Source organism: Anser brachyrhynchus, assembly GCF_964034855.1.
Source record: "Anser brachyrhynchus genome assembly, chromosome: 3".
In the NCBI taxonomy this organism is placed as follows: domain Eukaryota; kingdom Metazoa; phylum Chordata; class Aves; order Anseriformes; family Anatidae; genus Anser; species Anser brachyrhynchus.
In genome coordinates, this window is record NC_137696.1 from 117083328 (window position 1) to 117185257 (window position 101930).

At 38.3% G+C, this 101930-nt stretch overlaps 1 protein-coding gene and 1 long non-coding RNA gene across 11 annotated transcripts; one reads left to right on the forward strand and one right to left on the reverse strand.

Moving 5' to 3' along the window:
- Positions 1 to 466: 466 nt before the first annotated feature.
- Positions 467 to 88000, forward strand: LOC308192194 (uncharacterized protein). 10 transcript variants are annotated; one of them, XR_013948631.1, is made up of 9 exons: positions 467 to 1276; positions 4078 to 4160; positions 26525 to 26620; positions 41265 to 41332; positions 43428 to 43535; positions 68275 to 68370; positions 75786 to 75941; positions 78778 to 78814; positions 82871 to 88000. XR_013948631.1 is itself a non-coding variant. In XM_080585487.1 (6 exons), exons 1-5 carry the CDS (start codon positions 1220 to 1222, stop codon positions 78799 to 78801), a joined length of 369 nt encoding a protein of 122 aa, XP_080441613.1. In that variant the 5' UTR covers positions 467 to 1219; the 3' UTR covers positions 78802 to 78814; positions 82871 to 88000. The 10 variants fall into 10 exon arrangements, 2 of the variants coding, with proteins under 2 accessions (XP_080441613.1, XP_080441614.1); XR_013948632.1 differs by lacking the exon at positions 43428 to 43535; XR_013948635.1 differs by lacking the exon at positions 26525 to 26620.
- LOC308192195 lies at positions 58358 to 67321 on the reverse strand. Its single transcript, XR_013948639.1, has 3 exons — positions 67182 to 67321; positions 60671 to 60715; positions 58358 to 58484 (listed from the first exon to the last, which is right to left on the reverse strand). It is a non-coding gene; the product is annotated as an uncharacterized lncRNA (long non-coding RNA).
- Positions 88001 to 101930: the final 13930 nt, after the last annotated feature.

A 101930-nucleotide genomic window follows, 5' to 3' on the forward strand; every position in this document is an offset into this window, starting at 1 on the left:
GTAAGACCTTAATCTGTGTATACATAGAAAGATGTTGACTGAGTTAAGAAAAACCTCATTCAGTAGTCCCTTGGGATGCTAGAACTTTTTAAGCATTAAAACACTTGAATAAAAACTGAGGACAAGCGCCAGGACTCAACAACGGAAAACACTACACATTTTTTCATACAGAAAGGGCAAAAAGTATGCTATGCTAATTTTATTTCACATAAAGGAAAACAATAAACAAACGATGCATATGAAATCCCAAGGGCAGATATTCAGTTGCTGTATGTTTGCTTTACTGGAGTTAAATTATCTGATATTTGTGGAGGTTCTGACCCTCAAATGTTAAAATAGACACCAATCTCCCTGTTTCGTGAGCAATAACTTCTGTTGAAAATGTCTTGTTTTTAACTTGTAGACATATTTGCATTCTTCATCTTTGCTTCTTGGTTTTCCATCCAGCTGCTGCTCTGTGGTATGTGATATAAAAAGAGTGAAGATTTTAAATTGGTCCTACCTTTTGCAAGCAATGCAGCTATTTTCTGTTTGTTCAGATAAGACGTTATAGCAGACAATTAGCTCTGAATTTCTAAAGTGTCTTGTTTTTCAATCTTATAAGCCAATATTCAAATTAAAAAAAAAAAATTAAAAAAGTACTCTGACAGAAAAGTCAGAACTTTTCCAAGATGTGAAGATTTTCTTGTATTACAGATTATAGGATTTTATACGTCAAAATAAATTGAAGCCTAGGTATGACAAACCACAGAATCATAGAATCATAGAACGGTTTGGGTTGGAAGGGAACTCATAGATCATCCAGTTCCAAACCCCCTGCCATAGGCAGGGATGCCACACAGTAGATCAAGTTGCTCGGGGCCTCATCTAACTTGGTATTAAACTCCTCCAGGGATGGGGCATCCACAACCTCTCTGGGCAACCTGTTCCAGTGCCTCAACACCCTCTGAGTGAAGAATTTCCTCCTAACCTCAAATCTAAAGATACATTCTTTTAGTTTAAAACCATTCCCCCTCATCTTTCTATGTTTACGTGTGTTTCTACATATTCTCATGTTTATTTTAAATTACATTAATTATGTAAGATTTTGGTTCTAGGAGATTCTTCCAGACACTTAAGACAAATCCTGTAACACAAATTTTGAGGACATTTGGGGAAGATCTCCCACACTAGGGACACTGTTCCATGAAGCTGTTCAGTGGAAAACAATTGAGATCTGATGGTCTTTTCAACCCTTAGAATTCAAGCCATGACCTACTGGATCATGATGATGAAAGTAAATAAGTTACTTAGTGGTTAACACAGAAAACTTAGCAATTTTCCCTTCCTAAGGGAACATACTGCTCTATATTCATGATAGGGAAAAAGTCTGGAGGAAATCCATGGCAATATTAATTATTTTTAAATGTGCTTAGAGAGATATCACTGGTTTAATATTGTATACCATCTGGATCCAGATTCTCTAGTTTAATATTGTATACCATCTGGATTCAGACTCACTGCTTGAGAGAATGTTTATAGTTATGAACTGCATCTTCACTATAAGATTTATGCACTTTTTTCCTTCACTTTCATGACAGTATAAAATAATCAATTTCTACCTGAAAAATGCAGGCCTTAGTCAAATCTGTATGAAGTCAATGCAAATTCTCAGTGAACTCTGGATCACATCCCCTGGCCAGACCTTAAACTGGGGTAAAGATGCTTTCAATCACTGATGACTCACAATGGTAAAGAAAGGGAGTTGTTTTTCCTTTTCTGCTGCGCGGCTCTGAATGCCATTGACAGCCAGCCCTGCAGAGAGATGGAAACAGAATGCAATCAGACTTCCAAATCTTCCCTTAATGCAGTGTCTTTCTTCGGAGCTTTTCCCTGTAGGGTACCTCTCAGATGGGGATAAGTAATGCTGTTAGTACATAATCCAATCACTGATGCAGATTGCTCCTAGACAACCCTTAGCAGCAGATTTTTTTTTGTTATTGTTATAAAGTGGCTTTTATGCAGGAGAAAAATAAAATAAAATAGGACGTGGCTTAGAAGTTATTAGCAGTAAGAATAAGGCTTGTTATATATTTTATGCATATGATAAATTGGAATCTTAGTTTAACATAAAATATCAAAAGCCAAAGCAAAACAATGAAGCATTTTAGTGTTCAGGACAGGATGCCAGTTTGGTGCTCTCCTCTCCCCTGTTGCATTGTCCAGTCAGCATGGGACGTGCACTTCTTTCCCAAACTGAACCTGTTTCTGGGATTGCTAAGGTAGAGGTCTCATTCTAAATCTTTTGCTGCCATTGCTGTTCTCTCCCCCTTTTGCTCTGTGTCTCTAGGACTGTGCTTAATATGCTGCTATTGGTAGGGTGGTCTGCAGATGCAGTTACTGCTCTGGGTCTTTATAGATGTGGTTTCTTCTTCCAGCCTCACATCGAAATTCTTATTCAATTTCACATCTGCTTCTCCACTTCCATCTCCCTCCCATAATGTCTCTCTCTTCTGTATTTTGACTGCAGACATTTTGGACCTAGGATTATATCTCCTGTATAAATGTTATAAAGCTTAGCTCTCTAGAAGGTCAACACCATGACCATGTAACAAGCAGCAAATCATCAAGTAGTGTCCCACCCACCCAGTTTAAGCATCTAACTTTGACCTACTGAAGATGCCGTTGAAGTTCTCCATAAAGAGAGGCAATAGAGAAAGGTGGGTCTTTGAAGTTATCAAGAATGATGCCCTTCAGCTGTCCAAATTAAAAGCACAGCTTCTAGCTCTCCAGGTTATCAGAAACATCTGCCTCTAATTTTGAAACTATATGTTTATAAACTAGATCTCTCCCATAAATAGGAACAAAAAGACAGAAAATGTGTATGATTGTTCCAGAAGAACTGAGTTCGATTTTATGATAAATGAATGATTTCCTCAAAATCCCTCAGGATTCTTTTAAAACAATGCACTACTACTTCCCAGTTCCACTGAGCTGGTTTGTTTAAAATGTTTTTTGGCGTCTGTTAATGCTTCTAACAAAATGAAATCTGCGGGTATAATGTAATTCTGAAATGTATGTTTAAAGCAAAGACTATACAAAAGACATATGGAAATGGCATAATTCATATCCCTTGAATTATTTTTAAGAACTTAGAAAAACATATATGGTCATAATCTTTCCATCTAATCTTATTCTTTTCCTGAGCATTCACCACATGAAATTTTGTATTAATCCTATGACCAGAAGCCAGATTCAGATCTACCCAGGCCATCTTCTGCATTTTGTAGCAATTAGTGGAGTGTCAACAAATTAATAATGTTAAAAATTATGGTGTAAACATGGTAAAGGCTTATTTCAACATAGGTGAAATCTTAAAAAATGGTATAAAGATATACTCAAGAAAGTTTACCTGTCCTCTTCATTTTAATATTAATTACTGTACTGTTACTGGACTCCTTAAACCAATAAAGGGATCCTATTTGCTGCAATGGGTGCTAAAATTCATGAAATAGGAAAGCTTCCTAATTTTGAAGAGTTTATAAATTAGAACAAGAGAAAACCTGGAGAGAAAAGCAGCAGAGAGAGACAAAAGGATTTGTTTAGGTCTATAGAAGAAGATATCACAACTAAAACCACTGATTTCTGAGTCAAGATTAGTCTGTGACCATGGGTCATGTGCTGCTCTTTGCCTTTTGGATTATCTGTTGCTTTTAGTGCTGATAGGGAGAAGTCCAGTTTACTGGGGATGGATTTTGCTATGTCTTACCTGAGTGCCAATCAATAGTTTTTCCTATTCAGAAAATTGATTAACAGATGATTGAGCAAAAGAAGGGGACATGGTCTACCTTTTCTTCCCTATTTTTTTTTCTTAATTTCTTAATGCAATTAAAAATAAATGTTCTGGATGATTTCATCAGGCTGGGATAAATCAGATGTAAAAACAGAAAACAAAGTGTGCAGCCTGTCTTCCAAGCTAGAAACTCTCACCATCTCATATAGGACAGAGCTACTTACAGATTTCATGAGGAGTCAGTGCTTAATGGAGGTGAAGAAGTCAGCGGAGGCTGGCTGTTTCTTGTCTTTTTCTTTTTACAGAAACACAGCAAGGATCTCATTTTCTGCTACTTGCATTGGCTGAAGGGGGCAGGGGATGTCAAAATGCATGGATTTCTTAGCAGGTTTGTTAAAGTTTTTGATTCCCTTGATTTATCCTTTCGTAACTATCGTGAAAAGTGAAAGTGCTCGCAATTAGAGTTAATGAGCATTTCATTGCTTGTGACAGTTTATTTCAATTAGTATTGTTGCTGTTTTCTTCTTTAAGTTGGGAAAATGTTCTGGAAAGCTTCTGTGGTAACACATGGAGCCAAGTTTGAGTTCTTTATAACTGGCTGAGAACAGCAGACACAACTTGACCTTTACAAGAAGGGAATATATTATTCTTAAAGGAGCCTTCAAATCTCTGTTGGCTTTGCTGCATAAATTTACATGTTTCTTTAGACGATTTTTGCCACCAAAGACCTCTCTATAGGTGGACCTCTCACAAAACAAATGGCACGCTCATTTCTGCAGTGTTTCTCAAATGTATTGTTATGCTGGCTGAGAGAGTTGGGGTTGTTCAGCCTGGAGAGCAGAATGCTCTGGGAGACCTTTTAGCAGCATTCTAGTACCTAAAGGGGGCCTATAAAAAAGAGAGAGACTCTTTATCAGTGTGTATAGTGATAGGACAAGAGCTAACAGATTTAAAATAAAAGACGGTAGAATTAGATTAGACATAAGGAAGAAATTCTTTACTATGAGGGTGTTGTGATTTAACCTGGCAGGCAGCTCAGAACCACACGGCTACTTGTTCACTCTCCCCAGGTGGGATGGGAGAGAGAATTGGAAAGGTAACAGTGCAAGAACTCATGGTTTGAGATAAAGACACTTTACTAGGGAAAGCAAAAGCCACAAGCGCAGGCAAAACAAAACAAGGTATTTGTTCACTACTTCCCATCAACAGGTATGCAGCCACTTCCTGGAGAGCAAGGCTCATCACATGTAACTGTTTCTTGGGAAGACAAATGTCATCACTCCAAATGTCCTTCCCTTCCTCCTTCTTTACCCCAGCTTTTATTGCTGAGCATGATGCCACATGGTGTGGGACATCCCTTTGTCCAGCCTGGGCCAGCTGTCCTGGCTGTGTCCCCTCCCAGCTCCTGGTGCACCCACAGTGTCCTCGCTAGCAGGGCAGCATGAGGAGCTGAAAGTCCTTGTCTGTGTGCAAGGGCTGCTCTGCAACAAGTAAATCATCAGTGTGTTATCACCACTACTTTAATCAAAAATCCAGAACACAGTATTTTATGTCTACAAAGAAAATTAACTCTGTCCCAGCCAAAACCATGATAGTGGGTGGTGAGGTACTGAAACAGCTTGCCCAGAGAAGCTGTGGATGCCCCATCCCTGGAGGTGTTCACGGCCAGGCTGGATGAGGCTTTGGGCAACCTGGTCTAGTCAGAGGCGTGCTTGTCCATGGCAGGGGGTTGGGATTAGATGATCTTTAATGTCCCTTCCAACCCAAACCATTCGGTGGTTCTATGACACACATTAATTCCCTTCCTTCCTTCCTTCCTTCCTTCCTTCCTTCCTTCCTTCCTTCCTTCCTTCCTTCCTTCCTTCCTTCCTTCCTTCCTTCCTTCCTTCCTTCCTTCCTTCCCTCCCTCCCTCCCTCCCTCCCTCCTTCCTTCCCTCTTTTCATCTATGTTTATATCTCTCCCTCCATCCTTACATACCATCTGGCTTCCTCTGTACCTGATGGGAATAAGGAAATATGGTAGAATTCAAGGGATAAATAAATGCAGTGGTGTTGTAACAAATCTGATTCTCAAAGAGTTGATGAAACATATCATGAGTGTCAATAACTGACAATTGCTCATGTTAGTTTAACACTACTAGTTTCAGAAGAGTCCTTCGCCTTCTGAGAGATGAATCAATGAATCTGAGCATGAAAATCAATGTGTAAATGCAATCAACCTGATCCTGCAATTTGGGGTCTGTAAGGAATTTAATACTGCACGCAATAATTCCAGCTGAGGCTGAGTTATATGCAGCATTTGACAGCAGAAGGCTGGACTTCTGAAACAAAGTTCTAGCCCTGTATGTCATTGCATTCGTTCCCTCCATTTTATTTTTTTTTAAATATTTTTTTTCATGGTCTCTGCTCATTGTTCTGATTAAATAATATTCTTTCAAGCTTCTTTATTAAAACAGATGGTAGATTACTCAGCAGAGCAATATTTAGTGCCTTAAATATTCTTGACTGACTGAGGTCAACAGAAGTTTTGTGGGACTTGTTATATTCATTTCACAGAATAATAATCTGTACCATGGAATGCTAAGGCTATTATTACTATGACTACTGTTTTTATTTACATGGCATCAGACCTACCTAGGTATAGGACAGGCAAAATTTTGACAAAATATACACAAAAGCTTTCCTTGACTGAAAAAAATGCTTTCTTTCAGGTCAGGTAGCATAAAATATGCTAATGAACTATTTCCCCCCCAAAATACCCGGAGACTTCTTAGCAAGTTTCTTTAAACTTCTGCAACAGAAACACTGTCTAGCTAACTGAAATTTTTTCATCCCAAGCTAATCATTAACATTATTGTCAACTTTCATCAGGAGAGCATTCAGTCTGCCTCCTTTCTCTGTCTGAAATAGGAAAATCCTCATTTACCCACTTATTTATATCACTGATATTTTTGTTACCAATTCACTGTTGACTGGAATAATTTCATTAGCACTTCATGAACTCAAGTTATTATCACACAAACAAATACGACAGATTGGTTTTATAAAGCTATCACAGCAGTTTACTTTATCCAAAATAGAACACATCTTTATGTAAGTTCATTAATCCACAATATTCTTATATCTTCCTGCGGTTCTGAAAAATCCCATTTCAAAAAGGCCACATAACAATTTAGGAAGAGGTACAGTGGATGGCTACAAGGACAATTGTAGGTATGAATTTCATATAGGAGAAAAAAGAGAGGACTGTGAAAAAGGTGGTAGTCTACAAAATCAAGAATACTGTTGATAAAGTGAATGCACAGCTAAATTGTGGTTGTCTTTGCCCCAGGATGTTCTGGAGGTCAAAAGTATAAATGAGTTTATAACAGGATTCAGAGGTCTAAGGTGAATCTACCTAAACTTTTTTTCTTATAATGAGCATCCCCAAAAGACCTAGGGGGTTTATAATCTCAAAAGCCAAGTTTTATTTGAATAAGAACTAGAATAGACAGCTTCTGTAAAACTTTAAGCGACTACAAAGGTGACTACAAGAAAGAGAATAAAACTTAAAAAAAAAATGTATAGACTTGTTTTCCCCTATTTGTTCTGTCCTTGCAGAGCAATTCCTTGCTTACAGACTCAGTTATTAACAACTTGATTTTCTGGATTGCCCCAAAATCTCCAGTGACCTTCAGAGATTTTTTATTTATATTTTTTCCTAACTGTATCTGTTGTTGCTTTTCTCTCTCTCTCTCTCTCTCTCTCTTTTTATTTTTATTTTTTTTCAGGTTGTCTGTAACACTTCAGATTCTCACCTCTTACGTGAATCTCACCCTTCATTTGCTTACCACCTCTTGAACTTTTTGAATCTCTTCTAGTTCGTGCAGGCTCTATTGTTCTCGAAGGCTGTGAGATACAGCCAGACATCCTCACCTGGCCCAAACACATTTTTTAAAAAATGATGTGATCTTTAAAAAGGAACTGAGAGGAAACATATAAAATGGGTACTATGATAGGATTCCTAAGAGCATTCAATTTTATTCAATTTATCTCCTTTTTTTTTTTTTTTTTTTCCTCCCCTCATATTTTTAGTGGTATGCACTTTATTTAGTAGTGGTGGTGTAACAATCCATGGATTTCAATACACTAGTCTCTCTTTTCAAGAATACGCCAAAATGCAATAGGAACTCCTCCGTTTTATAGTTATACATTATATATATATATTATTCTCTTAGAATAGTTTATAAAACAAGCAGTAAACTGATCATTTTGGCCAAGCTTTGATTGACTTCCAGACATCTCTGATCCCTACCTCACTGCAGGTTCTTTTCTTTTCTGCATCTACAGCACAAAATAAAAGCAAAAAATGGGTCACATGCATGTCACACATACAGTTAACAACAAGTAGTTTACAAAACTACTAAAATAGGAGGTGAAGTTTCCAGGCTTTGTCCGTTAGACATGATGGTTAAAAGGTTGTGAAAGATTTCCCTTAGAGTGACTGAAGATTTTTATTTATTTATTTATTTATTGTATTTAAACTCTGTCCTTCAAGCAAGCCTGAAGCTGTTTGCTTGGATCCAACAACTGTTAAGCAAACTTCAGGGCTCAGCTCACAAATTCCTACAGGGTTTGCACAGCCCAGTTTTCTAGATTTAATTAATCAGCTCCTTTTCTCACCAAATCAAAGGCTCTGTGTAAGTAACTGTGAACTATTATTGAAAAGTCTATGGAAGGAATAATATCCTAAAACCTTGTCTAAGGTTTTGTTAGATGCTCCCCTGGCTTTGTTTCATATGACTCCTTCTTCATTTCTCTCTTTTTTCCTAACTGTACCCTATTAAGTACAAAATTGTATCTTAGTGGTCAGATGTACACATGTAAGAATGCCACTGTATCATACTGCAGACACACCTGATTGTGTACACACTAAAAATGCCATGGTTAAAAAAAGGAAGGAAAAAAAAAAAAAAAAGAAGGAGAACCCCAGAGGAATAGCTGATATTGCAGAAGTCAATGATGGTAAATCCAGGTAAATCCTATTCTAAGACCAGAGTTAATTCAAAGGGCAAAGGCTCTAGGGAAAAAAAAAAGAAAAAAAAAAGGAAAAAAAAAGAAAAAAAAAGTCATGAGTAAATTTGCAGTTATTTAGCTTCATTTTATGACTGTATTTTATGGGTCAGAGAATATCAGAGACTGATATCCAAAAATTATCTGTGCCTGTAATGACTTTAATCAGAATTATAGTTAATTTAAATGAGTCTCGCATAGTTTATTTTGGTAGTCAGCAATCTGTTTTTCTTCATATCATATAGCATTTCCCTATTTTATCAATGGAGAAGGAACGCATCCTTGAGCTTCAAGACTGTACAGCTCTGAAACATGTAGCAGAGTCTGACTGCATTATCTACCATTATGGTAAAAACAGAATTTCACTTTGTGAAGGCATTTCCATGTTTCAGAAATGTTTTCAAACTAAGTTGATACAAAATACTGATGTTTCCTGGAGAACAGACGTCCACAACAATGGATATTGTATATTAGAAAACATTAGCTAACCCCACTGATAATAACAAAACTGTTTTCAATTTGATTTGATAATCCCAAGCAGCATACAAATCACCTATATATATATTTTATCGAATATAGAGCTGCAGTAGACTAATTAGTGTAAACATAACCTGAAAGTCAACACACATTGAAAAAGATTTATGTTTCTAGTATTTTCAGGTGCAGACCTTGAATCCTATCAACAGGAATATTTTAATTTTGATTAAAATGTATATCTAATTAAAAGAGCTTTCCCAACCATTTCCCACATTTCAGAAAACTGGTGGTGTACAGAAGCAATTTTTCCCTTAAAGAAATGTCATGAAAATGTGCTATTCCATCAAAGATATTTCAGTTGTAAGCAAAGACCCTTTGGTAAATTGTTGGAGTCCTGAAAAGTTAGGAGGAGAAAAATGCTTTGATGCTGTGTATATCACAAGCTGGGGTAGTAGTAGGATGTGGGTGATGAGGCACTGGAACAGGTTGCCCAGAGAAGCTGTGGATGCCCCATCCCTGGAAGTGTTCAAGGCCAGGTTGGATGGGGCTTTGGGCAAACCCGGTCTAGTGGGAGGTGTTCCCACCTATGGCAGGAAGGTCAGACAAGATGATCTTTGATGTCCCTTCCAACCTAAACCATTCTATATAGAAAATCCTCTTCATCTGGTGATACATCAGTGAAAAATTGGCTCTGGCAAGTTTGAAATCACTGGTTCCAGCAGAAGGCAGCACTCCCTTGTTCTCCCTGACATTACAGTACCTCTCCCTAAACAAAGATGTTTTCAGTGAAAAATGCAGGTCATCAACCCATTGTCTGTAGATTAGCAGTACTAGCAGATACCCACAGAGCTTTTATAAGTCACCTTTAACTTTTCTATTGAACCTATGCCTTAAAAACAGTATTGCTGTACACTATAACCATACTTAAACTACTTCTGTTCAAATATTTCTGAAGAGTTAAATCAAACTTGAAATGCTATTAGCATAGTGCTGTATGTTCATATAGTGTATATCTGTACCAGTATCTCTGAAGAGATTTTTTTTTTTTAATTCTTTAAATAGAAGTTATGGGATCCTGTCCAAGTGTTTATACACATAGCATATGCTTAAATTTAAGTTAACTTACCCATTTGTCCTAATCCATCGATTTTTTTTTTCTTAATATCCAGCCTCAATATTTACTGCTCAGTCTAAATGCAGTGAATTTAAACAAGCCCAAATTACTGCCTTTCCTTTTGTGATAGCCTTTAACCTATTTGAAATTTTTTCTCCTATATTCAGTCATTTTTCTTTTTTTCCTTAACAATACCAGTTATTCAGATTTCTCCTCCTAGCCATGTTTTCTAGATCTCTAGCAAGTCACCATCACTGCGTTTCTCTGGATTATTGTAACTGATCCATATCTTTTCAGAAATCCAGGATGTATTGGGCTTTATTGTTGGGGCTGGTTGTTACAAAGTGCACTAGAAGGATAACTACACTTTGATTTAAACATCAAATCTGCTGCTTGAATCGAGAGCCAGACATGTGGTTTTTAGTGTTATCAATTGATTTCTCTCAAGTTCTGAAAGTAATTGCCCTAAATACACTTGTAGCATTCATCCTAAAAATAACCAAATGCCATATAAAAGATGCTGACATTTTCCTGACAAGTGTGATTCATGAGGAGCAGCAGTGTGATGACTGGAAATTTTCCCAGCCAAAGTGATTACAGTGACAACCTCACTATATGGGATGAACTGACTGAACAGCTGGTTTTACATTTACTCTTTATATATGCACAGCTGGCAAGCACCATCTTTTGGATAGACAGATGGATGTCTGTTTGTTTGGGGGGGAGATAACATATTTATCATGCATCCGCTCTTATCTCTTGAGAATATGCATTGCAATAAATATTACACATAAAGCTTCAAAACATCAGAAAAGAATGAATTTTAAGCCTCTGTATGTGGTGCAGGCAGGGTTACAGCTTGAAACACTGGCTGCGCTTGCAGTTCTGCAAGACTTACTCAAGTATTATTAATAGGGACAGGCTGAGATTACTAACAGTATAGAAAGTGAACTGAAGGCATAGGCACAAATAGATGGGGAAGAAACTAGGATATGAACTGACAAGATCATCAGCTGCTTTTCTGGAATCACCTGGGCACACGCTCACCCCAACGGCCCTCCAATGAAGGCTGCATTTCACAGAAAATAGATGTATGTACATAACCCATTGCTAGAGAAAGCTAACGTACCAAGTGTATTCCCTAGTGTAGCCTGCAGAAACACAATTTATCCAGTTAAAGTGATGCAATCTACAACAGTGACCACAACTGTCCCAACATTAGCTGTTCTCACAGTTGTGTGTTTTCTCTCTTCTTCAGCTCTAAGCCCTTTGAGGTGCAATTGATGGTAACTAGTGGATAACCATGCCTGCATGGTGGGTGCCATCACCATGCAAATAATTTATCACTGTTTCCATAGCTTTGGCAGTAAAATAATAAGAATAAAATAATAAGAAATCTGTCTGTAGGCAAACCCACAGTTCCAACAGTCTTACAGAAATATAGTGCTCCTGAAAGGAGCTGGTAAAACTATCTCTTTTTACCTGCGTGTTCTCTTCACAGAGTAAAAATGCCTTCAGGGTTCATTCTCATTTTATTTAATGCACATGGTAAAAACTTACGAGGTCACAGAGATTTATGCTAGCAGATTTGGCGGCCTTTTAATATTTACTTAGGCTGTAAAATATAATTTGAATTTTGAAAGTATTTGTCATTGTATCTAAGATGGATAAAGGTATGTTTATTATAGCTGTATTTGCTATGTGTGATTTACATTGTTATATGTTGACTTTTCATTTCCTCAAATGTCACAGTTGCATTTTTGTCTTTCTAACTTCCTCGAAGTATGGAAAGTTAAATATTTTTTTCACACCGATGGCAATCAAATCTTGTTACAAAGTCTGAGGGTCAGACTGCTATACATACCAAGCGATGACTTATTTTTTAAGTATACTTCATGTTGTCTTCTGTTGTACAGTGCAGTGTTATTCATCACACCCAAAAGTCTCATTGCGTAGTCCCTGCTCAAGACCTCTATTTATACTACATTATAACAATGGGCTGGGGAGTGACCATAAACAGAATTTTTTCCTTTTCTTCTCCCCCACCCCATTACTTTCAGTTAATATTCTTCTCCCCATTACTTTCAGTTAATATTCTTCTCTTAGGCAGCTCTTCTGCATACTCTGAAGATTATTCTTGCAAGTTCTGAATAATACCCTCAAAGATAACTTCATAGTCCTCTTAAGAGATGTTTTCAACACAGCCAAGAAGCTTATTCTTTCTCCCAGAGCATAATTATCAATCATATTTTATTCCCCTTCTAGTTCTCTGTAAAATCTAGCTATATGGGAGGTAACTTATTTATTCAATCCTGAGGCATTAGTTTTCAGATCTTAAGTAATATTTGTTGGTTTGTTTGTTTTTGTTTTGTTTTGTTTTCTTGTTTCTAAGCTTTTAAAATACATATTAAAATACTATGGAAGGTAATTCCATTGATTCTGACTTTTTTTTGTTTGACTACATTACATTAATAAATTATCTAAATCATTCACTTCAGCTATAAGTTTTAACAGCAATAGTTTTATATCAACTTTCAAATCCCTGACAAAAGTATTGAATGGTCACAGCCTTTCATGAAAACAGATCCAGTGGAACTTGCATGCCTGGTTTATGCAGGGAGTCACAGCCCAGATAGATAATCTTTGCCAAGGAATATCAAATACCAGTCAGAGCAAATGTCTCATTCACTAAACCTCTCTACCTCTTCATCCACAGATTGTGAAATTCCTTTGGATGGAGCCAGAACAACTATATGTATAGTAGTGTATCTTATTTCCATATCTCTAAGTTTTGGGTGAAGACACTTTTGCTTCCTAGCTGTATACAGCAGGAGCTCCTGGTTTTTGTATCCTTTAAGCCACTGCTGCAATGCTAACAATCAGCAATTAGACATTAACCATACAGCAAAGAAAGGCATGAAAGATATTTATTTGCAGGAAATCAGCCCATTCATTAGCTGTCATTTTTAGACCATTTAGACTGTATATTTAGACTGTATATAGATTAGATTCCACAGTTCATCACATCAGTATAAAGGGCATATTTTCAAAATTACCAAAGACAGTTTCTGAAAAAGAGAAAGATTTCTGACTTTTCACTGCTTCTGATTTTTCCTTTTTTTTTTTTTTTTTTTTTTTTTTTTTTTGTAGCTGCCTAGGTACAAGTTTAGACATCTTTTGACGTTTTAAAATTTTTGTTGGTGTTTAACCAAAACCAGTCAAAAACTAATCAAAAATGAAAGGGAGCATGAAAACAACCCAGATATTCACAGTACAATAGAATAAGTGTTTTGAGGAATAAGGACTGCTCTTACCTACCTAGACTTTGCACATGTGGTCTGATTCCCCAGCAAGCAGCTAAAATGCCCTGGATCTAAGGCATAGCTTGGTATAACATTAACATTAATAGGATGTGTTGCTTAGTGAAAGAAGCAACTGCTACCTTGCAGTCTCTGGTGGGGGCTGAGGTAACATTTGAGAAACATCTATGAAGGAAAAAAAAAAAAAAAAGAGTAACACCGAAGGCATCTAATGGCAAGGTAGAGAAGTCAAATGACAGATGCTTGAGAAGCCAAACAGCAAGGGAGTTTGAGAGTTCAGACGGCAGATGCATGGCAAGCAAAAGGGCTCATCTGAGAGAACACCTGCCATTTTTCATGCACCTGTTTAATTTTTGAACTATAGTATTTGTGTATGCAAAGGGAAGTGAGGAAGCAAAACCGAAGCCACAGACCCAAAGGGGTGAGGTCTTAGTCTTTGTATTCGGGACTATCAACAGAGTTGCCCTAGCGAAATCCTTAGCGTAATCAAATGAAGCAGCTGTTTGCACTGCTGGATCTATTCAGACTGCAAAAAAAGGGGTAAACACTTCTAATGCAAATATCAGCCTTGCCTCTCTACACTTGCTGCAATGATTCTGTTATTTAGCCACTTATGGTGGCAACTGGTGCAGAAAATCTCCAGGGCAAACAAGGCTTTAATTAATAATCAGTTATTTTCTGCAATAAGTAATTGGGAGGAAGCTCAGTTGAATGTTTAGACTTGAATATATCTTTGTGATCCAATAAGGAAAGTGGTTTATTCAACTGCTTTGTTAATATTTCCCATATATCTATGTCAAATTGTAGGATAATACTGTTTCTCATAGCTTTGATAAAGAGAAGGAATAGAAATGTGAAGCGGTCTAATCATTAGGATTTGCTGGGTTATAGGAAAACCCAGTGACTGAAAATTTTAATGACTTTTCACACTAAATATAAATAACCCCTAAAGGGAAGTTGGCATCATTGTGAATACTTGCTTTACAAGCCCATAAAAAATGGTAGATTTTATCTAGCACATTACAGGAAATTCATTTATTCCTCAAAGCCCTCAGCGTTGAGGCATGGCATTATAATATAGAAAATATGTGCATGTATACACTCAAAAAACCCACAAAAAAAACTTAAGTTTCCAATTTCATAATTATAAAATAGAAGAGTTTATGTAAGTCTAATTCATACTTTGTCTATCCCATATTTGAGTATTCTGTACTTGGAAAATAAACAGAATTCAGGTAGAAAGTATGGCTGTGACAAGAACAATTTGTTTTAAATGTTTTAATGTGTATAACACATAATTTACTAGACACATTAGACGTTGAGAAGTCTAAGTGTTTGATTGTTCTGGGTTTGACTCAGTGATAGAGTTACAATCCTTTTTGTTCTGCAGCATTAACCACTAGTTTGTCTTTTTTTCTCGACCTGATATTGTGCTAAGTGAAATTGAAGAAAATCACTCTGTTTTATTCAAGTACTGGAGGGGACTACATCTTTCCCTTATCTATGTTTCTTCAGGTTTAATTTGCCTTTAGAGGTAAAAATTGTGTGATATTCTCACAAAATTCTCTTTTCATAATTCTTCACTTTTAAATTTTCTCCTAGTGTACTTAATGAATAAACTGTCTCAAAACTAACCAAACAGTTCACTAACCATAAGGAGACATGACAGAACACAAAAGAATGTGTGAATCTAGACTAAGACAATTGTTAAAAATTATTTTCTCTACATACAATTTCATCTTGCCAAATATATATGTATTTTAATTGTATTTCTGACTTGCTTGACACTATGGGTAAATATAGCATTTACACATTTAGTAATAGTGGTGCCTATTTCTATTTCCACTCTCACTTCATTTTTGGTAGCATTTAATATGATACAGTAAGTATTATAGCAAAAGAGAGCAGTTCAAGATCTTGGATCAATAACGTCTATTAGGCAAATAATTTTGTATCACACAGATATGGGAGTATCTAAAAAAATGTAGCACCAGATTATATCCCTTCAGATTATATCCTTGAGTGGGCTGAAATTTCTATCAAGTGATTCTTCCACTTTACTTTTTCAAAACTGAATAATGTAGAATACAGAGTTCTTTTCTATATAACATCTTCAAGACTCTGCGCACTAAATAACCTCCATGACAGCTACTTGAAGTATCTTTCTTATCCCTGTTTTAAACATCCAGTCACAGCGTTTGTTATACTTAGATGATAAGACAGATTTGAATGCAGGTATTTCTCTTTCTTGTTTCTACTTTCAAATATTTTTTTTTTCTTTTACAAAGGTTGTAGATTTTGAACACCTCTTCCATAGTATCTAATTACTCTAGACATTTTTTAATGTTTTCATTTTCATGCCACATATTTGATATATCCCATTGTACTGGATCTGACTGTGACGGCATTATCTTTCCCCACCGCAGCTCCTACTGTGCTGTGCATTGCACATGCGTCTAGAACAGCGCTGATAATAGCACCAGTGTTTTTTTGGCTGTTGCTGAGCAGTGCTGGCACAGCATCAAGGCTGTCACTCTAGCCACACCTCCTCCCTAAATGCCAGTAAGCTGGGGGTGGGCAAGAGGTCGAGAGATGACAATAGACCCCAACTAACTGAAGGGATATTACACACCTTACGATGTCATGTTCAACAATAACAGCTGAAGGAAAGGTGGTGGTGGTGGTGTGGAATAACATACTTATTATGAAGGCATTTGTCTTCCAAAGCAGATCCTATATTTATTGAGGCCCTGCTTCCTAGGAAGTGCAGGAAGTAGTTGAACATCACATGCTGATGAGTAATGATTTTTTTATTTTTATTTTTATTTTTTTTGCTTTGCTTACATGCACTGCCTTTGATTTTCCTTCATTAAACAGCTTTTATCTCAACTGATGAGTTTTTTCATCCTGAGTATGCATTTTGCCCACTTGGCTGCCAGGCACACTGCTGACTCATGCTGAGCCTCCTGTTGATCAGCACCCCCCAAGGTGAGCAGCTCTCCAGGCACTCATCTCCCAGTCCATACCTTTGTCCAGCATTGTTCCATCCCTGGTTCAGAATCTGACAGTTTCCTTTGCTGAGCTTCATGCCATTGATGATTGCCCAGTGTTCCAATCTATCTAGGTCATAGAATCATAGAATGGCTTTGGTCAGAAGGGACCTTAAAGATCACCCAGTTCCAACCCCCCTGCCACGGGCAGGGACACCTCCCACCACACTAAGTTGCTCAAGGCCCCCACCAGCCTAGCCCTGAACACTTCCAGGGATGGCCCATCCACAGCTTCTCCGGGCAGCCAGTTCCAGTGCCTCATCACCCTCATAGTAAATAATTTCTTCCTTATATCTAGTCTAAATCTCCCCTCTTTTAGTTTAAAGCCATTCCCCCTTGTCCTATCATTACGCTCCCTGACAAAAAGTCCCTCCCCAGCTTTCCTGTAGGCCCACTTTATGTACCAGAAGGCTGCTGTAAGGTCTCCACGGAGCCTTCTCTTTTCCAAGCTGAAAAATCCCAACTCCCTCAGCCTGCCTTTGTAAGAGAAGTAATTCAGGAGAGATTCATAGATCTCTATGCAAAGCCTCTCATACCCTTCAGGAGTCAACAGTACCTCCCAGTTGCCAGACTTCTGGTCACAGTATTTACTTTGTGTGACTCAGAAGTCTCAAATGCTGAAATGAGACTGGCTTAGATAGGAAGAGCGTATAGTTTTCTTTCACAGATACTCCTGAACAATAACTTTATTCTTATATCTGATTGCTATTATAATAATGTTTTTTGTGGAGGAGAAGTGTACTCCCTGTCAAAAGCTGAAAATACATCAGCATTCACTGGCTAGACAGCTGCATGTACAAATAATACTGTTAGTCACAGTGCATTATGTGAAACAATATAAACCATAAAGGTTTTAAAAATGTATCTAATAGGGAGAAGTTTTCTGGAGGGGCAAATCAGTGGTTTCCGACAATGCAGATGATAAATAACAGACGAAAGGCAGCGAAACCAAAGCAGTGCTCCAACAAAGAGTGATGCTTACTTCCAGGCTAGTGCATCACTGCCATTCTCTGGTGTGTGATTCATAATGTGATGAAAATAGACTGGGAGAATTGCACCCAAACAGTAGCTACTTTTCTTCAGAAAATGAACCTTGTGTGACTTAGCTTGAGATATCTGCAATGATGATGCCAAAAGTCAAGATGAGTTCTACTGTATAAATTTAGAAATTAGAGAAAATACGAGAGATAGGTTACTTCACTAAAACTCAGCCTTTCAGATGATTACAGGACAACCAAGGGTTATATTTTGAAATGTGTCTCTGCTGACCGGATGTTCCTTCAGACCTGTGCTTCATCAACCTCTTTCAGGCCACTTCACTCAATTGCTGTCTGTGACACTCCTTAGTCTTTCTTTTTTTAATCCTCTGCCATCCTTTCCTGTAATGATGTGTTCTGATAATGTCTTTCCTCTAAACAGCTCCTATTAGGCTCCCTCTGTTATTCCTTCTGTGAAAGAATTAACATCATGCTTGTAAATCATGGTTTCCTTTTAAATCAACACTTTTTATTACACTTGTATTTTATATACAACCTCATTATCGTTTATCCATCTTTTCCGTTTAAAATAGAAATTTAGGGTGTCTAGAAAAAAATTTAATCCTTTCCTTCCTTCCTTCCTTCCTTCCTTCCTTCCTTCCTTCCTTCCTTCCTTCCTTCCTTCCTTCCTTCCTTCCTTCCTTCCCAGAATCACAGAATTGTCTAGATTGGAAGAGACCTCCAAGATCACCTAGACCAACCTCTGACCTAACACTAACAAGTCCTCCACTAAACCATATCACTAAGTTCAACACCTAAATGTCTTTTAAAGACCTCCAGGGATGGTGACTCAACCACTTCCCTGAGCAGCCCATTCCAATGCCTAACAACTCTTTCGGTAAAGACGTTCTTCCTAATATCCAACCTAAACCTCCCCTGGCACAACTTTAGCCCATTCCCCCTCGTCCTGTCACCAGGCACGTGGGAGAATAGACCAATGCCCACCTCACTACAGTCTCCTTTAAGGTACCTATAGAGAGCGATAAGGTCGCCCCTGAGCCTCCTCTTCTCCAGGCTGAACAATCCCAGCTCCCTCAGCCGCTCCTCATAAGACTTGTTCTCCAGACCCCTCACCAGCTTTGTTGCCCTTCGCTGGACTCGCTCGAGCACCTCGATGTCCTTCTTCTAGTGAGGGGCCCAAAACTGAACACAGTACTCGAGGTGTGGCCTCACCAGAGCCGAGTACAGGGGGACAATCACTTCCCTAGCACTGCTGGCTACACACTGTTTCTTATACAAGCCAGGATGCTGTTGGCCTTCTTGGCCAACTGAGCACACTGCTGGCTCATATTCAGCCGACTGTCAACCAATACTCCCAGGTCCTTCTCTGCCAGGCAGCTTTCTAACCACTCATCTCCCAGCCTGTAGCGCTGCTTGGGGTTGTTGTGCCCCAGGTGCAGGACCCGGCACTTGGCCTTGTTGGACTTCATACAGTTGGCCTCAGCCCATCGGTCCAGCCTATCCAGATCCTCCTGCAGAGCCTTCCTACCCTCAAGCAGATCAACACATCCACCTAACTTGGTGTTGTCTGCAAACTTACTGGTGGTGCACTCGATCCCCTCATCCAGATCATTGATAAAGATATTAAAGAGGACTGGCCCTAGTACTGAGCCCTGGGGGACTCCACTAGTGACTGGCCTCCAACTGGATTTAGCTCCATTCACCATGACTCTCTGGGCCCAGCGCCCCAGAGAGTTTCTAACCCAACGATGTGTACGCCAGTCCAAGCCATGAGCAGCTAGTTTCTTCAGAAGAATGCTGTGGGAAATGGTGTCAAAAGCCTTACTGAAATCAGGGTAGACCACATCCACAGCCTTTCCCTCATCCACTAAGCGTGCCACTTTGTCACAGAAGGAGATCAGGTTCGTCAAGCAGGACCTGCCTTTCATAAACCCATGCTGACTGGGTCTGATCGCCCAGTTGCCCTGCAAGTGCTGCATGATGACCCTCAAGATAATCTGCTCCATGAGCTTTCCTGGCACTGAGGTCAAACTAACAGGCCTATAGTTTCCCAGGTCTACCCTCCAGCCTTTCTTGTAGATGGGCATCATTTTTGCTAGCCACCAGTCAACTGGGACCTCCCCCGATAGCCAGGACTGCGGATAAATGATGGAAAGCAGCTTGGTCAGCTCTTCTGCCAGTTCTCTCAGTACCCTTGGGTGGATCCCATCCAGCCCCATCGACTTGCATACATCTAAGTGCTGTAGCGGGTCGCCAACTATTTCCTCGTGGATTATGAGGGCCACATTCTGCTCCCCATCCCCTTCCACCAGCTCAGGGTACTGAGTATCCAGAGAACAACTGGTTTTGCCGCTAAAGACTGAGGCAAAGAAGGCATTAAGCACCTCAGCCTTTTCCTCATCTCTTGTCCCTAAGTTTCCCCCCGCATCCAGTAAAGGATGGAGATTCTCCTTAGTCCTCCTTTTTTTGTTGATGTATTTATAAAAACATTTTTTGTTATCTTTAATGGCAGTCCTTCCTTCTTTTTTTCCCTAACATTTAAAATGTATTCCTATTCCTTTTTTTTTTTTCGGTTGGGGGGGTTGATTTTTTTTTTTTTTTTAATGTGAGACTTTGTCTATGGCTGGGTTGTGGGGACTTTTGTTTGGTTGTTTCAGGGAATAAAAAATTAGAAAAAAAAATTATCTCCCCAAATAAGTCTGGTACCTAAGGAACTACCTGGATATGTGGGACAGCCAGGTAAGCTATATCAGAAGTAAGCTTGTGGCTGTTCTCAGTACTATTCAATGGAATTATCCAATCTCTGTCATTAGTTATAGATTCATTAGACCATTAAAATCACCTTATATCCCGATGGAGCAAGTAACTTACATAAACTGGCAGAGACTGGATAAAGTTCCCATCCTAAAGATAAAGGTTTCTACACTTAATTGGTATTACAACCAGACTACTTGCTATTCTGAGAAGAGTAGCTGTCTTTTTTTGTATGTTTTACCAGAAATTCCATCCTGGACCAAAGAATCAGTTTCAATTAATCAACATTTTCCAATGAAAAATGCCCCAAAGGACTTTTAAAAACCATGATAAGCTCTTAGTGTTAGTTATTGGCCTGTCCTAATCATTTTCAGAAGTGTTATACAGAATATTTAATATAGATGAGAATAATTAACACGTGAAGCAATAGATGAAGCTCATGTAGGATATAGATATGATATGAATTCAGTAGAAATTGTATCCAAGCTCAAAATTTAACGTTATTGTTAGAATTAATTTCATGCCTTTTATAGTATTTTATACACTTATTTTTAGAGGGGATGAAAATTGCCCTTTGGAGGTGCCAGTCTCTCACCAGTGCCAGGAGAGGGACCTTAGATGACTAGCCTAGATAAGACATGTAACTTTTAGATTAATTCCAGCCTATATAATTATCTGAGATATGCTTAAAATGATTCAAAAAGTAAGAAACCTGCAAAGATAGGCCTACAGAATAGGAACTTCATTAAAAAAAAACACAGGTGAGGGAGTATAAAATGTCCTTGTGAAGGGTTCTTAGGTTTATGTCTGAAAGATAGTTAAACTATAGTGGAATATGTGCTATCTATAGATACAGATTTTTGTCTGAGACACCTTCAACAGAACAACAAAATAGACAACCTATAATAATTATCATCCAAAGAAAGCACAAATAAGGAAGTTAATTGTATACAAAGTGAATGTGGTCAATAGGAACAGGAATCCGTATTTGCAGTCAATAAGAGAACTTGAGGCTATCTAAAATCTAATAACTCCTCCCGCATTGTCACAGACCAGAATAACAGGGTCAGAGCTGGGCAGAGTATGACTTCTTCCTTCAGTGTGGGTCATGCTGATCATAATGCTTTTATTGTCTTGTTGCTGTGGGTGATCTAAAATGATCAGAGTGACCATCTGTTTGGCTTTAGCTATAAAAGGTCCTTGGGGGAGAGGTGTGGGGGCTGTGTGGTGTAGTAGTTATCCAAGCTATCTCAAAGAATATAGAAAATTTATAAATGGCTTAATCATCCTACTTGGTAGAAAATGCTTTTAACATATGAAAATGATCGGTCATTTGTCTTTTTGTCAGCTAAGCATATACTACTGAATACTATTATATAAGTAAACAACATTATAGTACAACTGTTGGAGGTAGAATGTAAATTATAACAGTTTCTTGGTGCTCCCAGCACCTTGACTACTTAATATTTGCTGAACCTTTCTAAGTCTGTTATGAAAAATATTCCTTTATGACAAGAAATAGGTGTTCTACCCTCTTCTGTTAATGTATTCATTTCCTCCTTCCACATGTGTAAAACTGTATGAATGATAGGGTCTACCCTAGAAGGGTGGAGACTGCAAGTCTGGGCAACCTGCTCCAGCACTGGACTGTCCTCTTGGGGAAAAAGCTTTTCCATATATCCAGCTACACCTCTCTTTTTTTTTTTCAACTTATTTCTATTCTTCTCGCACCACAGTGTGAATTTTTGATGTTTGCTTCTTAAAGTCCACTTCTTTACCACTTATACAGATTAGCATAGAGTATGTATGATGGCTAGGAACATGAAGAATTACTGCTTACCTACACATAGTCATTGCCGCTTTTGTTATTCCGATTCCTTTTAAATTCCTTTGTTCAACTCTTTTTATTAAGTACAAATGAGTCATATACCTGTTTCCTGGAACTTTAATAATTTGGTCTGGTGACTCAGTAAAAATGTACAGCGCTCCAACCAATTACTAGAACACCTAACAGGGGAGGATATGACCGTATTACACTGCCTCAAGCTTAAATGACATTTTTCCTATTGCAGGTTTATGTTATGAATTTAATTGAGTAAGAAGATAGCACTACTTCAAGAACCTAGCCAGTAGTCAGGAGGGGAAAAATTGCATTGCAAAGATCTTCCTGAAAACAAGTGATTAAAACAAAACAAAACAAAAACAAACAAACAAAAAAAACCCAACCAAACAAACAAACCTACAACCACTTAGTGCTTCATCTTGGTCTCTCACAAACTGGTATAATTAGCTATTATGATGGTGTTAGTCTTTATTTCTATCAGTGTAAATGATGTGAAAACCAAACCTCTACAGGTTTTTTACCATATGCAACATTACCTTAAGAAGTTAGTTTTATTTTTAACTGTGGAGGTATTTTATCAAAAGAGATGAGGAAAATCAGAGAAATGGTCTGCCCAAGTAATTTAATTAAGAAAGGATCTCAAGCCTGATGGACAGCACTGCTCCAGGATCTGTAGCTTTAAAATGGGCATTTACCTACATTTGAAAGTGTGGAGTCTGCCTTTTCCTCCTCTGAAAATGAGGAATGCATGAATACCTCAACACTGTTTCAACACATGCCATAAGCTCACCATCACCAGTCTGACTTCTGAGGTCTGTCACATTGCCTTCAGAACAATATGCAGATATTCTTCCAGACAGAAATTTTTCATGCTTATACTGAGGACTTACGCTGAGCATCCCATGCATTTTCTTTCTTCATGATGCTGATCCAAGACCTTTCTGGTGATCTTTTGAATGCCCTGTAGGGGTGCATCTACATTAACATTTTAGTTCAGAGGAGGCTTGCCCCAGTGAACCAAGTGCTTTTTGACCATGTTTTGCTTCACACTGGGAAGCAGTCTTTGAGCACCCAAAAATGGTTTTGTTTGCAATGAAACTAACCCAAAAGGTGTACAGCTAACTTTGTCCAGCCACTAATGGAAGCTCAGTCAGCCACACCAGATTAATACTAGAATGAACCCTCCAAAATGCCTGTAATGAAAATGACAGGGCCCTAACAGCAACTCTTCCCCTCTGTAGATTACTACTCTTGGGCAGCCCTGCCTGATATTGTAAAAACACCCTAAATCAGCTGTAGTGATTGTCAGGTAGGCTTGTTGTAGAAGGGACATAAAGGATTTCTTATTAACATTTGGCTTCAAATGTTAGTCTAGTGCTAAGAAAAAAAATAATCTTATAGTTCTTACACATTTTTTTCCCCTTTGAAGGTCCAGAATCCTGAGCTTTTAGATACTTAGTCTAGTTCTACTCACGTAAGTTAAACAGTGCTGGGCCTATGTCCCAGAATTTTGTATACTAGACAGTGAAATTATTTAAATGGTTGCCAGTACAGTTTTGCCTTGGACCGGTTGGTGGTCCTTCAAATGATTCTCCAGCACAGTTTGCAAGCTAGTTGAAGTCATGGACCCTTCCCAAAAGGACCTAGGGACAAAGCCACACAGGTGCCTAAGGGTGTTAAATAGCATGTATGCAGCTGGACTATGTCAGCTTGCCTCAAATCTAAGGAAACGGCTCTGTTGCTGGTGAGATTACTTGTATTGATATAGTATCATAGAATCATAGAATGGTTTGGTTGGAAAACACGTTGAAGATCACCTAGTTCCAGCCTCCCTGTCATAATCAGGGCTGCCACCCACTAGATCAGGTTGGCCAAAGTCCCATCCAAACTGGCCTTGAACTTTTCCAGGGATGAGGCATCCACAGCTTCTCTGGGCAACCTGTTCCAGTGCCTCACCACCCCCAGAGTAAAGAATTTCTTCCTTATATCTAATCTAAATCTATAATCTTTTAGTTTAAGACCATTCCCCTTTGTCCTATCATTATCTACCCAAGGAAAGAGTTCCTTTCCATCCTTTTTATAAGATCCCTTTAAGTATTGAAAAGCTGCAGTGAGGTCTCCCCAGAGCCTTCTCTTCTTCAGGCTAAACAGCCCCAGTTCTCTCAGCTTTTCTGAAGAAAGCAGAGGTGCTCCAGCCTGCCGATCATCTTTGTAGCCCTCCTCTAGACTCACTCTAACAGCTCCACATCTTTCTTGCACTGGGGGCCCCAGACCTGGACACAGTGCTCCAGGTGGGACCTCACAAGGGCAGAGCAGAGGGGGACAGTCACCAGTATCTACCTGCTGGCCACTCCTCTGCTGATGCAGCCCAGGATGCAGTTGGCTTTCTGTCACTGCTGGCTCATGTTCAGCCTTTCATCCACCAGAACCCCCAAGTCTCTCTCCGCAGGGTTGCTCTCAATGAGTTCTTCTCCCAGTCTGCACTCATGTCCGGGATTGCCCCGACCCAGGCGTAGCGCCTTGCACTTGGCCTTGTTGAACCTCATTAGATTCACATGGGCTCACTTCTCCAGCCTGTGCAGGCTGGAGAATATAGCCCAGGTTAGATGGGAAGCAGGCAATGAGCAGAAAGGAAGCTGGAGGCTTCACCTGACTTGCTGCTGAGGCTTTTTCTCTTGCATGGCTGCAGAAGAATTTTGGCACAGGAGAGTTTTTGCAGACCTTTGCCTCCTGGCCTTGCTCTGCAACAGGCCAAATCTCCCCACCCCATTATAGTACATGAAGAAACCATCTCAGTCAAAACATTTAATTAGAGAATGGACAGAACAAATGTTCCTGTCCCTTTAAGTGCTGTTCAGGAGCTGCAAATAATCTAGCTGCTATTGAAAATTCATTTTTTTCTGAAGTGTTTTTAGAATAAATTAGTTGTAGTTTTGTGTAGAGGGCAAATTGTGTTATTTAAAGCGTGGGCAGCAGCTGACAAAATAAAATTGGAATTATTTGTGTTCAGAGTTCAGCCTTCTCTTCTCAGATTCATCTAGCTCTGCTGGCTGGCGATGAGGGATAGGGAAGAGATGTCATACTGTGATGGAATGATCTATTCAGCATTTTTTTTTTTTTAAGGCATCAGCCCGCAGATGTAATCAGTACTTTCCTCTCTATTCCCCTAGACTTCAGCCCAATACAGAAAGTATTCACATGTTGGATACTGACTTCTTTTATTGCCCTGTTCAGCCTAGTAGGTATTGGATGCTACCTTTTTCATTAGGACTTAATAAAGCACATTTAAATAAAAGATACATTTAAATTGTCTCTAAAATGGAAAATGCAGGACGAAAAGTCTAATTTGCCTAGCCAGCAAGTTATGCTGCACAGAGAAAACAGGGAATTTACAGTCTTAAAGATCCTCCTTCTTAGTTAAAATTACAGCCAACATTCAAAAATGGGAGATAGAGTCATGAATAACTCTAACTACTATAAGTCCCTTCTCCTGACAGGTATATTTACTAGTTTTACTAGAATTTTATACTTGTATAAATAAATTTATACTATTTTATGCTAGTATAAATAAATATTTACTATATTTGCTATTTACTAATCTTAACTTCAGAGATCTGAAATAAGGAAAAGATGAAACCATACTGTAACAAGATTAACATTGTCTTGTTGTCTGGTGTTACCATATTTACCATTTCTTTGTAATCTGACCAATATTCTCTAGAAGGATGAGTTTATATGATGTCAATAACCTAAAAATTATACTGTGACTTTCTTTAATAGCCTTTTGTGTGTATGTGTGTGAAATCAAAATTAATCTAGAAAATTAGGTTTTAAGTCCTTCATTCACTTGTTGAGAAGTTTGATCTTATTAATGTGAAGAATTGTTCAGGTAGGATTAATGTGAGCTAGCTTTAGCCATCCAAATATCAACTACAGTATCAATGAATAATTTAGGTTGGAAGGGACCTCTTGAGGTCAACTAGTCCAAGCTCCCACTTCAAGCTCATGTCAGGTCATTCAAGTGTTTATACAGCTGAGTCTCACACACTGCCAGTGATGGAGGTTCTCCAACCTCTCTGAGCAACCGGTGTCATTATTTGACAACCCTCACGGTAATTTTTTTTTTTTCAGTATATCTAATCAGAATTTCTCATGTTGCAACTTGTCGCTGTTGCCTCTTATCCTACTGCTGTGCACCTCCAAGAAGACTGGCTCTACCTTCTCTGTGTACTTCAATGAGGTAAATATAAACTGCAATAAGGTCCCCCTCGAGCCTTCTCTTCTCCAGTCTTAACAGACCCAGCTTGCTCAGATTCTCCTGGGATGCTCCGGTCCCTAGGTCAGCTGAGTAGCCTCCACTGAATTTGCTTCAGTATATCAATATCTTTTGTGTAATGAGGCACCCAAAAACAATGCAGCACATCAAATTCTTGTAAGGCTTGTTCTCTGGTCTGTCTATATCCTTCTGAGGGGCAACCTCCACCGTGTTGACCGGTCTCACAATCTGATGTCATCTGTAAACTTGCTGAAGTGTACTATCCTATAATTGAGGTTGCTAACAGAGGTACTAAACAGTATTGGTCTCATTTAGTCTAAATGAAGCGTTTGCACTTTCTCTGTGTTTGAGAGCACACTGTCACTCCAGAAAAAGGGTATTCAGCACAGCCTACACCTCCATCTAAAAGCCCTATAAAAGGCAACTTAAATTCTAGGGTGGAGTGACTGAGATTTTATGTAGTGGTAATATTGCTTCAGTCTGGTGTGGATGTATACGAAACAAGTGGAGTTAAATTGGATTCATGCTGCTTTAACTGACAGAGAAATCTTCCTTTTCAAATTGTTTATGGGTTTGTACAATCGATGATCATTTTACTGGTAAAACCACTATGAAAATTAAACCAGTGGTTTACAGCTTTTAACTATTTTATCCTTAGTCCACTCATGACATACATAAATCAGTTGTAATGATTCACTTACAATTAATTAGATGGGGTAGTTAGAAAATATAGTACATAGGACATGAGTTTTCCTATAATTAGGGTGAGCAAATTGTGCTAGTGAGATTATAGCTGACTTTAAAAAAAAAAAAAATCTTTCCTCTTAGTAAATCTCCTTCTGCATAAGTCAATCCATGTATTTGGACTGGAATTAGTGTCTCCTAGATATCAGCACAGAAAGACTGTTTTAATCCATCAGTGACAGATGGCAGACCAGTCATTGGTCCACCTTGCTGTCATGTCTCTACACTTCGTTTTTAATCTGGTCAATAATGTTTGCCAGGATAGCTCTCTAAGCTGCTCCCGGACCCTGACATTTTGAAATAATCAACCTGCTTTACAAAAGAAATGTATTTAGACAAATTAATGAAATGGCTTTTGTGAAGGAACATTTTTTGAGATTTGTTCACTGAGAAATTCAGAATGAGAAATTTTATTGCTGTCAAAAACCTCAGTAGATGAACTGTTTTAAGATCCAGAATGCTGAGCAGGGATAAAAATCAGAAAGACAGGTGTTTCTTTTTTTTACCTATAGCAAAAGAAGAAGAAAAGGTCACTTGCCAAAAGGACAGCTGAAATGGAATTAGTTTTCAAATTATAAGATTAAAGAGTGTTTCCTTGAAGAGAGTGTTATTATAAAGTGTGCAAAGAAAGAGAAGAGATTAAAACGTATGGAAGATCTAATCAGAGCAAAGATAAACTCTGTATCCTATAGGTTATGAGGGTTTCTGTGCGCTTTGTTTGCCAGTAGGGTTTCATAAACCACAAAAGGCTGAAATCTTAGTTTCAAATATGAGGTTCTTTCTTATGTGCAGGAGGAGCTCACCTCTTTTTGATTTTGTATAGGTGAAAATGGAGCAAAGCTTCCACAGAACAGAGGAGAGAAAAATTACCTAGAGAAATTTCTCAGACATAACTCAAGTATTTTTCAATGTCTAGGACAGATTCAGCTGCTGTTTCAGTTGGTGTAAATCCTCAGTATGGGTGGCTAAGTGTTCTCCTTTGCTATTTACAGAGGAGTTTGTGTGACTATTTGCATTGCTTTTTAATAAAAGAAAGTACTTATCATATGCAAATCCGGCATTTCATGGTAAACAATGTACCCTCTGAACTACAGGGCACCACACCTCCTGCTCTGTGTTGTCAAATGGCTTTCAAAACACATGGCAGGTCTTTCTATAATATTCAAGTGTATTAACCCTTCAATTTCTTTCTTTGCTTTTTTTTTCTTTTTTTTTAGTTTTTGTTTTCTCAGTCTTATTCGAGCTTTTAAGTTGAGTGGCAGAAAGGAAGGGATAAAAGTTTATGTAAAGAAAGGAAAAAGACTGGCTGTGGTATTCTGTTATGCTGCTAAAACTTGTCCTTTTCTTCCCAGTTGCTCTCTATGCAGTCAGCCCCTGCCCACACCCTTGCATGGGGTAGCTCTGTCTCAAATTCTGGATTTTTCATTTGCTGTTGTCTAACTGTCTGAGGTTCAAACCAGAGCATTTCTCCAGCCTGCTAGGTCCATCTGAAGAGCAGTTGTCCTCCAAACACATCAACTTCACCCGAGTTTCAGATGGTACCTTCTGTGGCATTGCTTGACTCTTGAGTGAAGGCATTAAAGACCACCAGCCCCAGCACCCACCCTGAGGGGTGGCACCAGTGACTGGTCACCAGCTGGGCTTGCCCTCCGCATTTTCATCTAAGCATTTCTGGTTTGTAATGCTGTGATGGTATGGTCCACGCCCTGTAGTAAGAAACATTTTTTTCTCTTTGTTTAGGGAGAAAATGGGGGGAAGAAATAAATAGCTGGGCTGAGGGGGAGGGTGGGGGGTGGGGAGAATACTTATTCTCTCTTGTTGTCTGTTATCCCTCCTTACCTTCAAAACCTTCAATCTGAGAGTCTGATGTCCAGTAACTTCTGATTTGCCAGTTTTTGCTTGATTTTAGGTTTTTGATTTTTTAAGCAGGTTTTTCTAAGCTTTCTTGTAGAGAGTCTGGGCTTTCTAAAACCCTAGATCAGCACAATGATATTTACATAGGTTCATCTTTATTTATTTATTTATTTTTACTTCTTTTCTTCCTCTTTTGTTCTACCATGCTCCCCTCAGCATCTTGAGTTTTCACCATGTTTTCTACTAAGGGATCTTTTTTTGAGTTTTCAATGCCACTTCTGAAATGTGATTTGTGACTCTAGCATGTATGACTGTCAAGGCAGTTCTTCACTTGTAGGGATATGTACAGAAATGAGGGATTGGTATGATTTTCAGAAATGCAAATGTCCTTATTTCATTATTTTATTCTATATCTCTACCTTCGCAGTTATATATATTTCAAAACTGTTACATGTAGATATTATATAGTGTGATCCCCTTCTGGGAAAAAATTGTCCTTGAAATACTAGCTACTACCTCTGGGCTTTATGCAGTGCTCCTTAGTCATTTGTTAACCAGTGAAAATTCCCATTAAAATTAAATTTATTTATATGAATATGTCAGCTAGACTGAGGTACTTGCATATTTCACCTATAACCCTATGACACTTTTTCAGACTGAAAAGGTAACCTTAAACTCCAAGTAGTCATATTTCACCATCTTATGTTTCAAGAAATATTGCATTGATTTCTGTGACACAAAACGAAGTAGTTTGGTTCCTACTTAAACAGTCTTCAGGAAGATTTTCAAGATACTCATTAAACTCATTCTTCATTGAGAAGATCTTTTCAATCCCAAGTGCTATAGGAAGGGATTCAAAAAGAATGTATAATGTCTATCAGCAGAGAAGTACGGAACATGTATTTAATGATCTCTGTAGACTTGAATTGACACAATGCAAGTCTGCGATATGCAGAGATGAGAAGCAAAAGAGCTTGAAAGTGCCTGACCCACAATTTTACATCTGCATGCTATTTATCACCTACCATTCAGAACACAGCAGGTGGTCACCATGATGATGCTCAATGGAGTTTTCCATCTGTCTTTAAGAGGACTATGTGATTTCTTTCTCTCCCTCCCCCCCCCCTTTTTTTTTTTTAGCACGAGATTCAGAGCAGTTATTCTGCAATTTAGAAAAAGTATGGTAGTTTTATTTATAGGGATTTTATTGCATTTATTTATTTATTCATTTGTTGTCATTAGGCAACAGTTCCATAGGCTGAAAGAGAGCTGGAAAATTGGGATTGCCCATTCCCTACCAAGCACAAATATTTTATGTCTTGTGTTTAGAGCTTGATTTTAGAATCTGTAGGATATGTGCTGCAGTGGAAAAAGTTGTTTTGGCTATTAATGAACCAGACAACCATCCCTAATATCCCTTCTGTTCCTAATTTCTATGACTTCATCATGCTTTCTCACAGTATCCTAATTACTTGTTTCATCTCTGCTCCCCTTCTTCTATCCAGGTCTTAAAAATGCTGTTCTCAACTTTTATTGAGTTTAGTAGATGTGATGCGCATTCAGTGTCTTACATTATCGGCCCAATAAATGCAAAATGATTCACATCATCTATCTTAACTCTGTCTATTCTGCATTTTGGGCACCACATTTTTCAATTGATCCCTTGTAAGAGTACAGCGTTGCTCTTCTCTGCTGCAGTCTGTGTTCTTCTACTGATAATATTCAAACACTAACTCCCCAATTCTTTTCAGTGGGAAATGAACATTATTCAGGGAAGAGGGGGGGAAGCACAGGCAAAGAAAGAAATGTGTGTTTAAGTTGATCACTCAGGGCAGAGAAGGAAAAGAGCGAGGAGGTTAGGAGACAGAAGAAAGTAAATTATTAGTAGGAATGTAGTACTGCAGAAGAGAGGCTATATTAATTTCAGACCTAAGCTGGTAATTCCATGTGATGTTGCAGTGAATCATGTAGACAGACTAGCTTGTATTTCTTCTAGCTCAGAGATCTCTGCAGTACATTTTATTGCAATAGAAGGCAATATAGGCACGTTGAAGAGAGCAGGACTTGGTTAGCCTCTTAAAAATAAGGCTGAAAAGGGACATAATTAATTCTTAAAAGCAAACTCGGGAGAATAAACAACAGGAAAGGGAAAGAATTGTTTAAGGTAGGGGAAAACGTCAATACAAGAACAAATAGTTATGGATCACCAAAGACGAAAATGTGTGGGGGTGAAATAGATTATGTTCTAACTATTAGAGAAAGTGGGTGATGCAAGAAGATGGTTATAGGATTATTGAGGATAAAGAAAAAAAAAGGAAGAACAAATACCTCCCAACACTATTTTGTATTCCTTGCTTAAAAACCTGAGTATCTGGGGCCATGTTTTTAATTCTTCATTCAGAAGAGAAATCTCCCCTGCAATTCTCGCAGGTGCAAATTAAGGAGTCAATAGTCACTTTTTATGCCTTTCCCCATCTTCCCATCTTTTGGGTAGGCATCTCTATGTCATGTCAGCAGGTCAATTTTTAATAATTTTTTGTATTTAGAGAGGACATCATTCAGAAGGCCTTTAATGATAATATATAGAAGGAATGATACAGAGAAAGTGCACTGAGATGGTATATTAAAATCTTGAGTGACAAAATGGGGAGAATACACACATCCCCCCCCACCCCCCCCTTTTTATTTTCCACAGAAAACATTTTTGCTGGAAAATATAACTTTAAGGCTGCTAAATGATTGACACATTTAGGTCATAGTCAACAAATATTTCATCAATTCAAAGGGCAGAGGAAGGATGGGTCAACATGTTTCATGCTAGCATTTCCTTGAAAAGTTCGAATTTTCAGTCTGTTTTTTAAAGGAGTTGTGGGATGTGAGACTTCAGAGGAATATTTGGGCCAGATATATTCTTTCAAGGCAATAATGTTAATCTCTTCTGTCAAATAGATAAAGACTGCCAGAAAGAAAAAGAGAGAGTGGTAGAGAATGAGCACATACTGATACTTAGCTTAACTACGTTACATGATGAAAAATGAGTTCTATTATTTTCAGAAAATAAAGAAACCTAGGAGACCTTTAAAAATAGGGGAATCTGTATTCTTTTAATCCATAACTCAAACATTTTCTTCACAGTTTGCCCATTCCTTGTGAAGAACTCTAGCCAAAGACATACATGGATCTTATACACAGGGAAGTCTTTTTATTCTTGAAAGCTTCCCTAGCTCTACTTCCTGATATTGATATACAAGGTGGGGGGGAAGGTAATTCTTAAGATAAGTCAAATTTTCTGCAAGTGATGACTTCTCTCACAGCAGTGATTTGTTTCAACAAAGACAGTAAATTTTTAAAGCATTGATGAAGTTTGAGGACTTGTACTGCAGAAAAACAAACAAAAAATACTCTTAGACTTGGAAATGGTCTTTGTGGTTTGTGTTAATGGTATGTGGGTATAAAAGCTGGGCCACCCTCAATCTTTGTTCTGAGACTCCTAAACTTGTCCTTTTTCTAGCATAAACAATGCTAGTGTAACAATTCAGTCAGAATATTTTTCCTATTACACTGGTCATGTTTAGGTTTGAGTAGACTGGGCAATAATTTATCTTAGAGTGAGTGAAGTGAATGGTAGTGCTTTATCAAAATTTTCTTTCAATTCCATCAGTGCTTTGCTGACTCACACTTAATTCAGACCCTATTTTAGTTTCAGATAACTTCCCAGGTTTCTTCCTCTGTCTTATTCCATAGGGCTCTCTCTATGGCAGGTGATAACTTGGGTCATTACATTTCCCTTTGGGCAGCAGCGGATGCTTTCTTCTATTTGTCTCATTCAACTGCTGTGAAATCTGCCCATGGGTAGCAAGAGTTTATTACTTTTTTCCCCTGGTGTTTTTTTTTTTTTTCCCCTCTTTCAGCAGCACCAAGCCAGAGTGTGCTGCTGAACTATCAGAAATTCTGCTTCATTGATTTCATTTAGAAGCCTTTTGTACGTGTGTCTTTGCCAGAGCATCCACAGCATTATTCTCAGTTCTATGCTGACTATAATCCTTTATATTAATGGCTCTCTATCTGTTCAGCCCTCTGCTGCTTGACCCTTGCCTTGAGCTCTGTGTATTTCTGGTAAATATTTTCCAGTATATGATCTTGAAGCAAAAATTAGGTTAATGCTGATATTTTTTGTAGTATGCATTTCTTGCTCCTCTCATCTATTTAATGGATTTTCCAATTAAAATGGACCTTCCTGGCCATTTTATCTGACCCCTGTATTACAAGGCTAAAGAAAGCTACACAGCAATTGCATGATGATGTAATGACAACAGCACTTCATCTTTTTTGTCCTTCAGCTTGGGGGAGAGGCACAGATGAGTGTTAAGCACATATATACATGCGGATGTTCATACGTACCCTCATTCTGTCACTTGAAAAACAGGACATTCAGAATTTCAAAGAGACCTGGTCACAGGCATGTACTAAAAAGCTAATGTTTATGAATAGGATGAGGTATGTTTATTTTCATGCATGGGTAGTCTTTGAAGGATGACTTTGTTTTAGTACAGAGAGGTCTGCAGTAGGTTGTCCTAAACTCCTCTGGCCACACATACACTAGATCTTAAACTGTTCGTACTGGTTCAAAAGATGGAGCAGCTGAGGAACACTGGCAGATTGCATGCTGATTTGCTTTGTGTTTCAGTACCTATCAATAAAACCATGCGTGGCAAGTGTGTCCTAAAATGTGTTCTTATACTCGTCTTTATCTGCTTCTGAGGGAAAGGGCAGAGCTGATCAGTTATAGTTAGTGATCTTGTTAGTGATCTTGGACAAGCAGATCTCTATTCCCATCTCACACAGGTATGTGTTCAAGCAAATATCCAGAATGATAAAAAATATGTCAATTTATATGTAAATATCAGCACATTAGGCACTTGGACTTCCAGACTCCTGCCAAATTGGAAACAAAGCCTGGGGTGTTACAAAGTCTGAGTCTCCTTATAGAAAGGAACAACTTCTTTTTGCCAGTTGAAAAAAAAAAAACAAAACCACCACACATTTGGAACATATGTTAAAAATCCAGAAATCCAGAGATTATTTTTAGTTCAGTTTTCATTTTATGATTAAATCTGGGGGAGAATTTCAGCCCACAAGTTTTACACTTTTCATCACTGAGTTCAGAATTATTATTGTTTAATAAAGACTGATATTCTTGAGTATTTAGTTACCTCCAAGAGAAACAGAAACTACTGTAGCAGTTGACAAGGTTAAACTTAAAACAAAATCTTGGAACAAAATAAAATGGAATAAAATAATGTACTTATGAAACAGTTATTTTTCATAGAGGACAGATTTGTGGAGGTGACTGAGAAATTCCATGTTGAGGTTCAGAGACTGTCAGAAAGGCAAACATCCTACAAGCCAGGAGTTTCCACTTTAGGGACACATCCATCTTCTTATGGAAATACATGACATTATATTCCTTGAGCTTGTATCTGAATAATGCGCAATATGTCTGGGCATCTGCCTTTAGATATATGTCATCTTCACAGACCTCATGGAAGTTGGTCTGCTTTTTTGCACTTTGGAAGTGTTCCTTATGATTTGGATGATTTGCATGATTTGCATGATTTGGAGCATCATGCTTTCATATTGTGGACATTGATTACTCTGTGTGCAAACTACTTGGTCATGTAACCAGCTTTTGAAGGCTTTGACCTTTTTTGGAGGGTGAAGATGCTGTACACAAAAATAATATAAATTGAGTGCAATATGATGTCACTATGATAGCATCTGATCTGACTGTAGGCAGTTAAATCAGAGGATACTCACTATGTGAGTGGACGTATATACATTCTAGTAGGAAGATAACCTGCAGTCTGGGATGTGCTGAATGTCCTATCAGCAGGGAAATCTCTCCGTGATTCTCATCAGGTTTATTTCCATTTGTCCTTGCACTGGGGATGAAAAGGATTGCTTATATTTTAAGGATGCTGGCTTAGAGAAAAAGTAGGGATTCAGTAGAGAGTCAGCAACAGATGGAGATCTGTCTGTAGAGGAAAGGGATATGAAAACAACAGCAAGTAGAGAGTCTGCTTCGGTCTTTCCATATACAGAGGTAAAAAGTGAATGGAGATATCAGTCTCTAAAAAATTGCTGGAAAAAGGGAAATATTAACTGAGACCTTACTTCCTCTTGTTTTTCACTTTACATAGTATGTGTGGGGGAAAATATAGATTTCTTTTTGTGGGCGTTATTGTATTTAACCACTTAAAATGAGATTTTTTAAGTTCCTTGAATAACATATTTTGCATGTTTCTAACATAGTTATTCCATTACTGGTTGAGAACAGTCCTGAAGATGGACTGTAGTGTGCAAAATTATGCACTAGTCAGGTGTGGGATGCACACCTGAAGGATGTAAAAAGGTCTTCAGACTGCTCAATCCATAAAAGTCATCTCCATGTTAAGAGAACAATGAACCTTTATATTTATAATTAACTCCTTTTATGATCATAAATAGAATGATACATAAAATGCATAGGAGGGGAGACTGGGGTCTTATAGACATCTGTTAAAATAGAATATCTCTATAACCTTATACTATACATTGTGGGCAGAATGGAGTAATCATACTCACTATTAAGCCTGGGCTAGAACTTCATAAATAGGAACATATTTCTTACAGCACAGTAGCTTGCCATAATTTTTGAACAGCCAATAGAATAATTTTCATTATGTCATGAAGAGACTTGCAGTGAATTAAAGTCTGAGTAGTATCTGTACAATTCATTGAGTCTGAGGCTTATAGGATATCTGTTCTACTTCAGGATTTCAGTGGGGTAAATGTATGAGTCTGGTAAACAGAGTTTAATCCTATTTGTTTGTGTCTATGTAGATAAAGAGAAAATGCTGTTGGTATTTTGAAAAGTGAAATGTTCGTATGCCTTCAAACATCAATGCTATAGCTCAGATAGTTCTTGCCTTTCATAAATATATCTTTGATTTTATGTTATTTAAGTTGCTTAAATAATAATTATTTTCCTGGGATATCATGACAAGTCATCTTCTATGTTGATTTTATTTGAGGGACGTTTGAACTGCATGATTGCAAGCAGAAAGTTTTTTCTTTTGTAAGGGATTTTTTTTTCCCCTTGGTCACAAATTCTAGCAAACTTTTTCGTTTATATTTTTTCAGGATGATATGCTCTGATAAGATGTCCCGTTCTTTTCAGCCATTAGACTTCTTTGTGGGAAGTGGCAAAGTTGAAAAGAATCTATATTTCTGAGATCTTTGGAGGTCATAAGAATGTATCAAGGAAAGAAGAAATGTTGCAGGATGGTGTTAGATTGATCAAGCAGGGTTCATTCCTGCGGTGACACTCTGCCATTCCCTATTGTTATTTCCCTATATTTTTGACACTGTACTATGAAGGACATTAATTTTTATATTACCTATTCACCTGAATTCTATACACAGCTTTTCTTTCTTCAATAATTTAGAACATAGTTTTAAAATAAATAAATAAATGGGGAATTATAATATATTTTAAGTATTGTATTGTGCTTTTTTTGAAGACTGTAATCCTTATAGAGATAATTTCCTGAGGTGAAAGAGGTCTATTGCTTTATTGTGCTTAGAAATTGAGATTCAGAATAAGAAGAATCAGAAGAGGAATAAGAATTATATATGGCTATATTTTCTTGGCAGAACTTTTTGAAAAGTAAAAACAAGTTATATGAATGACTGAAAAGGGAAAAGCTTTAAAAAAAATTATGATGCTTTTTGGAAATATCCTAAAAATGAAATAGTGAGTTATAACTTTTCTAGAAAAACACTTAAGATACAGCTAAATGTTACCAGCCTAAGATTTACTGGCAGCTTCAGATGAACCCTGGCATGCATCTAGAAACTATCTGAAATTATCTTTTCACCGTGCTCTTAGACATGTCATTAGAAAGCCACACTGTCACTTTGGCCTTACATGGAACGTCAAACTTTATTTGACCAGGATTTACTGGAGGTTTGTTCTTTCTTGCCTATGCTGCCAGAATAATATTAAAAATGCAAGGAGTTTTTTTTTTTTTTTTTGTAGAAGAATACCCAGGCCAGCCATGAGCAAACTCAGACCAGTAGTGGAGGACATGTGACTATGTCAATGAGGAAGGCAGTCTGAGATGTTGGTGGAGAAGCTGGGGGAACAACCTAGACTGAACATGGTCCAAGAATGGAACTGAGTTGCTGCAATATGGTAGTCTGTCTCTGATTCCCTTCACAGGGAGGAAAAGACAATTCCATGCAGAAATTCATCCTTCTCTAAAACACCTAAAAGAGGTCAGATAAACTGAGCTTTAGAAAAGCCTGCTTTTTCCTGTTGATCATAAAAAGCCATAACACATAACTTAGATGGAGATTTTTAATTTGCAGAAGTTGTTTAGAGGCATATATCCTACCCTCTCTGTATTGAACTTAACACCCAAGCTAGCTGGAGTTTCTCTGCAGTCCTACATTAAAAATCTTATCCCTATCTTCAGCATAATTGAGAAATAGACTGGTGAAACCCCAATTAGTTTTTCCGCTTTTCCGTCCTCTCTACAGAGAACAACTCCATTATAATCACATTTATGATTGAACAGGTACTTCACAGTCTTATGAATTAAATTATTTACCTCTTTAAAAATATCAGCAGACAAATCTTGAGTTTTAAATGTTGACACTTCTCTTGGGAAGCAGGAAGGAAGAGATCAGGAGGATATCACAGTGCCAATTAATGAGGCCAAGCCTTCAAGTAGAACATTCATTAGGTTATGTGGTAGTCTCTGCAAGCTGTTCAGAAACATAGTCCAAAGCATATTTAACTGTAGAGCAATACTTTCCAAAACTTTGTGAATTGCTAGAGGAAAAGGAAAATTAAGTGATAGAAATGCAGCACTTTCAAACAGCCTCTCCCCTTCTCTTTGTAGAATAATAGAGTCTGAAGCTAGTACAGTAGCTTTAGGGTCAGGATGAGTTTTGACCTCTGTTAAGTTTCCCACATTATTAGCAGAGCAATAGGCTTGGACAGAAAAGGCATTAATAAAAGGGTGTCCTTTCACTATATTGTTTCTACTATTACAAACAGATAACTAATAACCTGATTTTGCCCTCAGTATACTGAATAGAAAAGAACAAGGTAAATAAATGATGGAAAGAGACAGTATGAGGGAGATGTATGAAAACAGTGATGGAAAGAAATCAGTACACTCTGCCTTATCATCTGAATTCTCCATTTGGGAAAAATACTCCTGTCATTGAATTGGCAAAACATTGACTGCAGAAAGGTTCTGGTTTAGAAAGTACATGGTGTTTCAGGTTATGGAAGTATTTCACTATATCTTATGGGGAATTTAAAGATGTAAGGGGTAGGACATGAAATACATTTCTTGTACTGAACATAGTAACCTCAGTTATAAGCTATTTAATTCTCAATAGACATAAATATGGATTCATCACAGGTAGAGATCAGGTGAAATTGAAATGCCAACAATGCCAGAGGCCAATGTGATGGCAGGGAATCAATTGGACAAAATATATCTAGATGAGCTTACAAGGCATGCAGTATCCTGTACTACTGATTTCCAACCAACCTTACCTGTGGGAAATTCCTTGCTGATACTACCTCTGGAAATGTTTGATCCTGAGCATATGAGCAAGAGACAGTACCCAATTGTATAGGGAGAAAATAAATAAACATTAATTTCACCCTGTTAGTGAAAGGATCTACCCAACCAGAGTCTCATTTCTAGCAGAGTTCATTCAGAAGGAGGACTTTGAATACAGTCCTGTCTTATTAGTAAGCAAAAGCCTCCTAGTAAGCATTATATAATTAATAATAATTAGTAAGCACTGCCTCCTAAACGCACAAGATCTGGCAATTCCAAAATATCAGAAGTCAGGCAAGCGGGGCAGAAGGCCGGCCTGGCTGACTCGGGAACATCTACTGGAGCTTAGGCGAAAGAAGAAAGTGTATGGCTGCTGGAAGGAGGGTCAAGCAACGAGGAAGGAGTATAGGGATGCTGTTCGTGTATGTAGGGAGAAAATTCGTGTGGCCAAAGCCCAACTAGAGTTGAAGCTGGCCATGTCTGTGGGAGACAATAAAAACGTTTTTTTTAGATATGTGAACAGAAAAAGGAGAACCAAAGAAAACATAGGTCCGCTACTAGATGGGAAGGGTCTCACAGACAATGACATAGGCAAAGCAGAGACGTTTAACGCCTTCTTCGCCTCTGTCTACAACATGGATGATGGGCTTCGGGACCCTGGGTACCCTGAGCTGGAGGACTGTGACGGTGGGAATGACAAACTCCCAACCGACCCTGAATGTGTGTGGGATTTGCTGCTCCACCTGGATCCATACAAGTCTATGGGTCCAGATAGAATTCATCCCAGGGTGCTTAAAGAGCTGGCTGACGTCATCATGGGACCTCTCTCAATTATTTTTCAACAATCTTGGGAATCTGGAGAGGTCCCATTGGACTGGAAGCTGGCAAATGTTGTGCCAATTATCAAGAAGGGTAAGAAAGAAGACCCTAGCAATTACAGGCCTGTCAGTCTCACGTCAGTGCCTGGTAAAATTATGGAGAGGATGATCCTTGAAGTTACTGAAGCGCACCTGGGGGACAATGCAGTCATTGGTCCCAGCCAACATGGGTTCATGAGGGGTAGGTCCTGCCTAACACATTTGATTTCCTTTTATGATAATATCACCCATCTAGTTGATCAACGGAAACCAGCTGATGTGATCTTTTTGGACTTCAGCAAAGCTTTTGACATGGTTTCCCACAGGATCCTATTGGACAAAATGTCCAGCATACAGCTAAACAGAAACATCATACGATGGGTGAGCAATTGGCTGAGGGGCAGGGCTCAAAGGGTTGTGGTAAATGGGGCCACATCTGGCTGGCGGATGGTCACTAGTGGGGTCCCTCAAGGCTTCATTTTAGGGCCTGTCCTCTTCAATGTTTTTCTAAATGATTTGGATGTAGGACTAGAAGGTGTTTTGCGCAAATTTGCCAACGACACCAAACTTGGAGGAATTGTGGACTCAGATGAGGGTGGAAAGGCCTTGCAGAGAGATCTGGAGAGATTGGAGAGCTGGGCGAACACCAACCACATGAAGTTTGACAAAAGCAAGTGCCGGGTCCTGCACCTGGGACGGGGCAACCCTGGCTATACGTATAGACTGGGCGACGAGACGCTGGAGAGCAGCCCCGCAGAGAGGGATCTGGAGGTTATGGTTGACAGCAAGTTGAATATGAGCCAACGGTGTGCCCTGGCGGCCAGGAGGGCCAACCGTATCCTGGGGTGCATCAAGCACGGCATTGCTAGTCAGTCGAGGGAAGTGATTGTCCCGCTCTACTCTGTGCTGGTGCAGCCTCATCTCGAGTACTGGGTGCAGTTCTGGGCACCGCGGTACAAAAAGGACATTAAATGGTTGGAGAGTGTCCAGAGGAGGGTGACAAAGATGGTGAAGGGCCTAGAGGGGAAGACATATGAGGAGCAGCTGAGGTCACTTGGCCTGTTCAGCCTGGAGAAGAGGAGGCTGAGGGGGGACCTCATCACAGTCTACAACTTCCTCGCGAGGGGCAGTGGAGAAGCAAGTGACCTATTCTCCGTTATCACCAGTGACAGGACCCACGGGAACGGTGTTAAGCTGAGGCAGGGGAAGTTTAGGCTGGACATCAGGAAGAGGTTCTTCACCGAGAGGGTGGTTGCACACTGGAACAGGCTCCCCAGTGAAGTAGTCACTGCACCAAGCCTGTCTGAATTTAAGAAGAGATTGGACTGTGCACTTAGTCACATGGTCTAAACTTTTGGGCAGACCTGTGCGGTGCCAGGAATTGGACTTGATGATCCTTATGGGTCCCTTCCAACTCGGGATATTCTATGATTCTATGATTCTATGATTCTAAAAGATGAAGGGAATGAAATATTTGCTGATCCCAGGTGAGACTTCACTCACTAACTCCTACCTTTTGCTGCACAGGTGGTACCAACACAGTAGGAGGAGGAAGGATTGGGAAGAAGAGTGTGTGATAAAACAGTGGAAGAAAGGTAAAACTTTCCTCGGCATTGTTGGGGCAGGGTGTAGAGCCCAACGTTCATATGAAGCTATAGCAATGGCAGTGTGGATACCACTAGTGTTGACTGGCTGGAGAAATATGGCTCTGTCAATGTTGTGGGAGCCAGGCAGTACCAACTGCATTGTGATAAAATTGAATTAATTTTCAAAACCTTCCACTCACTTAAAAACATGGTTTACCTTCCTGGTGGGGTCCTACTGCACCAGCTCAGAGCCTAGGCTCTTGGAGGCTGTGCTGCTCAGTGGGGCATTTTGGGCTGCCCTAACCTTGAGCCTCTTGCAGAGATAGACATGGGCCCGAGCTGGGCTCACACCTGCCCAGATGGGGATTGATGTACTCCCCCAAAATCAATGGAAAAGAAAATCATCTCCAAGTGATTAACTAATGGTTTATCAGATCCAAAGACTCCGTCTGGGGACTCCCAGCCTGCCGCAACAGGCACCCCAGAAAAGGCAGTGCCAAGGGGTGGGTAAATATATGGCTTTGGAGGGAGAACACACAGCTCCTGGATATTGGCAAGTTGTGGCTTAAGGTGGTATAAATTCCCAGTGTGTGTGTGTGTGTGTTAATGCTTCAAGCCATTATTGAATTTCTCACCATTTTTTTAATCTGTTTTATCAATTGCCACTACAAGCCAATGTTAATAACTTATTGTGAACTTGGTGAATTATGACTCCCTTAACTGTAAAAAGAGAAAATAGGAATACCTTATCTCTGGGGCACAATCCCCTTTTTTCTTTAAAGCTCCTTCCTGGTCAGTCTAACAGATGCTCTTTGATATTTTATCTGCCTGAGAGTTATTTGTTAATCCTGTGTGCTCCAGGGGTAAGCTTTTTATGAATGTTTTAATAAAATAGATTCAATGAGCCTAGTTGGTGTCCTTGTGCATTTCAGCATGGACTACAAAAGGAGGAAGATCTGATGGTAATAAAACATCACCCTTCTAGAGCTTACTTGGCTTACCTGGCTTACTCACATTTCAAATATTTTGTGTGGTTGCCTCCAATTTTTCAGTTTTATTCTTTGAATTCTCTATAGAAACCTTCTTATCAGTGTTTTACTGTCAGAAAATGTGCATTATTGTCAGAATTCCTTGAAGAAATATAAATGGTTGTATAATTGGTACAATAAAGAGACAGACCCACCTTCTGGCTAGATTCAGTTGAGAGGAAACATCATTCCTGACTATTGCTGGGGTAATGCTAGCCAAAATCAGAGGCCATTCTTACTGTCCCTAAATGTTTGCAACAGATTATTATTATTATTATTATTATTATTATTATTATTATTATTATTTACATAGTTCTCAGTAATCAGTCATTTCTCAATTATCTGTCTCACTGTGGATGGATTTAGATCAATTCTCCCAGTTTTATGTGAAACATGGAGGTTTTGGCACTTGAGGACTTTGTCCAGACTAGTTTTACTATCAGTTTGGGAAAGATAAGATATTGACACTGGTTTTTAGGTTGAAAGAAACCCAAAATGCCTAAGCAAAACCTAACTGAGAAAAGTCTTTTTGTGCAGAAACTAAACAAAAACCTTTTGTATTTCACCTGGTTTGTTCAAAATTCTGTCTGTATCCTCTTCTGGCACCTGGAAGTGACTCAGGTCTTAGTCCAAGCTTCTGAAAAGCCTCATGAACCTTAACGAACCTATCAGTAAACATATCTCCAGCTTAAGATTTGTAGCAAAGCGAATTTTATGCATGGCTACTTTTGAAATACAACAGCGAAAGGAGATACTCTGACCTTTGCTTTATTTATTGAAAAGCATCAGTCATATTCATCAATCATTTTTCTAATTTTTTAACAGTGTGTTGAGAGAAAAAGTTTCCTAACCAGATTCTAGGTCAGATATGAATTTATGTGCTTTATCTGCTGAATATGGGAAAATGCTCATTCCTCTTTTGCTCAGCTGCAGAGGCTTCCAGGTGGCTATGTGAGGGTGTCAGCGTACAAGTAATGCTTCATTCACTTGGGCTTAAGGGATTTTTATTTATAACACGTTGTACATGCATTTATTCATTTATGTGCATTTCCCAATCTGAATGTTGCTTTAAATAGATAACATGAAGGGTATGGAAGACAGTGAGATATGCATCTTTGGTGTTCATCCAGCCTTCGTGCTTCATCCTGGTGATAGCCTCAATTGCCACCTTGGGTTAATAATTAGTAAGTGCTTGGGGATCTGTCAATATAAAAACATTAAAGTAAAAAATGCAAAAAGCTATCATTGCTGATAATGTGGCTTTCCTGAATACTCGCTCTGCAATAATATATTGGAAAAAAGTTATTATGGATTTGGCATAACGCACGAATTAATTAGCTTCCAAAATAAATTTCTGGCCAAGGAGAACACTTGGGGGTTCCAGGCAGAACTGCTCTCTAGAGACTGGCAAAGAAGCTCCCTATATGCTTAACTGGAAACACTTTGCCAAGTCATCTCTGTTTGCCCATTATTCTCAGGTTGAAAAAGCAGAGCAGGAAAGCTGTCAAAACACAAGCACTTTTATATTTAAGCAAGTCACTTTATTTTAGGGTGAGGCTAGTCAGGGGGAAAGAGTTCATGACCCCATAATAAAAAATCACTAGCAGGAACATGCCTAATTGTTTGTTTGTTTGTTTGTTTGTTTTCCCCTACCCCTACAGTACTGAGTCTCAGTCAGGATGTCACTTTAGAGAATGCTTTTTAAATAAATAAATAAATAAATAAATAAATAAATAAATAAATAAATAAATAAATAAAGGAGGGAGGGAGGGAGGGAGGGAGGGAGTTTGTTTATAGTATGAAAGTTGGTGGTTTTGTTTGTTTGTTCATTTTGTTTTTGTTTTGTTTTTCCACTCAATCTGGAGTATAATCTGTAGGCTGGTCTATTCACCGTTGGTGTTTGAATTATTAGGAATCACAGGAGATGTACGAGTTTGCTCTTGATATGATGCACTGGGGGGTTGACTTGGGCAATTTCCATTACTGTTAATGGAGATGATGTTCATAAATTACCCATATATCAGTGCCAAAATGGATGCTGTAGTCTACCAAATGCTAAATGTTCCAGTATCACAAACTCAAACGTGATCTTCTAATATTTTAAGAGTTACTTCTTCTTAAATATACAGAACACGAACAGTTTGTTCATTAATTCTCACTTGGATTTAGTTTCTGTTGGGAGACAGGGTGTTTTTCTGTTTTTGTTTGGTTTTGTTGTTTTGGTTTGGTTTTGCTTTCTTTAGTGAAACTTTTGAAAAATTGCAACATCACATAAGGAACCCCCCTGAATGTCTGAAGGACTCTCCCGCTGCAACTGAACCAGTAAAGGAAAGGGTGCTACTGAGCCTTCCCGGGCACTGCAGTTCAACTGTGCATGCTGTTCAATTGCTGGAAGGGTTTCTGGCATGCTGGAGGCCTTTTCCAAGTAGTTCTACCAAATTGTGGTCTTGTCTGGGGAGGGGGCATGAGGTGAGGACCATTCTCAAACAGTTGTCTGTCATTTTGTTTTGAAGGCCATGAGATCTTAATAATGACTCAGGCTACTTCTTGACAGCTGAAGAATCTGGAGAATGCTTAACTTTAATAGCATAGACTTAGTCTCTTTCTGTATTGTGATTCGTAGCCTATGTAGTTCCTTAGCTTTGCAAAGCTGGTGTATCCTATTGCCATTAATTGCATATCTTCCTTTGAGAACCTTTCACAGAGGCTGAAAGTGCCTTTCTAGAAGAAATATAAGTGGGAATAAAGCAATAGTTCTTACAGGCTCTTGACTGTGCTGAATCTCCTTGCTCAACCCTAAAATGATCAATTAGTGATAAATATGCTGAGTGAATGAAGTGGGTACTTTTCTATTAGGCATAGAACCGAGCAAAGCAATTTGTTTCAGCCCCTCACCTTAGAGACAAAAAAGGACAGAATTCTGTATAACTGACCTGGATAGACAACCCTTTCTTTAAATAAGTTTCTTGAATTTGTGCTCAGGATTAGCCATAAAGATTATATTTATCATTTGTGTATACTAATAGCCATGATTATTTTCAAATCACTGACCAAGAAATAAATGGTTCTGTGTTACCCTCTGAAGTAATTTTTTCTACACATGGGTCATTTTTGCAAAAATATATGCAGTCTTCTGTCTCACTCACAGCCTCCCTTTAAATCATGTGAAGGTTTGACTACCAGTGATGGTCAGGGCAGTTGTAGTTTCAGACTCAAGGGAATGCAGCAGGTGTTGTTAATGTATTTTTAATGCTTTACTCTCAATGAGGACCAAATATATAAAGATTGCAACCTGCTCTATCTCCAGCAGCTTGAGGCTTTTAATTTTAATATTCCTTTTTTACACTTACTGCAGCAAAAGAAACCACACTTCAAAATATTTTTTTCTCTCTCCTTTTTCCTCTTCTGTGGTTCTTCGAAAGGTTAGGTTTGACAATAGGAATATAGTCACAGATACTCTAGGCAACAAATGAGAAATGTTCTTTTGTGACCTTAATGTTGGCAAGTGATAATAACCAGTGAACCATGAAATACTGCTGCAATATTGTTCATGACTTTTCTGTTTTCTAAGATTAATTTTATGTTCTGAAATGAAGTGACAATCATTTATTATTCTGTTTTACATAGCTTCCACCGGGAAGCAAATATGAAAAGCTTAATTTTCTAGTCCACTTGCAGCAGTGTTCCTAGTGAAGAATCAGATATATGCTTAAATATTCCTTGTTTAATGTATACAATATAATCCTTTTGTTTAGGCTTAGTCAGAAACGTCTGGCTTAGAATAGAGCTGGCTAATGTTTAAAAGCGGAAATTACTTTTCTCTCCTAGGGGTTAAATAGTTATAGTACTAATTATTAATACACTACGGGTGTGAACTTTGGAAGAATATTTAATTTTGAGCTACTGTTTTCTGAGAACGTCATACTTTCCTAATGAAACATTTTACCTTTTCACCAAACTATGGTCTGTTCAAAATGCTGCGAACAGGATTTAGCTAACAAAGACTCCTTGCTACCAGCAATTTCTACTCCACAAGTAGATTATAATGGCATTTTCATCAGAGGAAACATATATAGTTCTCAGATCAAACCTAGTTCACGTTTCCATGTACACCATTATCTTTTCCTCCATGGACTGTTGCTAATCAAAAAATTTTAGGGTTTGATAGTGCAAATCTTACTTATCTTCAGTACACATAAATGCTTCTATTGACTTTAGTAATATTGCTGCTCTGGTGTGTAAAGTCAGGAAAAAGAAAAGCCAGGAAAGTCAGGAGAATTTCAAGGTCAATTGTATGGGGGAAAGTAGATAACATTTTTAAAGTCAGTAGGTTTTTCTGTTGCTGTTTTTTGTTTGTTTGTTCTCTTTAAAATATGTGTGGTTAAGCATTAGGATATAATTGCATAATCACAGAACCACACAGAATCATCTAGGTTGGAAGAGACCTCCAAGATCACCTAGACCAACCTCTGACCTAACACTAACAAGTCCTCCACTAAACCATATCACTAAGCCCTAAATTTAAACGTCTTTTAAAGACCTCCAGGGATGGTGACTCAACCACTTCCCTGAGCAGCCCATTCCAATGCCTAACAACTCTTTCGGTAAAGATGTTCTTCCTGATATCCAACCTAAACCTCCCCTGGCACAACTTTAGCCCATTCCCCCTTGTCCTATCACCAGCTATGTGGGAGAACAGACCAATCCCCACCTCGCTACAGCCTCCTTTAATGTACCTGTAAAAAGTGATAAGGCCGCCCCTGAGCCTCCTCTTCTCCAGGCTGAACAATCCCAGCTCCCTCAGCCGCTCCTCGTAAGACTTGTTCTCCAGACCCCTCACCAGCTTCGTTGCCCTTCGCTGGACTTGCTGGAGCACCTCCATGTCCTTCTTGTAGTGAGGGGCTCAAAACTGAACACAGTACTCGAGGTGCAGCCTCACCAGAGCTGAGTACAGGGGGACAATCACTTCCCTAGCACTGCTGGCTACACACTGTTTCTTATACAAGCCAGGATGCTGTTGGCCTTCTTGGCCACCTGAGCACACTGCTGGCTCATATTCAGCCGACTGTCAACCAATATTCCCAGGTCCTTCTCTGCCAGGCAGCCTTCTAACCATTCATCTCTCAGCCTGTAGCACTGCTTGGGGTTGTGCACCAGGTGCAGGACCCGGCACTTGGCCTTGTTGGACTTCATACAGTTGGCCTCAGCCCATCGGTCCAGCCTATCCAGATCCTCCTGCAGAGCCTTCCGACCCTCAAGCAGATCGAGACATGCACCTAACTTGGTGTCGTCTGCAAACTTACTGGTGGTGCACTCGATCCCCTCATCCAGATCATTGATAAAGATATTAAAGAGGACTGGCCCTAGTACTGAGCCCTGGGGGACTCCACTAGTGATCGGCCTCCAACTGGATTTAGCTCCATTCACCATGACTCTTTGGGCCCAGCTCAAATTACACTCAAGATAATCTGCTCCATGAGCTTCCCTGGTACTGAAGTCAAAACTAATAACTAATTAGTCAAAACTAATAACTAATTAAGGGCTTGATTCTTGGAGGAACTGAATACCTATCACTTTCATCAACATTAAATTTCTCATTAAGGTTATTCAAGAAGTTAAACATTGACCAGGGATTGTTTATTTGGAATGAGCTGCATTCAGAATGATACAGGTACCCCTTCTTCTGGAAAACTAAGCAGTTTCCCAGTCTGGGTGCATTAAATTACATGTTGGATCTTTTGTTTAGTCATCTCTATCAAAGTAATCTTGTTTGAAGAGGGGATTGATTCAAAAAGAAATTTACATTTTCAGCACTTTTGAACATCATACCAGAGATAGTATCTGTATCTACCTACAGATCAGGTGCTCGGCATTAACAATTTCCAGCAGGAAAATACTGGTCCATATACACTGTGATTTGGGGACAAAAGACAGGGGACTATTGTTCACCCATTTGGAGCACTATACTACCAGTGTTTCTAGCACTGACTAACATTAACTAGTAGACCAAACTGTCACTAATAATTCTGGAGTTTTGAAGTAAACAGATTAACCAGCCAACCAACTAACCATCACCAACAACAAAACATAAAACCCAAATCCTCTGTGTTAATTCTGATAAGTACCCTAAAATCCAAGGTGATGTCTTGTAGCATGACTCAGTTGTGTTCCAGCTGTTCATACATTGCAAACTGTTGTTTCCTGATTTAACGATAATCCCATTTCTTAAGTGTTCTGATTAGATATTTGTTAAAAGCAAGAGTAAAATGTTAGGTTCACTACTATTAGTTTCCAAAGTCTCAGCTGTTAGGAATTAGATAGGGTGCCACTACCACTAGATGTGCAATAAACAGTGTTTGCGTTAAAAGTCTGAGATTACTTTTGTTCGAGACTGCTTTGCTCATTATAACTCTACTTGAGGAGCCTTCTTGAAGATTCACAGCAAAGCCCAAGCTAAGACTAAATATAAAGCTAGCATCCTAGTGGGATTTAAAACAAATAGAAGATAAAGAACCCTTCTTTTATCTACTGAAATGGCCACAACTTGAAGTGGATAATTTACTGAATTGCATTTCATTTCCTTGTAATATAGTACATGACATACAAGCAAGATTAGGTGCTGGGATTCAGAAGCAAAGAAACAGAAGTCTGTAGGTGCTGAGTGGATATTTATACATTTAAGGAGAGAAAAAAAAATTTCCAGGGAAATTAAAAAAAAAAAAAAGGTCTATATGCTGTTATTAAAAAACAGGCTTTATGGAACAATCATGGATTATGTAATCACAACTTCCAGTTTTATCTAAACAACTCGATTTTCACTAGGTAAGCCACTAAGTCTTCCCTGGCATAGGTGTACAAAACCATGACTAGTAAATGTACGTTCTACATGGAGAATACAGAATTTTGCTCTAAAGTTATTAAAATTGACAAATAGAAATTCTGTGCACAGGACAGTTTTGGGGAGTGAAAGCTCAGTAAGAGAGAAACACTAATTAAAAATAAAGGGAGTTTTGGCTTATCTATCTATATTTTCCAATGTCTATCACTGACTGTGATAGTGTTCTTTTTTTTTTCTGTTTTACAACAATTTATGTTTTCAAGTATTTTTTTTTTTCCCTCTTGAAAGTTATTGAAAAACATTTGCAAGACAACACAGTCAATGGTTATAACCAACACGGGTTCACGATGGGAAAGTCCTGTTTAACTAACTTAATTTCCTCTTAGGGCACGGTTACCCATCTAGGTGACCAAGGGAAGCCATTTGATGTAATCTTTTTTGATTTCAACAGAGCTTTTGATACTGTCTCTCACAGTACCTTTCTGGACAAAAAGTCCAGCATACAGCTAGACAAATACACTATACAATGGATGAAAAATTGGCTGGTGGGTTGCGCTCAAGGGGCTATAGCAAGTATGAAATGTTCTGGACACAGGACTTGAATGCATACTAAATAGGTTTGGAGAAGATAAAAAAATTGGAGGAGCTATTGACTCCCTTCAGGATTGAGAGGCCTTGCAGAGAGATCTTGATAGACTAGAAGGCTGGGCAGTCACCAACAATATGAAGTTTAACAAGAGCAAGTGCCAGATTCTGCACTTGAGACAGGGTAATCTTAGATGTATGTACAGATTGGAGGATGAGAGGTTGGAGAGTAGCACTGTGGAAAGGGATCTGGGGGTTCTGGTTGATGGCAAGTTGAACGTGAGTCAGCAGTGGCACTGGCAACCAGGGGGGCCACCTGTACGCTGGGGTGCATCAGGCACAGCATTGCTAGCTGGTCAAGGGAAGGAATTGTCCTGCTCTACTGAGCGATGGTGCGTCCTCATGTCGAGCGCTATGTGAAGTTTTGGTGCCACATTACAAGAAAGATATAAAACTATTAGAGAGTGCCCAAAAGTGGGCAACAAAGACGGTGAAATATCTGGAGGGGAAGTTGTAAGGGGAGCAACTGAAGTCACTTGGTTTGTTCAGCCTAAAGAAGTCTGAGGGGAGGCCTCATCACAGTCTACAGCTCAATGAGGGAGCGTGGAGGCAGAAGAACTGATCTCTTCTCTCTGGTGACCAGTGATATGACCCAAGAGACCAGTATGAAGATTCATTGGGAGAAGTTAAGACTGGATATTAGGAAAAGATTCTTCACTGAGAGGGTGGTCAGGCTCTGGAACAGGCTTCCTAGGGAATTGGTCAAGGCACCAAGCCTGCAGGAGTTCGAGAAGTGTTTGGACAATGCTGACAAACGTATGGTTTGATTTTTGGGTGATCCTGTGTGGAGCCAGGAGTTGGATTTGATAATCCTTATGGGTCCCTTACAACTTGGGATATTCTATGATTATATGTTGCAGTTAAGCTCCTAGCTGCTCAGCCTAGAATGTGTGCAGAGTGAAACTAGTAGTTTCCAAGGAAACTTTCATGTAAAAGTTGAATGAAAGGTGGTTTTGACTCCAAACTTCAACTGCTTAAGTCTTCGGGCAGGTTCTCCAAAGCTTATTGTCCATTAAAGCTCTGTTCTGGGCCCTTTGTCCTTTTCTGGGGATAGGTCTAGCCCTTAAGTTGTTGAATCATCTGGACACAGTGAAACTTTCATCCTCCAGTGTTGAATAATAGCCACAGACATCTATTATTCTCTGACTCATGTGGATTTCAAGGGGAATTTTGGATGTGCAATCATGTGTAATAACAATCATCAGTTGCAGGGTATTTTCAAAATGCACAGATATCATCTGAGTGCTCGTGGACATCAAATAACAAGATCCTGCATAAGTATATCAAAGAAAAGATAGTACTTATTTGAAAATCCATTTCTTTGTTATTAGTTGTAACCAGCTCTGCACCGTACATACTCCGTATGAAGACTCCCATCACCAGTAAACAGAAGATGAAATCTAATTGAAAGATTGATTTCCTGCTCCAATTTTAATGATTCCTGTAGATTTTTTCTTGTATATAAAGAAGTTGCACCTAGACCTGAAAAAGAAGTGAAGTAAAATCAGGAAATTATTACATTTCCTCAGCTGGATATGATTTTTTTTCTTTCTGCTAGGAAGAAAGATGTTATATTTTGCTGGAAATAAACAGATTTCTCTGAGTGGCAAAATGAAACTTGTTTGTCACAGTAGAGGGCAGAGCTGAAGGTCAGAGCAAAAATTCTACTTAGTGTGACACATTTCCATGAACTGAATCATCCCTCTGTGATTGACAAATCTGACACTTGCCAGAAAGGGAGTGAGGGTGAAGGGGTATCAGATTTCCTCATAGTTCTGGGGAGGGGTACGAAGGTAAAAAAAGACTGATAGTATGGGCCTCTACACATGAAATTAACATCACAAAAAAAAAAAAAAAAAAAAAAACACTAAATAGCACACCCCTAAGTCTGAGCCCTTAGAGGGTCAGGTAGAGGAACAGATGATTTCCAGTGGACTTTAATCACCTGCTGCCCTAGGGATTTCCTCCAATACCTTTTTTTTTTTTTTATGGAAATGCAAAGAAATTAGGAGATGTAAGTTATATGTGAATGGAGGAGAGTCTTTGCCTAATAAAATAAATATATTAAGAAAGGAAGTTGCAGTTAGGTTCACTGACTAATCCAGACTAAAATCTTTCAGCAGAGTGAAATGAACTTCCAGGGTGTCTTGAAATCTCCAAACACTGACTTGAAATATCAGTTTCTTTGTCTTTCATTTCACAGTGAGGCTTTCATCTCTGTTTTTGGTGATTCATCTACCTGCCATGAATTTCTATCCTACAGCTCCAGCCCTTTCTGCAGTGGGCAGAGGAGAAACAGTAGACATCCTCTGTTTCAACATCATTGTTTAGACATTTTTGACACGTCAGTTTCATATGCAAGCTAGAGAAATATGGTCTAGAATAAACAACCAAAATTTTGAGGCAAAGCTGGTTGGAAAACCGTAATCAGAGAGTAGGATTCAGTGTCTTAATGTCAGCAAAGATGGAGACATCAAGATGGGAGAAAATGCAAACAAACTGAAGGACAGAATTAGAATTCAAAATTATCCAAAGCTTACCATGCTTTGGAGTAGAGCTCTGGACTAGGTTATTTGACTTTCCTCCAGCTGTATTTGCTAGGATTCATTTCCAGTTCCTCCTTACCAAGATCTCATCTTTTGCTACTTAGCAGTTACATCCCCTCTTACCACGGGCATCAACTCTAAAGTGTGTAACTTTACCTATTACTATTACTCTGTCCTACACGCTTCTCTGAGGATAGAAAGCTGCATCATATCCTAGGTCTGCTGGTTTCATCACTGTCCTCTCTAATTCCTTCCCACTGTGATTTCTATGAAACATCAGCCTCTGCCAGCCTTGTTTTGATTTCTTTAAGGATATCAAGGAAGAATAGCTATGTAGTGTTGCAGGGAGAGGTGGCTGTTGATTTTTTTTCCCGTGAGATCCTTTTCTATAGTCATTACTGCTTGGATGAATTTTCCTACTGTATCTTGAGTTCTGCATGTGTAATTCTCTGGAAGAGGAGAGATTAGAGAAGTCTGTGCTTGGGGAGGATTGTTTTCTGTGTTTTTGTTGTTGTTGTTGCTGTTTGTTTGTTTGTTTGTTTTTGAGATACATGTGGCAGCTTTAGGAGTGAAGACCAAAATCTCTTATATCTATATGAGCTCCACACTGTCAGTGGGCTTCAAAGACTCTCACGTTTTCTACTCCTACAGGGTGTAGATCTTGTTGAACTCAACCCATACATCCCTTTGACTTCAGTGAGGTTTAAATCAGGACAGTGCATTTTTCAGTTTGATTCCTTTCTAGATTAACCTCTAGTTTTTCTTTTTATTCTCAGCTTATTTTTTTATTTTTTTTTTTGTCACTGTTGTTTATCATTATTTATGAACCCTAAGAAACAGCAATTTCAGCAAAATAAGACTAACTTCTAAGACTGGGAGCTAGCTGTCTGGTGCAAATTCAGTTGGGAAATATGCTTCTACTGCTGTTCACCACTCTCAAACTCATCCTGTAAATCTTAATAAGGTCTCAAATCTGGCAAGGAGGGATACCCTTGGGAGAGCTTTAATGATTTGACAGTACTAAATGTGTAGAGGACAAGCAGGATGCTTTGTCTCTAGACTTGTAAAATGTAAAGCGTTACCGAGTCTTGTCAAGTTACAGACTTACATACTATAAATAAGGATAACATGGCAATGAAAACAGAGGTGGAGAATCTGGAAACTCTTTATTATCAAGGCAAATATTTCTTTGCACCATTAATCCAAAATTTCACAGAATGACTTTAGAACAGGGAAGTCAGAGGATTGCAATAAGGAGATGAAAGGTCAGGACTTTTGTGTTTTATTTACTTGTATTTCGGTTTTGCAGGGACAAGGATCAACTTATTCACCATGAAAGAGTTTCAGAATTGCTCATATATCAGAGATTATGTTTCTTTCTCCACTTGTCAACTTACTTTCTCAAACATACATAACAATATAATCTGAGTGCTTCCCTGGTGCATCATACCTTTTCACTACAACTTTTTTTTTTTTTTTTTTTTTTTAGGATGATTTGATAAGGACTTTGTTTTGGCATCATTTAGCCTTTTTATCAAGATAGAGTTCTGCATGTTTCTCAGACAACTTCTCTTTACAACGCTGCTTCCTCATTGCAGTTTTGATAGCCATAAAATAGAATTTTCTAAAATTGGAGAACAAGCTGATATGCTTCATCCAGCAGAGCTGCAGGCTATTTTTCATGATTGCACATATATTTTGTTGATTGTGATGAAGCCAAAAGATTTTTAAATAGAAAAAAAAAATTGGGGGGAGGAGGGGGAACAATAGCCTCTTGCTTTCTATAGCCTTGCAGAAGCTTCTGAAGGATATTAAAGATGAAGGTGTCTTACAAAATTATTATTTTTCTGAGTTATGCCCAGGTGGGTGAGTATTTTTCTTCTACTGTGCATTTGCTTTGATATTTTCTCTCTTTTTTTAAAATTGTTGATAATATATTTATATCACACAGTATGGAACATGTTGACGTATATGACTATTTTTGTATATTCGAATTATTTATTAAAGAAAATTATTTAATTGTAGCTACTTCTAGAGAAGCTTATTAAACAGCACCTGCCATTCAGATCTCTCCTGTTATAATGGCTCACCAAGACAGGAACTTGTATGTCACTGTATATAAGAAGAAGGTCAGGTACAAAAGGGTAAAGAAGTATATTAAGCAAACTAGAAGTAGAATAAACAAAATAATAGAGATCTTTTGGCTTTCAAGACAAGGACATTTCTATTTGTTAAAGGGATGGACGCCTTTATTTGTACTTCATTTCCTTTGGATTATCATTTCAATTGATATGCAAAGATCCTACAAACAGCTGTGGAACTGCTGTTCCTCAATGTTCTTGTAGTTCCTCTGAGATGGTAGAAGTTTGGTAGAAGTCTACAAGATTGTGTCCAGGCTGCAAGAGAACTCCAGCAGGAACTATACATCCTTTTTTCCTCTGTGATTCAGACAAGAACGTTATCAAAGGACAGAATACAACTTCCACATCTTATTCCACCAAGTAACTCATTTTCCCCAGCTTCCATTTGTTACTGTTATTATATAGCAAAAATATTTCCCATTGCCTCTGGCCTTCAAGAGAAAATTATGCAAGGTATTAACAGTGGGTCCTGCAGAAGGATCCAAGGAAGATATGGGGAAGTTTGAATCTCTAGTGAATTACCTGAATTACTTTTTTTTAATAGATCTCATTTACAAGGCATAGCCCTCAACATTAATAAGAATCAGCTTTTAAAGTGACCCCATTAAATGTAATTAAATTCAATAATTATTTTTTTTTGGGGGGGGGGGGGAATAAAAAGATATGTTTGAATTAGTTCCCTGCCAAACGTGAAATAAATAGAAACAAGTTCACTTTTATTCTTCCTAGGAGCGTTCACAAATGTAAGTCAGTTAATCCACTTTCAAGTCACATTTTTTGTTAAGTCAGGCTCATTTTCCTGATTGCCCTTATTTAGACAGGTCTTTGGAAATGGGCTCCAGTTGCAAAGCTCAGGTTAGGATGTGAATGTAAATTAGTGAACTTTAAGCCTGCTGTTGGGATCCTGCCTGGGTCAGGCCAACGTAGCTTTGCCCAGTTAACCTCTTTTACCCTTAAGCAGCAGTTCCTTTAACATCATTTTACTGTTATTAATGCTGCTACTTCCTGTAACTTTTCAAGCAAAGAGACATTGGGCTCTTGTGAGGTAAAGCCCAGCAGTGGCTAATAGCAGGGCTAGTGGCACTGCTGCTGAGGAAAATAGCAGTGACAGCAAGAAACACAGATAAAATTGACTCTGAGCCTCTGACATGGTAAAGATTAGTTTCCAATGAAAATTACTCCCTTGTGTAAACCAGCAGCAAGACCGTCAAGGGGATCCTGCCACCAGCATCCCCCTCATGGAAAGAGAAACCAAAAAAACAGTCAGGTTTTTAGAAATTGAAGCTAATAGTCTGCCTTCCCCTTCCAGAGGTTCAGATCTGGCATTTGAAATCCTTATTTTCACTGCACCTGCCACTTCCTGCAAATTCACATCACCAGGGGCAGAAGCACCTTGCAAATACATCCTCTGGAAACACCTGTCTGGTCTTTGACCTAAGACATCACTTTATGTGCTCTCAGCCCCAGTTCAACCTTCTTTCTGGATGTGCTTGTGCTCCAGCACCAAGGGTAGGGATTTCCAAGAGAAGAGATGATTTGATACAATCCTAGAGGAAAGAAGTCCTAGGACATATGTGAAAGAGAAAGTCTAAGGTTTATTGTACAAGGAATTGCATGGAGACAGGCAAGAAATAACATGAGAATCCTGCCTGGCTTACGAGAGAAGAAAGATGTATGGTACCAGGGGATATTGTCTCCCATGAGAAACAAAGCGAGGAATACTGCTGCTGTGGGTCTCTGTATTTTTGCTCGGGAAGGGGTTTTAATTCCCATTTTCTGGACTACAATAAATCAATTTCAAAAAGGGAACTTCAGACCAAAGTGGTGACGCTGTTCTTTCCAGGGTAAATGTGGGCTGAGCTTAGAAGGTGACGTCTTGCAGTGCTGTGCTGCTGCAGTGCAACCAGTTCTTCTGACCAAGTATAAAGTTATCAAACAAACCACCAGAGTCACACCATAACAATGACCATTTCTCCTCATTTAGATATAAAAGGGACTGACACTGCAGGCAAGATGACTCACAGTGCCTACAACTAACTCTGGAGACTTGCCAAGATCTAACCAACTCCAGAGCTTACTATGAGCACAAGAATAGCAATGGTGACTCCTGTGAGAGGACTCAAGGGAACGGCATGAAGCTGCTTGAGGGGAGGTTCAGCCTGGATATCAGGAAAAGGTTCTTCAGCAAGGGTGTGCTCAAGCACTGGAACAGGCTCCCCAGTGAGGTGGTCAGAGCACCGAGCCAGCCGGAGTTCAAGAAGTGTTTTCAACAACGCTCTGAGACACATGGTCTGATTTTTGGGTAGTCCTGTGTGGATGCAGGAGTTGGACTTGATGGTCCTTGTGAGTCCCTTCCAACATGGGATATTCTGTCATTCTCGGCTTCTTTGTGTGAACAGACGTTCATAAACTTACATATGGATTATCTGCCTGCATGATTGTAGCCCAGTGGGCTAAAACTATGGGAAAATCCACAGTGTGTATCTGTGTTTGTTGTATTACACTGGGTGAACATATGGATGGGCTCTACTGGTGTCGTATTTCTTAAGCTCTGTTTGGTGATAGATACAGGCTGGACCTGTACTGTCAGAGAGTCATAGAATCATAGAATAATTTAGGTTGGAAAAGACCTTCAAGATCATCAAATCCAACCACCACTACATCCCTTAGTGCCACATCCATTCATCTCTTAAATACCTCCAGGGATGGTGACTCCACCACTTCCCTGGGCAGCCCATTCCAATGTGTGACCACTCTCTCTGTGAAAATGTCACTGCAATCACTCCTAAGTTTCATTTCATTATTTGAGACCAGTATCAAATGCTCCTATTTGATAAGTATCTTTATTTGCCCTGAGTTTCCCAGTTCATGCTTCTAAGCCTGAAAAAATGATGTAGAACTGCATGGGATATAAGATTATTATGAGTTGAGTATGTAAAGTCTGGGGTAGAGTTGAGAGTCTGAATGATTTATAATCAGTAATTAGTTCCTGTTCTGACGACCTAGAAGCTGAAACTTTTAAAAAATAAATCAGCATGATGTTGCTGATACATTTTGATGCTAATATGAAATGCCATTCAGGCTTAAAATGCAAAACACAATAGGATTTTAAAAACTTGTCCAAACATCTTTGTATTGCAATAATATACCTAGTTGCTTTCAGGGGGAGAACGAATGTGGTTTACTCTCCGGAGCCTACAGCATGGCCTAATCAAGTTGAATGAGTTACATAAATAGTACAGATACATAAAATGTAGGCATGGATACAGATGCATTACCTGCTTGTTCTCAGAGGCTAGGTAGCTGGGTTTTGACACCGATCTTTAAAAACGTTTTCTCAGGCAACAGTCTAATTACATGCATTTTATTCAGCTCATTGGTGGATTTACTATTAAATTTCATATTCCTTTCATACAGCCTCAGAATTCCTGCTTATCTCACTATCCGTTATATAATGACATGAAGACAAGTTTGCTTTTGCTGTTAACTGTTTGCTTCACTGGATTTAGCCCTTTGAATTTCATACTGTGAGTTACAGAAATTATGTGAGCAGAAGCGGTTTTAAAAAATATGTGGACAAAAAGACAAAACATTAACACAGTGATAAAAAGAAGATGTAAAGCAAAGATAAAGGAAATCTCAAGAGGTTGTCTTAGCTAAAATGACGTAAAATAGGTTGGAAATTGCATCATAAATTTAATCTATAAGAAAGACATTAAGAGTTTCTTCTTGCATTGGGAAATCACAAAGTTTCCTGGTATTTCATACAGTGGTTAAACTTCAACAGATTTGAAAGCAAGATTTGGATAGAAGGGCCAGGTTTTTTTAAATAAGTTCTGAAATTGAGGATGGTCTTGTGCTTTAGTTATTAAATCATCAGTGCTCAGTGTAGCTTCTGTTCCGGCTCTGTCATATATTTCCTCCATAGAAGTCATTTAATATCTTCCCGCTTCTGTTTTTCATCTTTAGGACAAAGAAAAAATGTCTCATTTCTTACCCCTTTTTGAAAGTCTCATTTATCTATGTTACAAACTCTTCAAGCAAGGAGTATCTTTGACTATCAGTTTTATAATGCATAATGCCTACCTGCGGTAGAGCCTAGACATGCTACTACAATAATAAAAATAGTCATAGAAATGGCAAGAGTGAACTTCACTAATCGAAGACTGGGGTCTCGTGATTTCATCTCTGCATGTGATGTTAACATGAAGATTTAATTGTTGTGTGAAGTTCTTATATACTCTTGAGGGAGTGAGCAATCTATTAAACCAGTATCTGCCTAAAAGATTCCTCAGGATGTATGTGTAAAATTTCCATATTTTTTGGAGGAAATCTGAAAAGTCTCTGTTCCCCCAAAGACTCAAAAATCAGAATAAATTTGAAGTAATTCCCCAAATACAATTTTCCAGGTCTCACAAATATACACATCCTATTTTCTGAGCCACTGTTTCAGTTCAGAGTACAGCTTCTCTCTTATTTCACAAGTTGCAACCAAGGCTCTCTTCTCTTTCTTACCTTACTTGGGGAGGAAGTCTAGGGCACACAGAGAAACCATAATGAATAACATATTTCTTTCCCTTTCTCTCTCCAAAAGGATTTATAGCTCAGTACCATTCCTTTCAGAAGGCAGCTGTATTTGCCTTTTTCTAGACCATATACACTTGTTTTGCACTTCTTGGAGTGGTTTCCACAGGGAAATTAAATGATACTTTTCGTGGCAATAGTTTTGTGAAAATTTATACATGTACATATGTGTACATATCTATGCAATTGGTATAAAATAAATCCAACATCTTTTTTTGCATCAGCTATGATACTAATCAGATGCAGGTATTAAGCTGGTTGCTGTTTGTTTGCCATTTTAACTTCGATCTGTGAGAATAAACCCATAATGGTAGCTATTACTCCTTCCTTATTCAGTGATTTAGTGCCTCAGGAAATGCTTGTTCAAGAAATTGGTTTTTTAGCTACCTGGACGTGATGATATCTTGGAACAAGACATCACTGGAGACATTATTTCCCATGTGTTGAAAATCAGTAACTAAACCAAATAATTTAGTTGAAATATGGGAGAAGTTAAGGATAAACAACGGTATTTTTATTACTGAAATCACTGCAATATGCAGTCTTGTTCTCCTTTAGTCTAACACTGTGTGATGAAGGAGGATACAGATATAAAAAACTGACTGTGAAGTCTCAGGCTGTGGTAGGGAAGGTAAGGGTATTTTGCATTTGGCAGCTCTCATATCCAGAATCTAATACTTTGGGGAAAAAAAAAAATATCTAATATGTATATTCTACCAAAAAGGAACACCATTTCAGAGGAAGGCTGGAAGGCTTTCTCTTGCCCACCCCCCCAATCCTTTTCCTTAGGACAGGCCCACTTGCTTAAACAGATCTCAAAAAAAAAACTATTCAGGTTTTCCTATTCCTTAACTTTTTATACTTAAAAAAATATCATTTTCAATACTTCTCCAAAGGGTTAATGGCTCTTTCATTCTGGCTTTAGAGTGCTGATGTTTCTTTGATAAAACAAAAAAGATTAATTTTACAACCAGGAAATGAAAGTCTTTACTGAATGTAAATGCAAATTTTAAGTAGGGAGTTAATATTCAACTCTTAAGAAGAAATCATTTACCTATTGTAAGTGAAGGACTCTACGAGGAGCCACATAGGGCATAGTTCAAATCCCAGTACATAACCTTCTGAAATACATGTTTCATACAAATTGACACTCCGAGAATCCATCTTTAAGTACTTAGTAAGAGAACAATATGTGAACCTCACTCTTGATGGAAAACAGGCACGGTGAGATCCAATTAACTTTGGGGTGATGGTAGTTTTGGCTTACTGGGATTGAGGGACGGTAAGATAACAGTAAAAGAATAAAAACTGTGTGAATGACTCTCAGAGGAGATTTTGGCTTATCGTTTAGAGGATTTGAGCAGAAAGAAAAGGAAAATACATAGCGTTACTATGACCATTATTCAATACCACTATCAGCATAGGAATTCCCTTTCATTCTTTTTGAAGGAGTTCCAATTCTTCTTTAAAGCTGGTTTCACATGAGAGAGAAGGAGGTCCGGGACATGATCTCTAGAAAGATGTGCACATAATTTCAGGAATAAAAAGGGCATTTGAGCACTTACCATAAGCATGGCCATGTGTTGCATTGTCAGCATAGTTAACTGCATCTGGAATTACAAGAATTGTAATGTAATTACAAGAATGCCCAGTTGCCCTACACACATATATAGGACGTGTATACTTGTATACCTCCATGAAAGAACATCCACGAAGTCTATACCTGTGTGAGTGATTCAGAGTTCTTGTCTTGTTTCACCTTTAGGACTTTTTTGTTGTATTAACAACAAGATTAGTGTCCTAACTCACTTGCATCTATATAGAAAATACAAACGTTTTTTTCCAAAGAGTGGCAAACATCAGCTTGTGTATAAAACTATCTGATAAGCTGTCTTATTGTCATAATCCTTCATTTTTTTTGGCCTTCGTTTCTGTCCTAGTCATTTGTTCTTTCAAATTAGATCAGATGTTCTTGAACCATTTTTCTTCCAGATTTGTCTAGTTCTTGTTTAACAGACCTGTATTGAAAAAGTAAAGCTGAACTTGAATGACACAGGTTTTTACCTAACAAAGTTTCTCAGAAAAGTTACACAAGAACTGAGATCATTTGCACAAACTATGGATTTTCTCTCTGAATTTATACAACTGTATACTAGTCCATTCCAATAACTCAGATGTGTGAACACTAAGTTGTGAAGCAGACAATCGAGATCTCATAGAGGCAAAAATGAGAATCTCTAACAGTGTTTCTGAGGTGTTAAAAAGAGATTTTCGTTGATAGCATACATGTTGTTCCACAGATAAAGTGTTGATATCTCTTCACTTGTACTTAGAGTTTGTAGTTTTAAACCCCTGCCCTTCCTGTCTTCAAGCTAGGCTTTGTTGTAAACTCACATAGAAAAAAAAAATCAGATTCACAGTCCTAACCATGCATCACTGCACTCAAAGATTTGCATGTTCTGAACTATGCACAGATACTCAATGCTGGCTATTTGTGTGCCAATCCATTAACTGTATGCAAAACTGTGAGCCTATAGGCTCTTTTTGTCATTGTAAAATGGATTCTGGAACCATATAGAGGTAGGAACCAGGAATTATTTTTATTAATAGAACAGAATGTATGATCTTTGTATGATTACTAGATATCTTCAAGTTTTTCCCCAAATCTTCTCCAGATACCTCTAGATATGTCTGTTACTGACAGATGATTCAGTGGTCCTTTCACATAGATCACTTTTACAGTGTTGGGCCTAACTTGGAAGCTCAGAGCATCCCACTGATATTTTTCCATGTGTCAAATCATTCCTTCCTCCATTCAGTTTGTTTTCTGTGACCTTGCCTTTTTCTAAAAATACTGCACACTCTAGCTGCTCAGAGCAAAATCCTGTTCCCAGTGGAGTCAATTTTTGGCCTTTTTAATAGGCTGTTGTAGGAAACTGTATCAAAGGCTTCCAGGAGGTCCCCATAAACTATTTTAACTGGTTCTCCTTTATTCACTCTTTTGTTATTACAATAAAACAATTCTAGCATATCTAGGACAAGACTTACTTTTCCACAAATTGTTCTGCTTAATCCCTGCTAACTGCTGTTCATGTGTGCAGTTTAGTTCCTCTATCTTTAATTAGCTTTTCAGCTATTTTACCTGGTACTGAAGCAAATCTATTCTGACTGCTTTTCCTAGAATCTGTTCCTTTCTCAAACTAGGTATCTCATTTACTACTTCTCAGTCTTCCACAAAATAGCTAATCTTAATGAGCTTATGGTTAGTTTCTCACAAGACAATGCTTTGTGTTTATTTCAGCTATTTCCTACCCCCTGGAGAGACTTAATCTTCAGTTACATCTAAATGAAGATAAATGTGACTGATTAAATTGGCAATTAATGTTCTTTATAGAAATTATTTTTCAAGTGTTTGAAAAATACACTGGGTTAAAAACCCAGATTCTGGTTCTGCTTTGAGATGTCAAAGGTCTCTGTGGTAAAACAGTATGGTCTAGTGTCTAAATCCAGACTCCGACCCAGAGGCTTAGGTGGACTCTACTAGCACTTTCTATATGATATCTGGCAAGTCACTTTATCTTCCCATGTCTCCTTTCCCTTAGAAGTATCATAATAATTACCTTATTGAATAATACACTTTCAGACTCTTTGGTTAGATGTGTTAACATGGACCCCCTGTTTCTTTCTTCTGGATGGCTTATTGGTGCTCAGAGCGGCTGTTCCAGCAAGAGAGGAGAGTTTGAACTGTACCATATCTTACTTATATTGGTATTTTATGAGTTGAGTACAAACCTAATCTAGACTTTCACATTAGTGTAAACATGGAGTCATTACTTTCTAGATATTGGAGATGAACAAGGATTTCATTTGTATAACGCATATGAAAATTTTCCCCTCAACATCATTTCTTAGTGTATTAACTCTGCTTCAGATTGCTGAATAAAACATTTCCTTCTTATATGAAGCAAGTCCTGTAGGTCCTATAAATCCTAAATTGACAAAAACAGGAACCATCCATTGTGATAATGAAAAAAATCACAGACAATAATTCAAATTCATAGTTTCTTCTGAAGGTTTGAAGAAGATGAAAACAACAAAGGTACGTGTTTTTTCTGTGAGAATTTTTTCAGTGGGTCATAGGGAGAAGTGCCAGCAATTTTTAGTTATAAAGACTGTCAGACAAATAAACATCAATAAGTAAATTTAGAAAGAGCTCTGAAGACAAAAAGCTAGCCTTACAGAATCTGCCTTTACTACTTACTATCTAACATTTTTATGTACTCTAGAGTGAAGATTTAAATAGAGAGTTAAAAACCTATATAAATACTCCCCAAAACTCTTCTTTTTATATAAAGCACCTTTCCATCCTCATAGCATAAACAAGATTTTACATGCATACCTTCTGTGGTTGCTTTGCTAAAGATTTGCTTGTATTTTATTTGAATGTTAAGTGTGTTTGTTCCTGCTTTTTCCCCTGTGAGTTCTAATGATTTTTATTTTCTCAGTACAGTGCATATAATAGTATCTTGGTCTAATGAAACCAGCAGAGGGTTGAGCTACTGAAATGTCTGTACGGTAGCTCTAACTGCAGCTTGCTTAGGAAGGTCATTTTTGTAGTGTAATTGTGGATCACCAGATGGCACTCTCGCAGACAGTATATCAAGTCAGAACCCTTTTTGTAAAAAGGGAAAAGAATAAATAACTCTCTTTACACTTTTGCTTTGGCTAATCTCACCAGGTCACACCATTCTGTTGCCATCTTTTTGATACTGTCTCACAAATTTATTTTCCAGTTTCTAGTCAGGCTCTCTGTTCAAATCCAGTAAGTATTCTACGTATATGTACATCTATGGCTTTCACATCTCCTCCTCTCTTCCCATTACATGAAACTTAACATTGTCCAAATTAAATGCAAAGTTCTTTTTTGCCTCTAGTTCTCAATGTCATCATGCTTCCTTCCCACATTTTATAGAAGTGAGAAAGTTGGACTTTTTTTATTTCCTTCCCTCCTCATTTTTCGTTGTTCTTGGTTCCTCTCTGGACCAAAACAAAAACTTAGATCAGGTTGAGTTTTGAGTAGCAAAACCTCTTCACTTACTTTTCTAAAGCAGAATTCAGTGCAACAGGAATGTAGTGTGATGGGATGATGGCAGAAGAAGGCAAGTAATGTCAGAGTTAACAAATGCACCTCACTAAAACACAGCTTGGAACTGTAGTTTCTTGTTTAGCAGGAGGTAATATCCAACTAGAGGTACTGTCTGATACAGTCAGACACTGTACAATCATCATACTGTCAGAGGCACTCTCATCAGTCCATCTACATATTTTGGGTGTATTACTCCTACACTCTGCACACTGTTACAGTGGTTCCTGTTCAGTGACCTCAGATGCCCGTATCTCTCCACAAATATGCCTGCGCTGTTCTTCCAATATTTTCCTCCATTTGTAGAAAAGGCTTTGGTTGGCCACTTCTCTCTGTCAGTCTGTCAGTCCTGACCTCTGCTTTGACAGGTCCTCTCTGCAGTGATAAATTTCCCCCATTAAGAGTTACTGCAGAGCCTGCAATTCCATATAATAGTATGCAAACAACAAGCTACCTTATACAGCATTCTCTGAGCCATTTCCCCTTCAATGGCCATTTCCCTACATTTTCAGAGCAATGCATGTAATTTAGTCTGCGTGACTCCTATCAACTGCAAAGAGCTAAATCCTCACCTAAATCTTTGAAAATTTAGGGGTACCTTACCAAGTCTTAGATTATGTATCACTCTAATCAGCCTTTTAAATCTGATTACTCATCTTTCAAATAAATAATGATGGGTTTTGCCTGAAGCTTTTACTGTTTCTCAATCTGTATCTATCAACTGAGATTTTATGTGCACTCAACAATTGTTATTCTGTTGTTAGGAATTCTGTTATTGCTGACTGCAATAACATTCATTCAAATGATATGGATATAAAAGATTCTTTGCTTCTCTCACAGAGCAGTTAAATTATAAGACAGCATTAGTTAAAAACCAGCGTCACTATTATGAGAAGTTGTGTATCCAATTTTTCTCATTCTTATTCTGAACAGGTTCTGGAAATGTTTCAGGTTTAAGTTAAAATAACATTTCCAAAATTGATGAGGCAATGGAACAGAACTTCACTGTCCTCACCTAAAAGCTACATTAATGCCAAAAATTAGAAGTTGTCTGAGTCAGAAAATGAATTGAAATCTTTTTTTTTTTTTTTTCAAAATTACCAGATTTCAGTTCATTCAAATTAAGCTGTTCTACTTTTAACTGCTATATATGTCCGAAGCTGAGATATATGAAAGAATCTGTGAGGGTCTGAATATATCTGTACTTAGACATGCCTATCAGATCACGAGCAAAGTCATGTTTGTGATGTTTTTACTTTTATATTCACACACAAGAATATCTACCTACCTGGTATTGTTATTAAAATACATTGCTATGACAGTAGCATCATTTTATTATTATTTGTAAAGTCATTTGTCTGCTTTAGATTACAATCTACTGCTGTTTAGTAAGTGGAACAGAATTCACCCTTTGTCAGTTTAGAGCTTGAATCCAAAATACTACAAGTCTGTAAACTTCCTGGTACTGGTACAAATATATTTGTGCAGCACCTGACTCACTGGACATGGGAGACAATGTTGTTAACACGAAGATTAAGTGAAAATTACAGTAAAACAGTCAGAGTGGCATGTGTGAAAGTCACCAAGGAAAAGTTTGAAATAGAGACCATTTTAATGGTGTACCTAGATCTGGTAATCATTAGAACTCCTTGTGCCTCTGATAGTCCATCTCATCCAACCAGCATCATATTTTTTTAGAGAAAAGATGCTTTATACTAGGTGTATTGTCAGACTCTGGGTTAACTGAGAACAGTTACTAGCAGCACACGTAGAATTCATGATGAGGTGCAGAGCTAGTGACAGTCTTGACTGTGGCCTTTATGTGTTGTAAGTATAAATATTATAATTATAAAAGAGGAAGACAGTGAGAATCTTTGTATTTACAAGGAACTCCAAATCACACTGGTAGATAGAGGATCTGCAAAGCAACACACCACTACTGAGGTTAGGGGGAAGCAGGCACTAAATCAGTGGTGCAGCATTGTTCTATAGTGCATGATATTGTTGGAAGCATGAAACTCTTACATAAAATGTAAACTGGGTGCCTGGAGACCTGTTATTAATAAAGACCAACATCCATTTCTTTGAGATATCAGAGGCATTGACTCTAGCAGCCTGGGTAAAATCCAAACTGGCAAATACTTATCAGAGGCATACAAAGCATTCATAATGAAATGCAAAGCTGGTAGCAATTCAATTTTGGGGGTATTTTATTACAGACATCAATATGAGCTTATCTGAGTGGAGTAAGTACACATACTTTCAAGTAAAATTAGACATCATATCCCAAGAAGGTGGAAGAAACATCACGTCTGTCTGCCTTGCTAAGTGAAAGTGATCACATTTAATAGATAAGTCTTTTATATTAAAAGGATGTGAAAACGCATGTTCATATAGATGTTTGGATTGGAATGATGTATTTTCCCTGAAATGCTTAAAAAGAAAAATATGCAAATTTAGGCAAGATAGAGAAGGTATTGGGGAAAAGCACAATTAAAAAATAGGAGAATCTCTCTTTTACTATTTAATTAGATTTCACACATCTCTACAAGCTACAATATTCTCCATATAACATCCCTCAACAAAATACAATTTCTCTAAATTCTTCCATTACTTTCAGGGAAAACTATGTATTGGGACCATCCAAAATGATTTAGATGTCCAGATGAGCCATAATCTAAGGCGGTCTATTTCTCCAACAACCTAAGCCCAGTCACCTGCATATGCTCGGAAATAAACTAAATAACAGCTAGATATTTAACTGAGACTTAAAAGCCATCAATAATCAGGAATCGAGGAAAGGGAGGCTCCACTAAAATTCCCAAGAAATATCATACTAAACCTAAGCAGTACATTTTTATTTTATTTTATTTTGTTTCTGTACAGATGACAGTCGCTATTCAGGTTTAGGAAATCACACATTTCAGGCTCACCTTAGGCTGAGCTGATACAGGCCCACAGCTTACTTTTCCAGGAGACAATCCTAACCTCAGTAGATAAGGCTCTTATGCTGGATTAAATGCAAGATTTCTAGAATCAGGGAGTCCAAAAGTGAGGACCCTAACTACAAAATCCTATGAGATGATGAACTCACAGAAACTTGTTCCCAATAAAAGAAAATCTTTTCAGTTCAGTTCTTTCATCTCTGACAAATATTACCCAGCCTTTCTCTGACCTTCATCACAGATGTAATTTGTTAACATTTATAGCAAGGCAGATGGGTCTGCCAGTCTTTCATAGAAACTTTGTCATTCTGCATTTTGCAAGGGCTGAAAGGCTTTTGGAAATTAGAAATGTCACCTACAACGTCAAGCTGAGTTAAATGTCCTTTCCTGTTCATTCTCACTTACCCACTTAGCCTTAGAGCTTTTACTATCTGCTGCCCTTCTGCAGCTGCAGTGGTGCTCATGTTGACAGAAAGAAGTGACAAGATGCGTAGGCATGGAAGCCAATGAGGTTCTGAAGGCAAACAGAAGATCAGCATTTGAACTGACAGCAGCAAGAGCTTTGAAATAAGCTGGTTAACTGAAGAGTTTCAAGGGAGGAAAATCTATGTGTGTAGGGAATATGCTGAAATGGTTGTGCTGCCAACAGTCTGAATAGTCCAGGGCCGTAAATGAAATTTATGAGTCATTGAACATCTCAGGTGAGTTCTGGTGATTTGCTGAAAAACACAGCTGTTCTGTATTTGGGTGCTTTAGGCACAGTACTCCCACTCAGCACTAGCTGTCTGCATTGTCTTTCTAGTATCTCTCTGATTGCCCTTAAGGTTAACAAATTCATGACTAGTGATATGGTTGCAAATACAACTGCAATCCTCAGGCTGTGAATGAGGTCAGGATTCCAGATATGCATTAGTAATAGAGTTAGTGATAAATCTAAATGAAGAAAGGCAGACAAAGAAGCATTTTTATATGTATTTTATTAATGAAATGTTGAGATAAGAGAGTAAGTCTAGGTCTCTACTATGTTTTAAACATAGAGCTCTTGCAAGCCCGCATTCTAACTTTGTTTTGAAACTCTCAGAATGAGTCTGTGACCATGAGTGGACAACGAGCAAACTTGTCAACACGGGAAGACAGAAAGCTTAGCCCTGCATTATCCTTCAGGACAAGCTGGAAGGTAAGTATTTCCTCTGTATGTGTGAGTCTAGTATGTCAGAATTATTTCCATTGTCGTCATATGCTATGGTTTCTGAAGAGGTTAGGAATTATCCCAAATGGGCTGTCATTCTAGAATATGATATTGTGTCTAGTCTCAGTCAAGAACCAGAAACATAAAGTCCATTAAACAGCTAGATTGTTCAGATATTTGTCATATATATTTTTAATGTATAGGCCAAGGCATAATTTTAGGGTTTATTGAAAGATTCATTCCTCAATTGGCAATGCTTAATAGCTACTAGATATAGGAGTGCGTATTTTTCCAACTCATTGGAAAAAAGGATATATAAATTAAATGCAAAACAGATGGCACCTAGTACAACAAAAAGCCATTTACTCACCTAGAGAAGGGAAGCACTATCTATTCTATTTAAGGTAACGGGCAGAGCATCCTATTCAGGAAAAGAAAAATTAAAAATAAAAAAGGCATTTGGTGGGGAAAAAGTGAGACAGTTCTGTCCTTCCTTTATAATTTGAGGTATAGCTTAGGTAAGCTAGTATATTCTCCCCAGCTGTGGGTACTCAGAACAGAATTAATTTAAACTAACTTTATGAAATTGATTCAGTTAACTAAACATAGATTTCTGTGTTCAGGGAGGTGCCCTAATGTATTCAAGCTGTTTACATGTGGCTTCTAGACTAGGCACAGGGCACAGAAGGCTGTTATGCTTCCAGGCCAACAGCTGGAAATAAGGGAGGAATCCACGAGGCATGTTTCCAGAATGGAATCCCTTCTTTAATATGTCCCCCATGCAAACACTTACCCCTGAATTTACCCAAAGATCCCAACATGTCAACAGATATAAGCAGGCCCATCTAAGCACTGAATTATCACACTAAGGCAGGAGAAATTGCACTTTAGAGATGCATCTCTCTACTGACTCACCTAAAAGGGGGCTTCAGGTGATAATTTTACAAATAGGGATGGTGTTCAGCTCACAAATTTAGGAATTTATGTGTGGATGCATAGTTCAGCACTGGAACACCAAAACATAGGTTTCTATGAGTAGGTGAATACAGGCATGCAGGGGGACAATCCTCCTGTTACAGTCAATAGAAGTCTAGTTATTACAGTCACTGGAGCTTGTGGGCAAGCTCAGCTCACTCTGAAGTAGGTATGGTTGAGATGCTGCAGTCTGAGTTGGTACATTCCACCTCACCTGCGTTTGCAGATCTTGTGTTGTATCTGTCAACTGTATAAGGATGTCTCAGACACCATGGGACATCTCAAATAGTACCTGGTGCCAGTTTTTGTGCAACTGAGCTATGTCCCCAGTGGCTGGCGGGCTGAAATCTGTTTAGTTCTCCACAAACCACAATGGGAGGTGAGACCCCAAATGCACCTGTAGGCACCTTCATTTAGGTGTCCTAACCTTGAAATGAATCCTTGCTCTATGCTTGCTCAGCTGAATCCCATCATGCAAGATTGTCCCAAGAATGTTGCCCTCAAGCCTTAGCTTCACAGAAAGCAGTCTGGAAGTCTTTCAATGCTTCAATAGAGCTGAAAACCTGTAAGACACTCTCAACTCCAGCTTTAGGGCTACACGCTTTAGAGCCAGCAGTGTTTTGTGAAGACACAGATAACACCTCACTGCTGGATATGCTGACCTAGACCTCAGGCAGTGGTGTGCTCATTTAAATAGGATTTTGCTCTTCAAGAAGGTGAGCAGACAGAGTCCAAAAATGATGGAAAAATGCTTATAAAGGTTACAGTGGCATTAAGGCAGAAAACTGGACAAGAAAACATTTCTGTGATTCCTCCTAAGAGTGAAGGTGCTGACACACATGGAGTTTTATTTCATTAAAGGGACTTCCCCAGTGGCAGAGATCTGGTTGTTCCGTAACAAGCCTGTGTGCCCTAGAACTGAACCCCCGGAAGCCAGAGCTGTCGGAAAAAAACACCTGCTATTCATCAAAGAACCACTGAATCCATGAAGTTTTGAGATGACATTCTCTGTACTATTTGGTATTTTTCTGTTCTGTCTCAATGGAAAAAAAAAAATATCCCATTAGCTTTAGTTTTCAGTGGGGAGAAAGGCATTCTCTTATTAAGAAAATTTCCCTTTGTCTTAGAAGAAATGTATTAGGAAAGCTACTTTGCTACTGCTGTTTCATCTGTATCTGTTGTATCTTCTGTACTGTACATCCTCACTCTAAATTTTCTTAGAAATAGATACATAAGTAATGCAGGAAAAAGCAGCAACATGACTGAAAGCTGGAACACAGGCAAGACAATTGGTTTCATTGTATCTTTGCTAAAGTACATTAATCTTGCAAAAGCAAAATGTTATTAACGGTAATTTGAAAGAAAGAAGTAGGTTACTTTCAAACTGATTTATTTCTCTGGGCAGCATCACTGTATGCTAGTGCATTTACAGCTACAGTTCAAGGACAATAATGTATGCAATTGCTGGCAACCCAGGTAGCCAGCCATACTTTCAGACTTGATAGGCAAATGTCCATTTACCATGACTTTTATTTTCAAAATAGTGTCTTTGTATTTTCAACATCTGTTGACAGAGCCCTAAATATGGGAATTATGCTAAATTTCTGTTCTGACTGCTACACTTTTGTGATATGATCTATTGCAAAAATATCAAGTTGAAATTGGATCAGGAAAGCAGACTTGCAATTGTGAGCTATCAAAACGATGTAGTGATGTTATACAGTATAGTTTCAGAAAATATAGTGGCAAAAAAAGATTGCTGTGGCTATTTTTAAGTTGTGACAGAATAAAAGTGGGAACTTGCAAGGCTTCTTTTTCCAATATTGCAATTTGAGATTTTATGTTGACCAGGGAAATATATATTTATTTGGTAAAGAAATCTAAATGTGTGTTTATTTATTTATTTTTAGAAGAACGATGTATAGGAAAGGTTATTCAAACAAGAATATCAATATCTGGAGTTATTTTTCTTCTAAGGCAAAGATCTTGAAAGGGACAGTGCATATTTTGCCAATGTTCTGCATGGTATTAGGGCCATTTAATTCAGTCACTACATTTTCTTCACCGAATAGCCATGTAAATGATTATCATCTAGTCTATCAGCTTAATAACATTTGTTATGAAACTGTGGGTTTCAGCTCCAATCCTGCTACAAGGAGACCAGGTGACGGCAATTTAGTGGAGCTCCACGCTGGCAGATCCCGTAGCAGGACTGCTACCTGTAAATGAGGGGATCAGATGTCACTGGAAGCAGAAATTGGCCAGGAATATGTGTTTACGAATGTGGGGCTGCCTAGATTAAAGCCACTAGTTGTTTATCTGGACATCTATCTATGCTATTTTCCAATGGGCCAAGCGTATAGATACAATGAGGGCTCACAAAGAGTTATTTCAGTCTCTTCTGACAGCTTTTCTTTGTGCTTAAAAGAAAAACAGGATGCTCTATGTGCATGAAAATTCAGTTTGTTATAGCTTTAGCTAAATTTAAAAATCATGAAATAAATGTGAAGTTCACCGTAGAGTCACTCTTAAGATAAAGATCCTACTAAATTTTAGTCAGGACCTGCAGTGCTAATAAACCAGAATGTCATTTCACAGTAGAGTAAGTAAAATGGAACAGTTTTTAATCCAATTTACATTTGAGAGAACATGTGTTAGGTCTGCTCTTAAAACTTGGCCCATTCCCACTCAAAATGCTCACCAGTCTGTTATAGATTGTCTCAACACCACATTCCCTGTTTTTCTTTGTGTAACTACTGGGTCTGGGTAAAGTCTAGTCAGAATTTTCCAGTTCTGAATCTATCCAAGTATTCCTTTGGGAAGCAGGGGCTCCAGGGAAGATTCCCCAGTTCAGCCTTTGGGCTTTTAAAATGAACCCTCACCCCACATGGTCTCTCTAGCATTTGGTTATCTCCTATTTAAGAGATTCTGCACTAATCTCTCCTTGGACAATGTAGTAGAAAAGTTGAAAATACAGCAAAGGGATGAAATTTTAATTACTGTCATCTGGTTCGGCATGAATATTTTTCCTGGACAATGTCATAATCTTGCATTAGATTAGATGAGATTAGATGAATTGAGCTCATGACATAAAATGAAGTTGCGGAATTAAAAAATGGAGATAATTGTATAACTCAAAGGAATTTGTAATTTGACAGAGATGTATTTCACTGCTGCGTTGCTTCCTGTATTTCACTCATTTTGGACAGGGATTTTGTAGCATATGCTGCAGGTATTGTTTCAAAGTTTCTGGATGTTGGACACAAAAGTATCAGGATTATTGATAATAGGAGCAGGCATTTAATTATCCTACCACACATATTCAGGGACATGACCTTGAAAGAAAGAAAGGACAACATATAGGCTCTCTCTGAAGAGTCTCTTCCATAGCAGCTTCATTAAATGCAAATGGGACTTCAGGGAGGATGCTAATCAGTGTAAGGAAAGTTATGACAATATGCTCTGAAAGCAATTGTGCAAAGGTATGTTGCAGCAGCTAAAGAAGAATGAGAGCTTAGCCCTTATAAAATCTAAGTACTCTTAGTTTTCTGTCCCTTGTTTTTCCTTGACCATATTTTAACCTGAGCATTTTTGCTAATAGCTACAGAAGCCTCGCTTTTTTTTTTGTCATAAAGCAAACACCTCAAATTATATAATTCCCCCGTTTAGCAGCATGATTTCTGCAGATATGCATATTTCCTCCTCTATTTGCAATGCTAACTGAATGGGGAAAAGAGGCAGTAACCTGGTTTATCCTGGAAACAGCAGGTAGTTTGATCTATTTTTACTGCAGATCATTTCCCAGGACACTGTGATTCTTATATTTTTAATCAAATGTGTGAATCGAAAACTGTGGTGTGACCTTTGGAAAAGACACTGCAGGACATCAGCTGAAGCTGTGAATAGTTTAAGCACAAACAGGAAGTTGACTTGGTTGTTCTATAACAAAAGGCTGAGGTAATTTATGGAGTAGGAGTTGCAGTTTCAAAACATTTTTAATTGCTACATTTGATCTGCTATGCAGTATTGTGTGACAACAGCAAAGAATGAAATGTCAGTGCCCATGTTCCAGCATAAATTTATACAGTGTGAAAGCAAAGAACCCTGTTGATTCCAGCTTTTCTTTTTCTGAGTGTTTCAGATTTGCTTGAATTACTTTCAGGTTAAAGAGGGAGTGCAGAGGCCCTCAGTCTCGCTAAACATTTAAGTAGATGCATAACTTTGTTCTTATTAAGTTTGCCTATGATGGAGAGAAATTTTGATATATCGAGGAAGTGAAATGCAAAGGGATCTCACAACAACTTATGTAGATAAGAGAGAACTCTTTCTCTGAGATAACTCTTTCATAAATGGGTCACTATCAGGACAGTAATGTATTAACAACCACTCTCTTGCTTTTAGTTCATTATGCTGGTAATTTAGGCCCTGTATTGGCTCTGGCTGGGATCTAACTTTCTGTGCAGTGGCCCATACAGTTCTGTGCTCTGCACTTGTAGCTAGACCAGCACTGGTGTCACACCAGTGTTTTGCCTGTTGCTGAGCAGTGCTGGCACAGCACCAGGACTCCCTCTGAATCCCCAAAGCCAGTCAGCTGTGGGCGGGCAAGAGGGGACGTCACCGGGGCAGGTGCCCTAAACCAACGAAAGGGATATTCCATACTGTATGGTGTCACACTCAGCAATAAAAGGTGGAAAAGGGGAAAGAGAGGGAGGACTCTTGTTAAGAAGATGTTTATCCTTCCAAACAACTGCTAGGCGTATTGAGGCCCTGCTTTCCGGGATGTGGCCAAACATCATTCATTGACGGAAAGTTAAGAATATTTTTTTCCTTTTTTTTTTTAACCCTCCTCCTTTTCCCTTTAATAAATTACCCTTATCTCAACCTGTAAGATAAGATTTTTTATTTTTATTTTTCCAGCACATTTCTTCTTCCCCTCTCTTTTGAGGAGGGGGTGTGAGAGAGCAGTTGTGGTAGAATTTGCCTGCCCAGCTGGGTAAAAACACTATAAGCCCACAAAATCCAGAAGTTTCACTTACAAGAGGAAAGTTTAAAAGCTACTTAGGAATTAAGTTTTTTTTTTTTTTTAAATCTTGAAAATAATAATAAAAAAACCCTCTTGTCATATTTTATAATGGATTATTTCCCAAAATTTAGTACTACAGTTATGGGCTCAAAGTGCCATCAAAAGTTTATGGAAGACGTATTTTCAGATGTATTTTCACAACATACCTTTCAAAATCTCTTGCCTATTTACTTCCTCAGAAGACAATATAACACATCAGGAGCTGCATGCTGCTTCTTGGTTATGTCTGTGCTATACATTGTGGGCATCCAGGTCTTCTCGTAGACCATGAGAATGAAATGTAAATCTGTGAGCAAACTCCTGTGTGATTTCCAGAGACAACCATTTTGATCATTAGCAGTATCAGAAATGTGTGATCCAGTAGGCTATTTTCACGCAGCCAGTCGAAGGATATACTACTAAAAAAGAAGAGTTGAATCTCTCCTGAAATATAATGTTACCGTTTTCTTAAACAAGATGGATATTTTGAAGATATCAGTCAATAGTTATAGAATAATAAAATTCTTCTATGTAGCTATACAAATGTTTTCTGTTTCTTTGTCAAGCAGGAGTTCGATTTTAATAGCATCACCAGAAAACACTTGGAGACATTAAATATGTGGGTGTTTCTACACTTACGCATGTGTGTCATCCTCAAAACCCCCAGAAGAATTAAGCACTTTTCTGAATCAAAATTAAGTCTTTCCTTACTGTTCCTGATCTGTATATGTATAGCTTTTGCAGTCAGTTTTTGCTTCATTGTAAATGTTTGATGCAGTATTATCAGTGAGTAAATAAAGATAGCCTAGGCAAGAAGGTTTGCCAATAGGAACCTTTGCAATACAGCACTGTAGGTCGAACTAGACAGTTTTATCGCTGTGTAGAAATTGTTTAGCTTTCAACAGTTAAAATGTACTCAGAATGCATTATTCAGAATTAAAGAGCTTTTTCATGGATATTCAGCTGACATTTAAATGAAAGAGTTCAAGTTCATTACTTGATTTTTTTTTTTGTATTATACTTTAAAATCCATTATAAATGTACAGTTTTAGCTGTCAATATTTTGCAAGTAATAAAACTGGAAAGCTCTGTCTTTTCATTATGGCGTACATATGCTGCTCTATTGTCTCTTCAATTAAAGCATCTATTTTCAGGAACACCTTTTTAAAACTTTTGTAAATGAGTTAATAATACCTCAAAGTTATTTGCTTACAGTAGTGTTATCAAGAAATGTGTTTTAGGGCATCTTTCATATGAAAATTTTGTAACAAAAACTCGTGATAAGTTTATACCAATAATTTAATATATTTTTCAAGCTTGGAGAGAGGACAGTTTTTTAGTCTGTTTCTTCCATACTTATTTTAAGGACAGAACAGGAAACCATATTGGATGCTTTTACTTTCTGCAAGGACAAAAAGACAGTGAAGAAAACTGACAGTTGGAAAAATGAGATGAACTACTTAGTAATTTTCATCTCTTAAATAATTGCCATGATGCTGAGAAAAGCTTCTTCTTCAGATGAGTAAGTACAAAACAACGCACCTGCATTTTTCCCTGGAAAAAAATCACAGTAATAATTGTGTGTGTTGTCAGTAGTGAGGATTCTCATTCTCAAAATCCTGACTGCAGCGAGGATTTTAATAAAACAAGGAAATAAAGAAAGAAATGCAAAAAATAAAAAAGTAAAATAAAGCCTTTGACTGCCTCCTCTTAAAGTGATCACCACTCAGACAGGCTTATTGCTTTCTGTGCTGTGTTGCTTTCGAAGGGAAATTGTGATGACTTGTGGCTTTAGACTGTTTCTGGAAAATTGTGTGGAAATATAGGAATGAGAGGTTGTAGAGCAAGCAATCACAAGTCCAGAACTACTCCTGTAAGAGCCATTGGCAAAAAGTACATCAAGTGCAGTGGGGCATAGTCAGTCCCCATCATAGTGGGTGGTTTTATTTGTTGTTCTTTTTTAGCTTGAAGGGTTCAAAGTCAGGAGGCAGAGGATGTAATTAAAGTATCAAACTTGGGAAAGAATACTAATCTTCCGTCAAAAATTTCCAGAATAAGTTTGAAATGCCTTCTTTGTGGATGTCCCTACAGTAGCAGTCAGATTGTTAAAATGTATATCCAATTATTTCAGAACCTTGCTTCTTCTTCCATGCTTATCTTACTTTCTTTTGTTCTTTCCTTCATTCCTTCTTACTGTTCTTCTTTCCTGAGTTCTTTGCCCTCTAGGTAAAGCACTATGTGGTACTGGACAAACAGTTAGAATTGCTCAATCAGAATGAAATGTCTGTTCAGAAAAGCTATCCTTACAACACTGAATTTAGATTAGGATTTTTATTGGAAAATAAGGCAAGGTCTGACCAAGTGCAAAGGCCATTTTTGTTGGCCACAGAATTACTTTAGACTCTATTCTGATAGTACTACCTGGAATCAAGTTTCTTAAATCATATAAAAATAGCAAGGACCACAAATAGGAAAGGATAAACATATTAGGGTTGGCTGTTCATTTTCTTATTGAAAAGATTTTCTAGTTTATTTCATTTTGAGAGAACTCATTTGCCAAAGTCAAAAAGGTCCAGTTTAGCTCCTTTTGAACACTGGGTTTGAGAATCCACTTCTGTGGAGAGGGTCACCAAACTGACAACAGTGGACTCAAACAATCCAGAGCTTCCCTTCAGCCTTCTGCAGAGTCAGGAGCCTTTAAGTCTCAGGTGTCTTTGCTCAAGCAGATGTTCCTGAGTTACTTTCCTGATTCTGCAGTAGCAATCTCTGGAGTCCGAAGTGTCTGTATTTGAAGTGTGGGTTTCCTGTAGTTGGAGTGTTTCCTGACTCTGAAATATTAAACTCTAACTTGCCAAAAGCTCTTACAACTATGAAGGACAAGTTAACATTTCTGAAACAAGAGAGAGAGTGGGAATACCTGAAAAAGTGTAAGTTCAAAGTTGATTTTAGTGAACAAAACTGATGAAGCCTGTTTAAAAGGAAAAATAAAATAATAATTAAAAAAAAAAAACACATACAGGAAACTACATAGTATTCCTTTTTTTTTTTTTTCCATTATTAAGTGGGATACATTCTTTAAAAAATTGAAATGTCTCACTGGACAGAAATTCCATATTTCAACCATTTCAAGAACATAGAATTCACAAAGGAATTAGTCTCTTTATGAATAATAGTGTGTGACTAAGAAAAGACAGAACTACTTCTGTGTGCAGTCAGATCTACCACATTAAGTCCTCAAGTACCTCCCATCACCGCTGGATACTACTGATTTGTTAGAGAGTACAGAATTTGAAAAGATGACTTTAAGGTACCTTGTAACAATTGCCAGGGCTATCCAGTCCCTTAGTGAAATACCTTTTCAAAGAATATTCCATTTCTATCTCCTCTACTGTTTCTGAATATGTTGTTTGTATTAAGAAATTTATAATCCTAACATTTAGCATTTGGCAGTGAAATATAATGTTCTTTAGGTTAATTATCCTTCCCACACACAGTGGCAAGTGCTATAAGATATAGTATATAGAACAGCTGGGACGTTTTTGTGGGAGATTTTGAAAACCTAAATCTCCTGTGAGTAATGTGAACAACACTTAGTGTGGGAAATGCTTTATGACAGTATAGAATGATGTGTTTAATTAGATGCTGTATGCATAAAGTATATACTCCCTCAGCCACATTACAGCCTGTTCCTCATTAGTGACTCTGCTCTGAAAAAGAAGAAATTCAGCTTTTGCAAACCAACTTCAAGCGGTCACTGCCTTATGGAACAGATCCAGCTCCATTGAAATAATTGGACTGACTTCCATTGACTTCAACAGAACTTGGATCATGGCCCCCAGCCAGTAATTTCAGTTCAGCAAACTTGCACAGATTAAAGGGAGGTTCTTAAAGCATGTTAAAGTCCCAACAGCTGAAGATTTGTTAAGAAAGCTTTCTGAATGACTCTAAATAAGTCAGGAGCCTGACTGTATGATCTTTTCCTGAACAAAATCCCCAAATTTAGTCAAGCAGGGTAGACAACTAAAGGACAAAATGGTAAATATTGAAATATGCACTGGAACAAGTCATATTGCTAGTTTGATTTTGCTTTGCTCTTTTACATAACACATGGTTTCTAGATCTGGGAAGAAAATGTAGAAACTGAAAGCACCTACTGAAGGATGATTCTCTATCAGTTTAGAAACAGGATGACGGGAAGAAGCCAACCAAAACCTCCATGCCTTAAGACAGAAATGAGAGAGGAATAGTCATAGTTTATATCTTCTGGGGGTTTCACACAGGTCTTTTTTTCCCTTTGCTGACTGTCCCTTTCTTATGTGGCTGTTTCTTATGACTTTATGACTCCTTTCTTTCTACAGGTACCATCTACAACTGATTCTTAGACCGACAACCAAGGTAAATTAGAAATTATTAAAAAGTTACTACGTGATTTAAATTTCATTTATTTTTTTTTATTTTATTTTTAAATAAAGATATAAAAGTGTGTTTGACCCATGGACTTTTACAGACTCTTTCTGTAAAAAAAAAATAGATACTGGGGTAAATTCAAGCAATGTCCACTTTTATACCAGTCATTTGTAGCAACATGAAATTATTTTCAGTAGCTGGAAATATTCAAATGTAAGTTACTACATCATCAGACCCACTCCTGGAAGTGCTTTCCTGGTTTACCTTCATTTCTTTTGTTATATTTTCAAGCAGGTCTACAAAAGAGAGAAAACAACTCCTAAATGTCCTAAGAAAAACAGGCTATTTTTATGTGACTACAGTCTCATTTTGAATCATGATTGCTCTCTTTTGAACAAGGAAGGAACAGCAAGAAGGGTAAAGATATTAAGTGTCTTACTTGTCAGAAATACCTAAATGAGATAGCACACTACAAAGTGATTAAATATAATACTATTGCTCTAAGTCTAAATCTATAAAAGCTAGGATAAAGATTCAGTACCTGAAGCACTTGACTGGAAAACTTAAACAATTATTCACAGGTTGGCATAAAGGTGGAAATGTATTTTTTAAACATAATAGCTGAAATAGAATGTGCCTTTTGTTGTATTAGAGGGAAATGAAGAAAATTATAGCTGTCTGAATCTTCTGACAGGTTTGTTTTTGAATATAGTGGGATTGCACTTCCACATAAAATATTGACTAAGTGAAGACGTCCCTGAGAAAGCTGAAGACCAGTTGATGGCTCTTTGGAGATCTGCTGAGAAGAAGAATGAGATCTTCTCTAGCTTTCCAGTTGCCCTAGAAATCAGCCATGTAGTTCCCAACAAGGTGTCTGAGCTGCCTAAGGCTATCTTTGAAGTCAGCAGACAAAGAGTGGCACAGTAGATGAAGAAGGGTGCATAAATCCCACACATTAAGTTATCTGGAAATCATCAGCTGAGATAGACACATTGCTGTCTAACTTTCTCTCTTGATTTAGTGTAAAGCTGATTCTTTTTGTTTATTTTATTATTATTTTAAATCTGAAACTGTGGATTTCATTAGCACTGTACAGAATAGGGTTTAGAGCCCCAAGGATTTTGTGGCTGTCCACCAAGTTTTTCTTTCACAGAAAAACATTCTCCAGGTATGCAAATTAAACTTGGCCATATCCTCCTCACAGCTCTGCTGCAGGATGATATAAATCAAGAGAGAGAGACCCTCTTGTGACTCCTTTTGCCCTCTCCCCACCTCTTGATCTCCCTGTCAGCATATTAAGTCATGCCATAGGCAAAGCTAAAATAGGTGCCCAGCATAAGGTGAAGCAGACATCTACCCCGCTCACTTGGTCATTCTCAAGGCCAATGCAAAACATACCACCAATGTTTTTCTTTACCTCTGTACTTTTCCTTGGCTTACCTGAGCCTGGAGCCAGATCTTACTTCCATATCTTAGATTCTTACTTACCTGCAGTGTCTGCCAGGCAGGTCTCAAATGGATTATGTTGAAAACAGAAAAATAGGAGGTGGTAATAATAAAGATAGGGGCAATAAATCAAAAAAATATACTTGCAGTAACATGTAGAAATACTTTGCTGGTGCTGAGTATAAAATAAATTCCTGTTCTCAAATAACACATGACACATAACAGTCTGCTTCTGGACTGAGATGGAATGAGATGGCTCAGCTACCATCCAAGGATGTTCTGCCCCTTCATTGCTGCTAGGACCAGCACGCTCAATGTACTGAGGATGTGCTTGAACAAGCACAGGAGTCAACCCATCTGCTTGTAGAGAGGTCCTGGCAGAGCTGGCACATTTCTTATAGGTGTGGAACAAATACAATTATCAGATTTTTCTTGACAGCTTTTTGTAAGTGAAAGAAGTGTGAAATGCTCTGGCAATTTCTCCCCATTGCACTGCTAGGGTACTCCAGAGGATGCATGAGTACAGTGTGGTGTGGCTGGGATAGGAAGTTGATCTTAGGCATAACTTAACAGACCTGCATGGGCAAAACATTGGAAATGATCTCTCACTCAAGCTGCAGGACAGAAATGTATGGTCTGCATCATTCAAGGCAGCAAAAGACCAACATGACTTTTTATAAATCATTGCTTTTGAAAGTAAATAAAACTTCCATGCAAATAATGAAATCAGTCCAAAAAAAAAAAAAAAAAAAAGAAAAAAAGAGGCTTTCTGATACCTTGGAAGATGGTACTGATTTTCTAGTAAGTTAGAATAACAAAGATAAGAAAGCAATGGAACAACAGCAGCATGTCAGAAATCAACTTTAACAGATGAATAAAAAGATGAAAATGGATATTATGCCATACACCATACTTGGCTATAGTTTGACAGTACTGCTAGGAGGACAACAAAACAGAAAGGAATATAATTTTTCATTTCAGCTGCCAGGTCCACCATATTTTAGGAACTCAGAATTTGCAATGACACTTTTATATTTTGGTGATTCTGATCCTGAGAGATCAGAGGAGAAGAGACAAGAGAGACACAGAAAGAACATAACAACAGCTTATTCTCCACCAGCTCCAACTGATTCCCGAGTATTGGTTACAAGAAGAGTCTTGTTCCCTTGGTGTGTAACTCTCAGCCTTGTTTTTCCTCATCTTTCCCCCTCCTTCCCCCAACATTCTCTGATTAAATAGAATCTGGCTTAGCTTGGCAAGTCTCTCCCTCTCTCTCTTGTTAACCCTGTGACTAGAAAGGCAGCTAACAGTAATGTCTTAAACAGCTTGACATTGGTTCAAGCTTGCCAGGTCTTGGAGTGGCTGATAAGACTATGTGTTGTGTATGTCTTTCTCCAGCAGCAAGGTTACAAATCAGAGTCAGCAGTACAAACAGAAGCTGCTTTTTTTCTTTTTTTTTCTCTCTTGGCTATTTTCCCTACTCCCTTTGTGTATGTGCCTGTCCTGTTTTGTTTTCTGAGGGAACTGGCCCAGATTCCAATAAAAAGACAAAAAAGAAGCTCCAGCTACTTTTTATTTTCTTTTTCTCTCCCAAAGGGGGAGTTAATATCATCTTAATACTGCATAAAAAGACACTATCAACTGGGGAATTTTCCTCATAAAAATGTTCTGCAGCTAAAAGAAAGGGGAATAAAGGATGCTGTTAAAATGAAAGTCTCCTTGAATACTTTACATAAGAAATACTTTGTCTGCTTGTCTTCTCTATCTTTCATAAAAGATTTAAAAGATTTTAATGGTGATCATTTGCTGTAAGACTTAGTGGAGCATGCATCTTCACACCCAGCCCCAATAAGTGTATAGCTACTCTGAGCTCTACCAGGAGAAAGTCCTTTGCTTCTGAGCTCTCCAAAATACAAGCAAATCAGAAAACACATGCAATCCTCCTCCCCATATAAAGTGTTTTGTGGATTGCACTGCAGCAAGAACTGTTTCAAAGGGTATTTAGTGCATACATGTAATTTTTGCGGTCTTGACAGGTGCGTTTCCATCTTCCTGGAGGAAAATCACAAAGCCCCTTCAGCTCCTTAGCTGGAGAAGTTGTCATGGCTTGACACTATGCTTTGCAGAAATGATTATCTCCTCTTAACAAGGGCTGGTGTGACTGAGCGGCTCCCGTTGTACAGTGGCATTTCATTGGCTAGAAAGGTTGTCATGCATCACCAGTGTCTATGGTGTTTCGATTCAAAGCTTCGCATTATCTCTAATGACATAATAGCAAAGGGCTCCTTGGGAGGAAGGGAAGTGAAATGTGAGGCTGTATCACCATGGCTTGTGACAGCATGAGGTTTGCCTACTGTGCAAAAACACATGTTATCAGTTCAAACCTGAAATAGAAAATGCAGATATTTAAGAAAATGTATAATTTATACACAGAAGCTGCTGGAGAAAAGGAGGGAGATTGGGGGGAGAAAGAAAGAAAAAAAAGAACAGCTCTGCTTTTCTCTTGTCTAAGTGATGTAGAGTATAATTACATTTCTTTTCTTCATCTTTTTCTTTTTTTTTATTTTAATTTTTATTTTCTTCTTCTTTTTCCCAAAGGGCAATAGAAACCTACAGAACTGTGACTCATCTTTGAAGAAATTTTCAGTGCTGAAATCCTACCAGATGCTTTTCTCATAGAAGACACTACTTTGTCCCTTTCACAAGGACAAATAGAAATCAACAGTACATAAGTCAAAAACACGAATGGAAAAAGCAGTAATTCAACATTTTGACATACTTGTCTAAAAATGAATAAAAACTCTTTTACTGAATCAAACCAGTCAGGTATAGGGAGTGACCAAAACTGAATACTGAAAATAAAATGTGATTTACACACAAGCACACAGAGATATGTGGCATCCCACAACTGACATCCCACGTGTGATGATCTGCAGCTTAAGGCCTTCCACGGCCAGAATGATATTTTTTCACCAAAGTGTTTGACTGTCACAATGCCAGTTACTGGGTATGAATGATATGATCGGTAGAGATAAAAGGCAATGCTGGTGTCTCATACAGGAAAATCAGAAACTGAGTAAAGCGGAAATATAATAAAATCATAGTATGGTTGTGGAAGGGAATGTATTTGTAGGGCACTTTCTCATGGAGCTGGTAGACAGGCAATATCATCCATAAATTCTTCATTGTAGGAAACAGAAATTTTCCAGCTGATGGCATGGATGTTCACAGACTACTGAACTGTGTTTTTCTGTTATTCTGTATTGGAGAGGAAGATGGAAGAACATGTGACTGAGAAATGTCTAGAAGCAGATGCCAGGAAGAGTTCGTTTTTTATATGCTGCTCCCTTGGCCTTTTTAAATTGGGAAGGGATCCCAGAGGTACCCAGCCATGTAATCTACAGCAGAGAAATTGCTCTGAGCCCCAAAACAAAGCTTAAAGCATAAGATGTGAAGATGAACTCATTTCTTTCCATACTCACAGGGCTATTTCTGAGTTACACTGCACTTCTGTAGGCAGGAGCTGTAAAGGACATAAGACACATGAAATGCCATCTCAACTGCTTACAGCAACAGTCAGGATTTTGGAAGCAGGTTGCAAGTCTGCCCATGATGCTGCTTGGTCCAGGATTGCCTCCCTTCTCATTATCAGGGGTCTTGAGAGGGCAAAATAGCAAGAGGAATACATTTGTTTACACTAAAAAACCTGTCTGATTTTAGCATATTTAAAATAAGCAAAGAAAACAAGTAGCCAGCATGTGGCTTCTCCTGTTGAATTGAATTGAATAATTTACATCCCACAAAGTCATAGAATGGAAAATATGTTTTAAATGGGGTCTTTAGGTTTGCTTTTAAAGGAGGAGTGCCCTGTTGCTTTTCTTTGCATATATATATATATATATTTAAATCTGTGTATGTGTAATCATGACTGTGAGACATCAGTTTTCAAAGTGAGTAGTCTACTTACGCTGCTTAGCAGGATGCATGGGCTGTCATCTGTGGTATCTTTGCTTCTGCCAGTCCACAGTCACACCTGGTTACAGGATGCACTGCCAGTGGCAGCGTGAGTTCTGCACTGACATGGGAGTTTTGGGGACTGGGTTGACTGAGCTGACACGGGAGTAGGAACCTGCTCAGCCTCCGCACAGTGGGAGGACAAGGATTTAGCAAAACAAGTGAAGCCTAAAGCAACGGAACAGAGGCTGTGGGACTTCATGGAAAATAAAGATGTGCAGAGCAAATCTTTCATTTCCTAATTTAATGTCCTCCAGATTGCATGAATGGCCCTTGCAGGATGCAGCTCTCCCCTGGCTACAATTTGGACATGAAGACAGGCATCCCTTTTTCATGGGCAGTTGACTGTTTTCATCTACAACATATTAAAAAGGGAACCAACCAAATATATCACAATTTGGATTTTCCTTGGGTCCCTCAGTCACTTGACAGGAAGTTCCCTTCTGCAATACTCAGTTGAGCAAAGTGGCAGCTCCATGTAAAGGCTGTCTTTCATGTACCTCCAACCCAGGGGGTATCAGGGACCATTCAGAAAGTTCACCTGGCTCATTTCAGAGTCATTCTGAAACAAAGAAACTTTTTCAGGAGTTACAAAGGAAGTGATCTTACATCACTGGACTCTGATGTCTTGGGCCCTTCAGAAATATTAAAGCTCCTTAGAGGCCTTATGGTGAAGGCTTCTTCCTGAAAGACATATAAAATGTGAACTAAACATGTTTGGGCTCTTTACAGCACAAGGCCTGCCCACTGAGCTAAACACAGGTTGCCCATTCAAAGCCAAAATAGAAAATGCTGATATTTTGGAAAATCTGTAATTTATACACAAAAGCTGGGTTAAAAACTTGTGATGTTTCCAGTATCTAAGTAGAATCTAATTATCCTAAAAAAAATTTGGCAGCATCAAGCTACCCAGCTGTGAGTAGCCTATGACTCATTTCAGTCACACAGAGGATGTTTGTCTGGTATGTTTTCCATTCAGAATGCAATATATATTGTGATCGTCCAGGATTATTGTAGGTCAAAGCATGGTGCTAGAATATACAAACTTGATTTGTTTTTCCAATTATTTTTCATAAACGTCCTTCACTTCTAGAGCAGAAGCCACAAACAAGCCAACAAGAGAAAATAATCCTTCTATCATTAATAATTTCATTGTATATTTAGTGCTGGCAATAAGAAAAATATCGGTAGGCATGAAGGTGGAATTAAGTTTATTGTTTAGTCATCTGTAGTACCTGAGAGATGATAATTCAAACTTCCAAACTTCATGTAAACTTGACCATGAGCAACCCTCTCTATCATGGGCCTTTCTAGCATTTTGGCTTGTTCCTGTACCGGCTGAGTACTATTTATTAAGGTGTTGATGTGATGCATGCCTTATTTGCTACAAAGTAAGCAGAAACAAACCATTTGTTTTATTTAGATTGCTACACAAATATAGCATAACAAAGACTTCCAGTCAGTGCTTAGAGATTTAGAGTACTGAATGAATATTAAAAATATCTGTATTATTAATTATAATTTGAGCCAGTTCCTGTTTTTATTTTTAAATCCATTAAATAAATAGCCTACTTGGACAACATATTTTCAAAGGGCATCTGAGGCAAAAATGGGAATGGAAAAGATGTAAGATATTCATATTTTATAATTTCATATGTAAAAATATGAATACCATATAAGGTACTCATATTTTATTTTAATAATTGCCTTTTTAAATTATTATTTCCATTGTTCTTCTTTTCCTATTTCCTCTCATTTAGAAGCTGAAAAACCAAAGGGAAAAATAAAAACAAAAATAAAATAATAATAAAAAAATTGTTTACCACTTCCATTGAAGAAAGGAAAAATAAAATGGAAAGTATTTGCAACCTCAAAAGATGGTCATTTCTCAACAAAAAGAATGCAGCTAACAAATCACTAACTCAAATACATCCATTTATATCTGTATTGTTACTGGATTTTATTCAGAGATTGTTATGCTCCACTGGCTAAAACAGCTGTCCATTTCTACAGCTTCAGGAAGTCAGGGAATGGAAGGAAGAAAGGAGGGTAAAAGGGGGAGGAAGGCATTTAATTAAACACCTTGGAACAGAAAAAGTACATCATAAAAATACTTATTTTAATAGGTAATTCAAAAAGAAAAATGGGAAAAGTGGAATATTTTGCCCAGTCACCTTTCAAAACTTGCAATGTTATGATTTCCTCAAAAGCTGAAAAATAATAAGCTACTCTATTAGCAGTAGAGATATGTATTCATGCTTAGCTACATATTTAAACATTCTCCTCACAATTCATCCATGGTTAAGGACAATGTATTTCAGAAATATCCATCTGCACTAAAAAATTACTTTGCTTGCTTTCAAAATCCAAAATGACTAACATACCTCTTTCTGATTTCATTTCTAGTTTCTTCTTTACGGCACTCTTCAGCACAGTATGTGTTCACCTAAGGAAATAGCTATTAGCTTAAATAAATATTTTAGAATTGCATTATCGTAATGCATGCATAAAGCTACCAGAGGAACTGAGTTCTAGAGCAGCTTCTGAAGTGGGAAGAAAAGTTTCCTGATTTAACTTTTTATTATTTTTTTATTTATTTATTATTATTATTATTATTATTATTATTATTATTATTATTATTATAATATTTTAGAAGAACCTTGATATAGTATTGCGGATTTGTCCTTTGTCATAGCTGCACAAGACAAAAAGTTAGTACAATAAACAGTAAGATTTTCTTTAGGTTTATGCTACATTCAAATATTCCTATTCCCTTTAAAGCTTTTTGACATGAAAATCATACTTCAAATGTTTATTTATTGCCCCACAAAATTAACTTCTGAAATTTCAAAATACTTTGACTGATTAAGCAACTAATGTGCACTGGTGATACATGATCCCATATTTGTGAACACCTCACTTCTCCCATGTGCATACCTCATTTGTATTGAATAGACAATATTGTCTCTTTACTTCAAATGAGATTATAGTCTTTTGGGGGCATGTTTTTATTGTATACTTGTACAATACCAGTAATAATGCAGCTTTGGTCTTCCAGGTGTTACCAGACTACAAATAAATGATAATACTCCTTATTATGAGTATGTGAGGAAGAAAAGAGCCATGTTGTATGATATAATATAAAGTTTACATTTCTCTTTCAAAATAATAACCACAGAATAAAAACAACTGCAGGCTCAGTGACCCAGGGAATTGGTTTGTAGCATGTTTTAACTGTGATTCCAAGCTGCATATAAAAGAACATAAATAATGTAGGCATGCACTGTCCATTGATTTATACATTTTAAACACATGTTTTACTGGAAAAACAAACAGATAAACAAAAACACCTTGGGAGAAAGCAACATTTTTGCACAGGAAATGTTTTCTTAAAGATTCATTGGTGTTGATTTCACCAGGTACAAAACTCAAGTGGAATTTTCAAATAGATCTTGCTATGGGTGGGAAAATTATACGAATCTCAGCTGTGTCTATGTTTCTGCATGGCGTCTGTTATGCTCAAAACCTTGTGTGGGGGTAAAGAAGAAATATTCCATATAAATAAAGCCAAGAATGTTTTGTATTGTATTAAAGAAATCTTAACAACCTACTCAGAGAACCAGCCTTAATCCAGATCTAATTATTATACAAAAAGAAAAAACACTTTTATCCTAAAAAAGTCTCAACAGTAATAATAAAACTAATATTGCTATACACGTTTCTCAGTTTCTATCCCCCTTTCATGGAATTATGCTCACTCTCCCATTCTCCACTGGGTCCTTATGTCTGTGGCTAGGATCCACTTGGTGTCCTTTTTATATGTTTGCTAATGTATCTTGTTCTTCATCATACTGCAGCTCCATGTTAAAACTGATTTTACTATATATGGTGGCTTTTATGTATGATAGATAGTATTTTTATTTTTGTTCTCTTTGTTACCCCTAAGACCAGTCTGATCCAACTCCAGGCCTACACTTTAATGGACTGTTAGTGAGCTGGTTATAGCAGTGCAATTTCTAGTGCCAAATCTGTGCCAAGCCTTACCACCCCATATGAGCCAGTACTCTTCTACACCATAACCTCTGTGTCCACTACTCTCGCCGAGGCGATCGGCTACAGAACAGATGTGTTCTGCAGTGGAGCAGGGAACTGAGGTGGGCAGGGCTTTCTTTCCAGCATTGAGGCCACTCGAAGCAGCCAAGGGAGCTACCAAGACCCAGCAGCCCTCGTGAGGGAGGCTGACGAGGCATAGGAGGAGCCAGCAGCATCAGCAGTGGGCCATTTAAATCAGGCGTCGCCACCATTTTGCAGCCAGTTCTACAAGTAGCTGGCAGAAATTGCACAATCGCCAGCACCTGTTCTTGTGGGGGACTTCAACTTTCCAGACATATCCTGGAAATACAATACAGCTCAGAGGAAGCAGTCTAGGAGGTTTCTGGAGAGCGTGGAAGATAGCTTCCTGATGCAGCTGGTTAGTGAGCCTACCAGGGGAGGTGCCCCGCTTGACCTTCTGTTCACAAACAGAGAAGGACTGGTGGGAGATGTGGTCGGGAGCTGTCTTGGGCAGAGTGATCATGAAATGGTAGAGTTCTCTATTCTTGGCGAAGTCAGGAGGGGGACCAGTAAAACTGCTGTCTTGGACTTCCGGAAGGCAGAATTTGAGCTGTTCAGGACACTGGTTGGTAGAGTCCTGTGGGAGGCAATTCTAAAGGGCAGAGGAGTCCAGGAAGGCTGGGTACTCTTCAAGAAGGAAATCTTAAAGGCTCAGGAGCGGTCTGTCCCCACGTGCCCAAAGGCAAGCCAGCACGGAAGAAGACTGGCCTGGCTGAACAGAAAGCTATGGCTAGAACTTAGGAAAAAAAAAAAGAGGGTTTATGACCTTTGGAAAAGAGGGCAAGCCACTCAGGAGGACTATAAGGATGTTGTAGGGCTGTGCAGGGACAAAATTAGAAAGGCCAAAGCTCATCTGGAGCTCAGTCTGGCTACTGCCATTAAAGATAAAAAATGTTTTTATAAATACATCAACACAAAAAGGAGGACTAAGGAGAATCTCCATCCTTTACTGGATGTGGGGGGAAACTTAGGAACAAGAGATGAGGAAAAGGCTGAGGTGCTTAATGCCTTCTTTGCCTCAGTCTTTAGCGGCAAAACCAGTTGTTCTCTGGATACCCAGTACCCTGAGCTGGTGGAAGGGGATGGGGAGCAGAATGTGGCCCTCATAATCCACGAGGAAATAGTTGGCGACCTGCTACAGCACTTAGATGTATGCAAGTCGATGGGGCTGGATGGGATCCACCCAAGAGTACTGAGAGAACTGGCAGAAGAGCTGACCAAGCTGCTTTCCATCATTTATCCGCAGTCCTGGCTATCGAGGGAGGTCCCAGTTGACTGGTGGCTAGCAAACATGATGCCCATCTACAAGAAAGGCTGGAGGGTAGACCTGGGAAACTATAGGCCTGTTAGTTTGACTTCAGTGCCAGGGAAGCTCATGGAGCAGATTATCTTGAGTGTCATCACACGGCACTTGCAGGGCAACCAGGCGATCGGACCCAGTCAGCATGGGTTTACGAAAGGCAGGTCCTGCTTGACGAACCTGATCTCCTTCTGCGACAAAGTGGCATGCTTAGTGGATGAGGGAAAGGCTGTGGATGTGGTCTACCTTGATTTCAGTAAGGCTTTTGACACCATTTCCCACAGCATTCTTCTGAAGAAACTAGCTGCTCATGGCTTGGACTGGTGTACACATCGTTGGGTTAAAAACTGCCTGGATAGCCAGGCCCAAAGAGTCATGGTGAATGGAGCTAAATCCAGTTGGAGGCCAATCACTAGTGGAGTCCCGCAGGGCTCAGTATTAGGGCCAGTCCTCTTTAATATCTTTGTCAATGATCTGGATGAGGGGATCGAGTGCACCACCAGTAAGTTTGCAGACAACACCAAGTTAGGTGGATGTGTTGATCTGCTTGAGGGTCGGAAGGCTCTGCAGGAGGATCTGGATAGGCTGGAGCGATGGGCTGAGGCCAACTGTATGAAGTCCAACAAGGCCAAGTGCCGGGTCCTGCACCTGGGGCGTAACAACCCCAAGCAGCGCTACAGGCTGGGAGATGAGTGGTTAGAAAGCTGCCTGGCAGAGAAGGACCTGGGAGTATTGGTTGACAGTCGGCTGAATATGAGCCAGCAGTGTGCTCAGGTGGCCAAGAAGGCCAACAGCATCCTGGCTTGTATAAGTAACAGTGTGTAGCCAGTAGGGCTACGGAAGTGATTGTCCCCCTGTACTCGGCTCTGGTGAGGCCACACCTTGAGTACTGTGTTCAGTTTTGGGCCCCTCACTACAAGAAGGACATGGAGGTGCTCGAGCGAGTCCAGCGAAGGGCAACGAAGCTGGTGAGGGGTCTGGAGAACAAGTCTTATGAGGAGCGGCTGAGGGAGCTGGGATTGTTCAGCCTGGAAAAGAGGAGGCTCAGGGGCGACCTTATCGCTCTCTATAGGTACCTTAAAGGAGGCTGTAGTGAGGTGGGGATTGGTCTATTCTCCCACGTGCCTGGTGACAGGACGAGGGGGAATGGGCTAAAGTTGCGCCAGGGGAGGTTTAGGTTGGATATTAGGAAGAACGTCTTTACCGAAAGAGTTGTTAGGCATTGGAATGGGCTGCTCAGGGAAGTGGTTGAGTCACCATCCCTGGAGGTCTTTAAAAGACATTTAGATGTTGAACTTAGTGACATGGTTTACTGGAGGACTGGTTAGTGTTAGGTCAGAGGTTGGACTAGGTAATCTTGGAGGTGTCTTCCAACCTAGATGATTCTGTGATTCTGTGAAGGCCTCCATTTTCTTTAGAAGACTATGTTCTTCTGTATGACATTGTCAGAGTCAGAAATATCTTCTGCACAGAATAACTACTTGTTACTCATATCTGTACAAAAATATGATTATACCAGCAAAGCAAAACAAATTAACTATAGCCACTTGGCCAGAAGAAAAATGTCTCTTACGGTGATAAATTAACACAAATTAGCCAGGCTAGTCCTGAGACCTTGTAAACTCAGCAGAAAGTCCGTGGCCTGTTATTAACAAAAGCAACAGTGGCTTTCTGGGCTACAGGTTTTCAGGTCTTTCAGCACTCGGTCTATGCACCTCACTGCTCTTCGTCTTTTTTGCCTTTGCCATACCCCCACGAAACAAGAATGCCTTCTTTTTCCATTGACTCCCCTAATGAAATGCTTTGTAGGTCACATTACTTTTTAAAGGTCAAACACAAAGTTTTGTGAATTAGAATGGAGTGTGATACATTCTAGTTGAATATCTTGCCAGTTAAATTATATTCCCACACAAAACAAACTGAGAGTTTCTCTGCCACTGTATATTCTGATTCTGAGACTTAACAATTAGCTATTCATTTTTAAGCTATACTTTTCTCCTTTATTTTAACGTTTCCTTAAAATTGACATGAAAGGTTTTAATGAAGGTGTGAAATACTTGGCAGTTAAATCTAGCATATGCTATAACACCTGTTAATTTCAACTGTTCATTTTAAGCTGTTAACTTTATTCTTGGCATTTAGTCCAATTCACACTGTGATTCTTAGTTTGAAAGAAAAAGAATCCAAGCTGCTTATATATTCCTTTCTACTGCAACTTTCACTTAATATTTTGTATTTCTGCCATTTTCTGCATTTTATGGCAATCTTCTGCCATATTTGTGTTAAGAATTTCAGGACTGTTCCAATCAAAATCAGCAAAAGTTTCAAATAAGGTAGTGATCCAATATTCAAAACTGATTCATAAGTATACTTCAAGTGCATTTTACAGAGTAGCCTAAATATGTGTCTGTCTTTTCCATGTGTATCAAGTACTTCCATTACTCTGTGAGTATAACGTTAAAAATGTACCACTGTTAAAACAGGCTCTATAATTAATTGTGAGTCTGGCTGCAAGGTGATAGTATATCAAACTGGGCTAGTAGACCCTAAATACTTAATCAAGTACTTCTGTAGCTCACTCTCATTTTGAAGATTCTACAGGTGCAACATCTGGGGCATTACTGATCTGAAATTCCAGGTGTTTCTTTCCATTACTCATGATACAGGGACATTAAAGGAGGATATTTTCACCTGCTCAGTTAAAGGAATTGGTACATATTAGCTGTTGAGACTAAAACCTAAAATGGCAACACATAGGTATGTTATAGGATCTTACTATAATACAGTTTAAAAGGAACTTGTGCCAATCCCCTTACTCCCAGGCAAAAGCAGCGACACCTGTAATTTTACAAGGTAGTGCAGATTTGGATACGGTATATAGCCAAAGAAAGCGACCTAGAAAATACTAGCTTTTAATGTACAAGAGACTCTGTTTCCTAAAAAAAATAAAATAAAATAAAAAAATCTTAATTGATTTACTATCTCTTCTTCTTGTCAATAAGTGGCATATTGCATCTCAGGAACATTTTCTCCTTGTGATTTAGTTGGTTATTTTTTCCTTTTTAGATGGTTAATTTATGCATGATTATGCACATATGGATCTTAAATTTTCAGCTCTAGAAATATTTGCTGCGGTAGAACTGTGCATGTAGCTATCTCTGGCCTAGCATTTTTCAAAGATCATGGTAGGAAATTTAGAGCTTCAAAAGCTCCAGTTACATTTTGGAAACAAAAGAAGTGCCCAAATGTTGAGTGTTAGATTTGAATCTATGATAAACACTGAGAGATGAGCTCTTTGAAAATTGTGAGACTGGATATTGATCTACCCTGAAGACAAATCAGACGCCAGTATGAGAACCCCACCATGCAGTTTAAATTCCCCAAATGTCCCAAACTACCATAACAACTCTTCTTTTTAAATAACCACAATTCCAATCTGATGATAGGTTTCACAAATCATAGTTCTCAGATTTCATTACTAATGAAATTTGTCGTCTAGGTTTGGCAGCTGTGATTGCCACGCAAATGTGAGCCACTAATTAGATTGATTGTCTATTTGATGCCTGCTGATTAGCTTATGAAAACCCTCTGTATTCCTGACTTCATGATAAAATGTTCCTGACATCATGATTGCTGATTGATGCTCAGAAAATCTGATTACTGTCTTGAATAGCCAAGTAATGGCTCTGTCAATTTTCCAAGGATATAGATATTCACCTGACAATGATAATAAGGTAGGGTCTTACATTTAGCATTGACTATTACATGTTTAAAAGCTTTAATTAAAATGTACGTTATAAGTCTCTGAGCTATAAAAGGTAGACTTTCAGGTGTGGGTCCAAGATCTGCAGGGTAACCATCAGGCATCCACTTTCTGACCTTGATCCTGGAGCAAGTCCAAGAGATTCAGGAACTATGACAGGCAAATTCTCTGATTTGCAATTACAGAGAGAGTTCTAGTGACATACCATTCAGCAATCAGGTTATTAGTGGCAAAGAACAGCATGTTCCTGGAGTTTTTTAGGACCATTTTCTACACTGCATTCAACGAAAAGATGTAATGCTTTATGAGCTCAAAAGATTGTAAAATTATTGGTTTGGGCTGTTATACTCTCCACAGATTTACTTTGGGCTGATATTTAGATCTTACTGTGAAAGACAATACACCCTTGGACATATATTTTGCATATGTGTCTTAAGCGTTCATAAGTTAGTTTTCCACTGGTTTCTGTATCTGTGAGATATTATTTGATGTTTAAGTTAACAGAGGAAGCAGTGATTTGGGCCAGCAGAGATATCTAAATTGTCAAGAAAACCTCAATCTGAAACTAGGCATACGACATCTAGGTGTATTGAGGCTGAGTACACGGAGTAGAGTGTTTCTTTCACTACTGCTTGAGCATACAGTTGTGAAAAGGTAAAATTGTATTAGACTGATACCAGTGATAGGACCCAAGGGAATGGTGTCAAGCTGCGACAGGGGAGGTTCAGGTTGGATATCAGGAAGAGGTTCTTCACTGAGAGGGTTGTCATGCCTTGGAACAGGCTCCCCAGGGATGTAGTCATGGCAACAAGCCTGTCGGAATTTAAGAAGCGTTTGGACTGTGCTCTTAGTCATATGGTCTGAATTTATGGGTAGACCTGTGTGGAGCCAGGAGTTGGACTCAGTGATCCTTATGGGTACTTTCCAACTCGGGATATTCTATGATTCTATGATATCTATGTTAAGAATAGAAACAATCTGTTGATGATAATGTGTTTTTTTAAGGTGTATAAACCTTACTCTTCCTCTTCAGAAAGTAAGGGAACTAATGACTTTGTACTTCTTACAAGGCTGATCTTGACATATTTGGCAGAAATAGTCCTAGCCACCAACTAAACTCTGTCCCAGTCAATTTTCAGTCTGTAGAACAAGTATCCTAAAAGTATCATACACAAAGTGCGGTAAAAGTGAAGTGATGAGGATGCAAAGATAAGCTGCTATATGAACTTCTCCCTCTGGAAATGGCTCAGCCATTGATTCACTACGTAAACCTGGGCAAGTTGTTTAACCTTTACTGTTTCCATTTCCCATATGTCAAATTGGATATCATTGGTGAAGCGCTAAAAATGAAACTTGCCATGTAATTACTAACCACCTTTACTCCTCTGATACTTGCCACCAACATAATTCTGGATGGCTTCAGTACATTGTTGAAAATCCGTATCTTGTTAAAAGACAGTTCTTGGTGCTTTATTGCTTATACAGTGTCAGTGACTATTAAAGTATATTGAAAGGCATACTTGGTTGATATTAGTGACATTTTCTTTGACTTTATTGGATTTATTTTAAAAGCCATTAACTTCAAGAAAATGAATAAAGTAGCAAGGTTATATTATGCCTTACAATAATGTATAAACAATTATATGCAAATTAATTCACATACCAAAGGTCATGGAGTTGAAATGGTGCAACCTTTGGAATAAATCCATTGCAATAATCTTGTTAATAGCAAAACACATTTGAAGTCCTTATTGGTCTTTTAACATTTTATTGTATACGTGCTAGTCCTATTGAATGAAAAAAAGTTGATATTTTGATTTTATTGCAAGAGAGAGACAGTTATGTTTAAGCCCAAGGTACTTTAAAAAGGCTGATTACATACATTGATTGATGATTGGCTTCAGAATAGTTTTCCTTTTCTAGATGAGAAAAGTGATGATTTTGACCCTGCTCATTCAATCAAAATGTTAATGCAACATAAAGCATGGCAGCCTGCAGATTCAACAAGCCAGGAGAGAATCTAAATTATGCACTATTTGTCTCTAATGTATGTTTATGAATGAAATTGATTGTCATCCACTCCCATCCCCTCTGCCAGTGTTGAAACCCAAATACATGTTTGTCGTGTTACAGTCAAACAAGAGAATTTGAGGGAGTCATGAACTGTTTTTAGTATTTAGTTCTTTACTGGAACTAGAATTATTTCTGCTCTGTAATATACTATTTTCTGTTAAAGGTTAGGTAAAATAAATGTATATGATTGCAATCCCTTCTGCACACAACAACAAAAAATTACTCAAAATACACCTCCTGAATGTTCCACATGATGCAGAATAGTACATAAGTTACTCAGAGGTTATTTTACTCAGAGGTTATTCTTCTGGTCTTTTTTTTTTTTTTTTTTCCCCTATCAGCCCATTATTTGCCATTTTTACTGCTGCTCCTATTTAGAGACAAGTTAGCTCAACTGTAAATCCTGTCCTTCAAGGAAGAGTTGTTTTCAACTTTCCAACTGAATCATGTCTGAAGATGGAAGACAGTCTTTTAATCAAGACGGGAAGCAGAGTGAAGAAGTTAGAAATGAATAAGAATATAGTAAAAGTGTCATATGTAGTAAATGTTAGCTGGTGACAGAATTTTAACTTCCTACAAACACTGAGGGATGAATCAGTCATTGCCAATAATTTTATTTAATGTCATTGTTTTCTGTACTTGTCTATGATTTGCATGTCTTTCCCAGTAGACAACTTTTTGGCATTTATTTCTGGGCCCCACAGGAAAGCATGAAATCAAATTACTGAACTCTTATGAAGAAATTCTCACTGCCCAGGCTGCAGAATCACTTGAGGGAATTTCAGTGCTGGGTGCTTTGACATTATCTTTTTCTATAACCAGTAATGTGCCTTTTAAGAGTCCATTAAATACAGCTAAATAAATGATTTAATCATCCCAGCATTCTACAGGAAGAAGAGAAAAATAACTTGAAGTGCTCATAGGCCATCAATAGTCACACTAGGAGATGCACACCAGAGTCTCCATGTGGTCAAGAGCCATATACACGTGCTCAGAGAGCTCAGGTAAAGGACAAGGATGAGAGAAGAGAGAGGCAATAACTATCCACCCCATCACAGTGTGACTGGGCTAGATAGATAGCTGGCTAAGAGCTACAGTTCTTACTAGCTTTTTTCTACCCAAAACTGAGTACCCAGAAAACCACAGTGTGACTATGACACATTATTGATCATAAGAAATAGCCCCATCTTAGGAACTACAAAGAAACCACGGGTAGCATAAGTCAGTTCCCATCCCCACACTCATGGTTTAGAAAAAGTAATTTCAGTTCAGCTTGAATTGAAGGCAAATATACCCCACAAAGATAGGCTGAAACAGAACAACAGATCTACAGGAGAAAAATGCCATATTTGGCAGTGTCAAGATTTTTCCAATGAAACAGGTTGCCAGAAGAAAATGCCAATTTAACAGCACCTAAATGTTTTTCAATAATGTACCAATTTCATTTAAAATCTTGATGGGAAAATTACCAAAATGAAACATTTTGATAAGGTCAAAACATTTCATTTTGACATTTACTTTCTATTATCATTTAATACATAAAAGTAAAAAAAAAAAAAGATGAGGCAATTTTTCCAGCTTTATCAGAACAGCAGATTTCTACCTTATCAAAATGTAATGCTTCAGAGCAGTTTAAACAAAGTTTTTTGGAACATTGTGCCTTACAGTAAAAGCTTAGATTTTGAATTCTCTTCCCTTTTAGAAATGAAGATACATTTAAAGTCTGAATTTGTAGGCAAAGAAGTTCCATTCGGAAGACAGTTCTAACATAGCGTTCACCTTTTGATCTTGTAATGTATTATTTCTGAATAGTATGAACTGTTGAACAGTTCCTGACAGCAGATGGTGAGGTTGCATTAAACCTAAAGGGTGGAATTTGGTTTCTGATAAAGCTACTTGGATGTATAAGTTGTCATCTCAGACTGAATTCCCCCCCAATATGTTGAATTAAAATATAAATATCCGTAAATGTGTTGTAAGACTCTTAGACTTCAGGACTCTACAAAAGATAGGCTCCCCTAGAATTACTGGGGGCAGCAATAATTAGATATATATCACCCAGAATCATTACATGGCTTGAAATGAAAGTAATTAATAAATAGACATTTAACTTGGAATTGTCAAAAGACTCAATAGGCACTAGTCACCTAGATCAGGTACCTTCTTTGACAATACTAGCATAACTTTGTAATGCAGAAGGGTTTTAATTTGTCTGATATAGATCTATACAACAGCACTAAAACTTTAAAATGTTGTTGATCAGAAGGCTATTGCCTTCTTATAATGAAATTATTAAACTCTTAACTTGCAACCAGACAGCATGTTTCCTCTGAAATTATTTGATGATTACATTTATTTTTTTTTCCCCACTATTTTTAAACCTGTTAATTTATTGAAGTAGAAGTTCAGGGTACCAATCAGAAATCACAGTTTGTAGATCAGCATAATTCATGCTAATAATAACATGGTGATGTGGTTAAACCCTTTTGAAATCTTGGTCTGTTTTTTTTTTTTTTTTCTTGTTTATACAGTGGTGATCTTGAAAATATGGCTCTTCTGTGTATAGTGCATAAACCTAAAAATCTGCACATGTTCCTCAAACTCAAACAAGATACAACAGCTCTTATTTCAAAAGCAGGCATTTGTTTTCTTCCCTATTGCAAGATACAGGTTTTGAAAGTTGTTATCTTCTTCCAGAAGTATGTAAGGAAAAAAAAGAGAAGGCAAGAGCTATTCTTTTATTTTCTCTCTTTTTTTTTTTTTTCTTTTTTTTTTTTTCTGAACCGTGAGTTACAGGAACGCTGCTAGCTACACTGTGCATCCACAGCACCAAGGATCAAGTAACTCTGTTGAGGGCTATGGATATAGCAGATGTAAAGCTCTGTTTCTTCAGAAGTGCAAGTATCCAGTGAACAATTCCAGTGCCTATTACGGCTCACTGACATTCCCAGGAGACCATGGGAGACTATTTCATGTAATACAAACCACTGCATGATTCATTGCATGGTTTCATTTCAAACAGAAAAAAAAAGGTGCACTCGTATTTCTCAGAAAATCATTCTCTCAAGTGCAGGTAGTGACAAATAAAAACACTTTGTTTTGTTTCTGTCAATTTTTGTCTTTGTGGTTTCTTTTATGCCATCTAAATCATGTGGGGTTTACAGTGCAGGCAGCAGAGCTAGGGTAGTACATCACAAAATCGTATGGGGTTGTTTATGATGTCCAGTCACACCTCATTGTGTACAGCGTACTTAGGAGGAGGAGATATTGTATGGCAAATTCTATATCTGTATCATTATATGTATACATGAATAAGTAGAGTTGCAGGATTCAACTGATGCATTTTAATGAAAGAACAGCTGTTTGGAGAAGCGATTTTTCCCCTCTAATGAGAGCAAACTAAATAGAGAGGAAACAAAACAACAAAACAAACAAAATAAGAAATTCATACTATTGAGCTGGAGAGTTAACCAAGAGATAAGAGTGTACTACATTCTTCGCTTTCTGCAAGAACCACATAGAATGGATATCGGACAGACTGGAAAAAGAAGATAATCTGGCTTAAATCAGTGATTCTCCTCATGAATGCTCAACTGTGGAATGTCCTTTTGTAACAGTTTTTTTTACAAAGGTATCAGTGAAATAGAACTCCACATAGTCAAAAGAACAAAAAAAACAAATGGTGTATCTGAGGCTTTTGCTCTATTTGTGGTTTATTTTGTTCTATTTGTGGCTTTTTGTTTGTTTGTTTTTGTTTATTTATTTATTTATTTATTTTAAATAGAAGGTTATATTTCTACTCTTGAGGAGTCATTTATCAATCTTATTGATGTATAGAAATATCTTAAATGAGGGTGTCAAGAGGATGGGGCCAGACTTTTCAGTGGTGCTCAGCGACTGGATAAGAGGCAATGAGCACAAACTGAAACACAGGACATTCCAGCCAAATATGTAGAAAAAATTTACTTTGAGGGTGGCAGAGCACTGGAACAGGTTGCCCAGAGAGGTTGTGCAGTCTCCTTCTCTGGAGATATTCAAAACCCACCTGGATGCAATCTTGTGCAACCTGCTATAGGTGACTCTGCTTAAGCAGGAAGGTTGGACTACAAGATCTCCAGAGGTCCCTTTCAACCTCAATCACTCTGTGTCTCTGTGATTTATTAAGAGCCAAGAATCTTCTAAGACTGGGCTCAAAATGTCTGAACCTCTATTGTGCATTAATGGCCTCATCTTGTTATTTACATTTGGGAGTCGGTAGTATTTTATGACTACTTTGCACAAGCACAGATGACTGATGCTGTAGTAGGAGGTGATCTCCTGACCCTAATGAGTAGAACATTAGCAAAAGTCTTACTGCTATACTGCTTAAACAGTCTTATGGTCTAGGGTTTCAAGTCAAATTATTGTTATCTGTCATTTTCTTACAAAAGACAATAAACAACAACAGCCAAACCAACCAAACAACAACAAAAAGTGATAGCAGAAGGAATTCAAAATTTCCTTCCTCCTTATTTTTACATTTCCTGTTTCTCTTCTTTTAATCATCCCTGCTTGACATAGCTAAAGATTATATTCCCATCATTGCATAGCTCCTATTAAATTGCTATTCTAATTTCCTTTCATTGACATACTAACTTCTTTCACATGAGCTCCTTGATGGATCAGTCCAGGCTAACTGGATAGGCTGTTTTCTGTTCTCTCTTAAGCTGATAGCCTGCCAAGAAGACATAGGCCTAATAGCTCCCAGCAGGACAGATGGAATCTTTCACAATTAATTGGGAAAGAATGGTAGACGACATCTGTGTAGAGCAGACCTCAGGCACTTCAAGCTGATGAGTGCCCATGCTCATGTTCTAGTTGCACCCAGATGCTGACAACAGTGTACCAGTCTTGTTCATACCAGACTTTCATGTAGTCTGATTTCTACAAAAACAAAATACATGTATGTTTTAGACAGGAACCAAGGTTTACTCCAGAAGTCAAGATGAGGCTAGTATCCCTCAGGTTCATCTCAACAAGCACCAGCAATGAAATATAAATTCATAGAATTCGTCCACAAAGCATTTTGAATGTACAATTGATACGCAGAGTATGTCCCCAGAATACCAAGGGACTGAACAAAAAAGAGCATCACTAGCCAAACTAACTGAGCATGTATGGTCTTGTAGTATAGATACTCACATACAGCAGAGACTAACTTGGCTGTTCAAGCCTGAACACAAGCAATTCATATTACCTCTGGAATGACCACATATGGTTAAAAGGATTCAAAGGTCACATTTGCTGTCTTTTGTTTTGTTTTGTTATTGTTTTCTTTCCTCTTTGAAAGGAGAAGAGAAAGAGAGTTTAGGACTACTTCAGATCTTTCAGTTGAATTCTTATCCTACCTTTTGTTAGAAAAAGCAAATTAAATGAACATAAACAGGGAGAGAAAATAATGAAAATAAATAATAATAAAAAAAAGCAGATTCTGTCTCTGGGGCTGATTTTCACTTGTGACTTTGCTGTGGGAGAACCAGGCCCATTCACACCAATGTCTGACTCTTGCTTGCTTGATAGGCTGTATAAACAGCTGCTTCTTCCTACTTCAATCACACATTAGCAGTACTGAAAAAAGGTGAACTCAGTTTTAGGAAAGCAAAGAATATTAACTGAAGGAATAGATAAGTAGCAATGTATGGCTGAAGGAAGACTGTGGGAGAGTCTTATGTTACAGGTGACGTTCAGTGTTAGCACAGACAGTGGAGGTGCTCAGTATCCTCATATGCAGTAGTTCCCTTCCTCTGATTTTCCAGTCAGGGTGCATCTCATGAACTGCCTGATGAAGTCAGAGCAGTGTTGTGAGAGATCCCATATTTCTGGGAGACAAACAAATCAGCAATAATAATAAAAGTTGATTCTTCCAGCTTGATTCACTTCCAGTAACTCACAGAACTGATCCAATGCAGGATACTAGTCTCACCTTATTAAAATAAAAAACAAACAAACAAACAAACAAAACAATATTTATAGCTGTAGAAATTTCCTCCCGCTCCTCCTTTCAGCTCATTATTGTGCCAACTCTGGACATTACCAGGTGCTTGGATGACCTTTGATGACAGTTTTCTTTCTTTGAATGACCAGGTTATTTAGACTGCTTTTATAGACAGTCTCTCTCCACATTCCTTATAGGCTATTCCAGACTTTCATGCCTTTAGGTACATCAAGGTTTTATCATGGGTGAAAAAAATAACTCAGAATGATACATTCAGATAATCTTACAAGCAACAAAGGGTGTCTGATTAGCAGAGTGGGTGAATTAGTAGTGGAGGGCTTGCAATGTTACAAGGGATGTATCCTCCTTGCAGCACATTCTGAGTCAGTCATATTGGAACTCCTTGTGGCACTACACTCAA

What these genes read in the sequence shown, in the direction of transcription:
- LOC308192194 (XM_080585487.1), top strand. Translation starts at nt 1,220, where the DNA reads ATGGTCTTTTCAACCCTTAGAATTCAAGCCATGACCTACTGGATCATG. An exon ending in ATGCATGGATTTCTTAGCAG is followed by an intron (nt 4,161 to 26,511) that starts GTTTGTTAAAGT and finishes TTTTTTTTTCAG; the next exon opens with TATATCTAATCAGAATTTCT. An exon ending in CCTTCAGGACAAGCTGGAAG is followed by an intron (nt 68,371 to 78,777) that starts GTAAGTATTTCC and finishes TTCTTTCTACAG; the next exon opens with GTACCATCTACAACTGATTC.